This window comes from Phyllobates terribilis, unplaced genomic scaffold (assembly GCF_046119375.1).
Source record: "Phyllobates terribilis strain yellow unplaced genomic scaffold, ASM4611937v1 Scaffold_1__5_contigs__length_1240528914, whole genome shotgun sequence".
Classification (NCBI taxonomy): Eukaryota; Metazoa; Chordata; class Amphibia; order Anura; family Dendrobatidae; genus Phyllobates; species Phyllobates terribilis.
Genome location: NW_027362761.1, coordinates 180,368,953 through 180,513,131, shown reverse-complemented (window position 1 = coordinate 180,513,131; position 144,179 = coordinate 180,368,953). Strand labels below are relative to the sequence as shown.

The 144,179-nt window shown below is 43.3% G+C and overlaps 1 protein-coding gene and 1 pseudogene across 2 annotated transcripts; one reads left to right on the top strand and one right to left on the bottom strand.

Annotated features, from left to right (window-relative positions):
- Window positions 1–74,774: 74,774 nt before the first annotated feature.
- On the bottom strand, window positions 74,775–131,355 carry LOC141252801 (cytochrome P450 1A1-like; annotated as a pseudogene).
- LOC141252812 (uncharacterized) lies at window positions 77,981–86,322 on the top strand. Of its 2 annotated transcripts, XM_073670579.1 has the most exons (3): window positions 77,981–78,424; window positions 81,811–83,993; window positions 84,493–86,322. In XM_073670579.1, the coding sequence occupies exon 2, from the start codon at window positions 82,741–82,743 to the stop codon at window positions 83,767–83,769; it is 1,029 nt and encodes a 342-aa protein (XP_073526680.1). In that variant the 5' UTR covers window positions 77,981–78,424; window positions 81,811–82,740; the 3' UTR covers window positions 83,770–83,993; window positions 84,493–86,322. The 2 variants fall into 2 exon arrangements, with proteins under 2 accessions (XP_073526680.1, XP_073526675.1); XM_073670574.1 differs by lacking the exon at window positions 77,981–78,424 and having other exon boundaries at window positions 78,431–83,993.
- Window positions 131,356–144,179: the final 12,824 nt, after the last annotated feature.

Genomic DNA, 144,179 nt, shown 5'->3' with positions numbered 1-144,179 from the left:
ATAACTAGAACTGTGGTTTTGCAGTTCCACGGTTCAAATCTCTGTATTATCCTGCTTTTGGCATTTTTCCCATAAAACAAACAGTAATAGTGTCTCCCTGACTGTTCAGACACAAATATATTTGTTTAAAAGAGTCTGGTGTAGGCCAGATAACTAGAACTGTGTTTTTGCAGTTCCACGAATCAAATCTCTGTATTATCCTGCTTTTGGCATTTTTTCCGTAAAAAAAAACAGTAATAGTGTCTACCTGACTGATCAGACACAAATATATCTGTTTAAAAGAGTCTGGTGTAGGCCAGATAACTAGAACTGTGTTTTTGCAGTTCCACGAATCAAATCTCTGTATTTTCCTGCTTTTGGCATTTTTTCCGTAAAAAAAAACAGTAATAGTGTCTCCCTGACTGATCAGACACAAATATATCTGTTTAAAAGAGTCTGGTGTACGCCAGATAACTAGAGCTGTGGTTTTACAGTTCCACGGTTCAAATCTCTGTAATATCCTGCTTTTCGCATTTTTTCCGTTAAAAAAAACAGTAATAGGGTCTCCCTGACTGTTCAGACACAAATATATCTGATTAAAAGAGTCTGGTGTAGGCCAGATAACTAGAACTATGGTTTTGCAGTTCCACAGTTCAAATCTCTGTATTATTCTTCTTTTGGCATTTTTTCCGAAAAAAACAGTAATAGTGTCTCCCTGACTGTTCAGACACAAATATATCTGTTTAAAAGAATCTGGTGTAGGCCAGATAACTAGAACTTTGGTTTTGCAGTTCCATGGTTCAAATCTCTGTATTATCCTGCTTTTGGCATTTTTTTCCATAAAGAAAACATTAATAGTATCTCCCTAACTGTTCAGACACAAATATATCTGTTTAAAAGAGTCTGGTGTAGGCCAGATAACTAGAACTGTGGTTTTGCATGCAGTTCCACGGTTAAAATCTCTGTATTATCCTGCTTTTGGCATTTTTTCTAGAAAAAAAAACAGTAATAGTGTCTCCCTGACTGTTCAGACACAAATATATCTGTTTAAAAGAGTCTGGTGTAGGCCAGATAACTAGAACTGTGGTTTTGCAGTTCCATGGTTCAAATATCTGTATTAACCTGCTTTTGGCATTTTTTCCAAAAAAAAACCCAGTAATAATGTCTCCCTAATTGTTCGGACACAAATATATCTGTTTAAAAGAGTCTGGTGTAGGCCACATAACTAGAACTGTGATTTTGCAGTTCCATGGTTCAAATCACTGTATTGTCCTGCTTTTCGCATTTTTTACGTAAAATAAAACAGTAATAGTGTCTGCCTAACTGTTCGGACACAAATATATCTGTTTAAAAGAGTCTGGTGTAGGTCAGATACATAGAACTGAGCTTTTGCAGTTCCATGGTTCAAATCTCTGTGTTATCCTGCTTTTGGCATTCTTTCCATTAAAAAAACAGTAATAGTGTCTCCCTGACTATTCGGACACAAATATATCTGATTAAAAGAGTCTGGTGTAGGCCAGATAACTAGAACTGTGGTTTTGCAGTTCCACGGTTCAAATCTCTGTATTATCCTGCTTTTGGCATTTTTTTCGTAAAAAAAAACAGTACTAGTGTCTCCCTGACTGTTCAGACACAAATATATCTGATTAAAAGAGTCTCGTGTAGGCCAGATAACTAAAACTGTGGTTTTGCAGTTACACAGTATAAATCTCTGTATTATCCTGCTTTTGGCATTTTTTCCGTAAAAAAAAAACAGTAACAGTGTCTCCCTGACTGTTCAGACACAAATATATCTGTTTAAAAGAGTCTGGTGTAGACCAGATAACTAGAACTGTGGTTTTGCAGTTCCACGGTTCAAATATCTGTAATATCCTGCTTTTGGCATTTTTTCCTTAAAAAAAAAACAGTAATAGTGTCTCCCTGACAGTTCAGACACAGATATATGTGTTTAAAAAAGTCTGGTGTAGGCCAGATAACTAGAACTGTGGTTTTGCAGTTCCACGGTACAAATCTCTGTATTATCCTGCTTTTGGCATTTTTTTCAGAAAATAAACAGTAATAGTGTCTCCCTGGCTGTTCAGACATAAATATATCTGTTTAAAAGAGTCTGGTTTAGGCCAGATAACTAGAACTGTTATTTTGCAGTTCCACGGTTCAAATCTCTGTATTATCCTGCATTTGGCATTTTTTCCGAAAAAAAAAAACAGTAATAGTGTCTCCTTGACAGTTCAGACACAAATATATGTGTTTAAAAGGGTTTGGGGTAGGCCAAATAACTAGATCTGTGGTTTTGCAGTTCCACGGTTCAAATCTCTGTATTATCCTGCTTTTGGCATTTTTTCCGCAAAAAAAAACATTAATAGTGTCTCCGTGACTGTTCAGACACAAATATAATTGTTTAAAAGAGTCTGGTGTAGGCCAGATAACTAGAACTGTTATTTTGCAGTTCCACGGTTCAAATCTCTGTATTATCCTGCTTTTGGCATTTTTTCCAGAAAAAAAACAGTAATAGTGTTTCCGTGACTGTTCAAACACAAATATATGTGTTTAAAAGAGTGTGTTGTAGGCCAGATAACTGGAACTGTGGTTTTGCATTTCCACAGTTCAAATCACTGTATTGTCCTGCTTTTCGCATTTTTTACGTAAAATAAAACAGTAATAGTGTCTGCCTAACTGTTCGGACATAAATATATCTGTTTAAAAGAGTCTTGTGTAGGCCAGATAACTAGAACTGTGGTTTTGCAGTTCCACGGTTCAAATCTCTGTATTATCCTGCTTTTGGCATTTTTTCCGTAAAAAAAAACCAGTAATATGGTCTCCCTGACTGTTCAGACACAAATATATCTGTTTAAAAGAGTCAGGTGTAGCCAGATAGCTAGAACTGTGGATTTGCAGTTCCATGGTTCAAATATCTGTATTATCCTGCTTTTGGCATTTTTTCCGTAAAAAAAAAAATTAATAGTGTCTCAGTGACTGTTCAGACACAAATATAACTGTTTAAAAGAGTCTGGTGTAGGCCAGATAACTAGAACTGTTATTTTGCAGTTCCATGGTTCAAATCTCTGTATTATCCTGCTTTTGGCATTTTTTCCAGAAAAAAAACAGTAATAGTGTTTCCGTGACTGTTCAAACACAAATATATGTGTTTAAAAGAGTGTGTTGTAGGCCAGATAACTGGAACTGTGGTTTTACAGTTCCACGGTTCAAATCTCTGTATTATCCTGCTTTTCGCATTTTTTACGTAAAATAAAACAGTAATAGTGTCTCCCTAACTGTTCGGACACAAATATATCTGTTTAAAAGAGTCAGGTGTAGGCCAGATAACTAGAACTGTGGTTTTGCAGTTCCATGGTTCAAATCTCTGTATTATCCTGCTTTTGGCATTTTTTCCGTAAAAAAAAACAGTAATAGTGTCTCGTTGACTGTTCAGACACAAATATAACTGTTGAAAAGAGTCTTGTGTAGGCCAGATAACTAGAACTGTTATTTTGCAGTTCCACGGTTCAAATCTCTGTATTATCCAGCTTTTGGCATTTTTTCCAGATAAAAAAACAGTAATAGTGTTTCCGTGACTGTTCAAACACAAATATATGTGTTTAAAAGAGTGTGTTGTAGGCCAGATAACTAGAACTGTGGTTTTGCAGTTCCACGGTTCAAATCTCTGTATTATCCTGCTTTTCGCATTTTTTGCGTAAAATGAAACAGTAATAGTGTCTCCCTAACTGTTCGGACACAAATATATCTGTTTAAAAGAGTCTGGTGTAGGCCAGATACATAGAACTGAGCTTTTGCAGTTCCATGGTTCAAATCTCTGTGTTATCCTGCTTTTGGCATTCTTTCCATTAAAAAAACAGTAATAGTGTCTCCCTGACTATTCGGACACAAATATATCTGATTAAAAGAGTCTGGTGTAGGCCAGATAACTAGAACTGTGGTTTTGCAGTTCCACGGTTCAAATCTCTGTATTTTCCTGCTTTTGGCATTTTTTCCGTAAAAAAAAACAGTAATAGTGTCTCCCTGACTGATCAGACACAAATATATCTGTTTAAAAGAGTCTGGTGTACGCCAGATAACTAGAGCTGTGGTTTTACAGTTCCACGGTTCAAATCTCTGTATTATCCTGCTTTTCGCATTTTTTCCGTTAAAAAAAACAGTAATAGGGTCTCCCTGACTGTTCAGACACAAATATATCTGATTAAAAGAGTCTGGTGTAGGCCAGATAACTAGAACTATGGTTTTGCAGTTCCACAGTTCAAATCTCTGTATTATTCTTCTTTTGGCATTTTTTCCGAAAAAAACAGTAATAGTGTCTCCCTGACTGTTCAGACACAAATATATCTGTTTAAAAGAATCTAGTGTAGGCCAGATAACTAGAATTTTTGGTTTTGCAGTTTCATGGTTCAAATCTCTGTATTATCCTGCTTTTGGCATTTTTTTCCATAAAGAAAACATTAATAGTATCTCCCTAACTGTTCAGACACAAATATATCTGTTTAAAAGAGTCTGGTGTAGGCCAGATAACTAGAACTGTGGTTTTGCATGCAGTTCCACGGTTAAAATCTCTGTATTATCCTGCTTTTGGCATTTTTTCTAGAAAAAAAAACAGTAATAGTGTCTCCCTGACTGTTCAGACACAAATATATCTGTTTAAAAGAGTCTGGTGTAGGCCAGATAACTAGAGCTGTGGTTTTGCAGTTCCATGGTTCAAATATCTGTATTATCCTGCTTTTAGCATTTTTTAAAAAAAAAAACCCAGTAATAATGTCTCCCTAATTGTTCGGACACAAATATATCTGTTTAAAAGAGTCTGGTGTAGGCCACATAACTAGAACTGTGATTTTGCAGTTCCATGGTTCAAATCTCTGTATTATCCTGCTTTTGGCATTCTTTCCGTAAAAAAAACAGTAATAGCGTCTCCCTGACTGTTCAGACACAAATATATCTGTTTAAAAGAGTCTGGTGTAGGCCAGATAACTAGAACTGTGGTTTTGCAGTTCCACGGTTCAAATCTCTGTATTATCCTGCTTTTGGCATTTTTTCCGTAAAAAAAAACAGTACTAGTGTCTCCCTGACTGTTCAGACACAAATATATCTGTTTAAAAGAGTCTGGTGTAGGCCAGATAACTAGAACTGTGGTTTTGCAGTTCAACCGTTCAAATCTCTGTATTATCCTGCTTTTGGTTCTTTTTCCGTAAAAAATACAGTAATAGTGTCTCCCTGACAGTTCAGACACAAACATATCTGTTTAAAAGAGTCTGGTGTAGGCCAGATAACTAGAACTGTGGTTTTGCAGTTCCACGATTCAAATCTCTGTATTATCCTGCTTTTGTCATTTTTTTCCGTAAAAATAAACAGTAATAGTGTCTCCCTGAATGTTCAGACACAAATATATCTGTTTAAAAGTGTCTGGTGTAGTCTAGATAAGTAGAAATGGGGTTTTGCACTTCCACGGTTCAAATCTCTGTATTATCCTGCTTTTGACATTTTTTCGCCAAAAAAAAACAGTAATAGTTTCTCCCTGACTGTTCAGACACAAGTATATCTGTTTAAAAGAGTCTGGTGTAGGCCAGATAACTAGAACTGTGGTTTTGCAGTTCTACGGTTCAAATCTCTGTATTATCCTGCTTTTGGCATTTTTTCCGTACAAAAAAACCAGTACTAGTGTCTCCCTGACTGTTCAGACACAAATATATCTGATTAAAAGAGTCGCGTGTAGGCCAGATAACTAAAACTGTGGTTTTGCAGTTCCACGGTTCAAATATCTGTATTATCCTACTATTGGCATTTTTTCCGTTAAAAAAACAGTAATAGTGTCTCCCTGACCGTTCGGACACAAATATATCTGTTTAAAAGAGTCTGGTGTAGGCCAGATAACTAGAACTGTTATTTTGCAGTTCCACGGTTCAAATCTCTGTATTATCCTGCTTTTGACATTTTTTTCAGAAAATAAACAGTAATAGTGTCTCCCTGGCTGTTCAGACATAAATATATCTGTTTAAAAGAGTCTTGTGTAGGCCAGATAACTAGAACTGTGGTTTTGCAGTTCCACGGTTCAAACTCTGTATTATCCTGCTTTTGTCATTTTTTCCGAAAAAAAAACAGTAATAATATCTCCCTGACTGTTCAGACACAAATATATGTGTTTAAAAGAGTCTGGTGTAGGCCAGATATCTAGAAATGGGGTTTTGCAGTTCCACGGTTCAAATCTCTGTATTATCCTGCTTTTGGCATTTTTTCAAAAAAAAAAACAGTAATAGTTTCTCCCTGACTGTTCAGACACAAGTATATCTGTTTAAAAGAGTCTGGTGTAGGCCAGATAACTAGAACTATGGTTTTGCAGTTCCACAGTTCAAATCTCTGTATTATTCTTCTTTTGGCATTTTTTCCGAAAAAAACAGTAATAGTGTCTCCCTGACTGTTCAGACACAAATATATCTGTTTAAAAGAATCTGGTGTAGGCCAGATAACTAGAACTTTGGTTTTTGCAGTTCCATGGTTCAAATCTCTGTATTATCCTGCTTTTGGCATTTTTTTCCATAAAGAAAACATTAATAGTATCTCCCTAACTGTTCAGACACAAATATATCTGTTTAAAAGAGTCTGGTGTAGGCCAGATAACTAGAACTGTGGTTTTGCATGCAGTTCCACGGTTAAAATCTCTGTATTATCCTGCTTTTGGCATTTTTTCTAGAAAAAAAAACAGTAATAGTGTCTCCCTGACTGTTCAGACACAAATATATCTGTTTAAAAGAGTCTGGTGTAGGCCAGATAACTAGAGCTGTGGTTTTGCAGTTCCATGGTTCAAATATCTGTATTATCCTGCTTTTGGCATTTTTTAAAAAAAAAAACCCAGTAATAATGTCTCCCTAATTGTTCGGACACAAATATATCTGTTTAAAAGAGTCTGGTGTAGGCCACATAACTAGAACTGTGATTTTGCAGTTCCATGGTTCAAATCTCTGTATTATCCTGCTTTTGGCATTCTTTCCGTAAAAAAAACAGTAATAGCGTCTCCCTGACTGTTCAGACACAAATATATCTGTTTAAAAGAGTCTGGTGTAGGCCAGATAACTAGAACTGTGGTTTTGCAGTTCCACGGTTCAAATCTCTGTATTATCCTGCTTTTGGCATTTTTTCCGTAAAAAAAAACAGTACTAGTGTCTCCCTGACTGTTCAGACACAAATATATCTGATTAAAAGAGTCTCGTGTAGGCCAGATAACTAAAACTGTGGTTTTGCAGTTACACAGTCCAAATCTCTGTATTATCCTGCTTTTGGCATTTTTTCCGTAAAAAAAAAACAGTAACAGTGTCTCCCTGACTGTTCAGACACAATTATATCTGTTTAAAAGAGTCTGGTGTAGGCCAGATAACTGGAACTGTGGTTTTGCAGTTCAACCGTTCAAATCTCTGTATTATCCTGCTTTTGGTTCTTTTTCCGTAAAAAATACAGTAATAGTGTCTCCCTGACAGTTCAGACACCAACATATCTGTTTAAAAGAGTCTGGTGTAGGCCAGATAACTAGAACTGTGGTTTTGCAGTTCCACGATTCAAATCTCTGTATTATCCTGCTTTTGTCATTTTTTTCCGTAAAAATAAACAGTAATAGTGTCTCCCTGAATGTTCAGACACAAATATATCTGTTTAAAAGAGTCTGGTGTAGTCTAGATAACTAGAAATGGGGTTTTGCACTTCCACGGTTCAAATCTCTGTATTATCCTGCTTTTGACATTTTTTCGCCAAAAAAAAACAGTAATAGTTTCTCCCTGACTGTTCAGACACAAGTATATCTGTTTAAAAGAGTCTGGTGTAGGCCAGATAACTAGAACTGTGGTTTTGCAGTTCCACGGTTCAAATCTCTGTATTATCCTGCTTTTGGCATTTTTTCCGTACAAAAAAAACAGTACTAGTGTCTCCCTGACTGTTCAGACACAAATATATCTGATTAAAAGAGTCGCGTGTAGGCCAGATAACTAAAACTGTGGTTTTGCAGTTCCACGGTTCAAATATCTGTATTATCCTACTATTGGCATTTTTTCCGTTAAAAAAACAGTAATAGTGTCTCCCTGACCGTTCGGACACAAATATATCTGTTTAAAAGAGTCTGGTGTAGGCCAGATAACTAGAACTGTTATTTTGCAGTTCCACGGTTCAAATCTCTGTATTATCCTGCTTTTGACATTTTTTTCAGAAAATAAACAGTAATAGTGTCTCCCTGGCTGTTCAGACATAAATATATCTGTTTAAAAGAGTCTTGTGTAGGCCAGATAACTAGAACTGTGGTTTTGCAGTTCCACGGTTCAAACTCTGTATTATCCTGCTTTTGTCATTTTTTCCGAAAAAGAAACAGTAATAGTATCTCCATGACTGTTCAGACACAAATATATGTGTTTAAAAGAGTCTGGTGTAGGCCAGATATCTAGAAATGGGGTTTTGCAGTTCCACGGTTCAAATCTCTGTATTATCCTGCTTTTGGCATTTTTTCAAAAAAAAAAACAGTAATAGTTTCTCCCTGACTGTTCAGACACAAGTATATCTGTTTAAAAGAGTCTGGTGTAGGCCAGATAATTAGAACTGTGGTTTTGCAGTTCCACGGTTCAAATCTCTGTATTATCCTGCTTTTGGTATTTTTTCAGAAAAAAAACCCAGTAATAGTGTCTCCCTGACAGATCAGACACAAAAATATGTGTTTAAAAGAGTCTGGTGTAGGCCAGATAACTAGAACTGTGGTTTTGCAGTTCCACGGTTCACATCTCTGTATTATCCTGCTTTTGGCAATTTTTCCGCAAAAAAAAAAAGTAATAGTGTCTCCCTGACTCTTCAGACACAAATATATCTGTTTAAAAGAGTCTGGTGTAGGCCAGATAACTAGAACTGTGGTTTTGCAGTTCTACCATTCAAATCTCTGTATTATCCTGCTATTGGTTCTTTTTCCGTAAAAAATACAGTAATAATGTCTCCCTGACAGTTCAGACACAAACATCTCTGTTTAAAAAAGTCTGGTGTAGGCCAGATAACTAGAACTGTGGTTTTGCAGTTCCACGGTTCAAATCTCTGTATTATCCTGCTTTTGGCATTTTTTTCCGTAAAAAAAAACAGTAATAGTGTCTCCCTGACTGTTCAGACACAAATATATCTGTTTAAAAGAGTCTGGTGTAGGCCAGATAACTAGAACTGTGGTTTTGCAGTTCCACGGTTCAAATCTCTGTATTATCCTGCTTTTGGTATTTTTTAAAAAAAAAAAACAGTAATAGTGTCTCCCTGACTGTTCAGACACAATTATATCTGTTTAAAAGAGTCTGGTGCAAGCCAGATAACTATAACTGTGGTTTTGCAGTTCCACGGTTCAAATCTCTGTATTATCCTGCTTTTGGCATTTTTTCCGTAAAAAAATAGTAAAAAAAAACAGTAACAGTGTCTCCCTGACTGATCAGACACAAATATATTTGTTTAAAAGAGTCTGGTGTACGCCAGATAACTAGAGCTGTGGTTTTACAGTTCCACGGTTCAAATCTCTGTATTATCCTGCTTTTCGCATTTTTTCCGTAAAAAAAAACAGTAATAGGGTCTCCCTGACTGTTCAGACACAAATATATCTGTTTAAAAGAGTCAGGTGTAGGCCAGATAGCTAGAACTGTGGTTTTGCAGTTCCATGGTTCAAATCTCTGTATTATCCCGCTTTTGGCATTTTTTCCGTAAAAAAAAAAACAGTAATAGTGTCTCCTTGACAGTTCAGACACAAATATATGTGTTTAAAAGGGTTTGGGGTAGGCCAAATAACTAGATCTGTGGTTTTGCAGTTCCACGGTTCAAATCTCTGTATTATCCTGCTTTTGGCATTTTTTCGGTAAAAAAAAACATTAATAGTGTCTCCGTGACTGTTCAGACACAAATATAACTGTTTAAAAGAATCTGGTGTAGGCCAGATAATTAAAACTGTTGTTTTGCAGTTCCACGGTTCAAATCTCTGTAGTATCCTGCTTTTGGCATTTTTTCCAGAAAAAAAACAGTAATAGTGTTTCCCTGACTGTTCAAACGCAAATATATCTGTTTAAAAGAGTCTGGTGTAGGCCAGATAGCTAGAACTGCGGTTTTGCAGTCCTACGGTTTAAATCTCTGTATTATCCTGTTTTTGCCATTTTTTCCGAAAAAAAAAACAGTAAGAAAAATCAGTAATAGTGTCTCACTAACTGTTCAGACACAACTATATCTGTTTAAAAGTGTCTGGTGTAGGCCAGATAACTAGAACTGTGGTTTTGCAGTTCCACGGTTCAAATCTCTTTTTTAATCCTGCTTTTGGCATTTTTTCCGTAAAAAGAACAGTAATAGTGTCTCCCTGACTGTTCAGGCACAAATATATCTGTTTAAAAGAGTCTGGTGTAGGCCAGATAACTAGAAATCGGGTTTTGCAGTTCCACGGTTCAAATCTCTGTATTATCCTGCTTTTGGCATTTTTTCCAAAAAAAAAACCAGTAGTAGTTTCTCCCTGACTGTTCAGACACAAGTATATCTGTTTAAAAGAGTCTGGTGTAGGCCAGATAACTAGAACTGTGGTTTTGCAGTTCCACGGTTCAAATCTCTGTATTATCCTGCTTTTGGCAATTTTTCCGAAAAAAACCCAGTAAAAAAAAACAGTAATAGTGTCTCCCTGACTGTTCAGACACAAGTATATCTATTTAAAAGAGTCTGGTGTAGGCCAGATAACTAGAACTGTGGTTTTGCAGTTCCACGGTTCAAATCTCTGTATTATCCTGCTTTTGGCATTTTTTCCGTAAAAAAAAAACAGTAATAGTGTCTCCTTGACAGTTCAGACACAAATATATGTGTTTAAAAGGGTTTGGGGTAGGCCAAATAACTAGATCTGTGGTTTTGCAGTTCCACAGTTCAAATCTCTGTATTATCCTGCTTTTGGCATTTTTCCATAAAAAAAAACATTAATCGTGTCTCCGTGACTGTTCAGACACAAATATAACTGTTTAAAAGAGTCTAGTGTAGGCCAGATAACTAGAACTGTTATTTTGCAGTTCCACGGTTCAAATCTCTGTATTATCCTGCTTTTGGCATTTTTTCCAGAAAAAAAACAGTAATAGTGTTTCCCTGACTGTTCAAACACAAATATATCTGTTTTAAAGAGTCTGGTGTAGGCCAGATAGCTAGAACTGCGGTTTTACAGTCCTACAGTTCAAATCTCTGTATTATCCTGTTTTTGGCATTTTTTCTGAAAAAAAACAGTAAGAAAAAACAGTAATAGTGTCTCCCTGACTGTTCAGACACAAGTATATCTGTTTAAAAGTGTCTGGTGTAGGCCAGATAACTAGAACTGTGGTTTTGCAGTTCCATGGTTCAAATCTCTGTATTATCCTGCTTTTGGCATTTTTTCCAAAAAAAAAACAGTAATAGTTTCTCAGGTTTTTAATCCTGCTTTTGGCATTTTTTCTGTAAAAAAAAAAAAAAATAGTGTCTCCCTGACTGTCAGACACAAATATATCTGTTTAAAAGAGTCTGGTGTAGGCCAGATAACTAGAAATGAGGTTTTGCAGTTCCACGGTTCAAATCTCTGTATTATCCTGCTTTTGGCATTTTTTCCAAAAAAAAAAACAGTAATAGTTTCTCCCTGACTGTTCAGACACAAGTATATCTGTTTAAAAGAGTCTGGTGTAGGCCAGATAACTAGAACTGTGGTTTTCCAGTTCCACGGTTCAAATCTCTGTATTATCCTGATTTTGGTATTTTTCACGAAAAAACCCCCAGTAATAGTGTCTACCTGACTGATCAGACACAAATATATCTGTTTAAAAGAGTCTGGTGTAGGCCAGATAACTAGAACTGTGGTTTTGCAGTTCCACGGTTCAAATCTCTGTATTATCCTGCTTTTGGCATTTTTTCCGAAAAAAAAACATTAATAGTGTCTCCCTGACTGTTCAGACACAAATATATCTGTTTAAAAGAGTCTGGTGTAGGCCAGATAACTAGAACTGTGGTTTTGCAGTTCCACGGTTCAAATCTCTGTATTATCCTGCTTTTGGCATTTTTTCCGAAAAAAAAAACAGTAATAGTGTCTCTCTGACTGTTCAGACACAAATATATCTGTTTAAAAGAGTCTGGTGTAGGCCAGATAACTAGAACTGTGGTTTTGCAGTTCCACGGTTCAAATCTCTGTATTATCCTGCTTTTGGCATTTTTTCCGAAAAAAAAACAGTAATAGTGTCTCCCTGACAGTTCAGACACAAATATATGTGTTTAAAAGGGTCTGATGTAGGCCAGATAACTAGAACTGTGTTTTTGCAGTTCCACGGTTCAAATCTCTGCATTATCCTGCTTTTGGCTTATTTCCGTAAAAAAAACAGTAATAGTGTCTCCCTGACTGTTCAGACACAAATATATCTGTTTAAAAGAGTCTGGTGTAGGCCAGATAACTAGAACTGCGGTTTTGCAGTTCCACGGTTCAAATCTCTGTATTATCCTGCTTTTGGCATTTTTTCCGAAAAAAAAACAGTAATAGTGTCTCCCTGACTGTTCAGACACAAGTATATCTGTTTAAAAGAGTCTGGTGTAGGCCAGATAACTAGAACTGTGGTTTTGCAGTTCCACGCTTCAAATCTCTGTATTATCCTGCTTTTGGTATTTTTTTAAAAAAAAAAACAGTAATAGTGTCTCCCTGACTGTTCAGACACAATTATATCTGTTTAAAAGAGTCTGGTGCAGGCCAGATAACTATAACTGTGGTTTTGCAGTTCCATGGTTCAAATCTCTGTATTATCCTGCTTTTGGCATTTTTTCCGTAAAAAAAACAGTAATAGTGTCTCCATGACTGATCAGACACAAATATATCTGATTAAAAGAGTCTGGTGTAGGCCAGATAACTAGAACTGTGGTTTTGCAGTTCCACGGTTCAAATCTCTGTATTATCCTGCTTTTGGCATTTTTTCCGTAAAAAAAAACAGTAATAGTGTCTCCCTGACTGTTCAGACACAAAAATATCTGTTTAAAATATTCTGGTGTAGGCCAGATAACTAGAACTGTGGTTTTGCAGTTCCACGGTTCAAATCTCTGTATTATCCTGCTTTTGGCATTTTTTCCGTAAAAAAAAAACAGTAATAGTGTCACCTTGACAGTTCAGACACAAATATATGTGTTTAAAAGGATTTGGGGTAGGCCAAATAACTAGATCTGTGGTTTTGCAGTTCCACAGTTCAAATCTCTGTATTATCCTGCTTTTGGCATTTTTCCATAAAAAAAAACATTAATCGTGTCTCCGTGACTGTTCAGACACAAATATAACTGTTTAAAAGAGTCTAGTGTAGGCCAGATAACTAGAACTGTTATTTTGCAGTTCCACGGTTCAAATCTCTGTATTATCCTGCTTTTGGCATTTTTTCCAGAAAAAAAACAGTAATAGTGTTTCCCTGACTGTTCAAACACAAATATATCTGTTTTAAAGAGTCTGGTGTAGGCCAGATAGCTAGAACTGCGGTTTTGCAGTCCTACGGTTCAAATCTCTGTATTATCCTGTTTTTGGCATTTTTTCTGAAAAAAAACAGTAAGAAAAAACAGTAATAGTGTCTCCCTGACTGTTCAGACACAAGTATATCTGTTTAAAAGTGTCTGGTGTAGGCCAGATAACTAGAACTGTGGTTTTGCAGTTCCATGGTTCAAATCTCTGTATTATCCTGCTTTTGGCATTTTTTCCAAAAAAAAAAACAGTAATAGTTTCTCAGGTTTTTAATCCTGCTTTTGGCATTTTTTCTGTAAAAAAAAACAGTAATAGTGTCTCCCTGACTGTCAGACACAAGTATATCTGTTTAAAAGAGTCTGGTGTAGGCCAGATAACTAGAACTGTTTTTTTGCAGTTCCACGGTTCAAATCTCTGTATTATCCTGATTTTGGTATTTTTTACGAAAAAACCCCCAGTAATATTGTCTACTTGACTGTTCAGACACAAATATATCTGTTTAAAAGAGTCTGGTGTAGGCCAGATAACTAGAACTGTGGTTTTGCAGTTCCACGGTTCAAATCTCTGTATTATCCTGCTTTTGGCATTTTTTCCGAAAAAAAAACATTAATAGTGTCTCCCTGACTGTTCAGACACAAATATATCTGTTTAAAAGAGTCTGGTGTAGGCCAGATAACTAGAACTGTGGTTTTGCAGTTCCACGGTTCAAATCTCTGTATTATCCTGCTTTTGGCATTTTTTCCGAAAAAAAAAACAGTAATAGTGTCTCTCTGACTGTTCAGACACAAATATATCTGTTTAAAAGAGTCTGGTGTAGGCCAGATAACTAGAACTGTGGTTTTGCAGTTCCACGGTTCAAATCTCTGTATTATCCTGCTTTTGGCATTTTTTCCGAAAAAAAAACAGTAATAGTGTCTCCCTGACAGTTCAGACACAAATTTATGTGTTTAAAAGGGTCTGATGTAGGCCAGATAACTAGAACTGTGTTTTTGCAGTTCCACGGTTCAAATCTCTGCATTATCCTGCTTTTGGCATTATTTCCGTAAAAAAAACAGTAATAGTGTCTCCCTGACTGTTCAGACACAAATATATCTGTTTAAAAGAGTCTGGTGTAGGCCAGATAACTAGAACTGCGGTTTTGCAGTTCCACGGTTCAAATCTCTGTATTATCCTGCTGTTGGCATTTTTTCCGAAAAAAAAACAGTAAAAAAAAACAGTAATAGTGTCTCCCTGACTGTTCAGACACAAGTATATCTGTTTAAAAGAGTCTGGTGTAGGCCAGATAACTAGAACTGTGGTTTTGCAGTTCCACAGTTCAAATCTCTGTATTATCCTGCTTTTGGTATTTTTTTAAAAAAAAAAACAGTAATAGTGTCTCCCTGACTGTTCAGACACAAATATATCTGTTTAAAAGATTCTGGTGTAGGTCAGTTAACTAGAACTGTGGTTTTGCAGTTCCACGGTTCATATCTCTGTATTATCCTGCTTTTGGCATTTTTTTCCGTAAAGAAAACATTAATAGTATCTCCCTAACTGTTCAGACACAAATATATTTATTTAAAAGAGTCTGGTGTAGGCCAGATAACTAGATCTGTTATTTTGCAGTTCCCCGGTTCAAATCTCTGTATTATCCTGCTTTTGGCATTTTTTCCGAAAAAAAAAACAGTAATAGTGTCTCCCTAACTGTTCAGACACAAATATATCTGTTTAAAAGAGTCTGGTGTAGGCCAGATAACTAGAACTGTGGTTTTGCAGTTCCATGGTTTAAATCTCTGTATTATCCTGCTTTTGGCATTTTTCCAAAAAAAAAAACAGAAATAGTGTCTCCCTAACTGTTCGGACACAAATATATCTGTTTAAAAGAGTCTCGTGTAGGCCACATAACTAGAACTGTGATTTTGCAGCTCCATGGTTCAAATCTCTGTATTATCCAGCTTTTGGCATTCTTTCCTTAAAAAAAAAGTAATAGCGTCTCCCTGACAGTTCAGACACAGATATATGTGTTTAAAAAAGTCTGGTGTAGGCCAGATAACTAGAACTGTGGTTTTGCAGTTCCACAGTACAAATCTCTGTATTATCCTGCATTTGGCATTTTTTCCGAAAAAAAAAAACAGTATTAGTGTCTCCCTGACTGTTCGGACACAAATATATATGTTTAAAAGAGTCTGGTGTAGGCCAGATAACTAGAACTGTTATTTTGCAGTTCCACGGTTCAAATCTCTGTATTATCCTGCTTTTGGCATTTTTTCCGTAAAAAAAAACAGTAATAGTGTCTCCCTGACTGTTCAGACACAAATATATCTGTTTAAAAGATTCTGATGTAGGCCAGATAACTAGAACTGTGGTTTTGCAGTTCCACGGTTCAAATCTCTGTATTATCCTGCTTTTGGCATTTTTTTCCGTAAAGAAAACATTAATAGTATCTCCCTAACTGTTCAGACACAAATATATTTATTTAGAAGAGTCTGGTGTAGGCCAGATAACTAGAACTGTTATTTTGCAGTTCCCCGGTTCAAATCTCTGTATTATCCTGCTTTTGGAATTTTTTCCGAAAAAAAAAACAGTAATAGTGTCTCCCTGACTGTTCAGACACAAATATATCTGTTTAAAAGAGTCTCGTGTAGGCCAGATAACTAGAACTGTGGTTTTGCAGTTCCACGGTTCAAATCTCTGTATTATCCTGCTTTTGGCATTTTTTACGAAAAAATAAACAGCAATAGTGTCTCCCTGACTGTTCGGACCCAAATATATCTGTTTAAAAGAGTCTGGTGTAGGCTAGATAACTAGAACTCTGGTTTTTCAGTTCCACAGTTCAAATCTCTGTATTATTCTTCTTTTGGCATTTTTTCCGAAAAAAACAGTAATAGTGTCTCCCTGACTGTTCAGACAGATATATATCTGTTTAAAAGAATCTGGTGTAGACCAGATAACTAGAACTTTGGTTTTGCAGTTACATGGTTCAAATCTCTGTATTATCCTGCTTTTGGCATTTTTTTCCATAAAGAAAACATTAATAGTATCTCCCTAACTGTTCAGACACAAATATATCTGTTTAAAAGAGTCTGGTGTAGGCCAGATAACTAGAACTGTGGTTTTGCAGTTCCATGGTTCAAATCTCTGTATTATCCTGCTTTTGGCATTTTTTCCAAAAAAAAAAACAGAAATAGTGTCTCCCTAACTGTTCGGACACAAATATATCTGTTTAAAAGAGTCTGGTGTAGGCCACATAACTAGAACTGTAATTTTGCAGCTCCATGGTTCAAATCTCTGTATTATCCAGCTTTTGGCATTCTTTCCTTAAAAAAAAAGTAATAGCGTCTCCCTGACAGTTCAGACACAGATATATGTGTTTAAAAAAGTCTGGTGTAGGCCACATAACTAGAACTGTGGTTTTGCAGTTCCACGGTACAAATCTCTGTATTATCCTGCATTTGGCATTTTTTCCGAAAAAAAAAAACAGTATTAGTGTCTCCCTGACTGTTCGGACACAAATATATATGTTTAAAAGAGTCTGGTGTAGGCCAGATAACTAGAACTGTTATTTTGCAGTTCCACGGTTCAAATCTCTGTATTATCCTGCTTTTGGCATTTTTTTCAGAAAATAAACAGTAATAGTGTCTCCCTGGCTGTTCAGACATAAATATATCTGTTTAAAAGAGTCTTGTGTAGGCCAGATAACTAGAACTGTGGTTTTGCAGTTCCATGGTTCAAACTCTGTATTATCCTGCTTTTGGCATTTTTTCCGAAAAGAAAACAGTAATAGTATCTCCCTGACTGTTCAGACACAAATATATGTGTTTAAAAGAGTCTGGTGTAGGCCAGATAACTAGAACTGTGGTTCTGCAATTGCACGGTTCAAATCTCTGTATTATCCTGCTTTTGGCATTTTTTCCGAAAAAAAAAAACAGTAATAGTGTCTCCCTGACTGTTCAGACACAAATATATCTGTTTAAAAGAGTCTGGTGTAGGCCAGATAACTAGAACTGTGGTTTTGCAGTTCCACGGTTCAAATCTCTGTATTATAATGCTTTTCACATTTTTTCCGTAAAAAAAACAGTAATAGTTTCTCCCTGACTGTTCAGACAAAAATATATCTGTTTAAAAGAGCCTGGTGTGAGCCAGATAACTAAAACTGTGGTTTTGAGGTTCCACGGTTCAAATCTCTGTATTATCCTGCTTTTGGCATTTTTTCCGTAAAAAAACAGTAATAGTGTCTCCCTGACAGTTCAGACACAAATATATTTGTTTAAAAGAGTCTGGTGTAGGCCAGATCACTAGAACTGTGGTTTTGCAGTTCCACGGTTCAAATCTCTGTATTATCCTGCTTTTGGCATTTTTTCCGAAAAAAAAAAACAGTAATAGTGTCTCCCTGACTGTTCGGACACAAATATATCTGTTTAAAAGAGTCTGGTGTAGGCCAGATAACTAGAACTGTGGTTTTGCAGTTCCACGGTTCAAATCTCTGTATTATCCTGCTTTTGGCATTTTTTCCGTAAGAAAAACAGTAATAGTGTCTCCCTGACCGTTCAGACACAAATATATCTGTTTTAAAGAGTCTGCTGTAGGCCAGATAACTAGAACTGTGGTTTTGAGTTTCCACGGTTCAAATCTCTGTATTATCCTGCTTTTGGCATTTTTTCCGGAAAAAAAAAAAAAAATAGTGTCTCCCTGATTGTTCAGACACAAATATATCTGTTTAAAAGAATCTGGTGCAGGCCAGACAACTAGAACTGTGGTTTTGCAGTTCAACGGTTCAAATCTCTGTATTATCCAGCTTTTGACATTTTTTCCGTAAAAAAAAAAACAGTAATAGTGTCGCCCTGACAATTCAAATACAAATATAAGTGTTTAAAAGAGTCTGGTGTAGGCCAGATAACTAGAACTGTGGTTTTGCAGCTCCACGGTTCAAATCTTTGCATTATCCTGCTTTTCGCATTTTTTCCATATAAAAAAACAGTAATAGTGTCTCCCTAACTGTTTGGACACAAATATATCTGTTTATAAGAGTCTGGTGTAGGCCAGATAACTTGAACTGTGGTTTTGCAGTTCTATGGTTCAAATCTCTGTATTATCCTGCTTTTGGAATTTTTTCCGTAAAAAAAACAGTAATAGTGTCTCCCTGACTGTTCAGACACAAATATATCTGTTTAAAAGAGTCTGGCGTAGGCCAGATAGCTAGAACTGTGGTTTTGCAGTTCCACGGTTCAATTCTCTGTATTATCCTGCTTTTGGCATTTTTTCCGTAAAAAAAAAACAGTAATAGTGTCTCCCTGAAAGTTCAGACACAAATATATGTGTTTGAAAGAGTCTGGTGTAGGCCAGATAACTAGAACTGTGGTTTTGCAGTTCCATGGTTCAAATCTCTGTATTATCCTGCTTTTGGCATTTTTTCCGTAAAAAAAAACAGTAATAGTGTCTCCCTGACTGTTCCGACACAAGTATATCTGTTTAAAAGAGTCTGGTGTAAGCCGAATACCTAGAATTGTGGTTTTGCAGTTCCACGGTTCAAATCTCTGTATTATCCTGCTTTGGGCATTTTTTCCGTAAAAAAAAAACAGTAATAGTGTCTCCCTGACTGTTCAGACATAAATATATATTTTTTAAAGAGTCTGCTGTAGGCCAGATAACTAGAACTGTGGTTTTGCAGTTCCACGGTTCAATTCTCTGTATTATCCTGCTTTTGCCATTTTTTCCATAAAAAAAAAACAGTAATAGTGTCTCCCTGACAGTTAAGACACAAATATATGTGTTTAAAAGAGTCTGGTGTAGGCCAGATAACTAGAACTGTGGTTTTGCAGTTCCATGGTTCAAATCTCTGTATTATCCTGCTTTTCACATTTTTCCGTAAAAAAAACAGTAATAGTGTCTCCCTGACTGTTCAGACACAAATATATCTGTTTAAAAGAGTCTGGTGTAGGCCAAATAACTAGAACTGTGGTTTTGCAGTTCCACGGTTCAAATCTCTGTATTATCCTGCTTTTGGCATTTTTTCCGAAAAAAAAACCCAGTAATGTTGCCTCCCTGACTGTTCAGACACAAATATATCTGTTTAAAAGAGTCTGGTGTAGGCCAGATAGCTAGAACTGTGGTTTTGCTGTTCCACGGTTCAAATCTCTGTATTATCCTGCTTTTGGCATTTTTTCCGAAAAAAAAAAACTGTAATAGTGTCTCCCTGACTGTTCGGATACAAATATATCTGTTTAAAAGAGTCTGGTGTAGGCCAGATAACTAGAACTGTGGTTTTGCAGTTTCACGGTTCAAATCTCTGTATTATCCTGCTTTTGGCATTTTTTCCGTAAAAAAACAGTAATAGTGTCTCCCTGACAGTTCAGACCCAAATATATGTGTTTAAACGAGTCTGGTGTAGGCCAGATAACTAGAACTGTGGTTTTGCTGTTCCACGGTTCAAATCTCTGTATTATCCTGCTTTTGGCATTTTTTCCGAAAAAAAAAAACAGTAATAGTGTCTCCCTGACTGTTCGGACACAAATATATCTGTTTAAAAGAGTCTGGTGTAGGCCAGATAACTAGAACTGTGGTTTTGCAGTTCCATGGTTCAAATCTCTGTATTTTCCTGCTTTTGGCATTTTTTTCAAAAAAAAAACTTTAATAGTGTCTCCCTAACTGTTTGGACAGAAATATATCTGTTTAAAAGAGTCTGGTGTAGGCCACATAACTAGAACTGTGATTTTGCAGCTCCATGGTTCAAACCTCTGTATTATCCTGCTTTTGGCATTATTTCCTTAAAAAACACAGTAATAGCGTCTGCCTGTCTGTTCAGACACAAATATATCTGTTTAAAAGAGTCTGGTGTAGGCCAGATAACTAGAACTGTTGTTTTGCAGTTCCACGGTCCAAATCTCTGTATTATCTTGCTTTTGGCATTTTTTCCGTAAAAAAAAACAGTACTAGTGTATCCCTGACTGTTCAGACACAAATATATCTGATTAAAAGAGTCTCATGTAGACCAGATAACTAAAACTGTGGTTTTGCAGTTACACAGTGCAAATCTCTGTATTATCCTGCTTTTGGCATTTTTTCCGAAAAAAAAAACAGTAATAGTGTCTCCCTGACTGTTCAGACACAAATATATCTGTTTAAAAGAGTCTGGTGTAGACCAGATAACTAGAACTGTGGTTTTGCAGTTCCACGGTTCAAATATCTGTATTATCCTACTATTGGCATTTTTTCCGTTAAAAAAACAGTAACAGTGTCTCCCTGACTGTTCAGACACAAATCTGTCTGTTTAAAAGAGTCTTGTGTAGGCCAGCTGAGTAGAAGAGTGGTTTTGCAGTTCCACGGTTCAAATCTCTGTATTATCCTGCTTTTGGCATTTTTTCCGTAAAAAAAAAACAGTAATAGTATCTCCCTGACTGTTCAGACACAAGTATATCTGTTTAAAAGAGTCTGGTGTAGGCCAGATAACTAGAACTGTGGTTTTGCAGTTCCACGGTTCAAATCTCTGTATTATCCTGCTTTTGGCATTTTTTCTGTAAAAAATAAAACAGTAACAGTGTCTCTCTGACAGTTAAGACACAAATATATGTGTTTAAAAGAGTCTGGTGTAGGCCAGATAACTAGAACTGTGGTTTTGCAGTTCCACGGTTCAAATCTCTGTATTATCCTGCTTTTCACATTTTTTCCGTAAAAAAAACAGTAATAGTGTCTCCCTGACTGTTCAGACACAAATATATCTGTTTAAAAGAGCCTGGTGTGAGCCAGATAACTAGAACTGTGGTTTTGAGGTTCCACGGTTCAAATCTCTGTATTATCCTGCTTTTGGCATTTTTTCCGTAAAAAAACAGTAATAGTGTCTCCCTGACAGTTCAGACACAAATATATGTGTTTAAAAGAGTCTGGTGTAGGCCAGATATCTAGAACTGTGGTTTTGCAGTTCCACGGTTCAAATCTCTGTAATATCCTGCTTTTGGCATTTTTTCCGGAAAAAAAAAAAAAAATAGTGTCTCCCTGATTGTTCAGACACAAATATATCTGTTTAAAAGAATCTGGTGTAGGCCAGACAACTAGAACTGTGGTTTTGCAGTTCAACGGTTCAAATCTCTGTATTATCCAGCTTTTCGCATTTTTTCCATATGAAAAAACAGTAATAGTGTCTCCCTAACTGTTCGGACACAAATATATCTGTTTACAAGGGTCTGGTGTAGGCCAGATAACTTGAACTGTGGTTTTGCAGTTCTATGGTTCAAATCTCTGTATTATCCTGCTTTTGGAAATTTTTCTGTAAAAAAAACAGTAATAGTGTCTCCCTGACTGTTCAGACACAAATATATCTGTATAAAAGAGTCTGGCGTAGGCCATATAGCTAGAACTGTGGTTTTGCAGTTCCACGGTTCAATTCTCTGTATTATCCTGCTTTTGGCATTTTTTCCGTAAAAAAAAAACAGTAATAGTGTCTCCCTGACAGTTCAGGCACAAATATATGTGTTTGAAAGAGTCTGGTGTAGGCCAGATAACTAGAACTGTGGTTTTGCAGTTCCAAGGTTCAAATCTCTGTATTATCCTGCTTTTGGCATTTTTTCCGTAAAAAAAAAACAGTAATAGTGTCTCCCTGACTGTTCCGACACAAGTATATCTGTTTAAAAGAGTCTGGTGTAAGCCGAATACCTAGATTTGTGGTTTTGCAGTTCCACGGTTCAAATCTCTGTATTATCCTGCTTTGGGCATTTTTTCCGTAAAAAAAACAGTAATAGTGTCTCCCTGACTGTTCAGACACAAATATATATTTTTTAAAGAGTCTGCTGAAGGCCAGATAACTAGAACTGTGGTTTTGCAGTTCCACGGTTCAATTCTCTGTATTATCCTGCTTTTGCCATTTTTTCCATAAAAAAAAAACAGTAATAGTGTCTCCCTGACAGTTAAGACACAAATATATGTGTTTAAAAGAGTTTGGTGTAGGCCAGATAACTAGAACTGTGGTTTTGCAGTTCCACGGTTCAAATCTCTGTATTATCCTGCTTTTCACATTTTTTCCGTAAAAAAAACAGTAATAGTGTCTCCCTGACCGTTCAGACACAAATATATCTGTTTTAAAGAGTCTGCTGTAGGCCAGATAACTAGATCTGTTATTTTGCAGTTCCACGGTTCAAATCTCTGTATTATCCTGCTTATTGCATTTTTTCCGCAAGAAAAACAGAAATAGTGTCTCCCTGACTGTTCAGCACAAATATATCTGTTTAAAAGTTTCTGGTGTAGTCCAGAGAACTAGAACTGTGGTTTTGCAATTCCATGGTTCAAATCTCTGTATTATCCTGCTTTTGTCATTTTTTCGCAAAAAAAAACAGTAATAGTGTCTCCCTGACTGTTCAGACACAAATATATCTGTTGAAAAGAGTCAGGTGTAGGCCAGACAACTAGAACAGTGGTTTTGCAGTTCAACGGTTCAAATCTCTGCATTATCCAGCTTTTGGCATTTTTTCTGTAAAAAAAAAAACAGTAATAGTATCTCCCTGACAATTCAGACACAAATATATGTGTTTAAAAGAGTCTGGTGTAGGCCAGATAACTAGAACTGTGGTTTTGCAGCTCCACGGTTCAAATCTTTGCATTATCCTGCTTTTCGCATTTTTTCCATATAAAAAAACAGTAATAGTGTCTCCCTAACTGTTCGGACACAAATATATCTGTTTACAAGAGTCTGGTGTAGGCCAGATAACTAAAACTGTGGTTTTGCAGTTCTATGGTTTAAATCTCTGTATTATCCTGCTTTTGGAATTTTTTCCGTAAAAAAAACAGTAATAGTGTCTCCCTGACTGTTTAGACACAAATATATCTGTTTAAAAGAGTCTGGTGTAGTCCAGATAACTAGAACTGTAGTTTTCCAATTCCACGGTTCAAATCTCTGTATTATCCTGCTTTTGTCAATTTTTCCGTAAAAAAACAGTAATAGTGTCTCCCTCACTGTGCAGACACCAATATATCTGTGTAAAAGAGTCTGGTGTAGGCCAGATAACTAGAACTGTGGTTTTTCTGTTCCACGGTTCAAATCTCTGTATTATCCTGCCTTTGGCATTTTTTCCAGAAAAAAAAACAGTAATAGTGTCTTACTGACTGATCAGACACAAATATATCTGTTTAAAAGAGTCTGGTGTAGGCCACATAACTAGAACTGTGGTTTTGCAGTTCCACAGTTCAAATCTCTGTATTATGCTGCTTTTGGCTTTTTTTCCGTAAAAAAAAACAGTAATAGTGTCTCCCTGACTGTTCAGACACAAATATATCTGATTAAAAGAGTCTGGTGTAGGCTAGATAACTGGAACTGTGGTTTTGCAGTCCCAAAGTTCAAATCTCTGTATTATCCTGCTTTTGGCATTTTTTCCGTTAAAAAAAACAGTAATAGTGTCTCCCTGACTGTTCAGATACAAATATATCTATTTTAAAGAGTCTGTTGTAGGCAAGATAACTAGAACTGTTATTTTGCAGTTCCGCGGTTCAAATCTCTGTATTATCCTGCTTTTGGCATTTTTTCCGGAAAAAAAACAATAATAGTGTCTCCCTTGCTGTTCAGACACAAATATATCTGTTTAAAAGAGTCTGGTGTGAGCCAGATAACTAAAACTGTAGTTTTGCAGTTCCACGGTTCAAATCTCTGTGTTATCCTGCTTTTGGCATTTTTGTCGAAAAAAAACGATTAATATTATCTCCCTGACTGTTCAGACACAAATATATCTGTTTAAAAGAGTCTGTTATAGGCCAGATAGCTAGAACTGTGGTTTTCCAGTTCCACGGTTCAATTCTCTGTATTATCCTGCTTTTGGCAATTTTTCCGTAAAAAAAAAAAAAAACAGTAATAGTGTCTCCCTGACAGTTCAGACACAAATATATGTGTTTAAAAGAGTCTGGTGTATGCCAGATAACTAGAACTGTGGTTTTGCATTTCCACGATTCAAATTTCTGTATTATCCTGCTTTTGGCATTTTTTCCGTCAGAAAAACAGTAATAGTATCTCCCTGACTGTTCAGACACAAATATATCTGTTTAAAAGAGTCTGGTGTAGGCCAGATAGCTAGAACTGTAGTTTTGCAGGTCCACGGTTCAATTCTCTGTATTATCCTGCTTTTGGCATTTTTTCCGTAAAAAAAAACAGGAATAGTGTCTCCCTGACAGTTCAGACACCAATATATGTGTTTAAAAGAGTCTGGTGTAGGCCAGATAACTAGAACTGTGGTTTTGCAGTTCCACGGTTCAAATCTCTGTATTATCCTGCTTTTGGCATTTTTTCCGAAAAAAAAAAGCAGTAATAGTGTCTCCCTGACTGTTCGGACACAAATATATCTGTTTAAAAGAGTCTGGCGTAGGCCAGATAACTAGAACTGTGGTTTTGCAGTTCCACGGTTCAAATCTCTGTATTATCCTGCTTTTGGCATTTTTTCCGTCAGAAAAACAGTAATAGTGTCTCCCTGACTGTTCAGACACAAATATATCTGTTTAAAAGAGTCTGGTGTAGTCCAGATAACTAGAACTGTAGTTTTCCAATTCCACGGTTCAAATCTCTGTATTATCCTGCTTTTGTCAATTTTTCCGTAAAAAAACAGTAATAGTGTCTCCCTCACTGTGCAGACACCAATATATCTGTGTAAAAGAGTCTGGTGTAGGCCAGATAACTAGAACTGTGGTTTTTCTGTTCCACGGTTCAAATCCCTGTATTATCCTGCCTTTGGCATTTTTTCCAGAAAAAAAAACAGTAATAGTGTCTTACTGACTGATCAGACACAAATATATCTGTTTAAAAGAGTCTGGTGTAGGCCACATAACTAGAACTGTGGTTTTGCAGTTCCACGGTTCAAATCTCTGTATTATGCTGCTTTTGGCTTTTTTTCCGTAAAAAAAAACAGTAATAGTGTCTCCCTGACTGTTCAGACACAAATATATCTGATTAAAAGAGTCTGGTGTAGGCTAGATAACTGGAACTGTGGTTTTGCAGTCCCAAAGTTCAAATCTCTGTATTATCCTGCTTTTGGCATTTTTTCCGTTAAAAAAAACAGTAATAGTGTCTCCCTGACTGTTCAGATACAAATATATCTATTTTAAAGAGTCTGTTGTAGGCAAGATAACTAGAACTGTTATTTTGCAGTTCCACGGTTCAAATCTCTGTATTATCCTGCTTTTGGCATTTTTTCCGGAAAAAAAACAATAATAGTGTCTCCCTTGCTGTTCAGACACAAATATATCTGTTTAAAAGAGTCTGGTGTGAGCCAGATAACTAAAACTGTAGTTTTGCAGTTCCACGGTTCAAATCTCTGTGTTATCCTGCTTTTGGCATTTTTGTCGAAAAAAAACGATTAATATTATCTCCCTGACTGTTCAGACACAAATATATCTGTTTAAAAGAGTCTGTTATAGGCCAGATAGCTAGAACTGTGGTTTTCCAGTTCCACGGTTCAATTCTCTGTATTATCCTGCTTTTGGCAATTTATCCGTAAAAAAAAAAAAACCAGTAATAGTGTCTCCCTGACAGTTCAGACACAAATATATGTGTTTAAAAGAGTCTGGTGTATGCCAGATAACTAGAACTGTGGTTTTGCATTTCCACGATTCAAATTTCTGTATTATCCTGCTTTTGGCATTTTTTCCGTCAGAAAAACAGTAATAGTATCTCCCTGACTGTTCAGACACAAATATATCTGTTTAAAAGAGTCTGGTGTAGGCCAGATAGCTAGAACTGTAGTTTTGCAGTTCCACGGTTCAATTCTCTGTATTATCCTGCTTTTGGCATTTTTTCCGTAAAAAAAAACAGGAATAGTGTCTCCCTGACAGTTCAGACACCAATATATGTGTTTAAAAGAGTCTGGTGTAGGCCAGATAACTAGAACTGTGGTTTTGCAGTTCCACGGTTCAAATCTCTGTATTATCCTGCTTTTGGCATTTTTTCCGAAAAAAAAAAGCAGTAATAGTGTCTCCCTGACTGTTCGGACACAAATATATCTGTTTAAAAGAGTCTGGCGTAGGCCAGATAACTAGAACTGTGGTTTTGCAGTTCCACGGTTCAAATCTCTGTATTATCCTGCTTTTGGCATTTTTTCCGTCAGAAAAACAGTAATAGTGTCTCCCTGGCTGTTCAAACACAAATATTTCTGTTTAAAAGAGTCTGGTGTAGGCCAGATAACTAGAACTGTAGTTTTCCAATTCCACGGTTCAAATCTCTATATTTTCCTGCTTTTGTCATTTTTTCCGTAAAAAAATACAGTAATAGTGTCTCCCTGACTGTACAGACAAAAATATATCTGTTTTAAAGAGTCTGGTGTAGGCCAGTTAACTAGAACTGTGGTTTTGCAGTTCCACGGTTCAAATCTCTGTATTATCCTGCTTTTGGCATTTTTTCCGAAAAAAACCCAGTAATAGTGTCTCCCTGACTGTTCGGACACAAATATATCTGTTTAAAAGAGTCTGGTGTAGGCCAGATAACTAGAACTGTGGTTTTGCTGTTCCACGGTTCAAATCTCTGTATTATCCTGCTTTTGGCATTTTTTCTGTGAAAAAAACAGTAATAGTGTCTCCCTGACTGTACAGACACCAATATATCTGTTTAAAAGAGTCTGGTGTAGGCCAGATAACTAGAACTGTGGTTTTTCTGTTCCACGGTTCAAATCTTTGTATTATCCTGCCTTTGGCAATTTTTCCGGAAAAAAAAAACAGTAATAGTGTCTCCCTGACGGTTCCGACACAAATATTTGTGTTTAAAAGAGTCTGGTGTAGGCCAGATAACTAGAACTATGGTTTTGCAGTTCCATGGTTCAAATCTCTGTATTATCCTGCTTTTGGCATTTTTTCCGTTAAATAACAGTAATAGTGTCTCTCTGACTGTTCGGACACAAATATATCTGTTTAAAAGAGTCTGGTGTAGGCCAGATAACTAGAACCTTGATTTTTCAGTTCCACGGTTCAAATCCCTGTATTATCCTGCTTTTGGCATTTTTTCCGCAAAAAAAAAAACAATAATAGTGTCTCCCTGACTGTTCAGACACAAATATATCTGTTTAAAAGAGTCTGGTGTAGTCCAGATAACAAGAACTGTGGTTTTGCAATTCCACGGTTCAAATCTCTGAATTATCCTGCTTTTGTCATTTTTTCTGTAAAAAAAAACAGTAATAGTGTCTCCCTGACTGTACAGACACCAATATATCTGTTTAAAAGAGTCTGGTGTAGGCCAGATAACTAGAACTGTGGTTTTTCTGTTCCATGCTTCAAATCTCTGTATTATCCTGCCTTTGGTATTTTTTCCGGAAAAAAAAAACAGTAATAGTGTCTCCCTGACTGTTCAGACGGAAATATATCTGTTTAAAAGAGTCTGGTGTAGGCCAGATAACTAGAACTGTGGTTTTGCAGTTCCACGGTTCAAATCTCTGTATTATCCTGCTTTTGGCATTTTTTCCGTAAAAAAAAAAACAGTAATAGTGCCTCCCTGACTGTTCCGACACAAATATTTGTGTTTAAAAGAGTCTGGTTTAGGCCAGATAACTAGAACTGTGGTTTTGCAGTTCCATGGTTCAAATCTCTATATTATCCTGCTTTTGGCATTTTTTCCGTAAAAAAAAAACAGTAATAGTGTCTCCCTGACTGTTCGGACACAAATATATCTGTTTAAAAGAGTCTGGTGTAGGCCTGATAACTAGAACTGTGGTTTTGCTGTTCCACGGTTCAAATCTCTGTATTATCCTGCTTTTGGCATTTTTTCTGTGAAAAAAACAGTAATAGTGTCTCCCTGACTGTACAGACACCAATATATCTGTTTAAAAGAGTCTGGTGTAGGCCAGATAACTAGAACTGTGGTTTTTCTGTTCCACGGTTCAAATCTTTGTATTATCCTGCCTTTGGCATTTTTTCCAGAAAAAAAAACAGTAATAGTGTCTCCCTGACTGTTCCGACACAAATATTTGTGTTTAAAAGAGTCTGGTGTAGGCCAGATAACTAGAACTGTGGTTTTGCAGTTCCATGGTTCAAATCTCTGTATTATCCTGCTTTTGGCATTTTTTCGGTTAAAAAACAGTAATAGTGTCTCTCTGACTGTTCGGACACAAATATATCTGTTTAAAAGAGTCTGGTGTAGGCCAGATAACTAGAACCTTGATTTTGCAGTTCCACGGTTCAAATCCCTGTATTATCCTGCTTTTGGCATTTTTTCCGTAAAAAAAAAACAATAATAGTGTCTCCCTGACTGTTCAGACACAAATATATCTGTTTAAAAGAGTCTGGTGTAGTCCAGATAACAAGAACTGTGGTTTTGCAATTCCACGGCTCAAATCTCTGTATTATCCTGCTTTTGTTATTTTTTCTGTAAGAAAAACAGTAATAGTGTCTCCCTGACTGTACAGACACCAATATATCTGTTTAAAAGAGTCTGGTGTAGGCCATATAACTAGAACTGTGGTTTTTCAGTTCCACGGTTCAAATCTCTGTATTATCCTGCTTTTGGCATTTTTTCAAAATAAAAAAATAGTAATAGTGTCTCCCTGACTGTTCGGACACAAATATATCTGTTTAAAAGAGTCTGGTGTAGGCCAGATAACTAGAACTGTGGTTTTGCAGTTCCACGGTTCAAATCTCTGTATTATCCTGCTTTTGGCATTTTTTCCTCAGAAAAACAGTAATAGTGTCTCCCTGACTGTACAGACACCAATATATCTGTTTAAAAGAGTCTGGTGTAGGCTAGATAACTAGAACTGTGGTTTTGTAGTTCCACGGTTCAAATCTCTGTATTATCCTGCATTTTGCATTATTTCCGGAAAAAAAAACAGTAATAGTGTCTCCCTGACTGTTCAGACACAAATATATCTGTTTCAAAGAGTCTGGTGTAGGCCAGATAGCTAGAACTGTGGTTTTGCAGTTCCACGGTTCAATTCTCTGTATTATCCTGCTTTTGGCATTTTTTCCGTAAAAAAAACAGTAATAGTGTCTCCCTGACAGCTCAGACACAAATATATGTGTTTAAAACAGTCTGGTGTAGGCCAGATAACTAGAACTGTGGTTTTGCTGTTCCACGGTTCAAATCTCTGTATTATCCTGCTTTTGGCATTTTTTCTGTGAAAAAAACAGTAATAGTGTCTCCCCGACTGTACAGACACCAATATATCTGTTTAAAAGAGTCTGGTGTAGGCCAGATAACTAGAACTGTGGTTTTTCTGTTCCACGGTTCAAATCTTTGTATTATCCTGCCTTTGGCATTTTTTCCGGAAAAAAAAAACAGTAATAGCGTCTCCCTGACTGTTCCGACACAAATATTTGTGTTTAAAAGAGTCTGGTGTAGGCCAGATAACTAGAACTGTGGTTTTGCAGTTCCATGGTTCAAATCTCTGTATTATCCTGCTTCTGGCATTTTTTCCGTTAAAAAACAGTAATAGTGTCTCTCTGACTGTTTGGACACAAATATATCTGTTTAAAAGAGTCTGGTGTAGGCCAAATAACAAGAACCTTGATTTTGCAGTTCCACGGTTCAAATCCCTGTATTATCCTGCTTTTGGCATTTTTTCCGTAAAAAAAAACAATAATAGTGTCTCCCTGACTGTTCAGACACAAATATATCTGTTTAAAAGAGTCTGGTGTAGTCCAGATAACAAGAACTGTGGTTTTGCAATTCCACGGCTCAAATCTCTGTATTATCCTGCTTTTGTCATTTTTTCTGTAAAAAAAACAGTAATAGTGTCTCCTTGACTGTACAGACACCAATATATCTGTTTAAAAGAGTCTGGTGTAGGCCAGATAACTAGAACTGTGGTTTTTCTGTTCCATGCTTCAAATCTCTGTATTATCCTGCCTTTGGCATTTTTTACGGAAAAAAAAAACAGTAATAGTGTCTCCCTGACTGTTCAGACGCAAATATTTGTGTTTAAAAGAGTCTGGTTTAGGCCAGATAACTAGAACTGTGGTTTTGCAGTTCCGTGGTTCAAATCTCTATATTATCCTGCTTTTGGCATTTTTTCCGTAAAAAAAAACAGTAATAGTGTCTCCCTGACTATTCGGACACAAATATATCTGTTTAAAAGAGTCTGGTGTAGGCCAGATAACTACAATTGTGGTTTTGCAGTTCCATGGTTCAAATCTCTGTATTATCCTGCTTTTGGCATTTTTTCCGTTAAAAAACAGTAATAGTGTCTCTCTGACTGTTCGGACACAAATATTTCTGTTTAAAAGAGTCTGGTGTAGGCCAGATAACTAGAACCTTGATTTTGCAGTTCCACGGTTCAAATCCCTGTATTATCCTGCTTTTGGCATTTTTTCCGTTAAAAAAAACACAATAATGGTGTCTCCCTGACTGTTCAGACACAAATATATCTGTTTAAAAGAGTCTGGTGTAGTCCAGATAACAAGAACTGTGGTTTTGCAATTCCACGGTTCAAATCTCTGTATTATCCTGCTTTTGTCATTTTTTCTGTAAAAAAAACAGTAATAGTGTCTCCCTGACTGTACAGACACCAATATATCTGTTTAAGAGTCTGGTGTAGGCCAGATAACTAGAACTGTGGTTTTTCTGTTCCAAGGTTCCAATCTCTGTATTATCCTGCCTTTGGCATTTTTTCCAGAAAAAAAAACAGTAATAGTGTCTCCCTGACTGTTCAGACGCAAATATATCTGTTTAAAAGAGTCTGGTGTAGGCCAGATAACTAGAACTGTGGTTTTGCAGTTCCACGGTTCAAATCTCTGTATTATCCTGCTTTTGGCATTTTTTCTGAAAAAAAAACAGTAATAGTGTCTCTCTGACTGTTCGGACACAAATATATCTGTTTAAAAGAGTCTGGTGTAGGCCAGATAACTAGAACTGTGGTTTTGCAGTTCCACGGTTCAAATCACTGTATTATCCTGCTTTTGGCATTTTTTCCGTAAAAAAACAGTAATAGTGTCTCTCTGACTGTTCGGACACAAATATATCTGTTTAAAAGAGTCTGGTGTAGGCCAGATAACTAGAACCTTGATTTTGCAGTTCCACGGTTCAAATCCCTGTATTATCCTGCTTTTGGCATTTTTTCCGTAAAAAAAAACAGTAATAGTGTCTCCCTTACAGTTCAGACACAAATATATATGTTTAAAAGAGTCTGGTGTAGGCCATATAACTAGAACTGTGGTTTTTCAGTTCCACGGTTCAAATCTCTGTATTATCCTGCTTTTGGCATTTTTTCAAAATAAAAAAATAGTAATAGTGTCTCCCTGACTGTTCGGACACAAATATATCTGTTTAAAAGAGTCTGGTGTAGGCCAGATAACTAGAACTGTGGTTTTGCAGTTCCACGGTTCAAATCACTGTATTATCCTGCTTTTGGCATTTTTTCCGTAAAAAAACAGTAATAGTGTCTCTCTGACTGTTCGGACACAAATATATCTGTTTAAAAGAGTCTGGTGTAGGCCAGATAACTAGAACCTTGATTTTGCAGTTCCACGGTTCAAATCCCTGTATTATCCTGCTTTTGGCATTTTTTCCGTAAAAAAAAACAGTAATAGTGTCTCCCTTACAGTTCAGACACAAATATATATGTTTAAAAGAGTCTGGTGTAGGCCATATAACTAGAACTGTGGTTTTGCAGTTCCACGGTTCAAATCTCTGTATTATCCTGCTTTTGGCATTTTTTCCTCAGAAAAACAGTAATAGTGTCTCCCTGACTGTACAGACACCAATATATCTGTTTAAAAGAGTCTGGTGTAGGCCAGATAACTAGAACTGTGGTTTTGTAGGTCCACGGTTCAAATCTCTGTATTATCCTGCATTTTGCATTATTTCCGGAAAAAAAAACAGTAATAGTGTCTCCCTGACTGTTCAGACACAAATATATCTGTTTCAAAGAGTCTGGTGTAGGCCAGATAGCTAGAACTGTGGTTTTGCAGTTCCACGGTTCAATTCTCTGTATTATCCTGCTTTTGGCATTTTTTCCGTAAAAAAAACAGTAATAGTGTCTCCCTGACAGTTCAGACACAAATATATGTGTTTAAAACAGTCTGGTGTAGGCCAGATAACTAGAACTGTGGTTTTGCTGTTCCACGGTTCAAATCTCTGTATTATCCTGCTTTTGGCATTTTTTCTGTGAAAAAAACAGTAATAGTGTCTCCCCGACTGTACAGACACCAATATATCTGTTTAAAAGAGTCTGGTGTAGGCCAGATAACTAGAACTGTGGTTTTTCTGTTCCACGGTTCAAATCTTTGTATTATCCTGCCTTTGGCATTTTTACCGGAAAAAAAAAACAGTAATAGTGTCTCCCTGACTGTTCCGACACAAATATTTGTGTTTAAAAGAGTCTGGTGTAGGCCAGATAACTAGAACTGTGGTTTTGCAGTTCCATGGTTCAAATCTCTGTATTATCCTGCTTTTGGCATTTTTTCCGTTAAAAAACAGTAATAGTGTCTCTCTGACTGTTTGGACACAAATATATCTGTTTAAAAGAGTCTGGTGTAGGCCAAATAACAAGAACCTTGATTTTGCAGTTCCACGGTTCAAATCCCTGTATTATCCTGCTTTTGGCATTTTTTCCGTAAAAAAAAAAACAATAATAGTGTCTCCCTGACTGTTCAGACACAAATATATCTGTTTAAAAGAGTCTGGTGTAGTCCAGATAACAAGAACTGTGGTTTTGCAATTCCACGGTTCAAATCTCTGTATTATCCTGCTTTTGTCATTTTTTCTGTAAAAAAAACAGTAATAGTGCCTACCTGACTGTACAGACACCAATATATCTGTTTAAAAGAGTCTGGTGTAGGCCAGATAACTAGAACTGTGTTTTTTCTGTTCCATGCTTCAAATCTCTGTATTATCCTGCCTTTGGCATTTTTTCTGGAAAAAAAAACAGTAATAGTGTCTCCCTGACTGTTCAGACGCAAATATATCTGTTTAAAAGAGTCGGGTGTAGGCCAGATAACTAGAACTGTGGTTTTGCAGTTCCACGGTTCAAATCTCTGTATTATCCTGCTTTTGGCATTTTTTCCATAAAAAAAAAAACAGTAATAGTGTCTCCCTGACTGTTCCGTCACAAATATTTGTGTTTAAAAGAGTCTGGTGTAGGCCAGATAACTACAATTGTGGTTTTACAGTTCCATGGTTCAAATCTCTGTATTATCCTGCTTTTGGCATTTTTTCCGTTAAAAAACAGTAATAGTGTCTCTCTGACTGTTCGGACACAAATATATCTGTTTAAAAGAGTCTGGTGTAGGCCAGATAACTAGAACTGTGGTTTTGCAGTTCCACGGTTCAAATCTCTGTATTATCCTGCTTTTGGCATTTTTTCCGTAAGAAAAACAGTAATAGTGTCTCCCTGACCGTTCAGACACAAATATATCTGTTTTAAAGAGTCTGCTGTAGGCCAGATAACTAGAACTGTGGTTTTGAGTTTCCACGGTTCAAATCTCTGTATTATCCTGCTTTTGGCATTTTTTCCGAAAAAAAAAACAGTAATAGTGTCTCCCTGACTGTTCGGACACAAATATATCTGTTTCAAAGAGTCTGGTGTAGGCCAGATATCTAGAACTGTGGCTTTGCAGTTCCACGGTTCAAATCTCTGTATTATCCTGCTTTTGGCATTTTTTCCGGAAAAAAAAAAAAAATAGTGTCTCCCTGATTGTTCAGACACAAATATATCTGTTTAAAAGAATCTGGTGTAGGCCAGACAACTAGAACTGTGGTTTTGCAGTTCAACGGTTCAAATCTCTGTATTATCCAGCTTTTGGCATTTTTTCCGTAAAAAAAAAAAACAGTAATAGTGTCTCCCTGACAATTCAAACACAAATATACGTGTTTAAAAGAGTCTGGTGTAGGCCAGATAACTAGAACTGTGGTTTTGCAGCTCCACGGTTCAAATCTTTGCATTATCCTGCTTTTCGCATTTTTTCCATTTAAAAAAACAGTAATAGTGTCTCCCTAACTGTTCGGACACAAATATATCTGTTTACAAGTGTCTGGTTCAGGCCAGATAACTTGAACTGTGGCTTTGCAGTTCTATGGTTCAAATCTCTGTATTATCCTGCTTTTGGAATTTTTTCCGTAAAAAAAACAGTAATAGTGTCTCCCTGACTGTTCAGACACAAATATATCTGTATAAAAGAGTCTGGCGTAGGCCAGATAGCTAGAACTGTGGTTTTGCAGTTCCACGGTTCAATTTTCTGTATTATCCTGCTTTTGGCATTTTTTCCGTAAAAAAAAAACAGTAATAGTGTCTCCCTGACAGTTCAGACACAAATATATGTGTTTGAAAGAGTCTGGTGTAGGCCAGATAACTAGAACTGTGGTTTTGCAGTTCCATGGTTCAAATCTCTGTATTATCCTGCTTTTGGCATTTTTTCCGTAAAAAAAAACAGTAATAGTGTCTCCCTGACTGTTCCGACACAAGTATATCTGTTTAAAAGAGTCTGGTGTAAGCTGAATACCTAGAATTGTGGTTTTGCAGTTCCACGGTTCAAATCTCTGTATTATCCTGCTTTGGGCATTTTTTCCGTAAAAAAAAAACAGTAATAGTGTCTCCCTGACTGTTCAGACACAAATATATATTTTTTAAAGAGTCCGCTCTAGGCCAGATAACTAGAACTGTGGTTTTGCAGTTCCACGGTTCAATTCTCTGTATTATCCTGCTATTGCCATTTTTTCCATAAAAAAAAAACAGTAATAGGGTCTCCCTGACAGTTAAGACACAAATATATATGTTTAAAATAGTCTGGTGTAGGCCAGATAACTATAACTGTGGTTTTGCAGTTCCACGGTTCAAATCTCTGTATTATCCTGCTTTTCACATTTTTTCCGTAAAAAAAACAGTAATAGTGTCTCCCTGACTGTTCAGACACAAATATATCTGTTTAAAAGAGTCTGGTGTAGGCCAGATAACTAGAACTGTGGTTTTGCAGTTCCACGGTTCAAATCTCTGTATTATCCTGCTTTTGGCATTTTTTCCGAAAAAAAAACCCAGTAATGGTGCCTCCCTGACTGTTCAGACACAAATATATCTGTTTAAAAGAGTCTGGTGTAGGCCAGATAGCTAGAACTGTGGTTTTGCTGTTCCACGGTTCAATTCTCTGTATTATCCTGCTTTTGCCATTTTTTCCGTAAAAAAAAAACAGTAATCGTGTCTGCCTTACTGTTCAGACACAAATATATCTGTTTAAAAGAGCCTGGTGTGAGCCAGATAACTAGAACTGTGGTTTTGAGGTTCCACGGTTCAAATCTCTGTATTATCCTGCTTTTGGCATTTTTTCCGTAAAAAAACAGTAATAGTGTCTCCCTGACAGTTCAGACATAAATATGTGTTTAAAAGAGTCTGGTGTAGGCCAGATAACTAGAACTGTGGTTTTGCAGTTCCACGGTTCAAATCTCTGTATTATCCTGCTTTTTGCATTTTTTCCGAAAAAAAAAACCAGTAATAGTGTCTCCCTGACTGTTTGGACACAAATATATCTGTTTAAAAGAGTCTGGTGTAGGCCAGATAACTAGAACTGTGGTTTTGCAGTTCCACGGTTCAAAACTCTGTATTACCCTGCTTTTGGCATTTTTTTCGTAAGAAAAACAGTAATAGTGTCTCCCTGACCGTTCAGACACAAATATATCTGTTTTAAAGAGTCTGCTGTAGGCCAGATAACTAGATCTGTTATTTTGCAGTTCCACGGTTCAAATCTCTGTATTTATCCTGCTTTTGGCATTTTTTCCGGAAAAAAAAACATTAATAGTATCTCCCTGACTGTTCAGACACAAATATATCTGTTTAAAAGAGTCTGGTGTAGGCCAGATAGCTAGAACTGTGGATTTGCAGTTGCACGCTTCAATTCTCTGTATTATCCTGCTTTTGGCATTTTTTCCATAAAAAAAAGCAGTAATAGTGTCTCCCTGACAGTTCAGACACAAATATATGTGTTTTAAAGAGTCTGGTGTAGGCCAGATGACTAGAACTGTTATTTTGCAGTTCCACGGTTCAAATCTCTGTATTATCCTGCTTATTGCATTTTTTCCGCAAGAAAAACAGAAATAGTGTCTCCCTGACTGTTCAGACACAAATATATCTGTTTAAAAGATTCTGGTGTAGTCCAGAGAACTAGAACTGTGGTTTTGCAATTCCACGGTTCAAATCTCTGTATTATCCTGCTTTTGTCATTTTTTCACAAAAAAAAACAGTAATAGTGTCTCCCTGACTGTACAGACACCAATATATCTGTTTAAAAGAGTCTGGTGTAGGCCAGATAACTAGAACTGTGGTTTTTCTGTTCCACGGTTCAAATCTCTGTATTATCCTGCTTTTGGCATTTTTTCCGAAAAAAAAAACAGTAATTGTATCTCCCTGACTGTTCAGACACAAATATATCTGTTTCAAAGAGTCTGGTGTAGGCCAGATAACTAGAACTGTGGTTTTGCAGTTCCACGGTTCAAATCTCTGTATTATCCTGCTTTTGGCAATTTTTCCGAAAAAAAAAAAAACAGTAATTGTGTCTCCCTGACTGTTCAGACACAAATATATCTGTTTAAAAAAGTCTGGTGTAGGCCAGACAACTAGAACTGTGGTTTTGCAGTTCAACGGTTCAAATCTCTGTATTATCCAGCTTTTGGCATTTTTTCCGTAAAAAAAAAAACAGTAATAGTGTCTCCCTGACAATTCAGACACAAATATATGTGTTTAAAAGAGTCTGGTATAGGCCAGATAACTAGAACTGTGGTTTTGCAGCTCCACGGTTCAAATCTTTGCATTATCCTGCTTTTCGCATTTTTTCCATATTAAAAAACAGTAATAGTGTCTCCCTAACTGTTCGGACACAAATATATCTGTTTACAAGAGTCTGGTGTAGGCCAGATAACTAGAACTGTGGTTTTGCAGTTCTATGGTTCAAATCTCTGTATTATCCTGCTTTTGGAATTTTTTCCGTAAAAAAAACAGTAATAGTGTCTCCCTGACTGTTTAGACACAAATATATCTGTTTAAAAGAGTCTGGTGTAGGCCAGATAACTAGAACTGTGGTTTTGCAGTTCCACGGTTCAAATCTCTGTATTATCCTGCTTTTGGCATTTTTTCCGTCAGAAAAACAGTAATAGTGTCTCCCTGACTGTTCAGACACAAATATATCTGTTTAAAAGAGTCTGGTGTAGTCCAGATAACTAGAACTGTAGTTTTCCAATTCCACGGTTCAAATCTCTGTATTATCCTGCTTTTGTCAATTTTTCCGTAAAAAAACAGTAATAGTGTCTCCCTGACTGTGCAGACACCAATATATCTGTTTAAAAGAGTCTGGTGTAGGCCAGATAACTAGAACTGTGGTTTTTCTGTTCCACGGTTCAAATCTCTGTATTATCCTACCTTTGGCATTTTTTCCAGAAAAAAAGACAGTAATAGTGTCTTACTGACTGTTCAGACACAAATATATCTGTTTAAAAGAGTCTGGTGTAGGCCACATAACTAGAACTGTGGTTTTGCAGTTCCACGGTTCAAATCTCTGTATTATGCTGCTTTTGGCTTTTTTTCCGTAAAAAAAAACAGTAATAGTGTCTCCCTGACTGTTCAGACACAAATATATCTGATTAAAAGAGTCTGGTGTAGGCTAGATAACTGGAACTGTGGTTTTGCAGTCCCAAAGTTCAAATCTCTGTATTATCCTGCTTTTGGCATTTTTTCCGTAAAAAAAACAGTAATAGTGTCTCCCTGACTGTTCAGATACAAATATATCTATTTTAAACAGTCTGTTGTAGGCAAGATAACTAGAACTGTTATTTTGCAGTTCCACGGTTCAAATCTCTGTATTATCCTGCTTTTGGCATTTTTTCCAGAAAAAAAACAATAATAGTGTCTCCCTTGCTGTTCAGACACAAATATATCTGTTTAAAAGAGTCTGGTGTAGGCCAGATAGCTAGAACTGTGGATTTGCAGTTGCACGCTTCAATTCTCTGTATTATCCTGCTTTTGGCATTTTTTCCATAAAAAAAAGCAGTAATAGTGTCTCCCTGACAGTTCAGACACAAATATATGTGTTTTAAAGAGTCTGGTGTAGGCCAGATGACTAGAACTGTTATTTTGCAGTTCCACGGTTCAAATCTCTGTATTATCCTGCTTATTGCATTTTTTCCGCAAGAAAAACAGAAATAGTGTCTCCCTGACTGTTCAGACACAAATATATCTGTTTAAAAGATTCTGGTGTAGTCCAGAGAACTAGAACTGTGGTTTTGCAATTCCACGGTTCAAATCTCTGTATTATCCTGCTTTTGTCATTTTTTCACAAAAAAAAACAGTAATAGTGTCTCCCTGACTGTACAGACACCAATATATCTGTTTAAAAGAGTCTGGTGTAGGCCAGATAACTAGAACTGTGGTTTTTCTGTTCCACGGTTCAAATCTCTGTATTATCCTGCTTTTGGCATTTTTTCCGAAAAAAAAAACAGTAATTGTATCTCCCTGACTGTTCAGACACAAATATATCTGTTTCAAAGAGTCTGGTGTAGGCCAGATAACTAGAACTGTGGTTTTGCAGTTCCACGGTTCAAATCTCTGTATTATCCTGCTTTTGGCAATTTTTCCGAAAAAAAAAAAAACAGTAATTGTGTCTCCCTGACTGTTCAGACACAAATATATCTGTTTAAAAAAGTCTGGTGTAGGCCAGACAACTAGAACTGTGGTTTTGCAGTTCAACGGTTCAAATCTCTGTATTATCCAGCTTTTGGCATTTTTTCCGTAAAAAAAAAAACAGTAATAGTGTCTCCCTGACAATTCAGACACAAATATATGTGTTTAAAAGAGTCTGGTATAGGCCAGATAACTAGAACTGTGGTTTTGCAGCTCCACGGTTCAAATCTTTGCATTATCCTGCTTTTCGCATTTTTTCCATATTAAAAAACAGTAATAGTGTCTCCCTAACTGTTCGGACACAAATATATCTGTTTACAAGAGTCTGGTGTAGGCCAGATAACTAGAACTGTGGTTTTGCAGTTCTATGGTTCAAATCTCTGTATTATCCTGCTTTTGGAATTTTTTCCGTAAAAAAAACAGTAATAGTGTCTCCCTGACTGTTTAGACACAAATATATCTGTTTAAAAGAGTCTGGTGTAGGCCAGATAACTAGAACTGTGGTTTTGCAGTTCCACGGTTCAAATCTCTGTATTATCCTGCTTTTGGCATTTTTTCCGTCAGAAAAACAGTAATAGTGTCTCCCTGACTGTTCAGACACAAATATATCTGTTTAAAAGAGTCTGGTGTAGTCCAGATAACTAGAACTGTAGTTTTCCAATTCCACGGTTCAAATCTCTGTATTATCCTGCTTTTGTCAATTTTTCCGTAAAAAAACAGTAATAGTGTCTCCCTGACTGTGCAGACACCAATATATCTGTTTAAAAGAGTCTGGTGTAGGCCAGATAACTAGAACTGTGGTTTTTCTGTTCCACGGTTCAAATCTCTGTATTATCCTACCTTTGGCATTTTTTCCAGAAAAAAAGACAGTAATAGTGTCTTACTGACTGTTCAGACACAAATATATCTGTTTAAAAGAGTCTGGTGTAGGCCACATAACTAGAACTGTGGTTTTGCAGTTCCACGGTTCAAATCTCTGTATTATGCTGCTTTTGGCTTTTTTTCCGTAAAAAAAAACAGTAATAGTGTCTCCCTGACTGTTCAGACACAAATATATCTGATTAAAAGAGTCTGGTGTAGGCTAGATAACTGGAACTGTGGTTTTGCAGTCCCAAAGTTCAAATCTCTGTATTATCCTGCTTTTGGCATTTTTTCCGTAAAAAAAACAGTAATAGTGTCTCCCTGACTGTTCAGATACAAATATATCTATTTTAAACAGTCTGTTGTAGGCAAGATAACTAGAACTGTTATTTTGCAGTTCCACGGTTCAAATCTCTGTATTATCCTGCTTTTGGCATTTTTTCCAGAAAAAAAACAATAATAGTGTCTCCCTTGCTGTTCAGACACAAATATATCTGTTTAAAAGAGTCTGGTGTGAGCCAGATAACTATAACTGTGGTTTTGCAGTTCCACGGTTCAAATCTCTGTATTATCCTGCTTTTGGCATTTTTGTCGAAAAAAACCCATTAATATTATCTCCCTGACTGTTCAGACACAAATATATCTGTTTAAAAGAGTCTGTTATAGGCCAGATAGCTAGAACTGTGGTTTTCCAGTTCCACGGTTCAATTCTCTGTATTATCCTGCTTTTGGCAATTTTTCCGTAAAAAAAAAAAAAAACAGTAATAGTGTCTCCCTGACAGTTCAGACACAAATATATGTGTTTAAAAGAGTCTGGTGTATGCCAGATAACTAGAACTGTGGTTTTGCAGTTCCACGGTTCAAATCTCTGTATTATCCTGCCTTTGGCATTTTTTCCGGAAAAAAAATAGTAATAGTATCTCCCTGACTGTTCGGACACAAATATATCTGCTTAAAAGACTCTGGTGTAGGCCAGATAACTAGAACTGTGGTTTTGCATTTCCACGATTCAAATTTCTGTATTATCCTGCTTTTGGCATTTTTTCCATCAGAAAAACAGTAATAGTGTCTCCCTGACTGTTCAGACACAAATATATCTGTTTAAAAGAGTCTGGTGTAGGCCAGATAGCTAGAACTGTAGTTTTGCAGTTCCACGGTTCAATTCTCTGTATTATCCTGCTTTTGGCATTTTTTCCGTAAAAAAAAACAGGAATAGTGTCTCCCTGACTGTACAGACATCAATATATGTGTTTAAAAGAGTCTGGTGTAGGCCAGATAACTAGAAATGTGTTTTTTCTGTTCCACGGTTCAAATCTCTGTATTATCCTGCTTTTGGCATTTTTTCCGAAAAAAAAAAGCAGTAATAGTGTCTCCCTGACTGTTCGGACACAAATATATCTGTTTAAAAGAGTCTGGCATAGGCCAGATAACTAGAACTGTGGTTTTGCAGTTCCACGGTTCAAATCTCTATATTATCCTGCTTTTGGCATTTTTTCCGTAAAAAAAAAACAGTAATAGTGTCTCCCTGACTATTCGGACACAAATATATCTGTTTAAAAGTGTCTGGTGTAGGCCAGATAACTACAACTGTGGTGTTGCAGTTCCATGGTTCAAATCTCTGTATTATCCTGCTTTTGGCATTTTTTCCGTAAAAAAAAACAGTAATAGTGTCTCCCTGACTGTTCAGACACAAATATATCTGTTTAAAAGAGTCTGGTGTAGGCCAGATAACAAGAACTGTGGTTTTGCCATTCCACGGTTCAAATCTCTGTATTATCCTGCTTTTGTCATTTTTTCTGTGAAAAAAACAGTAATAGTGTCTCCCTGACTGTACAGACACCAATATATCTGTTTAAAAGAGTCTGGTGTAGGACAGATAACTAGAACTGTGGTATTTCTGTTCCACGGTTCAAATCTCTGTATTATCCTGCCTTTGGCATTTTTTCCGGAAAAAAAAAAACAGTAATAGTGTCTCCCTGACTGTTCCGACACAAATATTTGTGTTTAAAAGAGTCTTGTGTAGGCCAGATAACTAGAACTGTGGTTTTGCAGTTCCATGGTTCAAATCTCTGTATTATCCTGCTTTTGGCATTTTTTCCGTTAAAAAACAGTAATAGTGTCTCTCTGACTGTTCGGACACAAATATATCTGTTTAAAAGAGTCTGGTGTAGGCTAGATAACTAGAACCTTGATTTTGCAGTTCCACGGTTCAAATCCCTGTATTATCCTGCTTTTGGCATTTTTTCCGTAAAAAATGAAACAATAATAGTGTCTCCCTGACTGTTCAGACACAAATATATCTGTTTAAAAGAGGCTGGTGTAGTCCAGATAACAAGAACTGTGGTTTTGCAATTCCACGGTTCAAATCTCTGTATTATCCTGCTTTTGTCATTTTTTCTGTAAAAAAATCAGTAATAGTGTCTCCCTGACTGTACAGACACCAATATATCTGTTTAAAAGAGTCTCGTGTAGGCCAGATAACTAGAACTGTGGCTTTTCTGTTCCACGGTTCAAATCTCTGTATTATCCTGCTTTTGGCATTTTTTCCGTAAAAAAAAAACAGTAATAGTGTCTCCCTGACTATTTGGACACAAATATATCTGTTTAAAAGAGTCTGGTGTAGGCCAGATAACTACAACTGTGGTTTTGCAGTTCCATGGTTCAAATCTCTGTATTATCCTGCTTTTGGCATTTTTTCCGTTAAAAAACAGTAATAGTGTCTCTCTGACTGTTCGGACACAAATATATCTGTTTAAAAGAGTCTGGTGTAGGCCAGATAACTAGAACTGTGGTTTTGCAGTTCCACGGTTCAAATCTCTGTATTATCCTGCTTTTGGCATTTTTTCCATAAAAAAAACAGTAATAGTGTCTCTCTGACTGTTCGGACACAAATATATCTGTTTAAAAGAGTCTGGTGTAGGCCAGATAACTAGAACTGTGGTATTGCAGTTCCACGGTTCAAATCTCTGTATTATCCTGCTTTTGGCATTTTTTCCGTTAAAAAAAACATTAATAGTGTTTCCCTGACTGTTCAGACACAAATATATCTGTTTAAAAGAGTCTGGTGTAGGCCAGATAGCTAGAACTGTGGTTTTGCAGTTCCACGGTTCAAATCTCTGTATTATCCACCTTTTTGCCTTTTTTTTCATAAAAAATAATAAAATTGAGTGTCTCGCTCAGTGTTCAGACACAAATATATCTGTTTAAAAGATTCTGGTGTAGGCCAGATAACTAGAACTGTGGTTTTCCTCTTTCATGGTTCTAATCTCCTTTTTATTAGCCTTTTTCCATTGATAGTGCGAGTGTAAGCTATGTTACTAATTTTACAATGGGCAAGGCGCGTGGCAAGGGACGTGGAACTGGACGTTTTGGTGATGGTGCGTGTAGAGGACGGGGCCGTGGCCAAGGTGAAAATGTGTCACAACCAACAGCCACATCTTCTCGCTCCCACTTCTTGACCGAATTACTAGGGAAGCACACTACAACACCAGTATTGCGAACTGATCAGTATGAACAGGTTATTAATTGGACAGCAGATAATACTTCCAGTTACCTGGGCTCCACCACCTCCGGTCTGTCTTCCACACGGTCAAGTTTTAGTAGCCGTGAGTCTCGACCGCATACTCCTCTTCACCCTGATGCTCCTTACTCCCACCATGCCGAGCGTCGTCAGAAAGCAACTGATCCCACACTTGGACACTCTGAAGAGCTGTTCACTGGTCCATTTCCATATTTGTGCCCCTCGCCTGCTCCGCTTGAAGTGATGGAAGAGGAGATCCCATGTAGCGATGCCCAAATATTTGAACAGCCACGGCCACAGGAAGTCGACGCTGGTAATTTGTCACAAGAGGTGAACGATGACGAGACACAATTGCCACGAAGTGAGGAGGAGGATCGTGGTGCGCAAGTGGAAGAAAAGGAGGTGGTAGATGATCTAGTAACTGACCCAACGTGGCAGGAGGACACGCAGAGCGAGGCCAGCAGCACATAGGGGGAGGGAGACAGAGTACCCCAACAGGCAGGAAGAAGCAGTGTGGTGGCCGCACACAGAAGGCGGGCAACCGTTCCCTGTAACACCAACACGAGGGACGTTGCAAGTACAACCGGTAGGTCTTCCAGAGACTGGAATTTTTTTAAAGACTCTGCTGATAACCCCAAAAAGGCCATTTGTACCACCTGCCATACCAGCATCAACAGGGGTGACAAAACTACCAGCCTAACCACCACCATCATGATCAGGCACATGTCAGTAAAGCACCCGACTTTGTGGTGCGAACCCCAGGGTCCACAACCAGTGTCAGCGTGTGTCACCACTGCTTCTTCCGCTGTTGTGCATGTAAGAAAACCCCCTGTTGTGCGTGCAAGGCAATCCCCTGTCCATGCTGCATGCAAAGATGCCCCCTCCTCTCAGTCTTCACTTGTTATGGCAGTTTCTCAAGAAACAGCATCAACGTCCACGTCCCACTGCAGCGTTCAATTGTCCATATCCCAGACCTTTGAACGAAAGCGCAAATTCGCAGCCAACACCCCACAGGCCACAGTCTTAAATTCGCACATTTCACGACTGATTGCGATGGAAATGCTGCCATTTAGGCTGGTGGAGACGGAATCCTTCCACAACCTTATGGCGGTGGCCGTCCCTTGGTACCCGGTCCCCAGCCGACACTATTTTGCCAGGTGTGCCATCCCCGCACTACACAAGAACGTGTCCCAAAACATCTTCCATGCCCTCAACAACACAGTTACTGGGAGAGTCCACCTGAAAACAGACACGTGGACAAGTGCTTGTGGCCAGGAACGGTACATCTCCCTGACGGCACACTGGATAAACATAGTGGAAGCCGGGACCCAGTCGGACCTTGGGACGGAACTTCCCCCACAGTTTACAGCTCCTGCAAATCATCCTCCTCCTCCTCCTCATGTTCAGCCTCCATCTCAGATATCACCACATCAGTAACAAGCTGGAAGCACTGCAGTACTGCCTCAGTCAAGCGGCAACAGGCTGTGCTGAAACTTATAAGCTTAGGTGATAAACCTCACACTGATTGTGAGCTGTGGACAGCTGTGAAAGAGCAGGCAGATCTGTGGCTGAGACCGCTGAACCTACATCCAGGCATGGTCGTGTGTGACAATGGCCGTAACCTGGCTGCGGCTCTGAGGCAAGTCGAGATCACGCACGTACCATGCCTGGCTCATGTGCTTAACCTCGTGGTTCAGCGGTTTCTTAAATCATACCCCGAGTTGCCAGATCTGTTCGTCAAAGTACACCACCTGTCAACTCATTTTCGGAAGTCGGCTACAGCTTCCGCCGCCCTTGCTGTGTTGCAGCAGCGTTTGCAGCTTCCGGCACACCGACTTGTGTGTGATGTCCCCACATGTTGGAACTCTACCCTCCACATGTTACAAAGGATTTGTGAGCAGTAGAGAGCAGTTGTGGAGAACCAACTGCAGCAAGGCCGTCGATATTCAGATCAGACTCCACACATAAGACCTCAGGAGTGGACCTGGATGTAACATCTTGACAAACTTTGAGGAGTCCACCAAGATGGTGAGTGGCGATGACGCCATCATTAGCGTCAGCATTCCACTTGTCTGTCTTTTGCAATGCTCTCTGCAGAGAATTAAAGAGGAGTCATTGCAGCCAGAGTATGATGAGATGGATCAAGAAGCCGTAGCGGGTGATTACACACAGCCCAGCCTCATCTCATCCCAATGTGCATTGGGGGACAATGAGGGAGAGGAGGAGGAGTAAGAACAGGAGCTGGTATCATGCGCTGTAGACTGTAGTACCTGTACAACTGTCATACCGTCGGTTCAGCGTGGGTGGCCTGAGGACAGGGGGGAGGAGGAGGAGGAGGAGAGCATGGTCAGTCGTCATCTTGGTGAGGACACGGAAGTCTTGCCCGTTACCAGTCTGGCAAGCATGGCTGACTTTATGTTACTCTGCCTTACCCATGACCCTCGCGCTGTCAAAATGTTGGGTGACAGTCATTACTGGTTGGTGACACTTTTAGACCCCCGCTACAAGGAGAACTTTCACTCTCTTATTCCTGAGGTGGAGAGATCTACAAAAATGTAGCAGTACCAGAAGGCCCTTGCTGCAGAACTGTTAAAAAAATTCCCATCTGAACACGCTAGCGGCAGAGGTCACAGTTCGTTGACCAACCAAGGCGTACAGGCGAGAGATCCAGCAGAGGCAGGGGAACACTGTCAACATTCTAGGACAGTTTTCTGAGACCCGCCCAGCTTACAGGCCCTGAGGCGCGGGGTACTCTCACAAGGAGTGGAAAGTTTCAAAAGATGGTGAGGGAGTACCGTGCCGACCGTACCAGCGTCCTCCTTGATTCTTCTGTGCCTTTTTAATTATTGGGTATCCAAGCTGGACACTTGGAATGAACTCGCTCTGTACGTCTTGGAGGTCCTGGCCTGCCCTGCCGCTAGCGTGTTATCGGAGCGTGTTTTTAGTGCCGCTGGGGGAATTATAACAGATAAGCGCACTCGCCTGTCAACTGACAATGCTGACAAGCTGACCCCTGTCAAAATGAACAAGGGCTGGATTGGGCCAGACTTCTCATCACCACCAAATGACAGCAGAGTAACATAAAGTCATTTGCACCACTTCACACCCACACATTGGTATACGCTTCCTCATTTCGGCTGTATTTTGCTCTTCTCCTTATCCTCAGCCTCCACCACCACTATACCACAAGGGTACCGTGGTCCATGTTGCCAGCATTGCAAGTTCCTCCGTCCTAATTTTTGGCAGCTTTTGCTTGGAAGGCATAGGCAAAGACTATGGGAGTCCCACTCCCCAATAATGGGAATAATGTTTTGAATATGCTGTACTGCATGGCTCTTGTAAGGGGCATTAAAATCGTCTTGTTAAGCTACTGCAACCTCTACCACTCTTCCAAGGGGCATTAAAACTGTCTTGTTAAGCTACTGCGACCTCCACCACTTTTCCAAAGGGCATTAAAACCGTCTTGTTAAGCTACTGCGACCTCCACCGCTATTGCAAGGGGCATTAAAACCATCTTGTTAAGCTACTGCGACCTCCACCGCTCTTCCAAGGGGCATTAAAATCGTCTTGTTAAGCTACTGCGACCTCCACCACTCTTCCAAGGGGCATTAAAATCGTCTTGTTAAGCTACTGCAACCTCCACCACTTTTCCAAGGGGCATTAAAACCGTCTTGTTAAGCTACTGCGACCTCCACCACTTTTCCAAGGGGCATTAAAACCGTCTTGTTAAGCTACTGCGACCTCCACCACTCTTCCAAGGGGCATTAAAATCGTCTTGTTAAGCTACTGCGACCTCCACCACTCTTCCAAGGGGCATTAAAACTGTCTTGTTGAGCTACTGCGACCTCCACCACTCTTCCAAGTGGCAATAAAACCATCTTGTTAATCTACGGCGACCTCCACCACTCTTCCAAGTGGCAATAAAACCATCTTGTTAATCTACGGCGACCTCCACCACTTTTCCAAGGGGCATTAAAACCGTCTTGTTAAGTTACTGCGACCTCCACCACTCTTCCAAGGGGCATTGATATTGTCTTTTTTATTCCACTGCGACCTCCACCACTCTTCCAGGGCGCATTAAAATCATCTTGTTAAGCTACTGCGACCTCCACGTCTGTTCCAAGGGGCATTAAAACCGTCTTGTTAAGCTACTGAGACCTCCACCACTCTTCCAAGGGGCATTGATATTGTCTTTTTATTCCACTGCGACCTCCACCACTCTTCCAAGTGGCATTAAAATCGTCTTGTTAAGCTACTGCGACCTCCACCGCTTTTCCAAGGGGCATTAAAACCGTCTTGTTAAGCTACTGCGACCTCCACCACTCTTCCAAGGGACATTAAAATCATCTTGTTAAACCACTCTGAACTCCACATCTCTTCCAAGGGGCATTAAAACCGTCTTGTTAAGCTACTGTGACCTCCACGTTGCTTCCAAGTGGCATTAAAACATCTTGTTAAACCACTCTGAACTCCACAGCTCTTCCAATGAAATGTTGTTTTTAATTACCTCTAACCTCCACGACTCTTCCAACGGGCATTGCATTTCCTCCTAATTTTAGTCAGCTTTTGGTTTTCATTTCATAGGCGAACACTAAGGGAGACCCACTCCCCAATATTGGGTAGAAGGCTTTTAGTACGCTGTAATCCACGTCTGTTTCAAGGGGCATTGCAGTTCCTCATAATTTTTGGAAAGTCTTCCATTCACTGCTTAGGCCAACAGTGTACAGGAGACCCAGTTGCTATAAATGGAAAAAACGGTTTAGTTAAGGCCCTCTGACCTCCATGTCACTTCCAAGGGGCATTGGAGTGCCTCGAAATTTTTGGTAGGCATTGCACTCACTGTATGCCCTATAACTGTGTAGCCGAACCGCTCCTTTTGGCACAGAAACATATCCTACAAGACATGTGTGGTTGTCTGGCCTGATATTGATGTGAATGGTCCCTGTTTCTCCTGCTCTTTTTCCTTTGCCACCACCTCATCCATCATTCATCACCTGAAACTTTGTTTTAACGGGAGTCATAGAAATGGGATAGTAGCAGGAAAACATCCAACAATCCTCGGAGGAGGTGGGATATGCGCCAAAACGCTGACCACCTCAGGCCTAGCCGCTACTACATACATGCGCTTGCATTCCAAGGAACAGAAAGCTAAGGAGATGGATGGTCTCATGATCATGAATAATTTACTCGTTGTGTAGGAGGCCGACCACTGCTGCTGTCTACCTTCTGAACTTGTGTTGAAGCCTGATTGACCCACGACCAGCAATTCGCTATGTCTGGAGGACGTGTTGCATCCCAGTGTCCAACTGTGTCCCGGCTTCCACAGTATTAACCCAGTGTGAAGGCTTCAGTGAGATGGACCATCCCTGGCCACATTCACTTGTCCACATGTTTGTGGTTAGGCCGTCCTTCAAATAGGGGCCGCTGGGGACCGTTTATGGACATCCGGCCGCCCCCTGGCATCTGGGGACCAAGTGTGGACACCCGGCCGCCGGGCGGCTGGGGACTGGGTATGGATACCAGGCCGCCGACGCAGCCATGATGTGATGGCCAGATTCCGCCTCCACATGCCTAAAAGGCCCAATTTCAAGTGCAAGCAAGCTAGCAGTATGGTATTGCAGCCTGGGGGTGGGTGGGTGGCAGGCTGCACACTTACGATTGCATTCCAAAAAAACAAAGCAGATGCTAATTACGCGCCCCCAGTACCCGGTGGCAACGGGCACAGAATCCTGTTCGTTGCAACGGGCACAAAATCCTGTTCGTGACGTCAAGGTTGACGCGCCCCCAGGGCCGTGGGGTACTTGGCAGCCGGGCCTATGGATGCCTGTGGGGGATATCACGGTGGCTGGCCCTGTCCGTGGCCCAGGGCAGTCAATAAAAAAGGGGGGTTCTATTTATAGGGGATTTATAAAGTTCGTGACGCCACCTGTGGAATGCGGCCAAAGGGAGCCGCCACTGCGGAGTTGTCCTCTGAAGCTGGTGTTACTGCAGCAGGGATGGTGTGGCTCTCCACAGGAAGAGCTAGCTCCAGGGCAGTGTAGATATTGTTGGTTGTGCTGGGCGTTGTAGTGCAGGGGGAAAGATGGCGCAGCTGAAATAATGGACGGAGGCAGTGCGGTGCAGTCATCCGAGTCTTTACTCACAGTTCTCATGTACGTTCCATTGATACACTGCGCGGATGCCAGTCTCCCACGTCGCGCTGCATTCACCAGACCGGGGATTCAGCTCTTCCTCAGGTAGGTTAGGAGCACCTGACAGAACCCCTCTTTCTTATGTTCCTCTCTAGACCGACTTCACGCTGGGTCTTCTCGCTCCTGCCCTGCGCTTCCCCACTCACAGTTCCGTTCGGGTGCTCTCAAGTCCCTCCTGTCAAACTGGAGTTCCCGGACCTGCTTGACCCTCACGGTGACTAGAATGAGGCTTTGGCAACTGAACTATAAAAGCCAGAAGCCTCCGGTTTTTCTAGCCGAGACTTGAAGTAACACGGCTGGTCCAGGGGCCGGTCCCCTTCTTGCAGCCTGATCCCTCTGTCTTCTGACAGATTCGGGGCGTATGGGTGACGTCCTGCACTCGCTGTACCCCCTGGGATCCCTTCAATAGAACGGAGCCTTCCTCCTCTGCTCCCCTCCTGGGCCTCTAGCACTAGACCCCACTCGTGGGGCAGAGCTCCTAAGGAGACTCTGCTCCCAGACTGTTCTCACTCACTTCTTCACTGACTGACTCATTCTGTTCTGCCACCCTAAGATGGCTTCCCTTTTTATATCTCCTTCTTGATGCTCCCCTACTCTACTTCCTCCACCCACACCCACTACTGGTTCCCCCTACCCTTGGGTTCCCCCCACTCCAGCCAGGGACAGGGCTCAGCACTGTGCACATGCATCTTGCCCTTCCTGCTGGCTTGTATAACAGGCAAGACAGATCTGTGGCTCTCGCCACTGAACCTACAACCAGGCATGGTCGTGTGTTCTGGTAATGGCCATAACCAAGTGGCACCTCTGAAGCTTGGCAAGCTGGCACACTTACCATGCCTGACCTACGTGCTCAACTTGGTAGTTCAGCAATTTCTTAAAACCTACCCAGAGATGCCTGAGCTACTTGTGAAGGTATATGCGTCCATTTCCGTAAATTAGCTACAGCTGCAGCTGGCCTGGGAGTACTGCAGCAGCGCTTGCAAGTACCAGCTCACCAAATGATGTGTGACGTGACCACACGCTGGACCTCCACATTACATATGTTGGCAAGGCTTTGTGAGCAGCAGAAGGCAGTAGTTGAATACCAACTACATTATGCCAGTATGTATTCCGGTCATCCTCCGCACATAACAACTGGTGAGTGGGCATGGATGTCTGACTTTTGTGAGGTTCTCCAAAACTTTTAGGAATTGACCCAGATGGTGAGCAGCGATGACACCATAATTAGCGTAACCAACCATCTTCTTTGTCTACTGAAACATTCACAGCTCACAATTAAAGAGGAAACTTTGCATGTGGACCAGGTGCAAATGGAGGAAGAATGTACACAGGGTGATTCTACCCAGCCCAGCCTCATCTCATCTTCTCAGCATGCATTGGGTGATAATGAGTAGGAGAAGGCTGACGAGGAGAGGGAGCAGGAGATGGCTGACTGTGCTACTGACGGTACTAACCAGAATCAGCTTCATCCCCTCTGTTCAGCGTGGAGGAGGAAGAGGAGTATATGGAGAGTCATCATCCTTGTGGGGACACAGAATTCTTGCCTGTTGGAAGTCTGGCTCATATGTCCAGCAGCCTTTTACTTGACCCTAGCTTTATACGCATTTTGGCCATCACTGATTACTGTTTTTTTACCCTTCCCGACCCATGCTATAAGGATAACTTTCAATCTCTCCTTCCTGTGGTGTAGAGGGCTAGTAAAATGGTGCAATTTCAGAAAGCCCTAGTCCAACAATTAGTAAAAAAAATTCCCATCTGACAACGCTGGTGGCAGAGGTCATAGATCCTTGGGCAACCAATGAGGAGAGATGAAGGATACACACACCAGGTCCCAGGGCCGTCGTTAGCACCTGGCGCACCCAGGCAAGTGCCTGGGCCCTGAGCAGGCAGGGGGCCCACTCACCGTCAGGCACCCCGGTGCACTATGGGACCCATGAGCAGTGCGGTGCCGGTGTCAGCGCCCGCTCCCCCCGCTTGCTCACGGCCCCGACACAATACTTACATCTCCCCGTGCCTCCGCAGCAGCTCCAGTCTCTTCTGCGGCTGCTGCACTGTGACGTCTCAGGTCAGAGGGCGCGGTGACATCTATACACCGCGCTCTCTCCTGAGCCGTCATGGCAGCGCAGAGCGGGAAGACCCGGGGCAGGTGAGGGGTCCGGAGCAGCGGCAGAAGGTGAGAAGTGAGGTGGGTATTTGATTTTTTTTATATATATGTATGGAGGAATGGGGCATTATATGGTGGGGGGGACAAGTGACATCCTGCATGGGGCATTATATGGGGGGGACAAGTGACATCCTGCATGGGGCATTATATGGGGGGGACAAGTGACATCCTGCATGGGGCATTATATGGGGGGGAACAAGTGACATCCTGCATGGGGCATTATATGGGGGGGAAGACGTGACATCCTGCATGGGGCATTATATGGGGGGAGAGGTGACATCCTGCATGGGGCATTATATGGGAGGGAGAGGTGACATCCTGCATGGGACATTATATGGGGGGAGAGGTGACATCCTGCATGGGGCATTATATGGGGGGGAGAGGTGACATCCTACATGGGGCATTATATTGGGGGGAGAGGTGACATCCTGCATGGGGCATTCTAGGGGGGGGGTGACATCCTGCATGGGGTATTATGTGGGGGCCAGTATTCTGTATGGTGCGTTATAAGGGGGCCAGTATCCTCTATGGAGCATTATATGGGGGCCAGCGTCCTGTATGGAGCATTATATGGGGACTAGTATCCTGTATGGAGTGTTATATTGGGACCAGTATCCTGTATGGAGCGTTATATGGGGACCAGTATCCTATATGGAGCGTTATATGGGGACCAGTATCCTGTATGGAGCGTTATATGGGGACCAGTATTCTGCATGGAGCAATATATGGGGCCCATAATACTGTATGGAGGACTATACTGTCCGGTCTGCAATGTGCGTTGAGATAATTCGCCGGTTTCTGAGCTATTGTGGAATTTACAATAGATATCGCTCATGTAATGTAAGAAGTGAATTCTTTGGCATTGTACTATATATATATTTCTCTGCGGTATCTGTGCATCATGATTCGTGGTATGTGTTAAAGGGGCCCACTGAGACTTTTTCACCCAGGGCCCAAAAAAACCTGGAGCCTGCCCTGCCAGGTCCAACGTAATATTTTCAGCGTTTTTTCACCCATAGGAATAAATGGGTGGTGAAAAAAACGCTGCAAAAAATTGCATCAGCGTTTTTTCAGCATTTTTGATGGCAAAATAGAATGGGGTTCTTTTTTTTAACAGAACTTTATGTACATGCATAAATAGAGACAGAAGGACAGTGAAAAAAAACGCTGAAAAAAATGCTTAAAAAATGCAGCAAAACCTGCATTTTTGATGCAGCTGATTTCCTGCCAGAGATTTGGTTTTGCTGCTGATTTGTGACGATGAAAAACCCAACATGTATGAAGGGTTATTGAAGCAGCCTTACTGAAAAAGAGTCAATAAGCTATAGTAGTGCAGGGCAGCGTATTTGTTCTCCTGGCACTGTTCCAAGCCATACAGTCGGCAGTGACTGCTCTATCTCAGCTGTAGTACTTGGCTGCTATCTAGTGATATATCTGGGAACTACATCATATACCAATTATAAGATTCAGTGGACCAGAGAGAGGTGTCTGTAACTTGATTTTTGGCTTCTTTGCACTCTAACACATATACTATATAGCTAGCTGTCTCTAAACCACCAGGAGCATAAAATCCATACATCCTCAAGAGCAACATTCTAATTTTTCTAACTGAGCTACCAATTAAAATCTTTGGAAACTTATTGTATACTCAATGACCTATCCTGCTGCTTTATTAGTTACAATTCAGATCAATCTCTATCCTCTTAAACTCCATTTGAGCTGGTTAACCATTTAAAGGCAACCTGTCATGTGAAATAATGCAATTAACCTGCAGATATAGGGTTATCCTGCAGGTTAATAGCATTCTGATACCATGCGGTGCCGACACTGATTGCCCCGATGCTGGGAGTAAATTAACTTTGTTCCCTCTCTGGCTTCCAGTCACAGGGGTGGCGCCAGTCACCACTCAGTGTATAGAGAGTGGCGGCTGTAACAGCATCTCTGGCATTGAGTGATAGCTAATCCTAATGATGTCGAGTGCTGATCAACACATCACTAATCACCAACCGGTTGCTAAGGGGGTTTTTTTGGTGTAAAAAAAAGAATTAAAATAAATCCACAATGCCTCCATCTGCCTCATTATAGGGAATCTTCCGCTGGGGGTTCCGTCTGATTCACATATTTCAGAGATTTACACGGAAACCCCGGTGTAAGTGCTCAGCGCAGAGTGCAGGATAAATGTGAGCCAAGCCTTACTGAGATCTTTGGGAGGCAGACTGAACAAATCAATAGTAGGTCAAGAATTGGTTTTATTTATTTTTTACACCATTCCTTGTGTGGTATAATTGATTAGATGGCTTTATTCTTTCGTTCGGTGCGATTACAGGGATATCAAATTTATATATTTTTATATATATTTATATATTTTTTTATATTTGTCTGCCATCACACTCTAAAAGACGATTTTTTGTTGCAAAAACAAGTTTTTGCATCACCATTAGTGATGAGATCGGCGTTCAGCGAGAATTTCCAGGTTACTCGGGCGGGAACTCGGGTCCCCGCCCTGTATGTTTGCCGCTCTTTAGTGAGCCAATGAGCATGCAGGGATTGCTTTCCACGCACTCTAATGCCGTAGTCATGTTGGTTGTGGGAATTACAGTGACTGGCTGGCCACACAGCGTCATCAGGTCTATATAACACCTGGCGCCGCTATGCTCATCAGTCTACCAGGCAGAGTAGGGAGAGCTGCTGCTGAGATTTGCTTGTTTATAGTTAGTAAAAGTAATACACAGCATATCTATATATCCATCTGAATTAACAGTCCTTCTGAGGACTAATCCTGCTGCATATGTTCAGTGGTTATAGCAGGAGTTAGACAGGCAGGCATTGTATGTGGCAGACTGCAGTGCATATAGTGCAAGAGGGTCCATAGCACGTTCCTGCTGCTGTTGTTCTTACAGATATTTGTAAACATAGCCCCATATATCAAGGGCCAGGGCAATTTTTTTTTTTCTTAATCCCGGTTATTTGCTTAAAAACCAAGGCAGGCAGGGTATGTGACAGACTGCAGTGCATAATACAGCACAAGAGGGTCCATTGCATGTTCAACTTCTGACTGATCCTGTTGTGATAAATATTTGTAGACATAGCCCCAGGTATCAGGGGCCAGGGCAATTTTTTTTTATCTTAATCCTGGTTATTTGCTTAAAAAGCAACCCAAAGTACACCATTTTTCTGCTCCATTTGCTTGTTAGCACTGCAGAATACAGTCAGATCTTTTCCATATTACAGCCAAAAAATTTGAACTGAACGTGGAAAATATTGGCCTCCTTTTCCATTTCGTTGCAGTGTGTCGGTCAAGCTATTCACACTAGGTCTCTGTGAAGAATAGTATTAGTAAACTACAGGCCCGCTATTTAAAACCGTGGTTCTCTGTCAGACGTTTCACATATAACAGCATTCCAAAATCAGCCATTTCTGCCCTCTATTTTGTTGCAGTATATCGGTCAAGCTACTCACACTTGGTCTCTGTGAAGAATAGTATTAGTAAACTACAGGCCTGCTATTTAAAACCGTGGTTCTCTGTCAGATGTATCTCATATATAACAGCATTCCAAAAACAGCCATTTCTGCCTTCTATTTCATTGCAGTGTGTCGGTCAAGCTATTCACACTAGGTCTCTGTGAAGAATAGTATTAGTAAACTACAGGCCTGCTATTTAAAACCGTGGTTCTCTGTCAAACGTATCTCACATATAACAGGGTTCCAAAATTAGCCATTTCTGCCTTTCATTTCATTGCGGTGTGTCTGTCAAGCGATTCACACTAGGTGTCTGTGAAGAATAGTATTAGTAAACTACAGAACCACTATTTAAAACCGTGTTTCTATGTCAGACGTATCCCATATTACTGCGTACCAAAATCAGCCATTTCGAGTGAACATGGAAAATATTGTCCTCCACTTAAAATGGGCAAGGTAAGGGGCAAGGGACGGTGAAGTAGACATGATGGTGATGGTGCATGCAGAGGCCGAGGACATGGCCGTGGGCAAGCTGAAATTGTGCCACAACAAACACCCACATCTTGTCGCTCGACCTTCCTGTCCCAATTACTAGGGGACCGCAGCACACCACTATTGAACCCAGAGCAGTGTCAAAAGTTTGTTGGTTTGATAGCAGATAATGCTTCCAGTCACTTTGCGACCACCACCACCAACCTGTCTATGACACGGTCAAGTCTCAGTAGCCGTGAGTCTGGGCCGCATATTCCTCACCCTGATCCTCCTTCCTCCCACCATGCTGAGTGCCCGGAGACAACTGATCCCACATTTGGACACTCTGAAGAGCTGTTCACTTTTCCATTTGTAGATTCGGGCCTCTCACCTGGCCAACTTCAAGCAAGTCAAGAGGAGAATGGCTTGTGTAGCAATGCTCAAATATTTGAGCAGCCACGGTCACATGAAGGCAATGGTGGGAAAGTGCAATTACTGTAAATGATGATGATGAGACACAATTGCCAGAAATTCAGGAGGAGGACCAGGAAGTGGAAGACAAGGTGGTGGATGATATAGTAACTGACCCAACCTGGCAGGGGGACATGCAGAGCAAGGACAGCAGCACACAGGGGAAAGGAGGCATAGCATCACAACAGGCAGGAAGAAGCAGTGTGGTGGCCGCAGACACAAGGCAGGAAAGCGTTCCCCGCAATGCCAACATGACAGAAGTTGCCAGTACAACTGTTAGGTCTTTCCGAGTCTGGATGTTTTTTAAAGACTCTGCAGATAACCCCAAGAAGGCCATTTTCACCACCTGCCAGGCCAGCATCAGCAGTGGTAGGAAAACTAACAGCCTGACCACTACCAGCATGATCAGGCACATGACAGCAAAGCACCCGACTAAGTGGGCCGAACCCCAGGGTCCAGAAACAGTGTCTGTGGGTGACCCCACTGCTTCTTCCACTATTGTGCATGCCAATCCGCTATCCACGGCACATGCGATGATGCCTTCAGCCCTGAATGTGTCATTGCACACTCTCAACTAGCACCATCAGCAAGCATGTCCACGTCCTTGTCCTAGCGCAGCGTTCAATTGTCCCTACCCCAGTCCTTTGAACACAAGCGCAAATACGCAGCCAACACCCCACAGGCCACACTACTAAATTCACACATTTCGTGAATGCTTACGCTCGAAATGTTGCCTTTTAGGCTTGTGGCGACGGAAGCTTTCCGCAACTTGATGGCGGCGGCCATCCCTCGTTACTCAGTCCCCAACCGCCATTATTTCTCCCGGTGTGCCACATGTCCTGCCAGCACATGTCCCACAACATTAGCCGTGCCCTCAACAATGCAGTTACTGGGAGAGTCCACGTAAGCATGGACACATGGACAAGTGCTTGTGGGCAGGGATGGTACATCTCGCTGGGTTAATATATTGGAAGCCGGGACCCAGTTGTACTTTGGGATGGAACACATCCTCCCGACGCCGAGGATTGCGAGCCCTGAGTCAATCAGGGCTGCCCCCACATTCTACAGCTCCTGAACCTCCTCCTCCACTTCAGCCTCCATCTCCGAAATGACCACATCAGTCAGAAGCTGGAAGCACTACAGCACTTCCTCAGCCAAGTGGCAACAGGCTGTGCTGAAGCTAATATGCTTAGGTGACAAAGCACACAATGGCTGACACTGCTGACCCAACAGCCGGAACCTGGTGGCGGCTCTGAAGTGAGGTGAGCTCACACACGTACGATGCCTGGTCCATGTGCTTAACCTTGTGGTTCAGCGGTTTCTCAAAACCTATTCAGATCTGATGGATCTGCTTGTCAAAGTACGCCGCATGTGTGCCCATTTTAGAAAGTCAGCTGCAGCTTCCGTTGCCCTTGTCTTGCTTCAGCAGCGTTTGCAGCTTCCAGCTCACCAACTGGTGTGCGATGTCCGCACGCGCTGGAACTCTACATTCCAAATCTTGGGAAGGATTTGTGAGCAGAAAAGGGCAGTTGTTAACTACCAGCATCAACAAGGCCATCGGTGTTCAGGCCAGACTCCACACATAACACCTCAGGAATGGACATGGATGTCAGACATCTATACCATCCTCCAAAACTTTGAGGATTCCACAAAGATGGTGAGCGGCAATAACGCCATAATTAGCGTGACCATCCCACTTCTCTGTCTTCTGAAACACTCTCTGCTCACAATTAATGAGGAAGCATTGCAGGCGGAGCACGATGAGATGGCGCTAGGAACCATACAGGGTGATTCCACACAGCCCAGCCTCATCTCATCCCAATGTGGATTGGGTGACAATGAGGAAGAGGAGGAGGAAGAACAGGAGCTAGTTTCCTGCGCTATAGACGGTACTACCTGCACAACTGTCATACCGTCTGTTCAGCGTGGATGGGATAAGGACAGGGAGGAGGAGAAGTAGGATGAGAGCATGGTCAGTCATCATCTTGGTGAGGACACGGAAGTCTTGCCTGTTAGCAGTCTGGCACACATGGCTGAGTTTATGTTATGCTGCCTTTCCCCTGACCCTTGCATTGCCCAAATTTTGGGTCACAGTCATTACTGGTTGGTGACACGTCTAGACCCACGCTACAAAGAGAACTTTCTGTCTCTTATTCCCACGCCAGACAGGCTTAATAAAATGGGACAGTACCAGAATGCCCTTGCTGCGGGATTATTAAAAAAATTCCTATCTGAAACTGCTGGCGGCATAGGTCACAGTTCTTTGGACAACCAAGGAGTACAGGCAAGAGAGACAGAAATGCAATTCAGCAGAGGCAAGGAACACTGTCAAAGTTCTGGGAGAGTTTTCTCAGCCCCTCCCATCACACAGGCCCTGAGGCGCGGGGTGATCCCCCAAGGAGGGAAAAGTTTCGGAAGATCATGAGGGAGTACCTTGCCGACCGTTCCAATGTCCGCGTGATTCCTCTGTGCCTTATAATTATTGGGTATTCAAGCTGGACACGTGGCATGAACTGGCTCTCTACGCCTTGGAGGTCCTGGCTTCCCTGCCGCTGGCATTTTGTCAGAGCGGGTTTTTAGTGCCACTGGTGGAATTATAACCGATAGGCGCATCCGCCTGTCAACTGAAAATGCTGACAAGCTGACTCTTATAAAAATAAACAACGGCTGGACTGGACCAGACTTCTCAACAACACCAAATGATAGCAGCGTAACATAAACTCAATTACAGTGTCTTTTTTTGGGAGATCTAACTCTATTCCCATGCACCTCTGTCCTCACACCCAGGTAAACGCTTCCTGATTTTGTCTATTTGCTCTTGTCCTCCTCCTTCTCCTCATCCTTATCCTCCTCCATATCACCACCATATCTACCATATCACCATATCTACGTCTCTTGCAAAGGACATTGGAGTTCCTCCAAATTTTTGGCAGCCGTTGCATTCACTGCATAGGTTAAGAGTATGGGAGACTCACTTCCTAATAATGGGAACATTGTTTTCAGGAGGCCCTTCGACTTCCATGTCTCTTGCAAGGGACATTGGAGTTCCTGCAAATTTTTTGCAGCCATTGCATTCACTGCATAGGCAAACAGTATGGGAGACCCACTCCTTTTTAATGGGAACATGTCATTACTGTGGCACAGGTCTATGTGTCTTTAAATTGTTAGTGGGGTTTTTCATAAATTTTGGCAGCCGTTGGACCCACTGCATACCCTATAACTGTATAGCAGACCCTCTCCTTTCTAATGGGAACATGTCATTACGTGGCCCAGTTCTATGTGTCTTTAAATTGTTAGTAGGGTTTTTCCTAAATTTTGGCAGCTGTTGGACTCACTGCAAATGATGCGCCCCCTAGGACCGTGGGGCCACCGGGTCGGTTCCTTGGGATTGTCATGGGGGCATGAACCAGTCCGGGGCCTTAGGCAGTCAATAAAAAGGACAAGGACAGTTTGTTTATGGGAAAAGTTTTGTGACACCACTCGTGGTGTGCGGCTATAGGGGGCAGGACTGAGGGTGCAGATAATGACCAGACGACACAAGAATGGCAGTTTCCTCTACCTTTACTTGAGGTTTGCTGGAGCAGACCGGGGCACTGATAACAGAAGGTAATGGAGACCCGGATGGCCTAGAAGCAATTTAGGGATCCACCTCACCAGGTGGAGCTGTAGGCCTTCCTTCTGCGCTGTCCTCTTTGACCCTGCTACCTAAAGCTATGCTGCGGCCCTCTTTCCTGAGCAATCATTAAATCCTCACCCGTATGGCAGGCAGCTCAAGCCTTTTTCAGGCGCCGCTCCTTTGTGGCGGCTCCGGGCTCTAGTATGCTGCTGAGCCGCCGGGTGTCTGGTGGGGCCACGAGACCTGCAGTCTTCTGCCCTCTGGATTTAGCTGCCGGGACTTCAGTACCCGAAAAACCACGGACTCCGGTGTCCGGTTTCTCGCGCTTTTCTCTGGGGCGAGCTGGGTCACAGCTTCCCTCCCCAGGTTTTCCCTCGTCGCTCTCCTGTCTCCAACTGACTTTTCTCACTCCAACTGACTTTTCTAAACCCCGCCTCCAGGCTCCAATTTAAAGGGGAAGCTCTCCTGAAACTGGGTTAGCGCTCCCCCTTCTGGTCTGGAGCCAGGAAATGTGTTGGATGCTGGTGTTACCTGATAAGGGGACCCCTCCTTGCTTCTAGGCATGGCATCACCCCCTGTGAGGGAGGCAATGCCAATTTGGCAACCGGACTCCTGGGGTGCCACATTCCCCCCTAGTTAAATTCAGTACTTCCAGATTGAGGACACCTTTAGAGTTAAACAATTAACAACAATAACAATTTATATTCCAAAAAATTTACTAAGTCTCAAAAAGGCAAAAATTTCAGAACAACAAAAACCAAACAAAAATTGGGAATTGTCTTTTTCCGGGCACCTGAAGGTTGGTTGGTGGGAGTCTTAACCTACTTTGTGTACCGTCCCTGGGCGTGGCTTTAGGGCACTCTGTCGGTGAGCCTGGTTTTCGGCCATGCCTGCAGTTTATTTTCAAGGCTAACAATTAACTTTGCTCAAAATTGTTCTGACCACATCTAGTCCTGTGGTCCATTTGTCCATAATTATAATAACTATATATACTCACGATTGCTTAAAAGTTCTTACAGGAAGTCTCTGTAGGCTATCATGCTTAACGGTTGCAATTATATACTATACACTATTATTTTATTACACCTTAGTCCCTATAACGGGCAGGGAGCTGGCCTCTGCTACTACGGGTTGATCTACGCAGTACAGTTATTGATAATGTCCTACCCAGGTCTCTAGTGTCTCTAGTACCGAGTACTGCTCCATTGTGGTACGCCTCTAAGACCATTGGCGCATCCCGCCTCGGTACTACCACCTGCCAGACCAGTTTGTGTGTCTGAGAGTTGATGCTTCTCCAACACAGCTTTCCCTCGTAGATGAACAGCTTTCCCTTCTCCTTCCACAACTGTTGGGTCTCCTGTGGAGCATCTGGACCAGGGTGCGAGTAAGCTTGTGTCAGCAACTCCTTTACTAGGTGGACAGCCGGGTCGCTATCTTGCGTGTCTGCCCATCCATGGTGGGGCAATGGGTTAAACGTGGCCTCTCTGTTGGCGGAGCGCTTGTCCCTCACACAGTGGGAGCACTGGGTCACCCCGTGATGATGGAAAGCCGGTAGCTCTATCTCCTCCAGCTCTTCCGGGTCTTCTCCCCCATCTGGCAAGTTGGGCATCCTGGATAGAGCATCAATATTAGCATTTTTATGCCCCGCCCGATACTTGATGGTAAACTCGTAGTTGGACAGCCGGGCCATCCATCGCTGCTCCAGCGCACCTAGCTTCGCCGTTTCAAGGTGGGTCAGCGGATTATTGTCTATGAAAGTGGTAAACTTCACTGAAGCCAAGTAGTGTTTGAAGCACTCTGTTACAGCCCAGACTATGGCTAGAAACTCTAACTTGAAGGAACTATAGTTGTCGGGGTTCCTTTCCGTGGGACGGACCTTCCTGATGGCGTAGGCAATCACTCTCTCTCTGCCCTGCTGTACCTGGGACAGCACCACTCCCAATCCCACGTTGCTGGCATCCATATAGAGCATAAAGGGTTGGCCATAGTCGGGGTAGGCCAGGACTTCGTGTCCCGTAAGAGCCACCTTCAGTCAAGTGAAGAATCCTTCTTCTTTTTTATCCCACTTGAATGGAGGATTCGGATTCCTGTCCTTCTTGGACTGGCCCACTAAGAGGTCCTGCATGGGTGCCGCTATCTTTGTGAAACCCTTGATGAATCTCCTGTAGTAGCCTACCAGCCCAAGGAACTGCCACACTTCTTTGATAGTGAAGAGTCTTGGCCAGTCCTTGATCACGGTGACTTTTTCAGGGTCTGGTGCTACACCTTCGGTGCTTACCACATGGCCTAGATACTGCACCTTGGGCTTTAACAGGTGGCACTTGGATGGCTTTACTTTCAGGCTAAAACTGGATAAGGCCTCGAAGACCTCGCCCAGGTGCTCCAGGTGTTCTTTGTACGTCTTTGAGTAGACGATTACGTCGTCCAGGTACAGCAGAATGATTTTGAAGTTTTTGAGTCCTAGGCAACACTCCATTAACCGCTGGAAGGTTCCCGGGGCGTTGAAGAGCCCGAATGGCATGCAGTTGAACTCGCAGAGGCCCATTGGTGTCGTAAACGCGATCTTCTCTCTGTCCGCCTCTGCCACGGGAACCTGCCAATACCCACTTATGAGATCTAAAGTGGAGAAATAGTTAGCGGATATCAGTGTAGCTAATGATTCCTCAATTCTGGGTAATGGGTAGGCATCCTTATGTGTAATGCAGTTAATCTGCCTTTAATCAACACACATCCTCATGTACCATCTTTCTTTCTAACGAGGACCAATGGAGCTGCCCAGGGGCTACAACTATCTCTGATCACCCCAGCCTCCTTCATCTCCCTTATCATTCCCTTGGCACATTGATAGTGAGCTGGGGGTACAGGCCGGTACCTCTCTTTAATGGGCAGATGATCTCCCGTAGGGATATGATGTTGGACCCCTTTTACCTGCCCAAAGTCTAGTGGGTGTTTCCTAAAGACTCGCTCATATTCTTGGACAACCCGGTACACCCCATGCTTTTGGTGCAAAGGGGTGAAGTCAGTGCCTACTTGTAGGTTCTGACACCAATCCTCCATCTGCCCCTTGGAGCCATTGTCCTCTGCCTGTTTGGGCGGATGCAAGGGTTCCCCTGCCTTTATTGCGTTGTTACTGACAGTGAACAGCTTAGCAAGGGTGGCATATCGGGGTAAATGGACCTCTTTCTCCCCACAATTCAGGATGCTTATGGGTACTCTCCCCTTGCGGACATCGACTACCCCCCTGGCCGTCACGATGGTGGGCCTACTATCAGAGTACACGGGTTCTACCAGGTCCTGATAATCTTGACCCCTGAGACCTATTGCTGCCCGACACCATTTTAGCATTTCACTCCTAGGGGGTATTGCAATGGGGAAGGGATCACTCACTCTGACACTGCTGACTTCTCCACCAGAGAGCTCTACCTGTTGTCTCTGCATCAGGGCTTTGATCTGCTTCTGCAGAACTCTCTGCTGACTACAACTGGCAGTCTCTGCGACCTGTTGCAACAAAACAATAATTTCCCCAAGACAATTCTCTATCACATTGGTGCCTAAGGTTATCATAGGATGGCTTTCTCGGCGATCAATATCTACAATAATCAACCCTTGTGACGGCAATTCTACTCGGCCAACCTTTATGGTCACCTCTTTATACCCCACCTGAGGCAAGGGCTGACCATTGCTGGCAAAGATGTTAAAGTGTTCATCTGGACTGCGGGTAATGTCTGAATCAGCCCAGTACCTTTTAAAAAGGATATATGGCATCGATGTCACCTGAGAACCAGTGTCCAGTTCATCGGGATGCCATCAAGCACGACAGGCAGGACTGGTCGTCCTCCCACGTACAGTACTTGTCTCGCCAGCTTTGCAGGCCTGGTCATCTTACTCCTGGGGGTTGACCCTCTGCCCCAGGGGTTGCTCGTTTAAATTGCAGAATCTTGCGATGTGCCCCACCTTTTGAAAGCGGCGGCAGATGGGTTGTCCATTCTGGTCGTAGCGATCGCTGTCTCTCTCTCTGGTCGGTGGAATTCTTCTCTGTCATCGCCATGGGATGTTATCTGGACTGGAAGCCAGCTGGATCCTTTCCTTTAGAGACACTTGCATGGCCTGCATGGTTTTGGTTAGTGTAGCCATACTTTTGGTCAGTTCCTGGACCTGAATGCGTAGGTCTGCAGAGGGGTCATTATCTAGGGTCTGCACGTCAGCCTCCACAGGTGCCGGGGAAAAGGACGCCGCCTCTTGGTGGTATGTGATAGCTGGGCGCCGGAGGGGTGCAGTGCCACTTGGGGTTGATTCTCGCAGCACCCGGATGGCCCGGTCTTTAAATTGCGCAAAGTCTAGATAAGGGTTTTGCAGAGCCATAATGCGCAGCTGTGTCCGGTGAGCGTTAGACAGAAGCCCCCTAATAAACTGTTCGGTTAGCAATCTGTCCTCGTCTCGCACACTGTCGGGGTCTACCTGTTTAATGGCCAGCAGCGCCTCCTGCAGGTTTAGAGCATAGTCCTGTACACTGTCCTGCACCCTTTGTTTGCACCCATAGAACTTCATTTTAATCTCTGCTGCTGTGTGGGTGTCAAAGGTATCCTTCAACCTGGCCAGGATTTGCTTAACAGTTCTTTTGTCCCTGCCCGGCCAGGACTTCACCTCCCTCTGGGCTTCACCGATTAGCTGGCCTATAAGGATGCTGACTTTTTGCTCCTCAGACAGGGGGTACACTTTGAACAAACTATGCAGTCTCTCCTCAAATTCGCTCAGAGTGTGCGACTCCCCTGAGTACTGAGGCAACCACGCCGCCCCTGGGATATACGGCATGGATAAAGGCATTTTAGTTGCTGCAGCTGCGCCCGCAGCTGGATCCTCTTCTAGGTTGGGCATCTCCCCCCTCCCCTAGTGAACCTCAGCCAGGTCCTGGGTTTCTGCTGGCGTACCAGTATGCTGCTCTGCAGGCGTGAGGGATCACTTACCCGGCGGTTCCGGATCGGGGCCTCCTGCTTCCCCTCGACTGACATCAAATGCCGTGATTATACAGTTCAGCAAAGTCTATGGCACACAGTACCCGGTTATACTGGTCTACGACAATCCTGTTCGTGACGCCACAAAATGACGCGCCCCCTAGGACCGTGGGGTACTCGCCACCGGGTCAGTCGGTTCCTTGGGATTGTCACGGGGGTGAGACCCGGTCAGGGGCCCTAGGCGGTCAATAAAAAGTACAAAGACAGTTTGTTTAGGGGAAAATTTTTGTGACGCCACCCGTGGTGTGTATTAGAACCCTCCTGTTAGCATCTTGTGTTTTGCGGTCACGTGACCATCTACCTTTATATTCTAGCTCCGCCCTTCTGGCTGTGCTGGACTTCAGTGTTTGACTGTCTCTCTAGCCAGGTGCTTCTGTGCCTTTCTCTGTCAAGTTCGCTTGGTGCTCTGGGACCTCTAGTACTTTTTGTCAGTTTGTTTTTTGTGTTCTGCAACAACTTCAGTTTAGGAGGTGTCCCATTTTTGTTCCAGTCCTTAGTTCTTTTAGGGACCCCTCCCTTAATTCTATAGGTCTTCGTTCAGACTAGCCGAGGACTAAGGCGGGTCTGTTCACTAGGAACAGGCAGCCCGCTACATCGTAAGGATTCAGCTTAGTCTTACTGTAGGGACAGCTTTCCCCTATCTTTCCTTAGTACATGTTGCAGATCATAACAGTGTGCAGCTATAAGGGGCCGCCGCTGCTATTCAGGTCCACTGGGGCTGATGGTGACGCAGCTGAGATAGTGCAGCTCTCTACGGGCAGAGCTAGGCACCAGGGCAGTATATTGGATGGATGTTGGGGTGCAGGACTGAGGGTGCAGATAATGACCAGATGACACAAGAATGGCGGTTTCCTCTACCTTTACTTGAGGTTTGCTGGAGCAGGCCGGGGCACTTATAGCAGAAGATAATGGAGATCCAGGCAGCCTAGAAGCAATTTGGGGATCCACCTCGCCAGGTGGAGTTGTAGGCCTTCCTCCTGTGCTGTCCTCTTTGGCCCTGCTGCCTAAAGCTATGCTGCGGCCCTCTTTCCTGAGCAATCATTAAATCCTCACCCGTATGGCAGGCAGCTCGAGAATTTTTCAGGCGTCGCTCCATTGTGGCGGCTCCGGGCTCTAGTATGCTGCTGAGCCTCCGGGTGTCTGGTGGGGCCAGGAGACCTGCAGTCTCCTGCCCTCCAGATTTAGCTGCCGGGATGCTGGTGTTACCTGATAAAGGGACCCCTCCTTGCTTCTACTCATGGCATCACCCCCTGTGAGGTAGGCAATGCCAATGTGGCAACCGGACTCCTGGGGTGCCACACATACCCTATAACTGTACAGCAGACCCTCTCCTTTCTATTGGGAACATGTTGTTACTGTGGCCCAGCTCTATGTGTCTTTAAATTGTTAGTGGGGTTTTTCCTAAATTTTGGCAGCCATTGGACTCACTGCATACCCTATAACTGTATAGCAGACGCTCTCCTTTCTAATGGAACATGTCGTTACTGTGGCCCAGCTCTATGTGTCTTTAAATTGTTAGTGGGGTTTTTCCTAAATTTTGGCATCCCTTACAGTCACTGCATGGGCATTACCACTGTAGGAGACCCACTCCATAATAATGGGAACATTTTTTTTACTCCTCTATGTCTCTTCAAAGGGGTATTGGGGTGCGTGCAAATTTTTGGCAGCCCTTGCAGTCACTGCACAACAGTATAGGAGACCCACTCTTTAATCATGGTAAAAACAATGCATAGCCGACTGCTGGTCCTTTAAGAATAGTAAAGGCCGCCTCATGGCCCTATAAAAATAGTGTTTGTGACTTTCAGAGTCCCTCCTTCATAAATGAAACAGGATGTGTCTCATGATGTCTCACACATCACATGGCCAGATAAGGTAGTAAAATGTTAAAATGACATTTCCTGGTGAATGCATTTTTCACCGCTGAAAGCAATGCAAAAGTGCAAAAACACATCAAAAACGCTACGTGTGAACATAGCCCAAGGTGTGGAGGAGCATTTTTGTTTTTGGTTATTTATTTTGCCTTATATACAAGTCATTACACTGGAAAGGATGTTCTTTAACATTTTTCCCAGGAAAATCAATTTTGCTTTCGTTTTTTTAATGTTTTATTGTGAGTCCGTAAAAATGGCGTAATACCTCTGACAACGTTGTTGACAGCAGTGACCTGGGAGTCAGAGATGCTTCCAGGGGTCTTCCCCATGCTGTTCCCATGGCATTTGAGCACTGTTCCCATCGCTTTGCCAAATTTTTAGGCCCTCTGCAGACCGCCGGGGGAGGGAGTACCCGAGCATTTTAGTGCTCGCTCATCACTAATCACCATATTTGAGAGCTAAAATTTTTCCATTTTTTTTGCCGACAGTCATGATTGGGCTTGGTTTTTGCAAGATGAGTTGATGTTTTTATTGGTACCATTTTCGTTTACATACCATTAATTGCTTTCTATTCCGAGTTGTAGGAGGCAGAATGAACAAAAACCAGCATTTCAGGAATTTTTTTCTATTGATAAGGCAGTTTTATTGTTCGGCTCAGTATGATTACAGCAATACCACATTTGTATAATTTTTTATGTTTTCTTGCTTCTAGACAATTAAAAACTATTTTACAGAAAAAATAATTATTTTTGCATCGCTGTATTCTGAGAGCTATACCTTTTTTTCTACTAATGGAGGTGTATGTTATCTTGATTTTTGCGGGACAAGATGACGTTTTGAGAGATACTATTTTTATTTACACATTTCTAAAAAAATAAAAAACACATTTATATTCACCTTGACGCCTAATCCATTGAAGCCAATTTCCCCTCTAAAAAAACAAAAATAAAACCAGAGGAGAATAAGCGGCGGCGAGCGGGCCCCTAAACTGGGATGACCTCAGTGAGATCGCCGCTTGGGGATGTGTGCTATAGATTTGGTGGGTCAAATGTCAACAATCATCTATCAGAAACAGTAGCAATTCTGTCGATTTTACAAAGTTTATGTGTCTAATAGTTTTAAATTGGGTGGAATACCTCCTTCCAGTCTAAACAGAGAACAGGTAATGACCAAAATACAGTATATATGATTCAGTGCCTTTTTTCCAAAATTTTCACCAACATTCTTAACGAAATAGTAGTATATGATATATACAGTAACTTAGCAGGGGCTCATGCCTTGTAAGGAAACTTACTGATTTCATACATATTTTTTCAAAACTTGACAGAGACAAGTTGATGTTCAGATGCCACATGATATAAATAGAGAAATGCTTGAATTTTCTTCTAAACAAAAATGCCTTTGTTTACTTGTACTTGACATTTTCCTATCCATGATTGCTGTTTTTTCTCATTCCTTGTAATGATGCACGTTTGACAGAAATTAAGAATAAAGCAGGAACAATTTTTATGTCTATCTTGAGATAAAAAAGAATGACATAGGAAGCTTTGTGAACTGTTGTGCTTTTTTGATGTGATCTATAAGAAAAGCATGTTAAGAGTTTCACAGAGAATGACTCCAAGAGGAAATACCTAGAATGATTAGTGCTCTCAAGAAGGATAATGTATCTGCATCATTCTTCCAGGATGCAATCCACAGAGTACAACAAACAACATATAAATAGTAACATATGTCAAATCTATTGGAAAATGTATTTGGAATGCTTATGACTCACCCCCTGGGCCGTGGGGTACTCGGCAGCCGGGCCTCTGGTTGCTGGGGGATATCAAGGTGGCTGGCCCGATCCATGACCCAGGGCGGCCAGTGAAAAAGGGGAATAGATATGGGGGGTTTGGACAGTTTGTGACGCCACCTGTGTTACGGCAGCAGGGATGGTGTGGCTCTCCACAGGTACAGCTAGCTCCAGGGCAGCGTGGGGTGTAATGCATGGTGGTGCAGGGGAGAGATGGCAGGACGGTCCCAGAGGAAAGACGGACACTCACACGGGGGTAAGCTTCAATACCTTTACTGGTGATGCTGCAGGCACGGTCCAGGGTACTCCAGGTGAAGGGCACACTTTTGGACTCTCCCCAGTGAGCGGGTATAGGGCCTCCTGATCCGTTGCTTTCTTCTCTAAGCTTCTGACCTGCCTGGAGCTAGGCCTAGCTTCGTTACTGTCTCTCTTAGCACCTGCTGACCTGGTGGTAGGGCCTTCTCTTTGGCGATCACTCTTCCTGGACGCTGGGACCTCCATGACTCCTAGCCCTGGTACTGTAGCCAGCGTTTGGTGAACCTGGGACCTGTAGTCCTCCAGGGGTTCTGGTGGTTCCTACGGAGTATAAATGTCCCTGTAGGCGTGGACCCGGTGTCCGGTATATATATCGGGGTGAGCTTGGTATGCTCCTCTGCCCCCTCACTACTTCTTCCTTCTCCTCTCGCCTTCGGCCCACTCAAGGCCCTCACTAGGCCTTCACACGTGCTGTAGGCCTTGGCTCGCCTAAGCACAGCAGCCAGCTTGCTGCCTCTTCACTGCTCTCTGAGCGCCAGCACTCTCTGCTCAACTCTGAGCTGTGTTCCTCTCTGTCTCTGAACATTGACTGAACTCTAACTGAGCTGCCTGGCTCCACCCTCCCTATATATATATATACTATCAGGGCTCCCTCTGGTGGTCTGAGGTGGTAGGGTGGATGTGTGTGAATGTAGTGAGGGCCTCTTGTGGAGAAGTCCATCCATGCACCCTTCTGGGTTCTGTGGCACCAATGCACAGCAGGGCGCCACACTTACGTATGTGGAATAATGATTGCAAGAATGCAAAATGTCTTTAAAAAAAATTAAGTAAACTACACAAAATTGTGAGTTAAAACACTTCACAAGTATAGTTTATATTTGGAATTTAGCTTATTACCAAAGAAATTTGAAGAGAAAATAAAATCCCATTTTTACTTGACACTGAGATATTCACCCCTTGTCCCCTATTTCTGCGACCATCACCACAAGTATTGCTGGACTTCAGAGAATGATCCCCAGATTCAAATATTTTACTTAAAAGCAAATCCATCATGTACAATATGGTGTCTGATCTGCAGTCAGCAGGTTATAGAGCAGGAGAAGCTGGACAGGTTCTGATTCACCTTTTTATCTCTTCTATTTCTGAACTCACCAGCAAGTTTTGCAGTAATAAAGCTTCAGCGATATTATATTTTATTTCCTTAACACTCTTTTATATAATGTTCACTTTGGGTATTGTTCACATTGTGTTCTCTACTATTTATCAGTACCATCTATATCCTTGTATTTCAGTTGGAAATCATAACAGTGCTTATGTCTAGAAATGGTAGAAAAACTATAGGGGAACAAAAGTGCACAAGACCATCGGGTAATACCCTTTTGGATGCAAAGGAAAGTAAAAGGAAGTTTCCCACCTGAGCAGGTTGTATGCAGTCACAACTCCTATGAACACCTGAAAATATCAACTGCCGCTGCCTCATGTCTGAGGGATGATCTCCTCCAGAATAGTTGACCAATTAGGACGATAACAAGATATCAGGCTGTGATGCTGTAATGAAGAATCCTAGGACCAAGATGAGTTGAACGTTTTTTATTTCCACAGCGAGTTTCAACGCTGGACTAGCACCTTTTTCAAGTGAAAAAAGCAATTGCACCCCCAAACATACTTCAAGAAGCACCCAGAAATGGATGGAAACAAAACACTGGAGAGTTCTGAAGTGCCTAGCAATGAGTCTGGATATAAATTCCATTGAACAGCTGTGGAGAGATCTTAAAATTGCTGTTGAGAGATGTCACCCTTCAAATATGAGAGACCTGGAACAGTTTGCAAAAGATTAGAGGTCCAACATTCCAGTTGAGAGGTGTAAGAAGCTTGTTGATGGTTATAGGAAGCGATTGATTCCAGTTATTTATTCCAAAGGGCGTGCATTCAAATATTAAGTTGAGAATGCCAACAATTTTGTCCGGCCACTTTTGGGGGTTTTCTATGAAATTATGTCCAATTTGCCTTTTTTGTCTGTTTTTTCTTTGTGTTGCTCTAATGCACACAAAGAAAATATGCAGCGGAAAAATAATTATTTGATACACTGCCGATTTTGCAAGTTTTCCCACTTACAGAGAATGGAAAGGTCTGTAATTTTTACCGTAGATACACTTCAACTGTGAGAGACAGAATCTAAAAAAAATCCAGAAAATCACATTGTATAATTTTTACATAATTAATTAGCATGTTATTGCATGAAATAAGTATTTGATACAATAGAAAAAGTGAACTTAATATTTGGTACAGAAACCTTTGTTTGCAGTTACAGAAGTCAGACGTTTCCTGTAGTTCTTGACCAAGTTTGCACACACAGCAACAGGAATTTTGGCCCACTCCTCCATACAGATCTTCTCCAGATCTTTTAGGTTTTGGGGCTGTCACTGGGTAACATTGAGTTTCAGCTCCTCCAAAGGTTATCTATTGGGTTCAGGTCTGGAGACTGGCTAGGCCACTCCAGAACCTTGAAATGCTTTTTATGGAGCCACTCCTTAGTTGTGTGTTTCAGGTCATTGTTATGACCAATCTTCAATACTCTTAATGAGGGAAGGAGGTCGTTGGCTAAAATTTCACAATACATGACCCCATCCACCCTTCCTTCAATACGGTTCAGTTGTCCTGCTGAAAAAGCACCCCCAAAGTATGATGCATCCCCCACCATACTTCAGGGTTGGGATCGTGTTCTTGGGATTGTACTCATCCTTCTTCCTCTAAAAGTGGCGAGTGGAGTTGATACCAAAAAGTTCTATTTTGATCTGATCTGACCACATGTCTCCCATCTCCCATGCCTCCTCTGGATCATTGAGTTGATCATTGGTGAACTTCAAACGGGCCTGGACATGTGCTGGCATGAGCAGGGGGACCTTGAGTGCACTGCAGGATTTTAATCATACATAATGTGTTACTAATGGTAATATTTGAGACTGTGGTCCCAGCTCTCTTCAGATCATTGACCAGGTCCTCCCATGTAGTTCTGGGCTGATTCCGGACCTTTCTCAGAATCATCTTTACCCTATGAGGCGAGATTCTGCATGGAGCCCCAGACCAAGGAAGATTGACAGTCATCTTGTGTTTCTTCTATTTTCTAATAATTGCGCTAACAGATGTTGCCTTTTCAACAAGCTGCTTGCCTATTGTCCTATAGCCCATTCCTGCCTTGTGTTGGTCTACAATTTTGTCCTTGGTATCATTAAACAGCTCTTTGGTCTTGGCCATGGTTGAGAGGTTGGAGTGTGATTGAGTGTGTGAACAGTTGTCTTTTATACAGGTAACGCGTTCAAACAGGTGCAATTAATACAGGTAATGAGTGCAGAGTATGAGGGCTGCTTAAAGAAAAAGTAACAGGTCTGTGAGACCCAGAATTCTTGCTGGTTGGTAGCTGATCAAATACTTATTTCATGCCATAAAATGCAATTTCATTATTTAAAAATCATACAATGCGATTTTATGTTTTGTTGTTTTTAGATTCTGTCTATCACAATTGAAGTGTGCTGTCATAGAAAATATGTGTCATAGAAAATCTCTGCAGCCATGGTCCTTCACCCTCTCCCCCCTCCACTCTGTCATTTGCAATCAGAGCTCACACTCTTAGATGTAGGATTGTACAGTAGACTAATACAAGTAGGAAATTGGATGTGAACTGTCTTAGTTAATATGCAAACCTCCTTTTGGGGACAAAGGACCCCGGCAATACTAATGAGGATGTATATTATGCATAGACTGTCACGGGTTTGTTAGAGGTGACAGACAGTCGCCCTGCAGTGGCTTGTAGGAGATCTCCACATTTGGCATTGCAGACAGCTTCCTAGATAGGAGGCTGTCTTTAGAACCCAGCGACTACCTCCCTCTGGCCTGGGTGTATATATACCTGGTCTCTCCAGGTGGACGTCGCCGGTTATATTCATTCCTTCCTGGATATTGGCTGTAGCAGCACCACGTCCTCTCTGGAGTCTTGAGGCCGTGTGCACTGTTGGAGTTCATCTAAAGCTAAGCCGTTATTCCCTCGTTTTGTCTTTCCCTATTGTCTTTAGTTGTTAGCGGAGATTGACTAGTGCTCATCTCCTTCCACTCCTAGTTGTAGCCTTTCGCCAGGGACAGCAGGGTGAGGCACGTGATCGGTGACAGCTGCAGAGGCTGTATAGGGACATTTAGGGGAGTCAGGGTGAGGCTAGTTCAGATTAGGAGATCACCACTCCCCCCTTTCCCTATTGTCTGGACTCCCTTCCCCTTTCCCCTCTGTGTTTTACTCACACCTGGTGTTACTCTCTGTGTTGCACTCTCACCTGGTGTGACATAGACAAAGAGCTATAGTATAGACAGATAATTGAGACAGGAGAAGTATTTTTAAAGGCTTGGGCAACAATAGGGACATGTGTTTACGCATAGAAAAAGAAGTGGAAGAACCCTTTTGTCCCCAAGAAATACATTGTCCCTTCAAAGGAAATGTTCTACATTTACACTGGATACTTTTTGTAACTGTAAGGGAAATATTGCATCTTTAGCAGACATATGTCTCTGAAAGAAAATATGGAATATTGAAGTTTGTTGAAATCCGATAGTGATGGGACATACACATTCAGCGTCAAGGCAAATAGGATAATAAGACACATCATTTTTCATAACTATAACCCCTGCCTATAAGCCATAAATCAATAGTGACCAGATAACGGACAACAGCCATGTCATGTTTGGTCTCTAGGTAACGATAAAATCGCGATAAAAAATGGCGGTGTTCTCAAACTTCTATGACCATCAGGAGTGAAGTTATTGTCTAAATTGGGGAATTATTAAAATCCTGAAGGGCTGAGGGCAGCCCACAACCTGGGCCACATGAGGTCATCATGGGGGGTGTGTGGGTGGAACTCAGGGGCTGAAAAATGATCAAGCCAAATTATGATCTTGATTCAATGTGGAGAGTAACACGTCATGTGAGCATGAATTCCATTCCCTGAACAGCCCCAAGAGAAGCGCTCTCCTTTGGCTAAGTTCACTCATTTCTGTGAGTGGCGTAGTAAGTTTGTTCCGTTATTCTCTTTTATTTTATGTAACTGTATATGCTGTATTATTTTGTCCCCTTTGTAAAATCTTTTGAATATTTTCCATTAACACTGCCTCCTTTTGATTTAAATATAAAAATGTAATAGTTCTGTTCCTTTTATTCTGTAAACCGCGCGCCTCAAAGCTATACTCTTTCTACCAGGCCTCCAGTGAGCCTGTAAAAATGACTAGTGTTGGCAGCGAGTAGTACTGGGGTTATTGTGGAATTTCCAATGACTGTATTGGGGGTATATACATATATTCCATGTAAGTTGCCCGATAAACGGCCTATTAGTGCAAACAGCATGCAACCTCCTCCGTTGATCGTCAGCCAATTGTGTAATTGTCCAGATGATAGGGGGCAGCAGAGAGTTTTTCGACCCAAATATAACAGCGGGTGGTTCTGCGTGACCTTCACGGCCTGTGATAATCCATGATATGTACCTACTATAAAAATTACAGACCTCTCCATTCTTTGTAGGTGGGAAAACTTGCAAAATCGGCAGTATATCAAATACTTATATTTAGAAATAGGCGAAACCAAACAGTAAAGTTCAGAGTCCATAGCAAACAACTAGTGTTCAGGCACGGATCCAAACACGGACTTCCTCAGGAAGTCCGTTTTACTGTTGGGGTTCGGGTGTTTCCCACACTGTCATCTGCGTGACAGTGCAGGAAACAGGGGCTCTGATAGATGGTAACATTGTGATCCCGCAACTGTGACTGGGACCTGCAGTAAAAAGCTTACTTTGGGTCACAGGCGTCAGCTGATGAGACTACCCCCATCAGCCTACGCCTGCTAACATGTGATGAAATTATCCAGAGTGTCCCACAAAGATTTGGGTCACTCTAGGTCAGTTCTAGAGAGCAGTCAGGTCAGCAATCACTGTTGTGACTGTTCTAGAGGACAGCAAGCTATACACTGACACAGGAGTGTAATCACTCCTGTGTCAGTGTATAGCGCTGAGCTGCAGTGAGAGACATCACTGGAGTTCAATCAGCTGATGAGCCCTGTGACCTTACTTACGGTACCACAGCTGCGTAAGAATTTTCTCTCTCTGAAACAATTTCAAGGGTGCCAACACTTTCGACCATGACTGTATAGAACAGAATCATACCATTCATGCATAGAGACAGAATCAGCTACAATTCTACCATCAATCTATGTAAATAGTAATTTTTAATCCTTATTTTCAGAGAATGGAACATATCTTCATGGTCTAGAGAATATATGTTTTATTTTCATTTAAGTCTAACATTCCTCGTCCTTACATACACATCATATTTTGAATGTGTTGTATGGGTTTATAATGCAGCACCAGAAAATTAAGACTCATACAGTACTTCGGAATGCCTTGAATTTGATACAAATATATACAAAGGTTTTTCTTCACAGATTGATATGAAACCTGTGAGAAAAATATGGAATGTTTCATTGAATGCTATATTAGACAGGTGCCACATATTATGATTGGGGTCATGGTCTCATATTCAACCATTGATGACATCTTTAACGAGTTTGTATGTTCTCCCCATGTGTGCGTCGATTTCCTCCAGGTGCTCCGAAAGTGTGGCAATAAAACAAAGACATACTGATAGTGAATTTAGTTTGTAAGCCCCAATGGAGCCAGTGATGATAATGTCTGTAAAGTGCTGTGGAATATGTTGGTGCTATACAAACAAGCATAATAAAGAAATAACTAAACATTCCACAACTTATGCATGCAAATTAAAACTGCAAACCTGTTCACATGCTTTAGGAAATTTTTGCACATGAGGAAAAAAAATCCACAAGAAGAAGTAGCAGTCTACATGGAAAAAATAGTTATACTTGGATAAACCCCATAAGCCCTATTATATAAGGTTAATACTTGTGCAAGCTGCAAAACTGCAAGTTACACATGTAGCAGAAGTCTAAGTGTCTGCTGTGGATCCTGTAGTAAACATGTTTTGCAATTTCCACATCCGATGTAAATGAAGATAGTCTTTCTCCCTACTGGAAAGAATTTGAATGCCGCCAGCAGGCATTGAAACTATACCCTAATTTCAATTCTGATATTATAAGGTTTTGGTTTCATAGTCAGTCCAAACACTGGAGTCAGATCCACATCAAGTTTGAAATCTTTCAGTAATTTAAGATGCTGCAATATGGTTGTGAGAAAAATAAACATTTCACTTCGAGCGACATCTTCTCCTACACATTTCCTGACTCCCATGCCAAAAATGAACACCTTGTCCATCAAACTTTTATCAATATGTCCACTCTGGTCAAGAAACCTTTCTGGGATAAACATGTTGGCATCTCTCCACACTGTCCTATAAATTAAGCAAAAGAACAAACATATATATTCATGTAAAACAATACACTGAAATTAGAGCAATCTTGAAATGTGAAGATCCTATGAGTGGAAGCTCACTGCATTCAAATGTACAGAACTCCAAACAATAAATCTACATGCAATAAGTCCATGAGCCCCCTTCTTTGTTGACTTCAGGAAGCCACAATGTCATCATGTGGCAGAAAAGCAGGTTATTGCGACTTTAGCATCAGAAAACTCATAAAGTAATATTATCAAATTGATAAATACTGAATTTTGGAGATAAAAAGTAAAGCTAGGTGCCCACGATGTAGATTTGAAGCAGAAATTTCCTAAGCATTTTTGTCTCTCCTTGCCAGTAAAAACGTATGCGGTTTTTACATGCGTTTTTGATGCATTTTTCACATGCGTTTTTTAAGCGTTTTGGAACATCAATGAATGTTTTTTGGAGCTAAATAAAGTTGGTGGGACATTACTTAAACTCTTGGATTACCATAAAAACTGGGGTGAGTATATTGGTTCATTTAAATGATTAAAGAATGGGTCTGTTGTATTTCAAATAAAGTGTTTACACTGTGTCTCTCTGTTTCTTTACTTTGTTTGGTCATGAAAAGGTCTGATTGACACCTTGACATCACCAAACAAAAGAGCTGGGTGTCAAGCTAATCCCATTCACCCAATCTTCATTAGCATTTATATTCGCGGAATTTATGCGACTGCTGTGAGCTATTTATTTTAGCCTGGGAATGTGCCAATAGGCAAACATTTTCCCTGGCCACAATTAACATCTCCTGCGGGTTTGTTAGCCCCTACGTCCCCCTCCCTGATCAGCACTCAGCAGCGCTTTGGACGCAACGTATTTATGCTGCGTCCAAACGCAGAGTTATACTGCCGCACTTTTGTTGTCAGTAAATGTGAATCCACCGCATATAATGACACTTCAATCAGTCAAAATCTGCAGCAGAGACTAGTGTGTCCGCTACAGAAGTTGACATGCTGCGCGTGAGTTTGGGTACGTGGCCATGGTCAGAAGCCGCTGCAGGTTTGACGCTGCATGTATATACAGCGTCAAACCCGCAGCGTCCAGATGTTACAGCATAGAGGATGGGATCGCTAGAAATCCCATGTCCGCTATGCCTGCATCAGAGGCTGCGAATCACCCACAGACACAGACATGCGGTGCGTCTTTCAGGACCGCAGCTTGTCAAATTCTCTTGTGGAGTCACTAGTCTACACAACAGAAATTTGACCACTAGAAAGTATTGAATGCAGTAAATCCGCATGGTTCAGTGAACACATGTGGATTTACCTGTGTTCAATATAATGCAATGTTTTGGACGCAGCAAACATTTGCGTCCAAAGCGTTGCTACGTCTGAATTATGGGCACAAAGCCTAAAATAAAAAAAATTGGCGTGGGCTCCCGCGTCATTTTTATAACCAGCAGAGGGAAAGCTGACCGCTGGGGGCTGATATTAATAGCCATGGAAGGGGCCATGAATACTAGCCCCCTCTGCGGCTATTAATATCACCCCTCAGTAGTCCCAGAAGTGGCGCATCCATAAGATGCACCAAATCTGGCACTAAACCTCGCTCTTCCACGCTGCCCTGTAGCGGTGGCAGGGGGTAATGGGGTTGGGGTTCACGTCAGCCTTGTATTGGCGGCTGACGTGAAGCCCAGGTTAGTAATATAGGGCGTCTATAAGATGCCCCCATTACTAACTGCATAGTAAAGCGGCCAGTGCATTTTCAATAAAAGACATGGCAGAATAAAGAATTTTAATGAAATAAAACAGACACGGTTCTACAATTTTTTTTATTACCCGCCTCCGCGAAGCCCTCGATCTCCTGAAAAAAACATAAAAAAAACAAACAACCATATCCCTCACCTGTCCGTTGTTAAAATAATGGGTCAGCTTCGAATCATTGCCTTTAAGAAGACTTGTTTTTCAGTTAGATAATCCTTATTTAGCAATACTTTTGTTTGTTCTGTTTTCTTGTAGTGTTCTCATGACCTTTATAAGAATTGGCTCATTGGTTTATAATTATCATACTTGTCCTATGTCTGTACACAAAATAAAGTCCCAATATATCACCACCAAGAAACTCCCTAAGTTCACCATGACCTGAACTGTATTCAGTACTATCAGTGAGAAAGGATGTTGGGAGTATCATACATCATGAATATCCTGCAGATGTATTGACAAGCACCTGTTATTTAATTATTCTGCGCCAAAGATAACATATTACTTACATCATCTCATACGCATGTATCAAAGCACAACCCACGTTGATTGGGGTATATAATTATATTACATCTTAAAATAAACAGAATCATTCTCTTGAGACAGTCTGTAGTGAGTGTCTTATTTGAAGCGTCATTCCTATAGGAAATCTATATAGGTAATCTCTTTTGTCTACCTGAGAAGAAGTGAGATCCCCTCCCGTCTTTAACAGCTGGAGGCCCTTCAGCGAGATCTATTTTTTTCCTTTTAATTTCATCTGAGACTGAACAACTGCTTTACCCCTATCCCGAACAGAAACAAACCCCGGCCGGGTAAGTGAGTGGCCTTAACACTCTGAGCAAATTTCTCTCCGGGAAAGGTGGGGTCGATCTAGGTCAGTCTCCGGGGATCTTGAACGGGAAACCCTCAGGTAGCAATTTTATTATTATTATTATTAATTTTTTTAATATATATTATTACTAACAATTTCACATAACTGGAAAATTACTAATTCAAATACTATATCATATATCTGTATTTTTGCATGCATTAACTATTTCATATAATATATACATAGTACTTCTACATCCCCAATCATTGCTGCTTCCAACTTAACTAACGTTCATACTAAGTGTAACTGTGTTAAGTTCATGCTTATTATAGCAAAAATGTACGAGATATAAGTGATTAGATGACGTGTGCTGAATGCGTGTGTAGTACTCTGCTTAGCAAATACAACAATGGAGCTGTCACGCATTTTAGGAAGCTGCGAGATTAGTGTGGAATCTGAAGGTTAGGGGGCTACGGGAGGAAGATAATACATTCCTTACGTTAGTATATGTGAATATTAACAGTCATTGTTTTGTTGAACCTTATACCATTTATGAATATTGTGATATTGATTCAGCTAGAGCAATAAATAGAATCCAGGATTCACAGGATATAAAGTTATTTTGCCCAGTTGCCCTAGAAAATTTTAATAGGAATTGGAGTACGAGAAGTGCTGTGGTGGAGAATGAGGAGGTGTTAATGACTGAAGTGGTGATTAAGAGAAATGAATAATTGATAGGCTGCAAAAGTATACATGACTTGTGAAAAGTGTTTGTGCTCGGTTACAGTAGTGAGAAAGCGAAAGCCTCATGGTAGGGATACTGCTTCGTTTCTGGAAAGGATACATTTGTACCCTGTAAGTGCACACCAGTATAGGAGAAGTAACGGTACATACCGAGTTTTCCCTGCCATATTGTTCCACATCCACACACTATAGGTAAAGAGTGGCAGTATATTATAGAAAACAGATGGTATATGCCTGTGTGACAGGATATTATTACTCATAATAATTATCTTGCCAATATTGGCACGGACTCAGGAATAGACGTAGGATATTCTTCAAGTGAGGACTCTGACCCAGATGTATGAAGAATATATAGCGATTGCTTTTGGAACGGTTTTTGTTTATAATAGTCTACATTTATTTGTTTAGACAAACTTGTCTCAGCATCAGAGCAGAGCAAAGAGTTGCAGTTCAGCTTAAGTCCCTCGAATCAGGGGTAACTGGCTAACGTACTTGACCAGTTGACCCAGCTGATTGAATCAGGGGTAACAAGCTAACGTATCTGACTGGTTGACCCAGCTGATTATATAGCAGGATACTGAAGATAGGGATCGCAACCCTTGACAAATCCTGTTATGGGTGCTCGAATCTCCAGATCAAGGAACAAGGATCCGAGGTGCACCATGTGTGATCTGGTGAGAATGGAGCATGGCAGGGCAGCTGTAAAAGATGCAACAAAGATATTGAAAAAGAGCTGGTATGCCAGCCAAGGGATGCCTAGATGCTGAGAGATGGAAACGGTTTAGTCAGGAACATTCACAATGGATTGATAAGCATGATTACGGAGCACAGGTTGCAGCCTGGTTGAGAACTAGTGAGAGACATCATCCCCTTTTAATTCCCGATGATGATGAAACTGATCAGGTAGTGATCAGAAGCAGATCTCATGTCATACAACCCCCGACACCTAGTCGGGAACAAGGTCCAATCCAGGCTGCGCCCTCCGCTCAGTCAGAGAATAGATTAGAGCCAAGTGATAGGTCAGAGTCAAGTGTAAGTGTTGAGAAAGAAAAATCACTGTCCGAGGTTTCTACCTCCCCAACAACCATACATAGTGCCAGCACTATCAATTTTCTCCCCCGCATAGTACTGCATCTACTACAGATAGTGACAGATCCCTTCACCTGCATATGACACCATCCCCACCATGACTCCACGAGAAAAAATAATTTTAAAACTAAAAGTAGGCAAGGACGGGACTTGGGGGGGTTGAGGATAAAGAGAGAGAAAGGGAAAATCTAGCTATCAGCTCAGTTGCCAGTGAGGAGGACGGTGGAGAGGAGAACGCAGGCACACACATGCAGCCCACAGACCCTCCCCGCACTCAGCAGCTAAGAGGAACAATAGCACTACGCTCTAAAACATGGATCTGCCCAGGATGTCAGGATAGTAATACAATATTTCAGTGTGAAAACTGTAATCTCGACAAAAGAAAACCAGAGACGGCTGCATTCCCAGTCATTACACAAACAACCAGGGGTACACAGGGGGATGAAGGACAACAGGTAAAACGGATACCACCACTTGGTATAAACCATGGTCTAGGTCAGAACAATTGTCCATGGCAAATAGTTTTCCAGACATGTATAAGAATCCGATAGGATATTATAAGACGGTGAAAGGGGTAGCTGAGAACTATGATGCCACTTGGAGTGATCTGGTACCGCTCTGTAGTCTCAATGGTGGAGTACCACTTGTGGAAAAGGTTAAACAGGTCCACGTAGGAGACGGAATAGAAGCGCTACCGGGTGACACTAAGACCCTAGAATCGAGGAAACAGTTTATCCTCCGGTTAAATGCAGTCACTAAAATAATGGCAGAAAGCCTTATCTCAGGGATGCCAGAGATATTCCAAGAACCTGAGGAAACGGTTGATAAATTCCATGCTAGGTGCGTAGCTGTGTTTAAAGATCATGATTATAATTTGAATAATCCAAGGGAATTGGGGTTTCTGAGAAATATGTTTATCACTGGTCTCAGAGAAGACCTCAGGGCAGAGGTGTTTAAGCTGCACCCAGAATGCTTATATGCCCCTTGGAGCAGTAAATATCCACATTCAGAGGATTAGAACAGGCCATAAATAAGAGAAAAAGAAAGATAAGGTCACCCCAATTATGGTAAATATACACCCAGATGCCTTTCAGGACACTATTAAGGACACAGTAAAGTCAGTTACCCGAATTACTTTAGGCGGAGAAGTAGACGGGAAAAAAAAAAATAATAAATGGACCCAGAGGATTGTAAACAAAGGGTTTCTGTTTTGGGTACGGTGAGAAGGGTCACATCTAAAAGGAAACTGAACCTGTAAATGTTAAAGATAGCACATGCTATTGACTTATGTACCCATCTTCTTGTCTCAGATAAATATCCTAGAAATTTAATAGGTGCAGACATTCTTAATGTAGTGAATGCAATGATTAAATTTGGAAAGAAAGGTGTTACCATTGCAGGTCCATTATCTGAAACAACAATATCAACAATGATGTCAATAATTCAACTTGAAAAGGAGGTGGATACAGGTCTCGATGACAACATACAGGAGATGCCTGGTAACGTACCAACCGTACTATGGGTACAAGATAAAACGGATGTTGGACTGTTAAAAATAACCCCAGTGACAATTAGGTTGAAGCCTCGTGTTGCACCGGTACGTATGAGACAATATCCCCTGAGCAAGGAGCAAACAGAAGCAATTGCACTACAGGTGAATAAATACCTAGAAAAAGGTATAATCAAGGAATGTATGGTCCATGATTTGAGAGAGATTAATAAATTAATGGTTGTAGACACGCCCATAGTACCAAATCCACATACCCTATTAAATCAAATTCCATCTAATGCAAAATTTTTCAGTGATTGACCTCAGTAATGCTTTCTTCTCAGTGCCAATAGATGATGAGAGCCAGCTGCTGTTTGCCTTCATCCATGGAGGAAAGCAGTATTGCTGGACCCGGTTGCCTCAGGGGGGGGAGCAACTTCTCCCTCCATGTTCTCAGAGGCAATGGCAGGAGTACTTCTCTCTTGGCATCCTGAGAATCAAGACATTCAGCTACTTCAGTATGTGGATGATCTACTGTTGTGTACCCCAAGTAAGGATGTATGTTTAAAAAAGACATTATCTTTACTAATCTTCTTGTACCACGAAGGTTACAAGGTATCCAAGGAAAAACTGTAAATTGCAAAGGAAAGAGTAGTGTTCTTAGGACATTGTATCTCCTTCCCACTCAAACATATCACTCCAGAAAGGAATAAAAAACAAACAAAAAAAAAAAAAAAAAACAACAATCAGTCAGGCTGTAGAACCAACAACTTCCAGCGCATTAAGAACGTTCCTGGGGCTGGTCAGCTACTGTAGAGAGTGGATTCCTTCTGCATCTGCCATGATGCAGCCCCTATTTCACATGCTCTCTGCATGCAATAAGGGTCAGCTTTATTTGCTGACCCTAAAAGAAAAACAGGGGTTTCAAATGCTCATGGACGCCATTCTCTCAGCACCAGCACTAAAAATCCCCAACTACGGCCTACCATTTTTCCTTTTCTGTCATAAATCAGGGGGGCATGCTAAAAGTGTGCTCACCCAAAAATATGGAGGTAGACATCGTCCTCTAGGATACTACTCTGCTCAGCTCAATGTTGTTGCAAAGGGAGCAACCTCATGCATCAGAGCGGTAGCCGCCTGTGCAATGTTGAAAGAAAAGGTGGCTAATATAGTGCTAGACAATGCACTAGAAATTCAAGATCCCCATTCAGTACAGGAACTTCTGCTCCAGGCCAGGACAAAACACCTGTCCATGAGCAGATTGACCAAGTACGAGGTGGCAATATTGACTCTCCCAAATGTCACTATCAGAAGGTGTACAACTCTTAACCCTGCCACACTAATACCTGAACCAATTGATGATGAAACATTACACCTTGAGCATAACTGCTTTGAGTTAATGGACGCAGAAACTAAACCACTAGCCAATGTACAAGAAACACCAATTTCCGAGGTGGATCTAGAGCTATATGTAGATGGCTCCCGATACTACCTAGATGGGAAGCCCCATACAGGCTATGCCATAGTCAGTCAAAATGAAGTATTAAAGGATGAGGCACTGTCCCCTAGAATGTCTGCCCAGGAAGCTGAGTTAAAAGCACTCGCTGAAGCATGTATAATTGCAGAAAACAGAATTGAGAATGTTTTTACAGACAGTCGCTACGCATTTGGCATTTGCCATGATTATGGTCCCATATGGAAAAGCAGAAAGTTTATTGGTTCTTCTGGTAAACCCATAAAGAATGCAGAAGCAGTAGCACAACTCCACAGAGCGTTGGAGTTCACACCAAAGAGTGCACAAAAGAGGCTGAGGGAAACAGGAGGGCGGATGCAGCTGCAAAAGCTGCAGCCCTGTTGCCCCTCCCAGTAGAAACATTCACTGTGCAAGTGTCTGGGAGTGTGGACCTGGATCTCTTGCAGAGCCTACAGGATCAGGCCTCTGCACCAGAAAAGGAAGAATAGACTAAACGCTCAGCTAAACAGGGAAAGGATGGACTGTGGAGAGCAGATGGCAAATACTGTCTGCCAAGATCCCTGTACTCTATGATGTGCACTCTTTCTCATGGACCAACCCATCAGTCCAAGGATGCAATGGTAAGTCAGGTAAAGATCTATTGGGTAGCACCAGAATTCCACTATGCTGCTGTTAAATTCATACAGGGATGCATAATCTGTGCATGTCACAATGTGGGAAAAACGGTGAAAGTGCCACCAAAGTGCACTGTGAGACCATTATACCCATTTCAGCGACTTCAGATAGATTTCATTCAGCTCCCGAAGGTAGGCATTTATGAGTATGTGCTTGTCTGTATCGACTTATTCTCATCATGGCCAGAGGCCTGTGATATAGAACAAGCACAGCGGATCAAGGAAGGTGTGCGGAAGGCAAATGCCTTAGAAAATTTACCACTACCCGAGTGGCTCGCTTGCATGAATCCTTTAAACTTATTTAGGGAAGTTTGAGGGTGAATAAGTGGTGTCATACATTTCTTGATCCAGGCTGTGTTTATAATAGTGGTGGTTGCAATAATCATGAAACTTTTTGTGATGATGATAAAGAAAATTCTTGCTTCTAATTGTAAATGTTTTCCAGGTAAATCCCAACATAAAATTGATACAGACACTGAAGTGAAACAAACCCAAGTCCTTACTACAATAATAACCACAGTACAGCGAGAATGCATCTTCTGCAACAAGATTACTGCAGCAGACTTATCGGATTGTATGTTCTGCGCAAAACCATTGGTCTGAAAAGCAAATCCTACCAGCAGAGGATGGAACCTGATAGATGCTGAACTCTCAGCTACTATTTGCTCAAAGATACCGAACATATAACTTGTAGTTGTATATACACAGCAGTCTATTATATTAAAGTAGACATATACCTGACAATCCCTCTATACATATAGCAACTATACTCAGAAAATGGTAGGGAAAGTAAGGGACAGTGGGTCTGATAACAAATTAATTTGAACGGATGCGCAGCAGGACTGGCATCCCACTACATACGGAGGGTAAGCCCCGTGATGTCGTGAAGTAGGGTTAATTTGCAGGCCTAGAATTTAGGTAGGGACATGAGGGACAGACAGTATGACAAGATGATAAAAAGAGGGGAATTGTTAAAATAATGGGTCAGCTTCGAATCATTGCCTTTAAGAAGACTTGTTTTTCAGTTAGATAATCCTTATTTAGCAATACTTTTGTTTGTTCTGTTTTCTTGTAGTGTTCTCATGACCTTTATAAGAATTGGCTCATTGGTTTATAATTATCATACTTGTCCTATGTCTGTACACAAAATAAAGTCCCAATATATCACCACCAAGAAACTCCCTAAGTTCACCATGACCTGAACTGTATTCAGTACTATCAGTGAGAAAGGATGTTGGGAGTATCATACATCATGAATATCCTGCAGATGTATTGACAAGCACCTGTTATTTAATTATTCTGCGCCAAAGATAACATATTACTTACATCATCTCATACGCATGTATCAAAGCACAACCCACGTTGATTGGGGTATATAATTATATTACATCTTAAAATAAACAGAATCATTCTCTTGAGACAGTCTGTAGTGAGTGTCTTATTTGAAGCGTCATTCCTATAGGAAATCTATATAGGTAATCTCTTTTGTCTACCTGAGAAGAAGTGAGATCCCCTCCCGTCTTTAACACCGTCGTCAACGACACAATCCATGATCATGACTGTCCCACGGCGATCCGGATAATTTCTACAGCTGTGACATCAGCAATCACTTATGTCACAGCTGCAGAATAAAGCACTGTATACTGACAGGGGTGTAAAATCACCCCCTGTCGGTGTACATGTGGCAGGAGGTCACTGGGGTTCATCAGCTGAAGATCAGCTGATGAGCCCCGGTGAACTAGAGATTGTGGGAACCTTCTTGTTAAGGTTCCCACGGTAAGCATCAGCTGATCAGTCATGAGACCGATCAGCTGATTACCGGCTTTAGCAATCAGCTGATGGTCACGTGCTGTTATCAGCCAGAGCAGCGGTCGGATGAGAGGAGTAGCAGTCTCCTCTCCCGACCCGGGTACCAGCCGCAGCGCGATTCCGGCGTGATTTTGCGCCTATTGACTTTCATTGAAGGGGTCTGAATATTTTATGTATCCACTGTATTTGATTGTTGCTAGTATCTTATTTAGAACAAGAAGATACTGTATATTTGATTTCTATCTTATTGCTGACACTGTATCTGTGAGCTCATGCATATTTTTGGGATATTGATTTAATTCAATTTTTGTATTAAAATAATGATTTAGCTTCTTCTGTGGCAGATGCTATATATGCTTTTAGCATCCAGTGTGGTATCCATTTTATGTTTAATATCTCATTTTTTCTTCTTTTTAAATGTATGTTGCGTACTATGTGTTATTTAATAAAACGTATATCTTGGTAATTTTGGCTGTGATACTCCATATTTTTAATGTAGGATCCAATATTTGTTTGGAGTGCCTTAATATACAATCCACCTATAGGTTTCCAATGTATCACTTAGTTTACTGGATGCAGCAGTTGTGATGCAATCAGAGTTTTTAGATTTAGCATGTAGCAGAGCTGAGAAAGCCCACACCACAGCTCTCTATATACATTGTCTATTGACAGTGTGCTGCTTATCACAGGATGAGTCAGAGTTTGAGGAATGCTCTCCAGCCAGCTAGTCACAGCAATGATAATGTCCTGGTAATAAAACCTTTGCTGTAAGTAAATAACAGCACACAGTTTGATCAGTGACACATTGCTGAATTCTGTGTGTAAACCCCTACCTTATGCTGTCCTCATATTACAAACCAAAGACTTGCTGACAGATCCCCTTTAAGAACTTTAGTAATAAGATAGCACTTACTGGTCATGATTTACTTGGTACATGTTTATAAATACCGAAGTGTCTTTTGGAAGCCATTATCCGTTCAGGGTGGTATCCATAGTAGTACTGAACAACAAAAAAATGGTTGGGTAAACTTTAGCTTAAAACATATATGACTGGATTGTTACAATGATGACATCCAATAAAATATATTGATTGTGTTAAAAGGGTTGTCCTGTTTCAAAGATTAGGGTCACAGAAGCAAAAAATAAAAATCCCATAGGCTCAGGGATGCAAAAAAAAACCATGAGCTCTTAAACCCTTACCACATCCACACTTCCCTAGGGTCCAGAATTTATTCTTTTGGTCTTTATTGACTGACTGCAGCAGTGACTTCACATTGACATAGCTGCAGCTAATCATTGAGCTCAGTGGTCTTGCTGAAGTAAACAACACTAACCACTGAGCTCAGTCAATAGATGCAGCGCTGTTAATGTAACATCACTGCTGCAGCCAATCAGCAAAGATTGGAGCAGTGGCAAGAAGTGGTGCTGGACCCCAGGAAGACGAGTAAGAGCTCATTTTTTGTGTGTTCTTAAGCCAATGATAGAATAGTCTTTAAAATGGGACAACCTCTTTAAAATCAATGTATAAATGTACCTGTCCTTGACAAGAATCGATTTGCAGGATCTGCTCATAAGGCCACGTCAATAATATGCAGTCGTTGTATGGCAGTCCTGAGAACTGCCTTTTAACTGATGGCATCCTTGGCTCTTCTTTTGAGTATCCAGCCTAGCGCAACATCACATGTGCGTCACCGCTGGCTCCCGAGGCCAGCTAATCAAAAGAGGAGCTAGGGATGCCATCAGGTAAGAAGCGGTTGACTGGTTTCCCATCCAGCGGTCACAGACTACTGACATGGCTAATAGGCCAGGTCCCTTGAATCAATTTGCACCAACTCCACAAGAGATATGTTAAAGCTTTGAATGCTGGAATCTGCATTACTGCCATGGCCCAAAGACCCAAAATGGGTGGTTGAGAGGGAACTCCAATGCCAACCAAGACCCAGGAATCAGAGATAGCTGCCATCGTACTGGCCACCATATCACTAGTGAGAATTGAACCTGTGAAATAGGGAAACCGCACCAAAAGTAACAATTGATAAACAGTGATTTGCAGTGGCTGTGGAGTCAATAACATAAGGATTATGATCCTGCTTAGCATGTGGAGCTTTATAAGCTGTATAAGCTGTATGTCAATCAAAGCTGGAGGGGCAGCTTCTTCGGGGGAAGGAAAAATAGTACAACTCTCACATTAGCTAGGGGATGTGGTATTAAAAAAAATATGTAAATAACTAATTCATAGTCTACATTGTTGTAGCTCTAATCTGAACTTGGAATTTATGGAAACTGCATAGTGCTTTCACTTTATGATGACTGCTTTACATAAATATATATATATATATATATATATATATATATATATATATATATATATATATACACACACATACATACCAGTGTGGAATTGTGAATGGTACAAAAGATGAATGTCTTAGAACTTCATTGATAAATGCCTCAGTATAATACAAATCTTTTCTATCATCAAATCTAGGTGATCTGCTTGTTCCAATAATCTCATCTGAAGAGAAAAACAATTAAGTTCACACTTGTGTATTTTATAATTATTTATAAAGATAAATACATATAGTTTTATTTTTGTTGTGTAATTTCACATGCACATTTGGCTCTTCCTTTCCTGGGCCACCATTCTACTGATATACAGTACAGACCAAAAGTTTGGACACACCTTCTCATTTAAAGATTTTTCTGTATTTTCATGACTATGAAAATTGTACATTCACGCAGAAGGCATTAAAACTATGAATTAACACATGTGGAATTATATAGTTAACAAAAAAGTGTGAAACAACTGAAAATATGTCTTATATTCTAGGTTCTTCAAAGTAGCCACCTTTTGCTGTGATGACTGCTTTGCACACTTTTGGCATTCTCTTGATGAGCTTCAAGAGGTAGTCACCGGAAATGGTCTTCCAACAATCTAGAAGGAGTTCCCAGAGATGCTTAGCACTTGTTGGCCCTTTTGCCTTCACTCTGCGGTCCAGCTCACCCCAAACCATCTCGATTGGGTTCAGGTCTGGTGACTGTGGAGGCCAGGTCATCTGGCGTAGCACCCCATCACTCTTCTTCTTGGTCAAATAGCCCTTACACAGCCTGGAGGTGTGTTTGGGGTCATTATCCTGTTGAAAAATAAACGATGGTCCAACTAAGCGCAAACCGGATGGAATAGCATGCCCCTGCAAGATGCTGTGGTAGCCATGCTGGTTCAGTATGCCTTCAATTTTGAATAAATCCCCAATAGTGTCACCAGCAAAGCACCCCCACACCATCACACCTCCTCCTCCATGCTTCACGGTGGGAACAAGGCATGTAGAGTCCATCCATTCACCTTTTCTGCGTTGCACAAAGACACAGTGGTTGGAACCAAAGATCTCAAATTTGGAGTCATCAGACCAAAGCACAGATTTCCACTGGTCTAATGTCCCTTCCTTGTGCTGCTGCACAAAGTCTCCTCTAAACAGTTGTTGAAAGGATGTGTCTGCTGCTAGAACTCTGTGTGGCATTGACTTGGTCTCTAATCTGAGCTGCCGTTAAGCCTGCGATTTCTGAGGCTGATGACTCGGATAAACTTATCCTCAGAAGCAGAGGTGACTCTTAGTCTTCCTTTCCTGGGGCGGTCCTCATGTGAGCCAGTTTCTTTATAGCGCTTGATGGTTTTTGCAACTGCACTTGGGGACACTTTCAAAGTTTGCCCAATTTTTCGCACTGACTGACCTTCATTTCTTAAAGTAATGATGGCCACTTGTTTTTCTTTACTTAGCTGCTTTTTTCTTGCCATAATACAAATTCTAACAGTCTTTTCAGTAGGACTATCAGCTGTGTTTCCACCAGACTTCTGCACAACACAACTGATGGTCCCAACTTATAAGGCAAGAAATTCCACTTATTAAACCTGACAGGGCACACCTGTGAAGTGAAAACCATTTCCGGTGACTACCTCTTGAAGCTCATCAAGAGAATGCCAAGAATGTGCAAAGCAGTCATCAAAGCAAAAGGTGGCTACTTTGAAGAACCTAGAATATAAGACATATTTTCAGTTGTTTCACACTTTTTTGTTAACTATATAATTCCACATGTGTTAATTCATAGTTTTGATGCCTTCAGTGTGAATGTACAATTTTCATAGTCATGAAAATACAGAAAAATCTTTAAATGAGATGGTGTGTCCAAACTTTTGGTCTGTACTGTATGTAGTTCAAATCAGGAGAACTTAAGAGCATGGTTCTTAATAGAGATGAATGGATGTTTTGAAATTCAAATTTGCTGACTTCACCAAATTTTCCCCAAAAATTCAATTTGCAGTGAATACATTATCTCAAATCTGGAAAAATCCTGAAATACACATGGGGGAGAGGAGAGAAAATCACACTGACCCTAATGGTACGCTCACAATAGCATATAACACGGCTGAGTGCTATGCGATGTTTTGTCGGATAGTACTTGGCCCCATGTTATACTATGAGGCAGTGCAGATCTGCGATTTTTTTTCTCATGCCGATTCAGCATGAGAAAACAATCACAGCATGCTTTGAGTGCATCCAATAATTGGATCACATGCACCCATACAAGTCTATGGGTGCCTGTGAAACATCGGACTGCACTGCATGTCATTTGATTGCAGTCTGACATCCACGGAGAGAGACAATGGAGAAGTTGGAGAAATTAAGTTCTCCGTATCTGTGCTGCAATTTTCTCATGCGAGAGAATTGCAGCACAGTAAGCTGGCACTCGAATCAAACTCTGACCGCGTTTGAGCCAAGTGTCATTAGCTTAATCGATCCGATTCTCTTCAGAGAATCTACGGCAGTGTGAGCGAGCCCTAAGATCTTACACTCTATAGTGGAGAGAGAGAGAGTGGACCATGATGACCATAAAAGCTTACACTCTACAGGAGAAAGCAAGAGAGGACCCCATTAACCATAAGAGTTTACACTCTACAGCTAAGGTGACAGAACCCCGCTGATTAAGAACTTAGACTCAATAGGAGAGAGAGGGAGAGGATTCCGCTGACCATAACAGATTACACTCTACAGAAGAGAGGAGAATACATACACAAGGACCTGTTGAAGCACCAGTTTGTGAGAAATGGCTGTCGTCCTGTAAGCATTCCATTCCCCCCCTGCAAACCCTATGTTTTAATGTTCTAATAAAGAAGAAACATTTTAAAGGACAGTGAGTACAATTTTTCCTCTATTTTTTCATGTGAAGAGAGGAGTACCCCACTGATCAAAAGAGCTTACACTTCTCAGAAAAATGAGAAGACTCTGCTGATCATAAGAGCTTACCTTCTAAAGGAAAGAGCGAAAGAAAAGACTCTGATGGCCATAAGAGCTTGCACTCTACAGGAAAGAGAGATGACCCTTCTGACCAAAGGAGCTTACACTCTACAGAAGAGAGAGATGTACTCAGTGACTCTGGAGATGGAAAATGACTCTGCTGTACAAACTGTGCCCCACTGGGAATCGCTGATCTGTGATGGTCCAGGTACTGACTCCCCATATACAAGATGTGATAATCCGTAATATGTCATAGCTGCAAGGCATTATGGGGAGGCCAGCGTGATAATACACAATGATGTTTGTGACGAAATGGACCCCTTTTATATACAACATAGGATGGTTTCTTATTTATCCGGACAATTTGGTATTTTGGTGGCGAACTCATAATATGCCACTCATGGGTTAAGTTCTTACAATCTAGCTGGACACTATTTTGTATACCCATTGTTTCTAGAGTCTTGTTGATGTTGGTGATGTTAACCTAGGTAATGCAATTATCTCTCTTCTGTAAGGTCAGAGGAATTTAATCCTGTTAGAATGCCATTGTATTACCATGTGGATTGTTGACTCTATGTAAATTGCCTCAGCCACCATTGTTCTAATGTCATAACTTGCAAACCGAATGTCTCCTACTAGCATTCCATTGTAGGACTATATCAATCAGTATGTGGCTTTCCCTTGCCTGGACTGCAATACGACCAAAAATGGTTATATGGGACTTGAGATCCAGCCAATGAAAAGACAGTCTTATTCCACCAATCGTGAAGTCCTCGGTATCCTGCAATGAGGGCTGAGGGTATATCAGGAGGACTGTTCAGTTGACCAGGAGATTTTTGTCTACTGCCCTCAGTCTAGGGATGTCGGTCCCGACTGCAGGTGCACTAGCTTGAAGGCAGGCAGGATCTTAGGATCTTCGGATTCGAATGGGAGAACAACGACCGCCTAGAATGCAACCCAGGTTGGGACATTTCGGTCACCTGGTTACAGACTTTGCCGTGCTGTCTCAGTGCCAAACTCCGGCATTATTTCTTTCTGGGCAGGTGCCTGCCAAAAGAAGGGGACCACTGCTTTGTAGTAAATAGTCCTGGAAGATCTGAGATACGAAGGATCTAAAACCCTGGTGAGCCAGCGGAAGGGTGAGACTCTGTTGCCTATTACAATTTGTGCTGTGCTGGTTATGTGTTATATGCTGTTAGTTGTTGGGGATCCAATAAAGCCTTAATGTTGTGATTCCCTCACCCTGTGTTGTCTGAGTAGTGTTCCGCCCACGGTTGAGGAGTTCGGGCGTTCAGTTGGGGATGAGCTCTGGTCCACTTTGTCTTTCTAAAGGTGGCTTGGCCAGCGGACGAGAGCACCCACTGACCCCGTGTCTTTACAATTGGTGGCAGCGGTGGGACACTACTCAGCCTGGTTTACCCAGGAGAGCTGCAGGGGACTGGTGTTTGTGGACACCGTCCAGGGGCTCAACAACCAGGGAGGCATATAAGCATACCCAGCAAGCCTTAGGTGAGGCATTCAGGTTTCAGACACTGCCATTCCAACCCCACCAGCTCAGCCATGGGACAAGGGCCGGAGAGGAGATACGACCGCAGCAGTAAATGAATGCTACAGGATATGTGCCAGAGACGAAATGTTGAATACAGGAGCGCCGACACTCAGACGGCTTTGATCCAGAAATTGGTCCATTGGGAGATCCAGAATGAGGTGGAGGACGATGAGGACCCCGTCGACGTTGTACCTGAGGATGTCCACCATGTGTCTCATCCTGGGTCCCGTGACAATCTGGAAACCACCCAATCCCCAGCAGAACAAGCCAAGGAATGGTTGGCTGCCTTGGGGCCTGAAGCTTCAAGAGAAGAAAGGGCTGGTGTTTTACAAGCAGTGCTTGGAGCTCCAATTTCCTTACCACCAGCGCCCACCTCCACAATAGACCACCATCAAGGAATTCATCTTCGCTACAGTGACGTACCAGTGATGAATGAATCCAGCACAGAGATTGATGAACACTTGCAAAACTTTGAGGTGATGATTAGTATGCACAGGGTGCCCACAGCTGAGTGGCCCAGATACCTGTGGACAAGTTTGCCTGGTCGGGCCCAGGAGGCTGTCCAATCACTTGGGCCTTGTTTGGACTATGGAATTATTAAGGACAATCGGTTGACCCTTTTTGCCATAACCCCTGAGAGATATCGCACTAAGTTCCGGACTATGCCTCGCCAGGGTGTCTCCTACGTCGAATTTGTCAGTCAGCTCCGACGACACTGTAAACGCTGGCTCGATGGTCGGGCTACCCACTCTGCTGCTGCCCACTGGGACATGATAGTACTCGAACAGCTTATGGAAAAGATCGACCTGGAAATATGAGAATGGGTGGCGGACCGGAAGCCCGACACCCCCGAGCAAGCAGCCCGATTGGCTGACGAATTTACAGCCAACCGACCCAGCTGGAGACCCGATAGACCCACCGATCCCAGGAGGTTCCTCAACCATGGATCCCAGACTCCTGTGCTGGACTAACTCACTATTCCACAGAAGCCCCAACCGCGCAAAGGCTTACCAACAGGGCCCGTGATTTGCCTAACCCACGATGCTGTTATATGTGTAGGCGCCTTGGACACATGGCCAAAGAGAGCACCCACTGACCCCGTGTCTTTACAATGTTAGCCTGCTTTATGATGCTTCACTACTGTGGGAAATGGAGCCCGACAAGTTTTTTTTTTTCGAACTGCAAATCAAAGTGTTTGAATTAGTGTAAAACTGCAAATTTCAGGAAGCTACTTGAACTCGACCCATCGTGAATTCATCCACTCATCTCTAGTTCTCTGCTGCTTTTCAATCACTAAAAACTGAAGCCCTATGTACAGTACCAGCATGAAGCATTTCCATTTACAACTCGGCTAGAACAGAAATTTTTAATTCTACACTACATACTTTATACATATGCACATGTCCTAAGACATAATTTAAAATCCTAAATTAGAATGACAATTGTGCAGCTGCCTTACCAATTTCCTTCTGAATTTTTTCTTGCATTTCTGGAAACTTTAACAAATACAACATACACCACAGTAATGCAGAAGAGATTGTGTCAAAGCCTAAAATTAAAAATAACATTTTGGTCAAACATAGAAACAAATATTGTGTAGTTTTAATACAAACTGATGATGTCTAATAATTTATTTCAGAGTAGATGACTAATATCATCCAGGAATGCAGTAGTGGATATAAACCAAAGAAGCCCCTTCGGTAAAAAATAGACCTCTTTTTGTTCTCATGACTCATGACAGGTAGGTGAGAACCATGGTTCTCAAAAATCCCTCATTAGTGCACCAATCTTCCAGTTCTTGTAAAACATAAAGATTAATGATCATTGTCCCTTACATGTAATGTAAAGTATGGAAACAATAGGGAACACTATTATTGATAAAAGGAACAAGCAAACCAAATGTAAGACTGTACCTGCACCAAAGATGTCATTCACTGTAGATATAATCTGATCATTGCTTAATTTATAATTTTTATCAATGCTATTTCTGTCATTGCACAATTTTATGAGGGCATCTGTTATATCTCTGATGTTGTTCTAGGAAAAGTATAAAAACAAATGAATTAAATAAATACATTTTAGGAACAAAATAAGTGTCTGAAATGATATGAACTATATATCAGCTGTAAAACCACTGCTCAATCAGTAGTAAACACTTGAAAAATCTCCCAACATGAATACAATACACCAATTCTTCAGCCCATTCGGACATCACACTGTAGATGTGACTGGGTAGTTACCTTCAGAAATAGTGAATAAGTAACTGCTAAGGATTCGGAAGTCGTCTGTGTGCTGTCCTGCACTACAGGTCTCCCAGATACAGGGTATAAGTCATATGCACATCATCTGACAGCTGTTAATAAGCTTTAAACAGACTTTTTTCACTATTTAGCCTAGACGTTAAATATCATCTGCACCACTTGGTATGGTGCCACAATAGAAAGTCTGTAGGTTGTTGTACTTCCCAAAACACAGTCATTCAGTCAGTAAATTATGCATATAAAATAGCATTTTCCCTAATCTAACAGTAGGTTTTTGCTACCTAATCAGCATAATGTAGAGACAAAGACCATGTGTCACATACTAGGCTGCTGCTGTAGTTTTGATAAAGTCACTTTTATCAGCAGGAGATTATTACTTAGGGTCTAGTAAACCTGCTACCATTTAGTCCCCCATATTCATGATCTCTGTATAATCCGCCCACCAGCACGGATTGACAGCTGTCTGCCTATGCACAGTGTACACACAAAGCTGCTAATCAGTGATGTGAGTGGGGTGATGTAGTGCTCAGCATTCAGAGAGCTACAACAAGCAGTCCAGTAAGTGATACATCACTGGAATCAGGGTCTTTTTCTCTACATCATGCTGCTCTCAGATGGAATAACAGATTACAGATTCCCTTTAAGGTTTTTTTTTTTTTTGGTGCACAGTTTTTAAAAAGTGACATTAGGAAATGTTACCATATTTGTGGTCATTCTTGAATTCGCTCCTCATAGACCGATTATTAACTGAAACATTATATCAGCATTTACCAATAACAAAGTAATAGGACTCCAAATAGGTCTTGTAAAAAAGTAGCTTCATTTGGTCAAAATGAAAAAGAGACTTCTACAGCAACTTCCTTTGGCCACTTTTTTTTCTGTCGACCGGTTGTCAACAAAAACAATGGATACATATCCATTTTATATCCCAATCACAGATCAAACTCATCTATTCAAGTGAATGCGTCCCTCAGAAAAAAATGGTAACCGAGTAAATTCACTTTTTACGAGAGTAAGAGAAGCTTGGAGATGTTTTTCTTTTTGCATACAAGAAAAACGGATGCACATGGATAGTAAAAATAGACATATGAATTAAGTAAAGATGAAAATTAGATGAGTCGCATCCAAAAAAAGCAATGTCTGAATGGGGTCTAAGAATGAAAGTTTGAAATGCGTAAGCATTTACCTGAAAACTTCATTGTTTTGAGTCATGTGTCTTTTCTCAATGCTTAAAAATAGAAAAATAAAGTATAAAGTTCTTTTATTTGCTCAAATTGTTCTACATTTGGCATATCTTTAGGAGAACATTAAAAGCTTATGAGATTAATGAAAATTACATATCACTTTTAAATAAAACAAAATCACTACTTTTAGTTCCTTACCTCATCATGAGATCCATAGTGGTCCTGCACAGATTTAGCTATAAAATTATTAAATGACTTTGTGAATTTTTTCAATTCATTTAAACTTGTTGATGGTAAAAACCTGAATACTGGAATAAAGTCTGCCAAAAGTCCTGCTCCTGACACTTTTTGAACATCATTGTTCACCTCAATGATGTGGAGAAAATCTTTGTCATTATGGTTATACCTCTTACCAAAGCATAGAGCACATACCACATTAGCAACAGTCAAAATTACTAAGGGGAATGGGTTAAAGCTACCATGGACTTTAGACATTTCTTGCATTGTGTCAACTAAGTCTGATGCTTCAGCACAAACATATTCTTCAAGACGGCAGGAGCAATTCATGGAATCAGCATCTGATTTGGACAGTGATCTCAAAGCGTTTCTCATAATCTTCTTATGGATTTTCCAGGTTTCACCATACTTTTCTGAAAATGTCATACTTTTTCCATTAGCCAGTAATGAAAAAGAATACATGTTGGGTCTGTTAGCAAAATGTTCTCCTTGTTTACCAAGAACTTTTTTTACTGTCTCAGAACCACTGACAACCACAACTGGCATCATGCCTAATTTAATCAAGAAAACATCTCCATATATTTTCCTCATTTCTGTAAGAGATATATGGGCTTGGCCTCCAATCTGAAAAAAGTTTCCAAAAATAGGCAATGCCCACGGACCTGGCAGTGACATTTTCTGTTTTCTATTCAATGTCAATATAAGTAAAAGAGTGGAGACAATGAGAAGAGCAACCATTTCAAATGAAAGCAGGTCTTCCAGTAAATAATTGGCAACTGCAAAGAAATAAAGAAAATAGTAGAAAAGTTGACTTTCATAAATAAAATAATGTTGTTCCTGTAAAATAATAAAAGGAGTCATGTATCAAGCAATCAATGACAAATTTTAACACATCCATGTAAATGATAGGTATATTTCATACTAACGTATTAACTTTGCTACAGAAGTCCCATTGACTTAGTGGATGCACACCTGCATTGACTTAAGAGATGCACACCTGTGCGACAGAGTGGGAAACACCGGCTCTGACTGGTGGTAACCATAGCGAAGTCACCACCAGTCACAGCCGCTGGGTATCGCGGCTCCCAAACTGTCTCACAGGACAGCGTGTGAGTCAGCAGATGTGACCGGTAGTGAAAAGGTTACTGCCGGTCAGGCGTCGGCTGATGGCTACTACTCTCATCATCATACAGTGCCTTGTGAAAGTATTTGGCCCCCTTGAACTTTTCTACCTTTTGCCACATTTCTGGCTTCAAACATAAAGATATAAAATTCTAATTTTTTGGGGAAGAATCAAGAACAAGTGGGACACAATCGTGAAGTGGAACGAAATTCTTGGATATTTTACACTTTTTTTAACAAATTAAAAACTGAAAAATGGGGCGTGCAATATTATTTGGCCCCTTTACTTTCAGTGCAGCAAACTCACTCCAGAAGTTCAGTGAGGATCTCTGAATGATCCAATGTTGTCCTAAATGACTGGTAATGATTAGTGTTGAGCGAGCACTAAAATGCTCGGGTGCTCGAAGCTCGGGCCGAGCTCGCCGTGATACTCGGGTGCTCGACCCGAGCAACGAGCCCAATGTTAGTCTATGGGAGACTCGAGCATTTTTGCGGTAGCACCCCCGGCAGTCTTTTAAAAGCCTAACAAGTGCCCAAAACGATAGTGACAGTGCTCAAATGACATGGGGACAGCATGGGGATCGCCCAGGAAGCATTTCTAACCCCCAGGTCACTGCTGTCAACAACGTGGTCAGAGGTATTAAGCCACTTTTACAGGCTCACAATAAAACGTTCAAAAACGAAAGTGAAACTTTTTTCCTGTGAAATATGGTAAGGAACATTGTTTCCAGACTTGTGTATAAGTTAAAATAAATGACCAAAAACAAAAATACTCCTCCACACCTTCGGCTATGTTCACAAGTAGCATTTTTTATGCGTTTTTGCACTTTTGTATTGCTTTCAACTATGACAAATGCATTCACCGTGAAATGTCATTTTAACATTTTACAACCTTATCTGGCCATGTGCTGTGTGAGACATGCATAAAGTGCTGAAAAGAGAAGGGAACAGCATGGGGAAGACCCCAGGAAGCATCTCTGACTCCCAGGTCACTGTCTAAAAGTGTGCCCATCATAAGTGATCCTTACCGCATCAGAAGATACAGACTTGCAACTATCCCCATGCAAGTTCTCGTCCCAGGGCAGTGTTCAATTGTACCTCCCCCATTCCTTGCAATACAAGCTCAAGTATGCAGCCTGCCACACACCCACCCCCAGCCTGCAATACCATACTGCTTGCTTGCTTGAACTTGAAATTGGGCCTTTTAGGCATGTGGAGGCGGAATCTGGCCACCACGTCATGGCTGTGTTGGCGGCCTGGAATCCATACTCAGTCCCCAGCCGCCCGGCGGCCGGGTGTCCATACTCGGTCCCCAGCCGCCCCACGGCCGGGTGTCCACACACGGTCCCCAGCCGCCTGGGGGCAGCCGGGGGGTCCATAAACGATCCCCAGCCGCCCCTATTTTTCCTTGGAACATCCCCCCACACACTTTTCTTAGCCCGGCCTGCTTTAAGCAGCATTGGACGAGCCCACCAGAGAACCAGACTCCTCCGGTGGGCCCTGACTTCTCCATCGGTGGAGTTGAGAGTGCCAAGGTGAGGAGCATGATGATGATGACAGAAGTTAGCATCTGCTATGTTTCCTTTTAATGCAAGTGTAAGTGTGCAGCCTGCCACCCACCCACCCCCAGACTGCAATGCCATACTGCTAGCTTGCACTTGAAATGGGGCCTTTTAGTTTGGAGGAGGCCAAAGCTGGCCACTACCTCATGGCTGCTTCGGCAGCGAGGTATCCATACTCAGTCCCCAGCCGCCCATATTTGTCCTGGTGTGCCTTATACATAAGATTAAGCGCATATACCAAAACATTACCTGTGCCCTCCCCAGTGCATTTAGTGGGAAGGAGAGCCTATTCCACTGTAGTGTGTGCATGCCAAACCCCTGTTCATGGTAAATGCGAAGATGCCTCCCACCTTGCACCTGTCATTGCAGACTTGCAACTATCCCCATTCAAGTCTTTGTCCCAGGGCAGTGTTCAATTGTACCTCTCCCATTCCTTGCAATGCAAGCGCAAGTATGCAGCCTGCCACCCACTCACCCCCAGGCTGCAATACCATACTGCTTGCTTGCTTGCACTTTAAATTGGGCCTTTTAGGCATGTGGAGGCGGAATCTGGCCACCACGCCATGGCTGTGTCGGCGGCCTGGTATCCATACTCAGTCCCCAGCCGCCTGGTGGCCGGGTGTCCCCGCTTGCTCCCCAGCCTCCAGGGGGTGGCCGGGTGTCCATACTCGGTCCCCAGCCACCCCTATTTGTCCCGGCAACCTTTCCCACACTTTTCTTAGCCTGGCCTGCTTTAGGGCAGCATTGGCCGAGCCCACCGGACTATCAGACTCCTCCGGTGGGCCCTGGCTTCTCCATCAGGGGAGTTGAGAGTGCCAAGGTAAGGAGCATGATGAGGATGATAGAAGTTAGCATCTGCTTTGTTTTGTTGTAATGCAAGCGCATGTATGTAGTAGCGGCTAGGCCTGAGGTGGTCAGCGTTTTGGCGCATATCCTACCTCCTCCGAGGATTGCTGGATGTTTTCCTGCTACTATCCAAGTTTTATGACTCCCGTTAAAACAAAGCTTCAGGTGATAAATGATGGATGAGGTAGTGGCAAAGGAGAAAGAGCAGGAGGAACAGGGACCATTCACATCAATATCAGGCCAGTCAACCAGATATGTCTTGTAGGATATGTTTCTGTAACAAAAGGAGCGGTTCGGCTACACAGTTATAGGGCATACAGTGAGTGCAATGCCTGCCAAAAATTTCGAGCCACTCCAATGCCCCTTGGAAATGACATGGAGGTCAGAGGGCGTTAACTAAACCTTTTTTTCCATTTATAGCAACTGGGTCTCCCGTGCACTGTTGGCCTAAGCAGTGAATGGAAGGCTTTCCAAAAATTATGAGGAACTGCAATGCCCCTTACAGGAGCCATGTGTGGAACCCAGGGGTCTGGTCACCACAGTAATAGAGATATTACTTCGGAGAGCAAGTGGGAGGTTTCCTGGTCAGGATCCCTTAAACATGCAACATCCTCCTGCCCCAATTCTGGGAGGGGAGAATTCTGCCCTTATAAACTGTATCTGGGGCGGGGTTGAGTGAGTCAGAGAACAGTCAGAGTCAGAGTGAGAGCAAGGGAAAGTAACAGCAAGGAGCTCTGTAGGAGCTAGGAGCTAAAGACCAGGGGCTGGAAGCTGAGCAGAGCTCGCCCTGGCAGAAGACAATAGGAACCGGACACGGGAGTCCGAAGCTGTGAGGACTTATATATCCAGCAGCAGAAACCAGCTGGCAGGGGATTTCAGGTCCTCTGGCCATAGAAGCCCGGAGGCTCAGTCACAAGCAAGGGACCAGCACCGCCGTCGTGGAGCGGAGGCTAACAGAAGGCCCCAAGTCACAAGCCATACGGGTGAGCACTACACGGTACACTCAGGGACGTGGGCTACTTCTACCCGCTTACAGCAAGGTAGCCAGGAAGAGTGCAGAGAGACGGGGAGGCCTACAACTCCACCTGGCCAGGGGAACTCCTGCTTGCTCACAGACTGACCAGGCCTCTTATGCTAGCCAGTACTCCCGGGAGGGTCTACCTTATAATCATCAGTAAAGACCCTGAACTGCACTGCAAAGACTCTAAGTCATTCCTGCTGCGCTCGTGCACCATCACCCCCATCATCCACACTCACTGCCCTGAGGCTATACTCCTCCCGAGGGGAGTTATCCCATTCTATGCTGCGCACACAACTCCAGCCTCAGCGGTCTGCCTCGCAGCGGTGGTACTCCCTGACCGCAATCCACGGGTGGCGCAGTTGGACAATTAACCTCAAAACCTAAGAAAGACTGCCACTGGTTTGACCAGCCTGAGCCACGGGACCGGGTCACCGCCACGGAGACTACAGACCCCAGAGACCCGGCACCGGGTATCCCACACACGTGTACACACGGTCCAGGGGGTGCGTCACATGCAGTACAGCATATTACAAACATAAGTCCCATTATTGGGGAGGGGGTGTCCCATGGTATTTGCTTATGCTTTCCAAGCAAAAGCTGCCAAAAATTAGGATGGAGCAACTTGCAATGCCCCTTACAAGAGCCATGCAGTACAGCATATTACAAACATAAGTCCCATTATTGGGGAGTGGGTGTCCCATAGTATTTGCTTATGCTTTCCCAGCAAAAGCTGACAAAAATTAGGACGGAGCAACTTGCAATGTCCCTTACAAGAGCCATGCAGTACAGCATATTACAAACATAAGTCCCATTATTGGGGAGTGGGTGTCCCATAGTATTGGCTTATGCTTTCCAAGCAAAAGCTGCCAAAAATTAGGACGGAGCAACTTGCAATGCACCTTACAAGAGCCATGCAGTACAGCGTATTACAAATAGTGTTGAGCCACCCCCGTAGTGTTCGAGTTCGGTTCGGTTCGTCGAACACCCGTGTGTTCGCCGAACTGTTCGTCGAACTGTTCATCGAACACCTTCGAACACCGTTAAAACCAATGGCAGGCAAACAAAAACACATAGAAACACAAAGAAAACACCTTCAAAGGTGTCCAAAAGCTGACAAACTGCTCAGAAGACACAACTAACACATGGAAAAGTGACAAGTACATATAGTCATGCGAAAAGAAAAGAGGTGGAGGAGTAAAAGGAGGGGGAGACACAGATATAGGCATGTCATGCCCTTCTAAAATCCAAAACGTGAGAAGCCGACACGTTCAGTCCGCTCCTGCCCGTGCCACCTCCGTGTCGCCGGGTTTGTGCCAGAGCCACGGTGAACCCTGACGGCCAGCCCCCCTCTCCCAATACTGGTGCCTGTCCGCTGGTGGGTCGAGCGAGCCCCCCTGTGGTGGAGGCAGCTCTAAGCTTTTTAATTTAAATTGTCTCTCTAATTTGAATGAATACACTTTAAATCCATTTACAAGGATCTATTGGAGGGCAAGTCTCATGCCAGCAGCCGCGTAATTCCAGCTCCAGTAGCGTCCACTAAAGCTGCTGCAGTTAAAAAGCTTTTATAAGGATCGAGCTCGGCTGTCCACCGCAAGGCATCCTACTGCCAGTCCCAGCCCCTATGCCTTGGGGTGCCTTCTGATGCTCTTCACTGAGTATCCCGTGGTCCCGAAGCATTTCCTTTGAAAAAATTAAGTGTCCAAACTACAGGTGGTGTAGCTTGCTTAACAGCCAGGATAATCCGCTGACTAGCAGACACTGCTACTAGGCACAAAGTATTTCCTGGGCTAGATGCAGTTAAACATTTGTAATTAGATACTCTCGTTGGATGCTGAGAAAGCATTCCATAGAGTCTCCTGGCACACCATATATGATTCTCTTAAAAAGCTTGGGGTAGGGGTCTAGGGGACCCTTTTATAGCCAAAATCACGGCCCTGTATCACAATACGTCACCTAGGCTGAAGATAAATGGAACTGTAGCACCCTGAGGGCTCGGTTGCTACAGAGGTATTGCACCTCACCCAGAGGTGTGATATCTCACTCTCAGGTAAGGATGGAGTGTGGATCAGGACCCGACACCTGCATGCATTACACCACATTGCCGTGGGGCAGGGCGACCAATATGCCTCTGAGATGGGCACGACAGTCCATGTCCCTGGCTGGAGTGGGGGGAGGGAACACTGAGGAAGGGGAACCCTGTAGTGCAGGAGCAGGGAGGAAGCAGTTCCTGGGTGCATTGAGAAGGGAGTATAAAAGGTGGGCACCATCTTATTTCAGTGCAGAGAAGTCTGAGCAGAAGTGGCAGGGAGCAGGGGCTCTGCATGAGCTCTGCTCCGGAGGCGGGCCTAGTAACAGAGGCCCAGGCCTGGAAGAGGGAGAAGGAAGGAAGAGGAGCGGAGAAGGCTCCAGGAACGAGGAATGAAGGGATCTCAGGGGTGCGGATGGGCGAGTCGCCACCGCACGCCCGAATCCACCTGCGTGGAGGGGTCAGGCCAAAGGGGGAGACCGGTCCCCGAAACTAGTGGAGGCAGGAAACGACCCTCAGCTAGAAACCGGAGGCTGTGACATTTTATGTGGCGCAGCCCCTCGCTACACCCGCTAGGAAGGCACCACATAGGGTCAGGGAAACTGGCGCCAAGTTTACCAAGAGGAGGCCCGAGGCAGCCGGACAGAAGGGTTGGTAAGAAAGGCCAGACAAAGGACATACAAAGGGGGTCCTGTGAAGCGCTCCAAAGTTATCTGGGAGTTGTCTGAGCCCCTCACCTGGTGAGCACAGTACGACGTGGGCAGCCGTTACCTGCAGACGTGGTCTGGATAATAAGAACTGTGAGTAAATGCCCTGGACTGCATCACTGACTCCGTGTCGTTACTGCTGCTGCCCTGCACCATCACCCCCATCCTCCGCATACACTGCCCTGAGGCTATACTCCTCCCGTGGGGAGTTATGCTACGCTCTGCTGCACCCACAACACCAGCCTCAGCGGTCTGCCCTGCAGCGGCGGTTCACTCTGACCGCAATCCACGGGTGGCGTAGTCGGACATTTAAACATCAAAACCACATAAATAGTTCCGCCACTGGTTTGACCACCCTGAGCCACGGAACCGGGTCGCCGCCAAGAAGACTACAACCACCAGCATCCACCAAAAAGGGTCCGGCTCCGGGTGTCCCAAGGCCCAGGGGGTGCATCAGAACATTTTCATCACCTTTCACAATCACCAATGGGACAAGGCAGGGATGTCCTCTGTCCCCTCTCTTATACATCCTAGTGACAGAGCACCTGCTCTCATCAATTCGCCATAACCCCAATATTAGGTGGATTGAGGTGGGAGGCACCGAGTACAAGTGCTCTCTATTTGCTGATGATGTCCTAGTATATATCACTCAATCACATATATCCATCCATGCTGTTATGGCTGAAATAGATCACTTTGTTACATGGTCAAATTTTAAAATCAATGCAGCGAAGTCTGAGGCCCTCGATGTCTCCCTCCCCAAATCCATATAGGATTCCATCCAGTCCAACTTTCCCTTTGCCTGGCCCTCACAGGGTATCAAATACTTAGGAATTCCTATACATAGAGACCTCTCCCATCTATGTGATCTTAATTTTGGGCCCTTTATTGAACAACTCCATACAGACCACGGTTGGCAAGTTAGAACTGTAAGATTCACTACGTGAACCACTGGTGTTTTGTGGAAAAGCACATGTACACTGTTTTCCAAATTATTATGCAAAAAGTGTTTAGGAGTGATAAGGGAAGAATTTGTTTGTTTGTCAGTTAAACTCATTGATGGTGATGTGTGTCAGGGCTCTTTATATCACTGTAAGCAATTGCAGAAACCTATGCTAATTAGTTTGGCAGGTGTGTCCAATGAAAGGCAAGACTACTTAAGAAGGCTGTCTCACATTATTAAGCAGCCTACATTTTCTGCCAAAATGGGAAAGAAAAAGGATGTGTCGGCTGCTGAGAAGCAACAAATTGTGGAGTGTTTAGGTCAAGGCATGACTACAATCAACATTGTGCGATGATCAGGATGAAGTGTCTTGGCAATCAAGAAGTATGTAGCTGATTCACAGTACACACGTGTGCATGCTGATAAGGGCAAATTGAGGACTCTTTCCTACAGGCAATTACGTCAGGTTAAAAGAGCAGCGGCAAAAAAGCCTTGTCATAGCAGCAGACAAGTTTTTGAAGCTGCTGGTGCCTCCAACGTCCCCCGAACAACAAGATGCAGGGTCCTTCAGAGGTTTGCAGCTGTGCATACGCCATCCTGTCGACCTCCTCTATCCACTTCACACAAGCAGAAATGGCTCCAGTGGGCTAAACATTACATGAAGCCTGATTTCAAAACTGTTTTGTTCACGGATGAGTGCCGTGCAGCGCTCGATGGTCCAGATGGATGGAGTGGAGGATGGCTGGTTGATGGACACCCCACGCAAACACGGCTACAGCGCCAACAAGGAGGAGGTGGAGTAATGTTTTGGGCTGGAATCATGGGGAGAGAGATTGTCGGCCCCTTTAGGATCCCTGAAGGCGCTAAAGATGAACTCCATAATGTATGTGTATTTTCTCATACAGCACTTCCTGTCATGGTTCAAGAAGAAGAACCGTGTATTTCACAGCAAGATCATTTTTTTGCATGATAATGCACCATCTCATGCTGCACATAAAACATCTGCATCTCTGGCTGATATGGGCATAAAAGGGGACAAACTTATGGTGTGACCCCCATGCTCCCCTGACCTTTACCCCATTCAGAACCTCTGGAGCATCATCAAAAGGAGTGTCTATGATGGCGGGAGGCAGTTCACATCTAAGCAACAGCTCTGGGAGGGTATTCTGTCCTCATGCAAAACAATTGAAGCAGAAACCATCCAAAACCTGACAAATTCAATGGACGAGAGAGTTCAGAAGCTCCTTTCGAACAAGGGGTCCTATGTGAAAATGTAACATCACCTAGAATAAAGTTTTGAGTTGAAAACTGTTTGATTTCAGTTTCTAATAACCTGCTAATGCTTATAATTTCAAAAATGACAATTTTTTTGGTCTTTATTAAAATGAAAAGGTTGATCGAAAAGTTTGGGGGATCTAAGAGTATGGCAACCAAGTAGTCATGATTACTTCGAATTCTGACAATATGAGGGTCATGTTGCAGGTAGTGCAGCAAGAAGGGACTTATGTGTCTTGCGCATCTCGGAGCCCCAAAATTATTTTCCGGGCTAGATGCAGCTAAAAATTATTATTAATTTTAAATCTGGTGGAGCTTAGTATAGATGGCCTAATAGGATCAGTGCTGCACACTGCTACAAAGCCCAAATTATTTTCCAGCCAAGATACAGATAAACATGATTAGTAATTTTAAATCTGGTGGAGCTTATTATAGATGGCCTAATAGAATCAGTGCTGCACACTGCTACAAAGCCCAAATTATTTTCCAGCCAAGATACAGATAAACATGATTAGTAATTTGAAAGCTTAAAACGGTTGGTAGGGTGATTTTAACCAATCATCAAGCTTTTACTCTCCCCAGGATGACACAGGGGTAGAAAAGTCATTTCGGATCCATGATTTGTTCATCTTTATGAACGTGAGTCTGTCTACATTATCAGTGGAGAGCCGCGTGCGCTTATCTGTCAGCACACCACCAGCAGCGCTGAACACACGTTCAGACAGAACGCTGGCTGCGGGGCATGACAAGATCTCCAAGGCGTAAGTGGCTAGCTCCGGCCATTTATCCAGATTGGAAGCCCAAAAAGAGCAAGGGTCCAGTGACACAGTCATGGCTTCAATGTTTACTTGGAGATACTCCTGTACCATCGTCTCTAGGCGTTGACTATGTGTCAGACTTCTTGTCTCCTGTGGCCTTGCAAAGGATGGGCTAAAAAAGTGGTGAAATGATTCCGCAAAATTGATGTTACCAGCAGATACTGTGGTTCTGTTACGGTTTGAGTGCTGAACACTTGACGGTCCCACGGTTGGCAAGTTGGAACTGTGATATTCACTACGTGCACCACTGGTGCTTTGTGGAAAAGCACATGTAAGATTCTTCAACAGTCTCTGCTGATACTCCTGCATGCGTGCATCCCTTTCTATGGCAGGAATAATTTCGGCAAATTTACTTTTGTACCGGGGATCTAACAGTGTGGCAACCCAGTAGTCAGGATTATTTCTAATTCTCACAATTCGAGGGTCATGTTGCAGGTAGTGCAGCAAGAAGGCACTCATGTGTGTTGCGCATCCAGGAGCACCAAGTCCCTGTTGTGTTGGTGGCGAGGTAACAATCATGCTTCCTTCCTCTGTCCTCTCCCCCCAACCTCGCACAACAGAAATGTGATCAAGGTCTCCCTCATCTGATGAGTCTTCCATCAGTTCGTCCTCCACTTCTTCCTGGGCTCCTGCACCTTCCTCACTAGTTTGGCTGCTACCATGCGCCCTGGTAAAACCATCTCCCCCACCCTCACATGCCTGCCGCCTTGATGCTGCCGACCGTCTGGACCTTGCAGATGTTAGCCCTTCCGCATACAACTCCTCCCCCTCTACTTCCTCCACCTCCTCTTGTGCCACCACCTGACTACGAATTCTGTTTAACATGTGCTCCAGCATGTAAATCACCGGAATAGTCATGCTGATAATGGCATCGTCAGCACTAAACATCTTCGTCGCCATTTCAAAACTGTGCAGAAGGGTGCATAGGTCCCTGATCTGAGACCACTCCTCCAGCATGATTTGCCCCACCTCTGGATCTCGTTGGCCCAGGCTATACGTCAGAACGTATTGCACCAGGGCTTGTCGGTGCTGCCACAGTCGCTGCAACATGTGCAGAGTTGAATTCCACCAGGTAGGCACATTGCATTTTAGCCGGTGAAGTGGCAGGCCCAACGACTTCTGTAGAGATGTAAGTCGCTGAGCTGCGGGATGCGAACGGCGGAAGTGAGCACACAGCGACCGTGCCCTCTGCAGAAGGCCATCTAGTCTGGGATAGTGGGCTAAAAATTGCTGGACAACCAGGTTCAACACGTGAGCCATACAAGGCACGTGTGTGACATTGCCCCGGCGAAGGGCCGCACCCAGGTTTGCAGCATTGTCGCACACAGCCTTCCCTGGTTTCAGGTCCAGTGGAGACAACCATTCATGAAATTGGTTCTCCAGAGCTGACCACAACTCCTCAGCTGTGTGACTCACATTTCCCAGACATTTCAAAGTAAAAACCGCCTGATGACGTTGAGCCTTACTGCCAGCATAGTAAGGAGGTGTGCAGGATCCCTTCTGCACAGTTAGAAAGCTTGTGGCATGACCAGACAGGCTTTGGGTGCAGGTGGAAGACCGAGAGGAGGTTGAGGAGGCAGAAGCAGTGGAGGAACTTTGACATAAAGAGGATTGACGCACAACTCGTGGGGACGGCAAGACTTGGACAGCAGCCCCTTGTCCTGCTGTCACCATAGTTACCCAGTGCCCAGTCAGCGACATGTAACGCCCCTGTCCATGCCTACTCGTCCAAGTGTCTGTGGTGAAATGCACCCTGTCACACACAGAGTTTCTCAAAGAAGCGGTGATGTTGTGTGCGACATGCTGGTGGAGCGCAGGCACACCTTTCTTTGAGAAGTAGTGCCGACTGGGCATCTGGTACTGGGGCACTGCGACGGACATAAGGTCTCGAAAATCCTCTGTGTCCACCAGGCGGAAAGGCAGCATTTCTGTAGCCAAGAGCTTGCAGATGGTGAAATTTAACCTCTTAGCTTTCTCATGGCTAGGAGGAAATGGTCTTTTACTTGTCCACATCTGAGGGACCGAGGGCTGGCTATTGTGCTTAGACGGGGTTGATAAGGGTGTCCCCGGCAAACTGCCGGTCTGTGAGGAAGATGCAGGCGGACATGTTAGGTTGCCTTGATCCAAAGGTGGTGCTATCGATGTCGGACAGCGCTCAACACCAGCTGGTGTTACCACCTCCAAAGAAAATGATGACCTGCCAATCACGCTGGTTGTTGCGGGTAAAGAGGTGGCAGGTCTGCGCCCCAAAACAGGTGTGACTGCTGTCCCCCCAGTCACAGAGGATGAAGAGGCCGCGGATGCACAAGATATGGCAGACGGTGGTTGGCCCGGCCGGCTAGGCCGCATTGTAGCACACTGAGCTTCCCACTGCAACTTATGCTTCATGTCCATGTGCCGGTTCATGCATGAAGTACTCAAACTATGTATTTTTTGGCCTCTACTTAGCTTTTGCTGACAAATGTTACAGATAACATGAGTTGGGTCATCTTTATCGATCTGAAAAAATGCCCAGGCTATGCAAGGCTTAGCACCCATGCGACCTGAAGAGCCACCACGACTTGTGGTGAGAGGCAGAGTTGTGTTTGAGGATGCAGTTGTTGATGTGCTTCCAGTACTACGTCTCTGTCCAGGAAGGCGCAACCTGACCTCGTCGTCACTAGCATCTTCCTCCACCTCCTCTGCTGACCTCATCTCTTGGCTGACTGTGGGTTGACAGTAAGTGGGATCTCCAACCTCATCATCATCACCCTGTGCGTTATCACACCCGTCGTCCTCAGAGCCAACCTGTTCCTGCCCTGACAAAAAACTAAAGTTGTCGCTCCAATCAGGTATTTGAGTCTCATCATCGTCTTCCTCATTGTCTCCACCAACAGGAGTTACAGTTTGGGAATGAGGGTCTACATTATGGTCAGAACCTTCTGCGTCTGGTCCTGGATCCGACTCATAAAGATTCTGGGCATCAGTGCAGATCATTTCCTCGTCTGGATTCACAGAAGCGCTGGAGACGACCTCTGATTCCCAGGCTATAGTATGAGTAAACAGCTCTGCAGACTCAACCATCTGTTCTACCTCATACTCAGACGGGCAGCTGGAGATTTGGGAGCTGTGAGGAAGCAAGTGCGATTGGGGTGACACCTTTGAGGACTGGAGTATTTGTGATGTTGAAGTTGATGTGGAGGAGAGCCCACTTAAAGGAGCACTTGATATCCGTTGAAGCACCTGCTGTTTTTGTGCCTCATCTGGAATTTGTAGCGATTGACATGGCCGTAAGAAAGGGATCTTATCACATTGTCTGCTAAAAGAAGTAGACATTTTAGTTTGGCTGGAAGATGGTCTTTCTTCTGCAGATGTTACTGTTGCTTTAAAACCTACCCCACGGACACAACCTTTTTTCCCCTTCCCAACACGCCTATTCCCCTTTCCACCAGCAGCAGGCCTTTTTCCACTCATTTTGGTGGTTAACTAATTCACAACTCTGGAGTTGTTTGCACAAAAAAACAATGGATAGGAACCGAGCAGAGCTGAGTGGCCAAACTGTGGTATTAGGCCAAAACTATTGGCTGGGTTAGATGCAGAAAAAAATTATATTCGATTTGCAACCTGATGGAGGTCAGTATAGATGGACTAATAGAACAAGTCCCACACACAGCTAGAAGCCCAAATATTTTTTCAGAGGTAGATGCAGAAAAAAAATATATTCAGTTTGCAACCTGATGGAGGTCAGTATAGATGGACTAATAGAGAAAGTCCCACACACTGCTAGGAGGCCAAATATTTTTTCAGAGCTAGATGCAGATAAAAATTATTTTTAATTTGCAACCTGATGGAGGTCAGTATAGATGGACTAATAGAGAAAGTCCCACACACTGCTAGAAGGCCAAATATTTTTCCAGAGGTAGATGCAGAAAAAAATTATATTCACTTTGCAACCTGATGGAGGTCTGTATAGATGGATTAATAGAACAAGTCCAACACACAGCTAGAAGCCCAATATTTTTTCAGAGGTAGATGCAGAAAAAAAATATATTCAGTTTGCAACCTGATGGAGGTCAGTATAGATGGACTAATAGAGAAAATCCCACACACTGCTAGAAGGCCAAATATTTTTTCAGAGCTAGATGCAGACAAAAAATAATTTTTAATTTGCAACCTGATGGAGGTCAGTATAGATGGACTAATAGAGAAAGTCCCACACACTGCTAGAAGGCCAAATATTTTTTCAGAGCTAGATGCAGATAAAAATTATTTTTAATTTGCAACCTGATGGAGGTCAGTATAGATGGACTAATAGAGAAAGTCCCACACACTGCTAGAAGGCCAAATATTTTTTCAGAGCTAGATGCAGAAAAAAATTGTATTCAGTTTGCAACCTGATGGAGGTCAGTATAGATGGACTAAAAGAACAAGTCCCACACACAGCTAGAAGCCCAAATATTTTTTCAGAGGTAGATGCAGAAAAAAATTATATTCAGTTTGCAACCTGATGGAGGTCTGTATAGATGGATTAATAGAACAAGTCCCACACACAGCTAGAAGCCCAATATTTTTTCAGAGGCAGATGCAGAAAAAAAATATATTCAGTTTGCAACCTGATGGAGGTCAGTATAGATGGACTAATAGAGAAAGTCCCACACACTGCTAGAAGGCCAAATATTGTTTCAGAGCTAGATGCAGATAAAAAATTATTTTTAATTTGCAACCTGATGGAGGTCAGTATAGATGGACTAATAGAGAAAGTCCCACACACTGCTAGAAGGCCAAATATTTTTTCAGAGCTAGATGCAGATAAAAATTATTTTTAATTTGCAACCTGATGGAGGTCAGTATAGATGGACTAATAGAGAAAGTCCCACACACTGCTAGAAGGCCAAATATTTTTTCAGAGCTAGATGCAGAAAAAAATTATATTCAGTTTGCAACCTGATGGAGGTCTGTATAGATGGATTAATAGAACAAGTCCCACACACAGCTAGAAGGCCAATATTTTTTCAGAGGTAGATGCAGAAAAAAAATATATTCAGTTTGCAACCTGATGGAGGTCTGTATAAATGGATTAATAGAACAAGTCCCACACACAGCTAGAAGCCCAATATTTTTTCAGAGGTAGATGCAGCTAAAAATTATTTTTAATTTGCAACCTGATGGAGGTCAGTATAGATGGACTAATAGAGAAAGTCCCACACACTGCTAGAAGGCCAAATATTTTTTCCGAGCTAGATGCAGATAAAAATTATTTTTAATTTGCAACCTGATGGAGGTCAGTATAGATGGACTATTAGAGAAAGTCCCACACACTGCTAGAAGGCCAAATATTTTTTCAGAGCTAGATGCAGAAAAAAATTATATTCCGTTTGCAACCTGATGGAGGTCAGTATAGATGGACTAATAGAACAAGTCCCACACACTGCTAGAAGCCCAAATATTTTTTCAGAGCTAGATGCAGAAAAAAATTATATTCAATTTGCAACCTGATGGAGGTCAGTATAGATGGACTAATAGAATGATACTATGCCCAAAAGATTTTACTTCACTAGGTGCAGTAAAAAAATTGGTATTCTATACACAGGTGGTGTATCTTGCAACACAGATAGGCTACTCCACTGACTAACACACTCTGCAATAGGCCAAAAAGGATTAGCTTTGCTAGATTCAGCCAAATGCTGTGAAAAAAACTTGCACAGCACTGGCACAGACCTGCCTGGCAAAAACTGACAGGAACTGATGTAACCTAGTCCTGAAAAGGACTGCAATTACAATTAGTCTTTACTCCCACAATCTATCTATTTAAGAGCACAGACCTGCCTGATAAAAGTCGTAGGAAATGCTGTCACCTAGTCCTTAAAAGGACTGCAATCACAACTATTCCCTACTCCCAAGCTATCTGTAGATTTGTGCGAAAATTGGCTTGAAATTAACAAGGTATAGCGCACACAGCAACAGCGGTGCCGTCTAACACGCAGCTGCAGCAGTGAGAAAATGGTGGCGACGGGGAAAATGGCTTGGTCTTATAGGGCAAGGACATGTGACATACACTGCCAATGACACATGCCCTTGCTTGTGTGAAAAACAGCAGTTCGCTCCGTGTGTGCGCTGCTGAAAGGCTGACAGACTGCACCTCCCCACTGCAAATGCGGGAAAGAGAAAAAAAAATGGAGATCTTCATTATTCCTGCAGAGATCCATCCCCTGCCCCTCCCCCCACCCCGCTGTACACTGAAACTGCGTATTAACATTAATTTTCATCATTACTGAGAAAAAATCCAGTTATGATTTTGGTGCACGAACAGTTATCGAACATAACCTCGAACAGCCGAATTTTTCTCAAATCGTTCGTGTTCGCCGAACGGCTCGAACACCGCCCAAAACAGCTCGAATTTGAGATTGGCGAACAGTTCGAGTAGAACAACGCTCATCTCTAATTACAAACATAAGTCCCATTATTGGGGAGTGGGTGTCCCATAGTATTTGCTTATGCTTTCCCAGCAAAAGCTGCCAAAAATTAGGACGGAGCAGCTTGCAATGCCCCTTACAAGAGCCATGCAGTACAGCATATTACAAACATAAGTCCCATTATTGGGGAGTGGGTGTCCCATGGTATTTTCTTATGCTTTCCCAGCAAAAGCTGCCAAAAATTAGGACGGAGCAACTTGCAATGCCCCTTACAAGAGCCATGCAGTACAGCATATTACAAACATAAGTGCCATTATTGGGGAGTGGGTGTCCTATAGTATTTGCTTATGCTTTCCCAGCAAAAGCTGCCAAAAATTAGGACGGAGCAAATTGCAATGCCCCTTACAAGAGCCTTGCAGTACAGCATATTACAAACATAAGTCCCATTACTGGGGAGTGGGTGTCCCATAGTATTTGCTTATGCTTTCCCAGCAAAAGCTGCCAAAAATTAGGACGGAGCAACTTGCAATGCCCCTTACAAGAGCCATGCAGTACAGCATATTACAAACATAAGTCCCATTATTGGGGAGTGGGTGTCCCATAGTATTTGCTTATGCTTTCCCAGCAAAAGCTGCCAAAAATTAGGACGGAGCAACTTGCAATGCCCCTTACAAGAGCCATTCAGTGCAGCATATTACAAACATAAGTCCCATTATTGGGGAGTGGGTGTCCCATAGTATTTGCTTATGCTTTCCAAGCAAAAGCTGCCAAAAATTAGGACGGAGCAACTTGCAATGCCCCTTACAAGAGCCATGCAGTACAGCATATTACAAACATAAGTCCCATTATTGAGGAGTGGGTGTCCCATAGTATTTGTTTATGCTTTCCCAGCAAAAGCTGCCAAAAATTAAGACGGAGCAACTTGCAATGCCCCTTACAAGAGCCATGCAGTACAGCATATTACAAACATAAGTCCCATTATTGGGGAGTGGGTGTCCCATAGTATTTGCTTATGCTTTCCCTGCAAAAGCTGCCAAAAATTAGGATGGAGCAACTTGCAATGCCCCTTACAAGAGCCATGCAGTACAGCATATTACAAACATAAGTCCCATTATTGGGGAGTGGGTGTCCCAAATAATTTGCTTATACTTTCCCAGCAAAAGCTGCTAAAAATTAGGACGGAGCAACTTGCAATGCCCCTTACAAGAGCCATGCAGTACAGCATATTACAAACATAAGTCCCATTATTGGGGAGTGGGTGTCCCATAGTATTTGCTTATGCTTTCCCAGCAAAAGCTGCCAAAAATTAGGATGGAGCAACTTGCAATGCCCCTTACAAGAGCCATGCAGTACAGCATATTACAAACATAAGTCCCATTATTGGGGAGTGGGTGTCCCAAAGTATCTGCTTATGCTTTCCCAGCAAAAGCTGCCAGAAATTAGGACGGAGCAACTTGCAATGCCCCTTACAAGAGCCATGCAGTACAGCATATTACAAACATAAGTCCCATTATTGGGGAGTGGGTGTCCCATAGTATTTGCTTATGCCTTGCAAGCAAAAGCTGCCAAAAATAAGGACGGAGGAACTTGCAATGCTGGCACCCTGGTGGTATAGTGGTGGTGGAGGCTGAGGATAAGGAGAAGAAGATTAAACAGCCGAAACGAGGAAGCGTATACTCATGTGTGGGTGTGAAGCGGTGCATGTGAATACACCTCCCGAAATAACACAGTGGATTTGACTTTATGTTACTCTGCTGTCATTTGGTGATGATGAGAAGTCTGGCCCAATCCAGCCCTTGTTCATTTTGATAAGGGTCAGCTTGTCAGCATTGTCAGTTGACAGGCGAGTGCGCTTATCAGTTATAATTCCCCCAGCGGCACTAAAAACACGCTCCGATAACACGCTAGCGGCAGGGCAGGCCAGGACCTCCAAGGCGTACAGAGCGAGTTCATTCCAAGTGTCCAGCTTGGATACCCAATAATTAAAAGGCACAAAGGAATCACGGAGGACGCTGGTACGATCGGCAAGGTACTCCCTCACCATCTTTTGAAACTTTCCACTCCTTGTGAGAATACCCCGCGCCTCAGGGCCTGTAAGCTGGGCGGGTGTCAGAAAACTGTCCCAGAACGTTGACAGTGTTCCCCTGTCTCTGCTGGATTGGAGTTGCATCTCTCTCGCCTGTACGCCTTGGTTGGGCAACGAACTGTGACCTCTGCCGCTAGCGTGTTCAGATGGGAATTTTTTTAAGAGTTCTGCAGCATGGGCCTTCTGGTATTGCCCCATTTTTGTAGACCTCTCCACCTCAGGAATAAGAGAGTGAAAGTTCTCCTTGTAGCGGGGGTCTACAAGTGTCACCAACCAGTAATGACTGTCACCTAACATTTTGACAACGCGAGGGTCACGGTTAAGGCAGCGTAACATAAAGTCAGCCATGCGTGCCAGACTGGTAACGGGCAAGATTTCCGTGTCCTCACCAAGATGACGACTGACCATGCTCTCCTCCTCCTCCTCCTCCTCTTCCTCCTCCCCCCTGTCCTCAGGCCACCCACGCTGAACCGACGGTATGACACTTGTACAGGTACTACCGTCTACAACGCATGATAGCAGCTCCTGTTCTTCCTCCTCCTCCTCCTCCTCTCCCTCATTGTCCCCCAATGCATGTTGGGATGAGATGAGGCTGGGCTGTGTGTAATCGCCCGCTACGGCTTCTTGATCCATCTCATCATACTCTGGCTGCAATGCGTCCTCTTTAATTCTCTGCAGAGAGCGTTGCAAAAGACAGACAAGTGGGATGCTGACACTAATGATGGCGTCATCGCCACTCACCATCTTGGTGGCCTCCTCAAAGTTTGTCAGGATGGTACATATGTCAGACATCCAGGTCCACTCCTGAGGTCTTATGTGTGGAGTCTGACCTGAATATAGACGGCCTTGTTGCAGCTGGTACTCCACAACTGCTCACTTCTGCTCACAAATCCTTTGCAACATGTGGAGGGTAGAGTTCCAACGTGTGGGGACATCACACACCAGTCGGTGTGCCGGAAGCTGCAAACGCTGCTGCAACACAGCAAGGGCGGCGGAAGCTGTAGCCGACTTGCGAAAATGAGCTGACAGGCAGCGTACTTTCACGAGCAGATCTAGCAACTCGGGGTACGATTTAAGAAACCGCTGAACCACGAGGTTAAGCACATGAGCCAGACATGGTACGTGTGTGATCTCACCTCGCCTCAGAGCCGCCACCAGGTTACGGCCTTTGTCACACACGACCATGCCGGGATGTAGGTTCAGCTGTCTCAGCCACAGATCTGCCTGCTCTTTCACAGCTATCCACAACTCACAAGCAGTGTGAGGTTTATCACCTAAGCTTATGAGTTTCAGCACAGCCTGTTGCCGCTTGGCGGAGGCAGTACTGCAATGCTTCCAGCTTGTAACTGATGTGGTGATATCTGAGATGGAGGCTGAACATGAGGAGGAGGAGGAGGATGCGCAGGAGCTGTACACTGTGGGGGCAACTCTGACTGACATAGGGCCCGCAATCCTCGGTGTGGGGAAGATGTGTTCCGTCCCAAGGTCCGACTGGGTCCCGGCTTCCACTATGTTTACCCAGTGTGCCGTCAGAGAGATGTACCGTCCCTGGCCACAAGCACTTGTCCACGTGTCCGTTGTCAGGGGGACTCTCCCAGTAACTGCGTTGTTGAGGGCACGGCAGATGCTTTGGGACACGTGCTTGTGTAGTGCGGGGATGGCACACCGGGCAAAATAGTGTCGGCTGGGGACCGAGTACCGAGGGACGGCCACTGCCATAAGATTGCGGAAGGATTCCGTCTCCACCAGCCTAAAAGGCAGCATTTCCAATGCAAGCAGTCGTGAAATGTGCGAATTTAGGACTGTGGCCTGTGGGGCGTTAGCTTCGAATTTCCGCTTTCTTTCAAAGGTCTGGGATATGGACAATTGAACGCTGCGGTGGGACGTGGACGTGGACGTTGATGCTGTTTCTTGAGAAACTGCCATAACAAGTGAAGACTGAGAGGAGGGGGCATATTTACATGCAGTATGGACAGGGGATTGCCTTGCACACACAACAGGGGGTTCTATTGCACGCACAACAGTGGAAGAAGCAGTGGTGACACCCGCTGACACTGGTCGTGGACCCTGGGTTTCGCCCCACAAAGTCGGGTGCTTTGCTGCCATGTGCCTGATCATGCTGGTGGTGGTCAGGCTGGTAGTTTTGTCACCCCTGCTGATGCTGGCACGGCAGGTGGAACATATGGCCTTTTTGGGGTTATCAGCAGAGTCTTTAAAAAAATTCCAGACTCTGGAAGACCTACTGCTTGTACTGGCAACGTCCCTCGTGTTGGTGTTACGGGGAACGGTTGCTTGCCTTCTGTCTGCGGCCACCACACTGCTTCTTCCTGCCTGTTGGGGTACTCTGCCTCCCTCCCCCTGTGTGCTGCAGGCCTCACTCTGCATGTCCTCCTTCCACGTTGGATCAGTTACTAGATCATCCACCACCTCCTCCTATTCCACTTGCGCACCACAATCCTTTTCCTCACTTCCTGGCAATTGTGTCTCGTCATCGTCCACCTCTTGTGACAGATTGCCAACGTCGACTTCCTGTGGCCGTGGCTGTTCAAATATATGGGCATCGCAACATGGGATCTCCTCTTCCACCACTTCAAGCGTATCATGCGAGGGGCCCAAATATGGAAATGGACCAGTGAACAGCTCTTCAGAGTGTCCAAGTGTGGGATCACTTGCTGTCTGACGACACTCGGCAAGGTGGGAGGAAGGAGCATCAGGGTGAGGAGGAGTATGCGGTCGAGACTCACGGCTACTAAGAGTTGACCGTGTGGAAGACAGACCGGAGGTGGTGGTGCCCAGGTAACTGGAAGTATTATCTGCTATCCAATTAATAACCTGTTCACACTGATCAGTTCTCAATACTGGTGTTGTTCTGTGCTTCTCTAGTAATTCGGTCAAGAAGTGGGAGCGAGAAGATGTGGCTGTTGGTTGTGGCACATTTTCACCTTGGCCACGGCCCCTTCCTCTGCACGAACCATCACCAGAACGTCCACTTCCACGTCCCTTGCCACGCGCCTTGCCCATTGTAAATGAAGTAAAATAGCTTACACTTGCACTATCAATGGAAAAAGGGTAATAAAGAGTAGATTAGAACCGTGGAAGAGGAAAACCACAGTTATTGTTTACTGGGGTATACCACACTTTTTTAAATAAAGATATTTGCAGCTGAACAGTGAGCGACACACTCAAACTGCTTTTTTTTTAGATACCAAAGGCCCAAAACTGGATAGTACAGCGATTTGACCCGTGGAACTGCGAAACCACACTGGGATGTCGGGCCTACACAAGACTATTTTCAACAGATATATTTTTGTGTCACAACAGTCAGGAGACACTACTGTTTTTCTTTACGGAAAAAACTACCAAAAGCTGAATAATAGAGATTTTTTATCGTGGGATGGCAAAACCACAGTTATTGTTTACTGGGGTATACCACACTTTTTTTAATAGAGATATTTGCGGCTGAACAGTGAGCGACACACTCAAACTGCTTTTTTTTTTTATACCAAAGGCCCAAAACTGGATAGTACAGCGATTTGACCCGTGGAACTGCGAAACCACACTGGGATGTCGGGCCTACACAAGACTATTTTCAACAGATATATTTTTGTGTCACAACAGTCAGGAGACACTACTGTTTTTCTTTACGGAAAAAACTACCAAAAGCTGAATAATAGAGATTTTTTATCGTGGGATGGCAAAACCACAGTTATTGTTTACTGGGGTATACCACACTTTTTTAAATAGAGATATTTGCGGCTGAACAGTGAGCGACACACTCAAACTGCTTTTTTTTTTTATACCAAAGGCCCAAAACTGGATAGTACAGCGATTTGACCCGTGGAACTGCGAAACCACACTGGGATGTCGGGCCTACACAAGACTATTTTCAACAGATATATTTTTGTGTCACAACAGTCAGGAGACACTACTGTTTTTCTTTACGGAAAAAACTACCAAAAGCTGAATAATAGAGATTTTTTACCGTGGGATGGCAAAACCACAGTTATTGTTTACTGGGGTATACCACACTTTTTTAAATAGAGATATTTGCGGCTGAACAGTGAGCGACACACTCAAACTGCTTTTTTTTTTAGATACCAAAGGCCCAAAACTGGATAGTACAGCGATTTGACCCGTGGAAATGCGAAACCACACTGGGATGAAGGGCCTACACAAGACTATTTTCAACAGATATATTTTTGTGTCACAACAGTCAGGAGACACTACTGTTTTTCTTTACGGAAAAAACTGCCAAAAGCAGAATAATAGTGATTTTTTTACCGTGGGATGGCAAAACCACAGTTATTGTTTACTGGGGTATGCCACACTTTTTTAAATAGAGATATTTGCGGCTGAACAGTGAGCGACACACTCAAACTGCTTTTTTTTTAGATACCAAAGGCCCAAAACTGGATAGTACAGCGATTTGACCCATGGAACTGCGAAACCACACTGGGATGTCGGGCCTGCAAAAGACTATTTTCAACAGATATATTTTTGTGTCACAACAGTCAGGAGACACTACTGTTTTTCTTTACGGAAAAAAACTACCAAAACCTGAATAATAGAGATTTTTTACCGTGGGATGGCAAAACCACAGTTATTGTTTACTGGGGTATACCACACTTTTTTAAATAGAGATATTTGCGGCTGAACAGTGAGCGACACACTCAAACTGTTTTTTTTTTTAGATACAAATGGCCCAAAATGGATAATACAGAGGTTTGAACCGTGGAAGTGCAAAACAACACTTCTGTTTCTCTAGCCTACACCAGACTATTTTCAACAGTTATATTTGTGTCTGAAAAATCAGAGACACGCTTTTTTTTGGGGGGGGGGGACACACCAAAAGGTTAATAAGACGGGTATTTGTACAGTGTGAAGGAGGAAAAAAAAAGGAGGATTTAGATGAAAAAAAAAGGATTTTTCCTGGCCCCCGACACCTGGTGCTAAGTCCAGCAATTTCAGCAACAGGAGCACACAGGACTGTAATGCAGCGTTTGCTGGTATAACCACTGTGTCTCCTATACAGCCTGCCTGCCTGGTATCTGGGATGGATATTAGTCCTGAAAAGGACTGTTTCTTTGTTCTGGCAGCCTTTACAGACCCTTCACTAACTATTTTGCAGTTTATATCTCTCCCTAAATAAGCAGCGCTGTCCCTACACTGTCTAATCCGGAGCGACTGTGTCCAAGATGGCGGCGCCCCGTTTTAAATACTCGAGGTGACGCTGTGAGGCCAGCCAATCACTGTAATGCCCACAACCAACATGGCTGCAGCATTACAGTGACTGGCTGGCAATCCCTGCATGTTCATTGGCTCTGTAAAGAGTGCCAAACATGCAGGGCGGAGACCCGAGCTCCCGCCCGAGTAACCCGGAAATGCTCGGTGCTCGCCGAACATCCCGAGTAGCGTGATGCTCGGGTGAGTACCAAGCAGTGTCGAGCATGTTCGCTCAACACTAGTAATGATACATAGAATCCACCTGTGTGTAATCAAGTCTCCGTATAAATGCACCTGCTCTGTGATAGTCTCAGGGTTCTGTTTCAAGTGCAGAGAGAACCATGAAGACCAAGGAACACACCAGGCAGGTCCGAGATACTGTTGTGGCAAAGTTTAAAGCTGGATTTGTATACAAAAAGATTTCCCAAGTTTTAAACATCTCAAGGAGCACTGTGCAAGCGATCATATTGAAATGGAAGGAGTATCAGACCACTGCAAATCTACCAAGACCCGGCCGTCCCTCTAAACTTTCATCTCGAACAAGGAGAAGACTGATCAGAGATGCAGCCAAAAGGCCCATGATCACTCTGGATGAACTGCAGAGATCTACAGCTGAGGTGGGAGAGTCTGTCCATAGGACAACAATCAGTCGTACACAGCACAAATCTGGCCTTTATGGAAGAGTGGCAAGAAGAAAGCCATTTCTCAAAGATATCCATAAAAAGTCTCGTTTGAAGTTTGCCACAAGCCACCTGGGAGACACACCAAACATGTGGAATAAGGTGCTCTGGTCAGATGAAACCAAAATCAAACTTTTTGGCCACAATGCAAAACTATATGTTTAGCGTAAAAGCAACACAGCTCATCACCCTCAAAACACCATCCCCACTGTCAAACATGGTTGTGGCAGCATCATGGTTTGGGCCTGCTTTTCTTCAGCAGGGACAGGGAAGATGGTTAAAATTGATGGGAAGTTGGACGGAGCCAAATACAGGACCATTCTGGAAGAAAACCTGTTGGAGTCTGCAAAAGACCTGAGCCTTGGACAGAGATTTATCTTCCAACAAGACAATGATCCCAAACATAAAGCAAAATCTACAATGGAATGGTTTAAAAATAAACATATCTAGGTGTTAGAATGCCCAAGTCAAAGTCCAGACCTGAATCCAATCGAGAATCTGTGTAAAGAGCTGAAAACTGCTGTTCACAAACGCCCTCCATCCATTCTCAATGAGCTCGAGCTGTTTTGTAAGGAAGAATGGGCAAGAATTTCAGCCTCTCGATGTGCAAAACTGATAGAGACATACCCCAAGCGACTTGCAGCTGTAATCGCAGCAAAAGGTGACGCTGCAAAGTATTAACTCAAGGGGGCCGAATAATATTGCACGCCCCACTTTTCAGTTTTTAATTTGTTAAAAAAGTGTACAATATCCAATAAATTTTGTTCCACTTCACGATTGTGTCCCACTTGTTGTTGATTCTTCCCCAAAAAATTAGAATTTTATATCTGTACGTTTGAAGCCAGAAATGTGGCAAAAGTTAGAAAAGTTCAAGGGGGCCAAATACTTTCACAGTGCACTGTACACCTGGTCTCGCGAGAGCAGGCAACGCTGATGAAAGCATTCACCAGCCGCCACCTCTGCATAGTAAGAAAGATGTCAGTGAGATAAATAATTAGTGCAGTGCGTGTGTAGCTTACTGTACATGTATTTAGCTAATAAATAAAGAAATTAAAGAAAAAAAGGCATGGGGTCCCATTTATCTATAATATAACCAGGGATGTGTCCTTGTCTCCGAAGCCTCTAAAGACTGCGCAAGCCCACTGTGCCTGCGCAGTGGGCCAGAAACAGAAGGACTACCCAGATATACCCAGTCTGGAAGGAGGACGAAGCTGGAGGAGGAGTGTGGTGCCAGAGATCGCGGTATGCATAGTCGCTGACCACAAACTACTTTCTCTGGCACCATGAGGACATACTGCGATCTATGGTGAGACTGGAGGAGGAGTGTGGCACCGGAGTCAGCGCCTGCGCATAGCGCGATCTCCGGCGCCATTTTGTTGAGCAAAAGTTCGCACAGAGTGTATTCAACAAAATGGCGCCAGACAGCGCAGTTTGCGCACGCACTGACTCCGACACAATTTTATTTAAATATTTAACGCTGGTGACGCGCTGCAGGGAAGCAGAGGAAAGGTAAGTAGGAGTGTTTGTGGATGGATGGATGGATGGATAGATGGATGGATTGATGGGCAGCTTGGATGGATGGGCAGCTTGGATGGATAGATGAGCAGCATGGATGGATAGATGGATGAGCTGCATGGATAGATGGATGGATGGATGGATGAGCAACATGGATGGATGGATGAGCAACATGGATGGATGGATGAGCAACATGGATGGATGCATGAGCAGCATGGATGGATGGATGGATGAGCAACACGGATGGATGGATGAGCAGCATGGATGGATGGATGTGCAGCATGGATGAATGGATGAGCAGCATGGTTGGATGGATGAGCAGCATGGATGGATGAGCAGTATAGATGGATGGATGCATGAGCAGCGTGGATGGATGGAAGGATGAGCAGCATGGATGGATGAGCAGCATGGATGGATGGATGAGCAGCATGGATGGATGGATGAGCAGAATGGATGGATGGATGAGCAGCATGGATGGATGGATGAGCAGCATGGATGGATGGAAGGATCAGCAGCATGGATGGATGTATGAGCTTCATGGATGGATGGATGGATGGATGGATGAATGGATGAACAGCATGGATGGATAGATGGATGGATGGATGGATGGATGAGCAGCATGCATGGATGGATGGATGAGCAGTATAGATGGATGGATGAGCAGCATGGATGGAAGGATGAGCAGCATGGATGGCATCAAAGTGGCATCAATTTCACAAGAGGAGAACTAGTATAATAGGGCACTGACACCCCTTCCACTACAGTCAACTCAGCAGATGGAGACCCAATCAGGAGTCTTCACATTTCCAAAAAAATATTGTTAACATCAGCAGCAGCAACAACAGGCACAGAAGCAATAACAGACTGCAATAACGCGAGATCAATGCAGCACACTAAAACCTACACTATCGCCTAGTTTGCACATTCTCTGACTGGGGTGCAAGAGTCCTTAGAGAACCATGACTTGCGTTGATGTTTTGACATTCCTGAGGTTGGAAGTCTAGAGCTGCAATGAACACTGTGTGCCCCACTGCTGTCTTGGGGAAAATCTTTCTTAAGGATGTCTAAAAACGTATTTCGATACCCCAGCATGCGCGGGTCCCTTTCCAGGGTGGGAATCATCTGGCAAAATTTATTCTTGTACCGTGGATCTAACAGAGTGGTAACCCAGTAGTCAGCACTATTTCGAATCCTAACAATGCGAGGATCATGTTGTAGATAGTGCAGCAAGAAGGCACTCATGTTTTGGGCTCTTCCATGAGGTCCAAGCTCATGGTGTGTTGGTGGCTGCGTAACACTGATGCTTGTTTCCTCCGTCACCTCCAGCCAACCATGAACAACAGAGAGGGGATCATTATCCTCTTCATCTCCTAACTGTTGCTCACCCATCACCTCTTCCTCCTCATCCTCCTCCATTTGTTCCTCGGCTCCTGCAGCTTTACCAACAGTTTGCCTTGTACTACAAGTCCCCCTCGAACGCTGTAATTCATCCTGCCTTGGCACCCGCCTGTGTGACGATATCCTCCTCTTGGACCACTATCTTCTGCTACAGACTATTCCAGCATGTAGATTACCAGAATAGTGATGCTGATGCCAGAATCTTCAGCACTAGCCATCTTAGTAGCCATTTCAAAACTATGCAGAAGGGTGCAGTGGTACTTAATCTATGCCCACTCCGCAAATGTGGTTTGCATCACATCCGTACTGCATTGGCCCAGGTTAGAGATAGTGTTGAGCGAATCTGTTCGGCATTTCAAATTTGTGTTCGGGGTTCTGGCTTGTTCGCGCAAAAAAATCGGCTCCGCCCACAAACATCCCTGATTTCCCACGCTGTCACACAGATAACATCTTTATGAAAGCTTGGTGATCTACACTTTCAGGGGACAACCGGTTTCGCTTATCCACCAGGACACCACTAACAGCGATGAAGACACGCTCTGAGAGAACGCTGGCTACCGAGCATGATAAAACCTCCAAGGCATGAAAGACGAGCTCAGGCCACTCTTCCATGTTTGAAGACCAAAATGTAAAATGATCCAAACCCTCCTTGATGGTACTGATATTGAGCTCAAGATACTCCTGCACGATCCTCTCCAGTCATTCACCACGTGTCAGACTTGTACTCCGTTGTGCTGATGCACGAGCTGGTCTAAAAAATGTGTGAAACGACTCACAGAAATTGCTTCTCGCACTTACACTGTTGCTGCTGCTATAGTTTTTGCATTGACGCAGATAACATCTGCGTGACAGCATGACAAATCAGGGATGTTCGTGAGCAGAGCTGATTTTTTGACGCGAACAAGCCAGAACCCCGGACACGAATTTGAAATGCCGAACAAATTCGCTCAACACTAGTTAGAGATACTGCGTTAGGGCTCGTCGCTGCTGCCACAGTCACTGCAACATGTGCAGAGTGAAATTCAACCATATCAGCACATCGCATATCTGGTATGCACAAAGACCTCTGTATCGATGCAAGTCGATGTCCTGCGGGGTGCGAACGGCGGAAGTGAGCACACAGCGACCGTCCTTTCCGCAACAGTGCATCTAGGCAAGGATAGTGGCAGAGAAATTGCTGTTTCACCAGGTTGAGGACATGAGCCATGAAAGGCACGTGTGTGAGGTTGTCCCAGACTAGGGCCGCCAACAGGTTTGCACCGTTATCATACACGATCTTCCAGGTTCAGTGGAGACAACCATTGCCCAAACTCAGCCTAAATAGATGTCCACAAATCTTAACCTGTGTGACTGCAATCTCCAAGATATAGTAATTTTAACACTGCCTGCTGTGAGCCCTGGCTGTGCACTACAGAGGTGGTGGGGTTTCACGCTGCACTGTTGGAATGCGTGTTTCATTAAGGCAGAGGTTGAGGGTGCAGGTGGAGGCCCAAGAGGATGTGGAGGAGGCAGAAGCAGTGGAGGATGTATTCGATACAGAGGTTTGTCCCGCAAGGCTTGGGGATTCCAAGACTTGTGGAGAAGCTCCTTCCCCGTCTTCCCCCACAGCCACTCGAGTCACCCAGTGCCCTGTCAGTCAGATGTACCTCCCCTGGCCATGCTAACTCATCCCGGTGTCTGTGGTGAAATACAACCTGGCAGACATAGATTTAGTCAAGGAACGGGTGATGTTGACTGCAACATGCTGGTGTAGCACAGGCACAGATTTCTTAGAGAAGTAATGGTGACTGGGCAACTGGTAATGGGGGACTGCGTCGGCCATCAGCTTTCAGAAACCGTCTGTATCCACCAGGTGGAAAGGCAGCATTTCCGTGACCAACAGATTGGAGATGGTGGAGTTCAACCTCTTAGCTTTGGCATTTGTAGGATGAAACAATCTTTTATGTGACCACAACTGTGGGACCGGGGGCTGGCTGCTGTGCTGAGAGAGGGTGGAGTAGGGTGAACACGACAAACTGCTGGACCATGAGTGAGGATAAGGCGGAGATGTTACAGTGGATTGAGAAAGATGTTGTGTGCTCGGTGAAGCAAAAACACCTGCCATGTCCACTTCTGTTACAGCTGACGGGCTCTCTCTCAGCCTGATTGGAGCGGGTAAACCAATAGAGGTTCTGCAGCCAGAGACCTGGGTAATAACACTTGGCACGGTGATGGAGGAATTAGAAGCAGCAGATGCGGTTGATGGGGCAGCCAATGGTTGGTGAGGCCTTCTGGCCCGCATTTTATCGCAGTGAAATTTCCAGACTAACGCATGTTGATCGTGCATGGGACCGTTCATGCATGTAGTATTCAAATTATTGCAATGTTTCCCTCTACTGAGAAGTCTTTTGCAAAGTTGGGAGATAACAAGAGTTGGGTCATCCTTTGTGGTCTCAGAAAGGCCCAGGCTAGGCAACCCATGCTGCCCCTCTGAGCTGCAGACCCGTGACTGCTGCTGGTCACAGACACAGTTGTGACTGAGTATGCGGTGCTCGTCGTGGTTGCATCACTCCATGTCTGTGCGGCAGGCCGCAACGTAACCTCCTTGCCTTCCTCCTCCACTTCCTCAGCTGAGCTCCTCAGCTGTGTGACTCTGGGTTAACACCAAGTGGGATCTACAACCTCACCATCATCCTCTCTGTTCTCCCATTCCTCGCCCTGAAAGTCACCCTCTTCCTGCCCTGACAGAACTTCAGTATCTGAGTCTCATCAGGATCAACTCCCCCCAAGGTTAACGTCTTGTGATGAGGGTCAGGGTTCTGCTCGGACCCTACTTCGTCCAGCCCCTGATCTAACAGAAAAAAAATGTGGGCATCGGTGCAGATGCTCTCCTCCTCTTGAGTCTATGAATCTTTGGAGCAGACCTCTGATGCCCATGGCATAAAATGTGTGAACAGCTCTCCAGACTCACCCATCTCACCCAATAATTTTGGTGCCACCTCTGAGGACTGTACTGTGTGTGATGATGAGGTGGAGTAAGGGGAGAAGAGGCCACTGGATGTAGTGTTTGCCATCCACTGGAGCACATGCTCTTTCTGGCCCTCATCTACACGGCGTACCGCTGTGCGGCTGCCAAAGAAAGCGAGTGGCGTAGCCTGTCCAGTAACAGAATTTGTCAGTTGTCTTTGGATAGGATGTGACGATGTTGGTTCGGTAGAAATTTCACTAACATTACCATCTACCCCATGTACACCTTGAACACAAAGCTTATTGCCCCTTCCACCACGACTTCGCTTTTTCCCACTCATATTGGATGTACCCTTTCCCTCTTTTAACCAGCTGTTTAACAAACCTATGCCCAGTGAGTCACCTGTCAGTAAATTACCAATTAGCATTCATTTGCTTAGATAGTGTTGTTGGAGCACGTTATTAGCAACCAAAAATTTGATTTTATATTGTGGATACAGCAGAATCTCAGCGCAAAAAGAATTAGAAGCTCAGATGTGGCCTGCTATTTATATAACGGTAGTAACAGAAGAAATTAGATTTTTTACTGTGGACGGGCCCTGGATACAGCAGAATCTCACCACAAAAGAACTAGAAGCTGAGATGTAGCCAGCTTTATGCATCACGGTAGTAACAGAAGAAATTCGATTTTTCACTGTGGATGGGCCCTGGATACAGCAGAATCTCTGCGATAAAATAATTAAAAGTTGAGATGTGGCCTGCTGTATGTATCATGGTAGCAACAGAAGAAATTCGATTTTTTACTGTAGATGAGCCCTGGATACAGGAGAATCTCTACGCAAAAAAATGACAAGCTGAAATGTGGCCTGCTTTATGTATCACAGTAGTAATAGAAAAAAATAGATTTTTTACTGTGGACAAGCCCTGGATACAGCAGAATAACTGTGCAAACGAATTACAAGCTGAGATTCGGCTTGCTGTATGTATCACGGTAGTAATGGAAGAAATTATATTTTTTACTGTCGACGAGCCCTGGATTCAGCAGAATGTTTGCGCAAAAGAATTACAAGGTGATATGTGGCCTGCTGTATGTATCACGGTAGTAAAATAAAAAATTATATTTATTTTTACTGTGGCTGAGCCCTGGATACAGCTGAATCTCTACACAAAAAAATTACAAGCTGAGATGTGGCGTGCTTTATGTAGCATGGTAGTAACAGAAAAAAATAGATTGTTTTTCTGTGGGTCCCTGGATACAGCTGAATCTCAACGCAAAAGAATTACAAGCTCAGATGTGGCCTGCTTTATGTAGCATGGTGGAAACAGAGGAAAATAGAGTTTCAGAGGTGTACTCCTGCATGGATCACAATATCAGCACAACAGAGTTCTATGCTGAAATGTGGTCTGGTGTCTCTGTCTGGATCACACTAATAGCAAAAGTGATTGATCTGCTGGAAAGTCAATTTCACAGCCACAAAGGTAACTATCTATCTAAACTATCTGACTTACATGCAGCAGCCTAGATAGCTATCTCAATCTCTCAGTATCCAGTAGCAACAGCAGGAGCAGCCTCTCTGCGCTGTTACACTGACAAAATGTAGCTAAAATAACATGTTCTCTCTTTATATGGAGAGGAACATGCATGTGACATCAGCAGCCAATGACAGAAGGCCTTGTGTCTGGATGTTGTGGATGGTTCCTGCACACTGACTGGATTGCCAGAATCTCCACACATTAAGTTAAGAAAAAATAAATTAATTAAGATTAACAGTCCACCGATATTCTGACCTCGCCCCAACCTCTTCCCTCATCAAACAAGTCCCTCCCTTCATCATACAGCACCACTATCCTAGCCAAAGTCATAAAAAATACAGTAGTGGAAACATGATCATTTACCGCACTTTTGCTGAATTGGACCGATTTTCAGTAAAAACGCTCGGGTGTCTGATTACGAATCTGAATGTGCAATGTTCATGCCGAATTTGAAAAAAACAAACGTTATCCAAACATGTTTGCGCATCTCTAGAATAAAGTTAATTTTCTTCTGGCTGCATTCGGTTGCATGCAGGCGCCAGGCAGCATAATATTAACACTATTAACCTGCAGATTAACCGCATATCTGCACGTTAACAGTGTTATTTTGGGAGATAGAAATCACCATTATACCTATGGCCGGCACATGCACACTGCTATGTTGAAATTGTAGTAAATTACTTCAATAAAATGGTGCCACAGTCAGCGCGTGCACATATCACGATCTCCGGCACCATTTTATTGAAGACACTGTGTATGCAAATTCGCAGACACAGTGTCTTAAAAAAAATGGTACCAGAAATGTACCAATAAAAATGCTCACCACCCGGGTGTAGAATAGGTTCAATAGCTAGTTTTTAATAACCAGCTGAGGGAAAGCAGACAGCTTGGGCTGGTGCTATTATTCTGGGAAGGGGGCAATAAACATGGACATTCCCAGGCTTATAACATCAGCTCACAGCTGTCTACTGAGCCTGTACTGGTTATTTAAAAGGGGGACCCATAAAAAATGACACGTGGTCCCCCTATTCTTAATAACCAGCAAAGGCTAAGCAGACAGCTGCGGGTTGATACTAATAGTCTGGGAAGAGGCCATTGATATAGGCCCCCTCCCAGACTAATAACACCTGTCCTCAGCCGCCCCACGAATGGTGCATCCATTGGATGCGCCAATTTTGGCGCTTAGCCTCAGCTCTTCCCACTTACCCTGGTGTGTTGGCAAGCAGGGTAAAGGTGTTTAGGTTGATGTCAGCTGTGTAATGTCCGCTGACATCAAGCCTCGGGGTTAGTAATGAAGAGGCGTATATCAGACACCCCCATTACTAACCCCATAGTGAAAAGTAATAAACACACACACATAGAAAAGTCCCTTTACTTTTGCTATGTAATTTAACATGTTTGAAATTCTTAACACATCAGGATGACAATCAGAGTGTCAGATATTAAAAGTAAAACACCCCTGTAGTTTGTGTGCTTAATAGCCATAATAATAATAAAAAAAAAAATCTTATTCCTATCAGGATTTGAACTCTAACACTGTAGTTTCAGAGACTGATGCCTTTCCATTAAACTATCCAGTCAAGTGATACTAACTGATAGCTTTTCTTGTCTTATGAGATTAACCATGAAAATACTCAGGGTGACTAAAAGTCATTGTGATTCTGATTCTGATGTTTGAAGAAAGTCAGACATCAGACTCACACATCAAAATCAAACATCATTTGAATTTGGCTTGCTTGCAGTCTGTGCATAAGTCCCAATGAGTTTTAGACAAGTTTGCACTGAAAATCATATAAGCAAATAGAACTCCTAGATTTTTACAGCTGAGTTTATAGCTCAGTAGTTAGTGCACAGGCTGTGAGACACAGAAGTTTGGGTTCAAGTCCCATCAGCAAACGGTTACATTTTTTTTTTTTTATTATTATTATTATTATTATTACAGTTGTAAAAGTCATTTGTCAAAGTCACTTGTCAGAATCACTTGTCAAAATCACTTGTCAGAATCATTTGTCAAAATCACTTGTCAGAATCACTTGTCAGAATCACTCGTCAAAATCACTCGTCAGAAACACTCGTCAGAATCACTCGTCAAAATCACTCGTCAAAATCACTCGTCAGAATCACTCGTCAAAATCACTTGTCAGAATCACTCGTCAGAATCACTCGTCAAAATCACTCGTCAGAATCACTTATCAGAATCACTTATCAAATTCAGTTCTCAGACAGGGTATTTAGCCTCAAACTGACATCATTCTGATGTTTGATTTTGATATCTGATCATGTCCTAAAATGGACACTGTAAGCATGATAAGGGAATGGGATGATGATAAATTAATAAAGGAATAAAATTAAAGTAAGGTAATTCATATAACATAGTTTTAGAAATGTATTAGAATTTACCAGCTATATGTAAAAATTATTTTTTTTTAAATGTATTGAAATTTTTAGCAATTTTATTTATATACACATACATACATACACATTATTGTACTTATTTTACCATCTTTATAAAATGTCTTCTACAATTGCAACTTAATGCAGAACCACATTATATGTACATGCAATCCCATGCTGCTTACAATATGTCCCTCCTTATCATTCATGAGCAGCTTTGTTAAGAAAGTAGAACGCTACAGTTAGAAAAGCCTTCTGAAAATCAATATAGGAAAAGTAATATTATTTTTACCTGAAGCCATGGCAGCACAATTTAATTTCTTAACAAATCAGCAGACCCTGAAGTGAGCAATGTGGAAGAATAGTCCTGCATTCACAGTGTCATTCAGCCGAACTGGTTTGTCATGTTTCCTGAGTAGTGCTTATTCGTTATGTTCTAGTGTTTCACTTGTTCTACTCACAGGACTTGTTTGTGTCATGTTAGGCCTCCTTGTGTAAGACAGTACTCTTGCCCAACCCTATTCCTTGTAAAAGATATCAATTATCTTGTGCTTACATCTTTTGACTTTGCCCTATGACACCTGTAAAATTTCCATACTGTGCTGCAACAGTGTCAGGAATTCACAGAACAACTAAGCTAAACAATGCACTGCTAAGGAACCAGAAACATTTTTACATAGTTGTATCAATTTATCATTATCCTACTACTGAAACTAAACTTTAAATGGGTTATTCCATGAATCATTTTCATAGTAGAAGCCAAGGTCATTTGTAGAAATTATGTGACCCCATAGCAAAGGTCAGAATTGGGCTCCCCCCCCCCCCAAAAAAAAAAAATCTATAAATTATTTAGCAGAGTAAGCTGGGACACTGCCACAGGTGCACGGTGCCCAAATTATGGCCCTCACAAAGAGTATGATACTCCCACTGTGAATTTCACAAAAGTTGCCCCAACAGTATCCTCAAACACATACTAAGATTACCATAAAATATATGAATAAGAAGAGACGGCATTTCATATCAGTCAATAAAATTCCAAAGTGCTTGTTTTACCATACAATGACCCCCCCCCCCGCCCTAACAGTCCCTACCCACACATTATGATTCCCCACCAGTTTTTCTACACATAGCATGATACCCCCGCAGTCCCTTTTCACACAGTATATCCTTCCCACACAGTTTGACGCCCAGGCAGTCCCCCCCCCCCAACTTCCTTTGGCCGCCAATAAGATTCCCCCACAGTCCACCTCCACACACATTATGATGCCCACACAGTACCCCCCACTTAGTTTGATGCTGCCACAGACCCCCTACAAACAGTATAATGCCCACAGTCACCACACAAACAGTAAGATTCCCCCACAGTATCTTCCACACACAAGTATGATGCCTCTACAGTTCCCACACACACAGTATGATAACCACACAATTTCCATTCACATTATGAGGCTCTACAGAGGTAGTAACTGGTTAATAAAGAGAAACCAATTTACCTAGAACCATTCTCCCAATGAGGAACTCTGTTCTATGCATGTGGACATGCAGCAAGCACGATCAGGTGATTGCACCTCCTGCACTGAGACTCAGATGCACAGGTTGTATGGTTGAGCGGGGAGCCGGCGCTCCCTGTTCCAACAGTAAATTCAACTGTGCCTATGTTCCTAAGGATTCAGATACTATTGAAATTGAGATGACGGGCAGAGGATGGCACCAGTGGTCTTGTGGTTTGCTGCTATTTGTAGTACGTCACTTCTAGAAGCCCAGAAAGGATGTTAGCAGCTGTTTCCAATGTTTCTAGCATATATTTTTTAATAAACTTTTCCATGTTGCTCTCTTGGTTCAGTTGCTTACCTGTGAGGCTGGGAGCAGACTCAGGATGGAATCAATCTCTGAGTGTCACAATCTGGGCAAACAGATCTGTTTTCTGTGTATGGATCAATGAAACTCTATTGACCCGTGTGCAGTCCGTTTATTTCTTCTGTCACACAAATGTGTGAATGTAGCCTTAGGATACAGGGCAGGAACAGTGAAAACTTAAAGTAAGTGCACAATAAGGGTGTATTCAGGCATCACAGTCAAGGTGCCTCTTTTGTCGACTGTAATTTATGAAGCCACATAGAAAAGACTGGGAGATGGACACTTAACATTTATTTATCATTAAACTGAGTTGCAGTAATGCAAAAAAGAATACTTTCTTTTAAAGACAAGGGTCTGGAATATCTGTAAAAGCATTGTAATTCTGCAAATGTAAAAAACAGTATATGAACATTATTTGTGTACCATAATGTATCCTCTTAATGATAGTAAATGTCACCATACACACTATGAAACTCATTTTAGTCCAAAAAATATTATAAAAGCAGATCTGTCACCAAATTTCATAATATTAACTGCAAACATTATTAAATACCCTATTTTTCGGATTATAAAACACACTTTTTTCCCTCAAATTTAGGAGGAAAATGGGGGGGGCGTTTTATAATCTAAAGATAGCTTACCAGGGGGCTGGCTGTGGTGGGGTCACAAGAGGCAGGGTCACTACTTCAGGAGGCCGGCGGTGGCAGAAGTGGGGCGATGCTGCAGGCCCTGGGCAGGAAAGAGGGGGTGTCCCAGCACTGCGAGGCTGCGGGGCTATTAGACATACCACCATTTTATTTAAAAAACATTTTTTCCTATTTACCTCACCAAAATTTGAGGTGCGTTTTATCATCAAGTGTATCTTATATTCTGCAAAATACTAGATCTCTCAGACCTTAAGAGGCTGGTGTACTTTGAAAATGAATGTCTGAATAGTCAAATAATCTTTTCGGAAAGTTTTTGAGCTTAATATTAAAGTGAACCTGACAGCTGACATATGCTGCCCGATCCAAGGGCAGCACATAGAGTGATGTGAAAAAGTGTTTTCTCCCTTCCTGATTTTTTATACTTGTGCATGTTTGTCAAACCATATTTTTTGGACTTTAAGACGCACCGGACCTTAAGACGCACCTATGTTTAAGAGGAGCAAAATAGGAAAAAAAAAATGTAAGCAAAAAATGTGGTCATGATGCACTGTGAAGGGGTAGGGGGGTCTGCTGATGACACTGGTATACGGGTAATGTCCCCCAATTCTGTTAATATCCTCCATCCTGGTATGTATGGCTCTCATCCCCATCCTGGTATACGTGGCCCTCTTCCCCATCCTGGCATGCATGGCACCCCTTGATCCCCCATCCTGGTATGCATGGCACCTCTTGATCCCCCATCCTGGTATGCATGGCACCCAGGGCAGGCTCCAGGTTTTCGGAGTCTCAGAGGGCCCCTTTAACACATACCACGATTCATGATGCACAGATACGGCAGAGAAAGATAGGTATAGTACACCCAGGCTGTCCCCTCATCCTTCATGTATGCAGACATGCACATAGTACACAGACATGCACACACACACACAGTATGCAGACATATGCACACATGCAGGCATGCACACACATGCACATGGTACACAGATATGCACACATACAATATGCAGACACACACATACACAGATACGTACATGACTCGCCCCCTGGGCCATGGGGCACTCGGGACCGGGCTTCAGGGCAATGCTGGGAGTAGTAGTGGCAACCCGGTCCCGTGGCTCAGGGTGGTCAGACCAGTGGCAGTCTATGATGTGCTGTAGGTAATGTCCGACTACGCCACCCGTGGATTGCGGTAAGGGCTAACCGCCGCTGCAGTGCAGACCGCTGGGGCTGATATAAATGTGCAGCACTGAATAGTTCAACTCCCCACGGGAGGAGTATGGCCCCAGGGCAGAATATATAATGGATGATGGAGGGGATGATTCCGACCGCGATAGCCAGTAAACGGAGGCCTCTTAAACAGTTCAGGGTCTTTATTAGAACAGGTAAAATGACCCAGAAACAGGCCCGGCTAGGAGGGGGCCTGGATGTCTGAGAACAAGTGGGAAGCTGACCCTGGTCAGGGTAAGGGTGTAGGCCTACCGTGCTCTCTGCGCTCCTTCTGGCTATTTCCCTCCTTGTAGTGTAACAGCCCACGTTCCCAAGCTCACCGTGTCCTCTCGCCCGTATGGCTTGCAACTTGGGTCCTTTTCTAGTCCCGGCCTGGTACGGCTTTGCTGGTCCCTTCTGCCGTGGCGGAGCCTTCGGGCTTCTTAGGCCAAGGAACATACAGTCCCCTGCGGACTGGTTATCTGCTGCAGGACTTGGAATCCTCCCAGCCTCAGACACCAAAGTCTGGTAGATTAGTTTCTTTGTCTGCCAGGACAGGCTCACTTCGACTCTTGTCCCTGGCTCGTGGCTCTCCTACTGCCACACGTCCTCTTAGGCTGCAACACAACTGTCTGTCCCTGCTCTGGGACACCTCTCAATCCAGAGACAGGTTGTCCAGTTCTCCCTAACCCTGCCTCAAGCTCCAGCTTTTATAGGGGCAGCCTGCTCCCCCTACTAGTCTGGGACAGGAGGTGCTGCATGCTAATGGTCCTTGACTAGAGGACCTCCCCCTTGCTCTCAGACACAGCTTTATTATATTTGTGGCATCCAGGCCAGGGTGACACATTCCCCCCTAGTAAAATTTAGTACTCCGGGACTAAACAATAAACAAAGATAATATGCATGACCATAAAACATCAGTAGACAAACGACGCACAGGTTGAGTTCTTAAGGTCACAGTGTGGTCTGTGACCGGGTGTCCATTTCACCAACACAATGCGGAGCCTTAACCAGGTGGGGGTCTGTCCTAGCCCCAAGTCCTTTACAGTCTTAGTTCATTCCTTGGTTAGGCTCCGAACGCAGTCCATACAAAGTCCCGGTTATTAAAAGTCCATAACATTTGAGTCCGTACAGTAACTGTAAGAAACTGAAATACACAATTACTAATCATGCATGTAACTTTGCAAACATTTCAACACTTGGCAACAGGGTTATTTACAGTTTTAGTGCACCCTATATTCTCCAGCGAGCGGGTATCTGCCCCTTTGTGCTTCTGGTTGACCTGCGTAACCCACTGTCTGATGGTGGACCGACCTGGTTTTCTTCACTACCATTTAGGGTACAGTCACTGGCTAGACTTACAGGCAGGATAGGCAGCTGTCTGCGGGTCCTCTGGCTTACCGCAGGCATGGCAGGCTCACTGTTAGCAGAGGGTTGATTTTCCTGGGCTGGTACCGGCTCTTCTGTCTCTGGAACTGCTTGCTCTTCTTCACCTTCCGGCTCTGGTGTAGGTCGTTGCTGAGCCGGTTGCAGGAAATGCAGGACGGGTACCACTATGGCATCGTTTATTCGAGTCCAGGACTGAGGGAACTCTCCGAGAATGGTGCTGATCCTTTCTTCCTTGTCCTCTGCGGGTTCAAGGTCACTTTGATCCTCTTCTGCACTACGGAGTTGCTCGGGGCACCTTTTTAGGTGGTCTCTGGAGATGGTACTAGTGGTTTCTCCTCCATCCTTGGTGATCACGCACACCTTCGAGTTGTCGTGATCAGACTGCAGTACGGTGTAGGGTTCCCTTTCCCACTGGTCGTCCAACTTATGTAGCCTTCTCTTTCGCTTCAGGACCTGCTCACCAGGTTCTAGGGGACCAGCAGGGGCGTGTTGGTTAAAGAGTCTTTCTTGCCTTTCTCTCACCTGGGCCAGGCTCTTCTCCACACTCTCCTGTACCTTCTTGTACTGCAGTCGCCTTTCCGTATCCCAGTCCGCATCCGGGGAGGTGTCCTCAGGTGTTAGGACTCCCATCTCCAGGTCCATGGGCAGCTTACCTGGTCTGGCTCGCATCAGGTAAGCCGGGGTGCAGTTTGTAGCATTCACCGGGATATGGTTGTATAAGTCTATCAGTTCCGGCAGTTTTTCTGGCCATAGGCTACGTTCCTCCAGGGGCAACGTCTTCAGGAGATCGATGACTATATTGTTCATTTTCTCACACATCCCGTTGGTTTGTGGGTGGTAAGGCGTTGTCCGAATCTTCTTACAGCCATAGAGGTTGCAGAACTCTTGGAAGATTTCAGCTTCGAACGCTGGACCCTGGTCCGTCAGGACCTGTTCCGGATACCCGTGTGGACGGCAGAAGTATTGCTGGAAGGCTCTGGGCTGTCAAGTCTTTTACCGGGACCACCACTAGAAAACGGGAATAGTGGTCCACGATTGTCAGGGCGTAGATGTATCCTGACTGGCTTGGAGCCAATTTGACGTGGTTCAGAGCTACCAGCTCAAGAGGCTGCTGGGTGACGATGGGCTTCAAGGGTGTCTTCTGGCTGGTGCGGTCTTTTCTCCTTAAGTTACAAGGGCCACAGTCCCTGCACCACTTCTCTACAGCCCCTCCCATGCCGACCCAAAAGAACCATCCTCTTAGCAGGAACTCCAGTTTCTTCCAACCGAAGTGCCCCGCTCTGTCATGGTAAGCCCCCAGGACCATAGCTGCATCCCACCTTGGGACCACGACTTGCCAGGTCAGCTCGTGTGTCCGGTGGTTGACAAGTCTTCTGCACAGCTTGCCTTCATAGAGGAACAGCTTGCTCTTCTCTTTCCATAGCTGCTTGGCTTCCTCTGGAGCATCCGGATCTAAGCGGGCGTCTTCCTGGGTCAGCAGATCTTTCACCAGGCGGATCGCAGGATCACTATCTTGGGTCTCGGCCCAGCTGTGGTGAGGTAGGGGATTGATCATAACGGTTGTTAAATCTTCCTCATTCACGCAGTGGGAGTATTGAGCGGCCCCATACCGGTGAAACGCCGGGAGTTCTACCTCCTCCAGCTCTTCTGGGTCTTCGTCGCCTTCAGGTAAGTGAGGCATTCTCGACAGGGCATCAGCGTTGGCATTGGTTTTGCCTGCCCGGTACTTGATCACGAAGTCATAATTGGAGAGACGGGCCATCCACCGCTGTTCCAGGGCACCAAGTCTTGCACTGTCTAGGTGTGTTAACGGGTTGTTGTCCGTGTACACAGTGAACTTTGCGGAGGCCAGTTAATGGTTGCACCGTTCCGTTACGGCCCACACCACCGCCAAGAATTCTAGCTTGAAGGAGCTGTAATTCTCCGATTTCCTCTCGGTGGGCCTCAGCTTCCGGCTGGCGTACGCGATCACCCTTTCTCTGCCCTGTTGGTTTTGTGACAGTACGGCTCCCAGTCCCACATTACTGGTGTCTGTGTGGAGAATAAAAGGCTGGCCATAATCAGGGTAGGCTAGGATCTCATCCCCTGTGAGGGCCATCTTCAACTGGCGGAAGGACTCCTCTTCCGGTTTATCCCACTTGAAGGGTGGCTTTTGGCTTCTGGACTTAGACTGTCCTATCAGGAGGTCCTGCATAGGAGCTGCCATCTTAGTGAACCCGGGGATGAACCTTCGGTAGTAGCCTACCAACCCGAGGAACTGCCTCACTTCTTTGATGTTCGAGGGGCTTGCCCAGCTCTTGATTGCTGTGACCTTGTCAGGGTCGGGGGCTACTCCTTCCGCACTTACCACGTGCCCTAGGTACTAGACTTTCGGTTTCAACAGGTGACACTTTGATGGTTTCACCTTCAGGCCATAGCCTGCCAGGGCTTCGAACACCTCAGCCAGGTGCTTTAGATGGTCCTCGTAAGTCTTCGAATAGACGATCACATCATCCAGGTAAAGGAGGACCGTCTCGAAGTTTCGGTGCCCTAGACAGCATTCCATCAGCCTCTGGAAGGTCCCTGGTGCGTTGCAGAGCCCGAAGGGCATACAGTTGAACTCGCTCAGTCCCATCGGGGTGGTGAAGGCGGTCTTCTCCTTGTCAGCCTCTGCCACAGGAACCTGCCAGTACCCGCTAGTAAGGTCCAAAGCTGAAAAGAAGTTAGCTGATTTTAGTGCGGCTAAAGACTCCTCTATTCTAGGCTGCGGATATGCGTCTTTGTGGGTGATACAGTTGATTTGTCTATAGTCCACGCACATTCTCATGGTGCCGTCTTTCTTTTTTACCAGAACCAGGGGGGCTGCCCAGGGGCTACAGCTATCTCTAATGACCCCAGCTTCTTTCATTTCTCTTAGCATGCCCTTTGCATTCTGATAATGTGCAGGGGGTACAGGTCTATGTCTCTCTTTTATTGGTGGGTGTCTCCCCGTGGGGATATGGTGTTCTATCCCTTTTACTTTGCCGAAGTCTAGCGGGTGCTTACTAAAAATTCTCTCGTACTCCTGGACCACCCGGTAGACTCCTTGTTTTTGGTGCAGGGGAGTGGAGTCAGCACCCACATGGAGTTTCTGGCACCAGTCCTCCTTTTGTTTCTGGGAGCCATTACCCTCCGCCTGTGGAGATGGAGGCAAAGGCTCCACGGCCCTGATAGCTTTGTGTTCGACAGCAAACAGTTTGGCAAGTGTAGCGTACCTGGGTAAGTGTACCTCTCTCTCCCCAATGTTGAGAATGCGAACGGGCACCCTCCCATGACAGACATCAACCACCCCCCGGGCTGTCAAAATGGTGGGCCTGCTGTCTGAGTACACGGGTTCTACCATGGCTTGGTAGTCTCTACCTCTCAACCCGATTGCAGTCCGACACCAGATCATCATTTCACTTTTGTGAGGCATGGAAATGGAGAATGGGTCACTCAGTCTTACGCTACCGATCTCACCACCAGACAGTTCTACCTGCTGCCGTCTCATCAGGGCTTTTATCTCTTTGTTGAGGACTCTCTGTTGACTGGAACTAGCATTCACCGCCACCTGTTGTAGAATTACAATTACCTCTGAAAGACAATTTTCAATCACGTTAGTACCCACAGTTATTTTAGGGTGACTTTCACGACGGTCAATTTCCACAATAATTACTCCCTGTGCCGGCAGTTCAACTTTACCAATCTTAATTGTCATCTCCTTGAACCCCATCTGTGGCACGGGCAAGCCATTACTGGCGATGATGCTCAAGTCACTGTCTGGATACCGTGTTATATCAGCATCAGTCCAATACTGCTTAAAAAGTACATAAGGGATAGTAGTTACTTGCGACCCGGTATCCAGCAAGGCGCTCATAGGGATACCGTCCAGCACCACGGGTAAAACCAGGCGCCCCCCAACGTACTTATTACGCCAATTGTAAGGGCCTGGTGATCTTATGCCTGGGGGTTGGCCCTCTGCCCCAGGTTGGACCCGTTTAAATTACAGTACCTGGAAATGTGTTTGGGCTGGTTGCATCGACGGCAAATGGGCTGTCCATCCTCTGCGTAGCGGTCTGTGGGCCTCGCTCGGAATGACGGGGTCCTCCTTTGTCGACGCCACGGGACATCCTCCGGACTTGAAGCCAACTCGATGGGTCGTGACGGGTCCTGGTCAACGCCGCAACGCTCCTGGTCAGCTCCTGGACTTGGTGGTGCAGATATTTCGATGGGGCTTGGTTCAGGGCCTGTGCGTCAGCCCCACGGAGTCCATAGAGGAGGGCGCTGCCTCCTTTTGATAGGTGAGAGCAGGGCGCCGGGGGTTTATAGCGCCACTTGCTGCGGGTTCGCGGAGCACCCTTATGGCCCTGTCCTTGAATTGGGCAAAGGTCAGATCAGGGTTCTGACAGAACATGAGGCGCAGCAGGGTCCTGTGGGCGCTAGACAGCAGACCTTCTATGAACTGTTCTGTTAATAGCCTATCTGTATCTTGCATGCTGCCAGGGTCAGCTTGTTTGATGGCTCTCAAGGCTTCCTGCAAATTTAGAGCATAGTCTCTGATGCTGTCCTGTGCCCGCTGCTTACATCCATAGAACCGCATTTTAATTTCAGCGGAGGTACGGGTATCAAAGGTACCCCGCAGCCAGGCCAGAATGTCCTTTACAGTTCTTTTCTCCTCAGCGGGCCATGACTTTACCTCCCGCTGGGCTGCTCCAGTTAACTGCCCTGTCAGTATGCTAATCCTCTGTTCCTCTGTCAGGGGGTAAACTTGGAACAAACTGTACAGCCTTTCCATAAAGTCGGTTAGTGCATGGGGCTCCCCTGAATACTTGGGCAGCCAGGCCGCTCCAGGGATGTAAGGCAGGGAAAATGGCATCACCGCTGCTGCAGCGGCGCTGGTGGTAGAAGGTCCCTCCGCATCCGTCATTTTCCTCCCCCCTAGTTAAGCGTGGCCTACCTTCCGACGATCCTCTTCTGTAGGCCGCGGCTCCGCTGGTGCTGCTCCGGCGAGGACCTTGCGTTGCATCCTGGTGACGTCAGTGTCGCTCTCTCTCCCTTCCAGGACCTTGCGCAGCGTCGGTGCGTGGGGCGGAGCTTCGGGTCTCGCGCGGTTTGGACGTCTACGCCCCTCTTCTTCCCGCGAGGCGTCCTGAAGATGGCGTCCGATGGCGGCAAAACGGCTGAAGATGGCGGGAACCGACGGAAGATGGCGGGAAAACTCTTCTTCAGGTACGTGTACAGTCTTTTTCAGGCACGCAATACCCATTTGTGGCGGGTTGGTTACAATCCTGCCGACAACGCCAAAGCTGACTTGCCCCCTGGGCTGTGGGGCACTCAGGACCGGGCTTCAGGGCAATGTTGGGAGTAGTAGTGGCAACCCGGTCCCGTGGCTCAGGGTGGTCAGACCAGTGGCAGTCTATGATGTGCTGTAGGTAATGTCCGACTACGCCACCCGTGGATTGCGGTCAGGGCTAACCGCCGCTGCAGTGCAGACCGCTGGGGCTGATATAAATGTGCAGCACTGAATAGTTCAACTCCCCACGGGAGGAGTATGGCCCCAGGGCAGTATATATAATGGATGATGGAGGGGATGATTCCGACCGCGATAGCCAGTATACGGAGGCCTCTTAAACAGTTCAGGGTCTTTATTAGAACAGGTAAAATGACCCAGAAACAGGCCCGGCTAGGAGGGGGCCTGGATGTCTGAGAACAAGTGGGAAGCTGACCCTGGTCAGGGTGGGGGTGTAGGCCTACTGTGCTTTCTGTGCTCCTTCTGGCTATTTCCCTCCTTGTAGTGTAACAGCCCACGTTCCCGAGCTCACCGTGTCCTCTCACCCGTATCGCTTTCAACTTGGGTCCCTTTCTACTCCCGTCCTGGTACGGCTTTGCTAGTCCCTTCTGCTGTGGCGGAGCCTTCGGGCTTCTTAGGCCAAGGAACATACAGTCCCCTGCGGACTGGTTATCTGCTGTAGGACTTGGAATCCTCCCAGCCTCAGACACCAAAGTCTGGTAGATTAGTTTCTTTGTCTGCCAGGACAGGCTCACTTCGCCTCTTGTCCCTGGCTCGTGGCTCTCCTACTGCCACACGTCCTCTTAGGCTGCAACACAACTGTCTGTCCCTGCTCTGGGACACCTCTCAATCCAGAGACAGGTTGTCCAGTTCTCCCTAACCCTGCCCCCAGCTCCAGCTTTTATAGGGGCAGCCTGCTCCCCCTACTGGTCTGGGACAGGAGGTGCTGCATGCTAATGGTCCTTGACTAGAGGACCTCCCCCTTGCTCCCAGACACAGCTTTATTATATTTGTGGCATCCAGGCCAGGATGACACATACACATACAGACATACATACATATTTGAACACAAATTCTTAGAAACACATATAAAACAGACATAAATATACATACACAGTCATACACACTGGCATACACAGATATCAACTTCATCCATACACACACACACACACACATTAGAAATATTTGTAATATGGGGATTGGGGAAGCTGGCAACAAGCCTTGTTCACCTGCCCCCGACTTGTGTCCTGTCTAGCTTCTCAGGCATGTAGCTGTGCAGGCCGCTCCCCCCAGCAGTTGTGCAGGATCTCTGGGGCTGTTTGAGTGCTGTCACTTCGCCAGACATGGCTGCGTGCTGTGCGGCTGTGTCTGCCAGTAATAATGACGGGACAGGGGCGACACACAAGAACAGTTAAAGGCGCAGTGTCATCTCTGCCGTGTCATTATTAGCAAACACAGCTCACTGCGCGCTGCCATGTCCGGTAAAGTGAAATCAGTCAAGCAGTGCAGAACCGCGGCCTGGGCCCCGATGGCGAGTGGGCACCCCTGATGGTCCAGGGCCCCACCACTTGCTTGGGTGTTCACGCCAACCCTGTAAGGCCCTAATAAAAATTATTTGAGGAAGCCCCACCATAGACTGTACTAGAGAATGTCCATGCATGCCTAACTGCTTGGGTCATATGGGTTAGGATTTGCTGTCAATGACTGAAATGGGAAGATCCCTTTAAGCTGACTAGAGAATCCATGGAATCTCTAGTAATGTACCGTACTTTTCGGACTATAAGACGCACCCAAGTTTTAGAGGTGGGAAATAGTGAAAAGAAAACTTGCTTGCCTCGTATTCTGGACCCACAATAGGCAGGGAGCGGGGTCACACTGGCTGGGGGCTGCGGAGGCGGCTGGGGCTGAGGCAGCTGAGGCGGCTGGGGCTGAGGCAGCAGAAGCGGCTGGGGTTGTGGCAGTGGGAGGGGGCTGTGGCAGCAGGGGGCTGTGGCAGCAGGGGGCTGTGGCTGAAGGGGGCTACAGAAGCGGAGGGGGCTGGGGCAGCTGGGGCGGCGATGGAACCGTGTTACCCTGTAACGAGCGGCGGCAGCAGCAGCATGTTTGTGGGCGCAGCCATGAATTCACTATGGCCGCGCTAGACATCAGTAGGTGGGCGGTCCCTGGTCCAGATCACACGCTGCAGTGACGTTACAAAGCGGCAGGGCCAGTGATGACTGCACGCTGTACTGTTCTGCGTTGCCCCGGCCATGCCTCCTAAGTAACGTCACTGCAGCGCACGATCTGGACCAGGGACCGCCCACCTCCTGATGTCTAGCGCGGCCATAGTGAATTCATGGCTGCGCCCACAAACATGCTGCTGCCGCCTCTCGTTACTGGGTAACACTGTTCCATCGCCGCCCCCTCCGCTGCCGCAGCCCCAGCCGCCCCCACATCACAAAACAGTACATTCGGACCATAAGGCGCACCCCCATTTTCCCCCATAATTTGGGGTAAAAAAAGTGCGTCTTATGGTCCGAAAAATGGTAACTTTAGTTTTATAACCGTAAATTATTTTTACAGTTACTCATCAGAACAAAAATCCATAATGCATATTATCGGTTATGAGATCACATAAGTTAGCATTAAATACCAGGCTACAAGGTAGATCCAGATGATATTCTGCAAAAAAGGGCTTGATCATGATCTGCAATGTTGAAAATAAGGTTAGAAATATGTGCTTTAATATATTAGCATTGATCAAAATAGTCCCTGATGACCCAACCCCAAGTGCCACATAGTGCTGAATGCACAGCTAGCAGTGGCAGAATGTAAATCACAATAGCAACTAATGCCTACAGCCTATCACATAGTTGTGTGCAGACAACAGGATTTATGGTACAGGCTAATCATTTTTTTATGCATTTAGCAATTTTATTGGCCAAAATA

Excerpts from the sequence above, each read along its gene's own strand:
- LOC141252812 (XM_073670579.1), top strand. The coding sequence starts at position 82,741 with ATGATGCAGCCCCTATTTCACATGCTCTCTGCATGCAATAAGGGTCAG.